We start from the raw sequence: 107,031 nt of genomic DNA, 5'->3' as shown, positions 1-107,031 counted from the left end.
GAGACTTGGACAGGGTGGCTTCTTCTATAGGGTTTAATGTGGTCAATACTGTATAGACTTTTTAAAGTATTTCCCTCAGCGTTTTTCAGTCTAACACATTTTCCACTGAAGTCATCAATTGTGTAGGGACCTGAAAAATCCGGTTCAAGTCTTCCTCCTTTTCGCCCACGTTTCCTCATATTTAGAAGCAGAATTTGATCCCCTACATTGTACACAACATTTTTGTACTTTTTCAGGGCCCGCTTGGCGTATGCAACCTTTTGCTTGTCTTGTGACTTCGCAATGTTTTCTTGTGCAGTTTCTTTAACTGCATGTTGTGCTTCACTTTCAGACTGTACATAGTCACTGTACCTTTTGTCATCTGGCAGAATGATGTTGGAAATCTAAAATTTTGTAGATATTAGCAATTAAAACAAGATATCATATTCATAAAGACATTACTGGGTTTTTTTCTCAAATGGTTTCAATTCTTAGTTCTAACATAGAAAGAATTTGACAAACATTCACCGGCACTTAAGTTAAGCAGGCACTTCTGATGGAAATACTGCCTCTCTTCCATACATCAGAAAAAAAAGGTGTGTACTTTGTTGTGGTGTGTACTTTTGACCGGAGTGAAAACAGGGTGGGATCTAGATACAGATCCCAGTTATTCTGCTGGTCATTCACCAGTTTTCGGAGGGCTCTAAATGCAGGCATAGAAATATGTAAAGACAGTAAGTAAGACAGAAAGTTTAATTAGTAGTAAAAAAAATTAATAAATTATTAAGTAACAGTTAAGTTTGAATAACATAAGTAATGTTATTAAAAACTGATAGATAAAAATTAGGCATGTCAAAAATTATGTTGTCATTGGTCTTTTCATCTAGACCATTGGTCTGTGGATGGTATGCTGCTGTGACACTTCTTTCAATTTGCAATAACTTGCAAAGATCAGAGTTGAGCTTCAACAGATAAGGACAAGGTTATACTTCTTATACAAGCACACAAGAAAAAATCTTTGACCCCAGTGAAGTAAAGTTAAAAAATGTAACTGAAAATTATTTAACACTTACTTCATTCACAAACTCTCTGCCTTGGTCTGACAAAATCCTTTTGGGGCAGCCTCCAAAACACGTAACAACACGTACAAACTCCAAAACACGTAAAAACATGTACAAACTCCAAAACACGTACAAACTCCAAAACACGTAAAAACATGTACAAACTCCAAAACACGTACAAACTCCAAAACACGTAAAAAGACGTACAAACTCCAAAACACGTACGAACTCCAAAACACGTAAAAACTCAGAAGCACATAAAAACTCAAAACACGTACAAAAGACAACAGAAGTGCTCCAGGATGCTAGGGGCAGTGTTGAACTTTTGTTACCGAGTGGCTACACAAGCCAGCAAGTACCAACGACCGGATTTGGTGTGTGGTAATAACAGGTAAATGAACTTTTTTTTTTTAATTATTTGAATATATATGAGTGCCTGTGTATAAATACACAAAGAATACACATATGCTTTCAATTGTGTAATTTAAGTGATCTAGTAGCTCTGCTTTGGAAGTTCAGTTCATGCTAGAAATGTGTCTTGGAGTTTGTACGTGTTTTGTCTCTAGGGACCACCGCATATATTTATATATAAACATATATAAATAAAACCACCTTTTTTTTACGTTAGTAATTCCTTTTGTGCATAATTTTATAATATTGTTAATAATAAATTAATTAAAGCAACAAAACAACCCGAAGAGCCGGTTCGGAGCCGAAAGAGCCGGCTCTTTTTAGTGAGCCGAACCGAAAGAGCCGGATCTCTAAAAAGAGCCGGAAATCCCATCACTACAAAGTGCAAGGGTTTTAGCAACAAAAGAGAGCATTTAGAGTAAGAGTACTCATTATGGAGAATGGCCCTTTTCAGAATCATATCCATTTTATTATTGGGCCATAATTGCTAAGTCATTACTGTGTATATCACTTCAGTGTTGTTCAGCTGGAGTTTAATTATATACTTCTGAGTCGCTTTATTCTTTTAATACAGCATACATAATACATAATAGTGGATCTGCATTTCAAAATAGTTAAAGCTTTTTGAATAAAAGCTCCAGCAAAGTACAAAGTGTTTGGATGCTTTTATGACCTTCGAAAGTTTAAGGTGGCAGAAGGTGTAAGACAAACCACAAACCTCAAACTGAACCTACTGAACAAGCTGTGCCTCAGCCATAACTAATTTGTTCACGATCAGCAAGTTTACAAAATTTAAGCAAGTATGGAAAAACAAAACGAACAGAAGGAAGCACAGATATATCTGACTTTCCAAAGGCAAAATATAACACGCACAAAAAGTCTGCTAGCTACAACTTTAAAAAGACAATACTTAGACTCCTTAGCTGGCAGCAAAACAGGAGAATTAAACAGGCAGAGAATGCCTGCCAAGCTTCCACTATCTTTTTTTTTTTTTTTTTTTGCCTGTCCCGTTTGGCTCTTTTGCCATCAGAATTGTTGTCTAAAGGCAAAGAAAGATGCCCAACGGATTTACTTTACCAAATTGACCATCCCAGCCTTGCCGTAATGGTCCATTTTATTCACCTTTTATTGTTTATTTAATTTTCACTTACTGAATACGGGACAGACTTGACTGGGGGAAAGAAGGGGAGAAAGAAAGAGGGAAAGAGAAACAGCTGAGAAGAGGGACGGGGGAGAAGGGCAAAAAACAAAAACCGACAGAATGAGCAGAAAAAAAAAAAGAAATAAAAAATGCATATATCAATCACCTGGATCACCTGCTGAGAAAGAAAAAAGAAAACAAGCAGAAGAGAACAAGAGTAATAGAATAAACAGCATCACAATGATATATGGGAATATGACAGTAAATACTAAATATTAAACATTATTGTGCAGCACATAAGATCAACAGAACAGTGTGCTTTGAGGTAGGAGCCAAAAAGGGTGTAGTTTGTGGGTGTGATCACCCGTGTGTACACCTGTGAGCATGGACGCGCTTGTTTTTTTTAAAAGGTTCCTTCATGTAATGATCTGCTAGAGGGTGTGGGGGGGCCACACCCCCGTCCTCCACAGCTTCCACTATCTTACATGCAGGTTGGCTCAAACACAGCAGAACAGGACAGGTCCCACAGGTTTGCCACATTTCAGGTTGTGCTGAACAACACTAACCCCTGTAACCACCATCACAAAGCCTAGAGGCCAGACAGCAAGGAGCATTTGGTGCTGGGGCTATACACTTTCACTAATGAGCAGAATGTTGGTCATCTGAACCACTCAGGTGTGGCAGACCTGGAACACAAGGAGAGAGAGAAAGACAGTACTCTTGCACCACAAGGCCAAAGAGTCACTGGAAGTAGAAAGTAGCACAGCATAGAAACACCTAAATAAAGCACCAGCATGTATACATGTTTGCCATCATATTCCATCACAGGTGAAACTCACACTTTCATCTAATGGCAATAAACATTGCAGTATTAGCAGTACTCCAGTCCAGTGGTATTGGAGAAGAATATTGGAGTCGTACTCTTCTACTTATCCAATTCAGGATCGTGAGTGGGCGGCTGGAGGCTAGTCCAGCTACCATAGGGCAAGAGGCAGGGTACACCCTGGACAGGCTGCCTGCCTGTTGCAGGGCTAACATAGAGAAACAGACAACCATTCACAGGTACATTTACTCCTATGGGCAATTTAGAATCACAAGTTAACCTAACCCAAATAACTGCATGTCTTTGGACTGTTGGAGGCCAAATACCTGGAAGGAACCCACTCAGACACGGACAGGAACACATGCAGATCTTATTCCTGTGAAGCAGCAGTGCTAACCACCCTCCACAGTGCTGCCCTATTAATATTACTATTATTATTACATCTTTGGTGGAAACTTTACTGTAAGTATAGTATAGTTATTTTACTACTACTTTGGTCTTGTGTGGTTTTGCTAATAGTCTTCCATGTTTTCTGGAGGGGGTTTTTTTGGAAATTGGGTGCTTTGTCAACACATAATTTATTCTGATTTCTTTCATTGATAAATGCTAAAAAGTAAACACAGTGTATATGGACATAAAATTGTATTTGTGCCCCAATAAGTTGATTGCCAATGACAAGTTTAGGTTTTAAGAATTGCACTAAGGCTTTTTCCTTCTTTCTTTTGATTTTTTGCCTGATGCACAGTGTTTTTGGGCATGTCCTAACTAATATATTATTGCACGTATTTCCCGTTTTCCTATCAAAATATCAATAAATGATGGGTGGCTCTAGACCTGTCCACGGTACTGTATGCAAGTATAAATATTTCTGGATATTTTCAGTAGGGGCACATTTCCTGAGAGGACCCACTAGGTTACATTAAAAAGTCAAAAGTTTTTGTTAAGACTATCATGCACAAACACATTAATTCATCCCAGCTGACCTTTCTTCTATAGCACTTTTGCACCAAAATTCAACTTGCACAGAAGACACTGAATAAAGAATGTAGCAGGTTGGTCACCCTGACATTTGCTGACTATATTCATGCTTGTCAAAGAGAGAAACCTTTTGAATTTTCACATTCACTGCCTAGCTCTGCACTGATATCATGAAATAAAGTCTATATTTTTAGCACTGTGAGGAGGAAGTGCTAAAAAGAATAAGATAAAAACAACAACAACACAAAAACAAAAGACGAGTAACTAATATATTTCTTTCCAGTCAGCAATTTCATTTTACACTTTTGAAGTGATGACATTGCCGAATCACTTTTCTAAAACAATTTTGCTATTATATTTGTTTTGTTATTACTCTCCGGTCTTGCTGAAGTACTTCTCAGCTTGCAAGGCTGTATTTGAAATATCTGCACAGCTAAAACAACCCATTCAACTAAACTCACCAGTATCAATCTCTGTGTTTGCATATAATCAAGCACCATTCTGTAAATATGAACCACTAATATTAGTTGTAATCTCATACAGATATTTACTTTTGGACCTTGCATTAAAAATAACCTTAATCAGTACAGTCTTAATGGTGCAGTGTCAGGGAGTCCTGTGTAAGCTTTCATATATATGTGGATTATGGAATCATGGATCATGAAAGACATTGTTTAAATAACAATTTCTCCACTGGATAATAAATGCTTGACTTAGCCATAAATAGTTTAATGAATCCACCAACTCAAAGAACAAACCGCACCTATTGAATTAATCAACAACAAAGACTGCAAATTTCTTCTATCTACACTGCCTGAAAATTTGTATTTTATCATTTATGTTTTTTAAATGTTTACCAAGTACAAAATGTCAGTACAGTTAGTTTCTGTACATTTTGTCAAATTATTGCTAATACTGTATTTTCGCACACAAGTAGTTATCAATGAACTCATTTACCAAAAGTAAACACATGTAGTAAACAAACAATATATATGATGTTGATATTTCAAAAGTTTATGTGATATTGTGTAACTGTTGTCTTCAGGAAAAGTCAACATCATTGTCTCTCTATGTGAATTGCATTTGAAAATCATTATCTTCCATTTTAGTCTTGATTTGATTAGATATCAAATTGGTTTTGAAGTCTGTACACCATATGGAACCACCATATTGGCCTGTATCCAGGGCCCAATCAAATTAACCAGAGCAACATGCTGCCACTCAGTTTTTCATTGACATGCTGCCGTGTCATCGCCTCCTGGAGGGCACCATCTCTAAGGAAACAGCTTTTTCATCTAGAAAACACACACACACACACACACACACACACACACACACACACACACACACACTTAGTCATTATTTCTAATGAGATTGTAAAAGTTGAAGGAGAGAAGTTATATTAACTCTTCTGGTAGAGAAAGACCTCTGTAGCTCACATCATCTCCAGCTAGAAGCCAAGTCATTACCTTCTTCAAATAGAAGCTTCTCTATTAAATTTACTCTGTTGTGCATGCCCTCTGTAAACACATCTGTGGAATAATATTTCACATTTGTCCCCTTTAATGTGGAAGTCTAAATGGACTGACGTAGCTCTAGAGTAGGTTTCAAGTGGCCCTTAGAGGTACTGCAGGTTTTGGTCTTTCTGCTTTGGATTCATATTGAGCCCCAAAGGTTGCCCCTTGGGACACAACTGTAAAATATATGATGGGGTACCACCTATATGCTTTATAATTAATTATGTAAACTAGAACTTTTATCACCCAGAACATCATTCTTTGGTTCAGAACTGCAGGCCTTAGTTTCACTTAAGGTCAGTGTTCATGATTCGAAAAAAAGAAAGACACTGGGGAGAAATGACATGCATGGGAGAATTACAAGGAGAAAACCACTGCTGACCAATCTGAACACAAAGACATTACTGAAATTTCAACAAACAAACAAACAAAAAAAAAAACATGATCCCCCAGACTTGGGAAAAATATTCTGTGGACTGACGAGGCAAAAGTTTAAATTTTTGGAAGGTTTGAATCCTGCTACATCTGGCATAAAACCGACAACATTTTATTAAAAAAAACAATTATAGTTCATGTCCTGAAGGTCAAGCTCACTTAGGTTATTCAACAGGAAAATGGTATGAAACACCTCTGAATGAAAAAAAAAAAAATCAATAAAAAGATTAAAGTTTTGGAGTGACCTCATCAGAGTTCAGACTTAAATCAGATTGAGATACTTGGCATAACCTTGAAAAAGGCCATTCATGTTCACAAACCTATAATGTGGCTGTCCATCCATTCCATTCTCATCCGCTTATCCTTATTAGGTTCACGGGAGGGTTGGAGCCTATCCCAGCTGTCTTAGGGCAAGAGGCAGCGTACACCCTGGACAGGTCACCGACAACCATTCACACTCACATTTAGGCAATTTAGAGTTACCAATTAACCTATCCCCATTTACTGAATTTCTTTGGAATGTGGAAGGAAACCAGAATACCCGCAGAGAACCCACACAAACACAGGGAGAACATGCAACTACACACAGAACACCAGGAACACTGTACTACACACCAGGCCTGGTAGTGGAACTGAACTCAGGACCTTCTTGCTTCAGGACCTGGCCATTGACCAAAGAAGGTCAATAGCCAGGTAGGTTTAAATAGCTTTCTTTCCACCCATAATAAATGCCTTAGGGTTTAGGAGGTACATACACAAATAAAATTGAATTTTCTCCCTAACTCCAAGTTTGAGTGGGATGTGGTCAGAGGCAGCCTCCTGTCCCTGTCCTTTGGACTTAATCCTTGGCCCTTTTCCCAGGTCCTCTCACATTTGCAGGTCTATAATGGCTAGCTTGGATCAAAGGAACAGACTTTTGGGCTTTGAGCCAGTCCCTTCATGGACAGGACACCTACATTTCTCATTTATCTTGTCCACCCTTCTAGGTGGGGCGTGGATCCAGTTTTTTCTTCTCCTCAGTGAGCTGTTTCACTGATAGATGTTTAATATCACCACACAAACATTTCTCTTTTTTTTAAAATTGCTTTTGGATGCAATTATAATTCTGCAAGGAGCATTATCACCCTCTTGTGGGGATTTAACTTAACCCAGCATAGTCACAGATGTTCTGGCAGCAGCAACACTGAGCTTGTCCAACTGAAAAGGAAAAAAAAAGTAATGCACAATTTTTTCAGTTGTGCCAAAGAGCAGTCTCATCGTTTCAGTGCCACTGTCAAAACCTCTTCATATGGCAGAATGGTGGTTAAAAGTATGATTCAAGCATATCCTACAAAGCAGGTTTTAGCAGACTGAGCTGCTTTTATACCCAGTTTCTCTGTTCTTATGCTGATCACGGATCATAAAAGTAGTTGTGATAAAGAGTGTCCTAAACAAATATCTAACCTTAATTTCTAAAATGAGTTCTGAAATTGAAAGCAACTAACCAATAATTTAAGTTACCCCTATTTCTTCAGTGAATTAAACAAGAACCAAACTTCAACTCCAAAAAAGCCATTTTTCAAAACTGAAAAGTGGAGCTACTTTTACTTTTCTGACATTTACTGTAACATAACTATATAAGTTCACCTTGGAAGTAGTTAAAGTCATTCACAATTAACTTGTACCTTTCAAAAACTTTACTCATATCCACCATTATTTTTTTTTATGTTTTCAGAGATGTTACTTGAAAGCTGCTTCTGTTAGTATTAAAATATCAGATCAGAAAATGTTTTTTTCAATTAAAAAGGAAAGTTTTGCCTCTTCAGAAAAAGGCTCAAGACAACAGTGGCTACTTATTCTTTTTCAGGCCAATAAAATCTGTCACTTCATACTATCCTCTGAGTCCATGCAGCTAGTTTATCAGCTAGGCTAGTGCTATAGGTAATCTATAAAAGGGCAGCTGAGAGATGAGAACCGTAAGCTGTACTAGTTTCAACAAAGACTGAGACAACGCTTGCCAACTTTCATGTTTCTGGCACGTGACACTACTCTACTCCTCCTGCTACCCAAATCTGTCCAAACAAGGTGAAGCTTTGTGGCCCCCTAAAGGCAATTTATCTGCTCAAGTACTGCAGATACAAGTTAGGCTTCATCGAATAGCCTAATCCTGATCTGATAAATAGAGGAGCTGAAGTTGTGTTGCTTCCAGCTGTTTGAGTTTAAGACCTGTAGCTATGTAGATGACATGCACTGAAGAGCATATCTAATAGCTGAGCTAGCTACTTCATTTACTAGGGGAGCTTTCCATCATGAGTTTGTGTATTGACTGGTCAGTGCAAACTAAGATATGCATTTTGGGTTTTATGACTCATTATTCAGAACCTCAAAAATAGCAAGAATCCCAGAAAGGGAAAAAAAAGTAAGTAATACATATTAGTACATATTCTTAGAAAGACGCATAAATAGTATATCTATACAGTGTTTTGATCTCAAACTGTCACAGTCAAGTGTTCATGCAGTATTTTATTTCTTCTGTTTCATGCCAGGCAAACATGACTATGCCAAAATTTACAGAAACTGGGAATTGAATTACAGAGATCCTAGAACGCTTCAATTATTTGAAGAACCAAAAGTACTTTTACAGTCTTGTGACCACTGGGAACCTGGGTTTGAGCAATGCAGATGTATCTTAGTGGACACCGTACCATAAAGGTGCTAACCAGTCAACAGGTAGTGCAGGTCTGAGGTAGTATTGCGAAACAGTTCCAGGTAAAGCAAAAGGATAGGCATGTAACACTGGTGGAAAATAATCTTCCGTTTCCCTCTCTGAATTTCCATGCTCATAGGTGGCTACATACTTACTCAACGCACCAGACTGGAAGGAAGTTGTAGAGCCCAGCCCATGGGTTCCCCTTTCTGAGTTACTATAATCAAGATTCCCTTCATCATGACCAAGTTGACCCGTTTCAAGCTGAGCTGGAGAAAAGCCAAAATCAGGCCTCAGGTGAGATGTTCCAGACAACAAGGTAGGTGTAGAGTCTTCCACAGGACCAAAACCAGAAGGTTCACCAAGCCCACCTGGAGTTGCCCTGAAGTTGGGTGGCAAGGTTTGAACTCTAGAGGTTCCCAACCTTACTGGGTCATGCATGAATGACACAGCAGGGTCATTTGGATCAGCAGGAACAGGTGGGGCACCTGGGAGGGAATCATAATGGAGGAGAGGCTGTGCCTCTATGTTATAGAACCCACCATCATTGGGATTAGGCAGGCCCCAATCTAGAGAAAAATATCTACAGTAAGTTTAAACCAAGGAACCATGTGATATATATATATATTTTTTTTTAAAATAAGCATCTATAAGATTTATAATCTCATTAAGGTGTATTCCTACCTTTAGCAGGAAAGCCATGCACGTTCCAGCTCAAGAGTGCAATGAATGGTAACTGACTGTAGGGGGGAGAAGGGTCATAAGCACTAAAACATGAACATTTGTGAATAAGTGCATATAATTATTTACCCACACGCTACCTTACAAGAACCCAAGAACCCATTTTGCTTGTCAGCTGCATAAATAGCCTCATCTGAGTGCTGGTTAAATATGAAATGGCAAACCCTCCTTGGCCAATTCCAGAATGAGGAGGTAACAACACACAGCTGCCCATCATTGACTGCTGACTGAAAATCATAGCAGGCCAATTAACCATACCATTAACCTTTCAGATGGCATATATACTCGAGTGGTAGGGATGAACTGCTAACCATGTAGCAGAAGAAAAATGGAATTGAGGAGGAAGAGTAAATGTCATGAAAGACCAAGTCCCTCCATTGGATGTATTTGCATATTGACTTCATATTGACTTCAAATTGACGTACTACTTCTTCGCTTGCAGCACAACCCATACAAATTTAGGAATATCTATATCTAATTAATCCGCATCCACTAAAATTTACAGTTTGAGATTCTTGTGCAGGGACTTGTTTACATGTGGATTATGGTCTTTCCCCCCATCTGGTGACAAGCATAAAAAGAAACACATTCACCATTTGAAATAAATGGCTGCATTATAAAGTTTATTTAATGAATCCATTATCTTGGAGCACAAAGTGTAACTTACTGAACAGAGTCATACTGGAGCCAGCTGTTTTCTCTTTAAGGTGTTTTTACTACCTGAAGTTTTAGATCAATACAACAAATCCATGTCTCTGCCAAAAATAAGAACATCACCTATAGAGATCAGAGGTGTCAGAGTCAGAGCTCACAAGTTACACCAGAAATATTTCTCTTTTGAAAGGAAAAGCTTGCACCTGAAATCATATTGACTGGACTGGATGTATGTTCTGGCATGTTTTAGCTCAGTCTGTGTAGAGTATTCAATGATGATGCTTTTTTAATTATTTAGAGCATCAAATAAAGACAACTTTACCAGCCTATTTTTTTATTATATTAGTCTCAAATCACTGTCATCACCATATTTTTAAATACCACTCAATTTTAAAATTTCATGTTCAAACAGTATGGAACATGAGTATAATATTCTTGTCCCACATTTTACAGTAATTTCCTCAAATGCAATTTAAAGATAAATATGACATTGAGATCCTTTGGGGTTTTTTCAGCTTACCATGGAAAACTACTACTAATTGAAATTAATGGGAAGCTTCTGGACAAATAAAGGATTTCGATAAACACCACAGCCACAAAGTCTAGTATTGTTAGGCCATTTTTTCCATGATGGCACCACCTGTTGTATTATAGTTGATATTTATTATATGTGCAGTTCTTGAAATTTACTGTCCATTTTTCCAGACACATGTAAGCATTAGAGTTTGTCACTACCCAACAAATGTTTGATCTTACCATTAGTGAATACTGCACATTTAGTCTACAGTGTTTTCAGCTTTCAAAGCACTGAGCAAACATTTACTTTTGCCTTCGTGTGGTTTTCGATTTGTCTTCTGTTGGTACTGCATATTTTTGGCCTTTTGGGGAACACACTGTTTATTGATGGATGGCAGTAGGTCTGAAATTGCTTTTGCAAACTGTAATTCACTTGAAGCATGTCAAAATGCCTTATCAGAAGATTTTATTCCCAAAACAAGTGTACTGTGGGGAAAAATAAAACAATACACAACATTGCTTGCCAAAAATGACTATTTTCTTTACAGAAAAATTACTGAAACACCACGATCCTTTTGGTGTATGACTAACTAATCTCCTTTATTTCCTGTATCTTCCAGTTTTACCTAAATTCCACGATCCTGAACCAAATCATCATACCACACAAGCAAAAAAAAAATCAAATTGAATTGCTTCTAATTTCAATTTTTTCATCATTATTTCTATGTTTTGGGAAGCATCTTCTGCCAGACAGCACAAGATGAGTACTAAAGAAACAGAACAATGCTCAGCATGAGTAATGTGTCAGAAAACTAATCAATAAAGACTTTCATTCCATTTGGTATATTTGATCCAACTTGCATTATAGATTCCTTAACTTCACCATGAGATGGAGGGGAGGGAGGGAGGGTGGGAAAGCAGAGGAGAGGTTAATGGATGGTGGATGAAAGGTTTTCTGGTCAGGTTAAAGATCGCTCTCTCCATAGAGGGCAGTGGAGAAGGCAGTGTAGTCCAGTGCCCCGGGTGGTGCTCCATGACCAGCGTAGGGTGGCATCCTCATGATGCAATACTCTGCTTGTTCAGGGGGAAGTTCTCTCCTGAGCTCCTCTACAAGTATATAAGGCTGTGGACGTGGAAAGGTAATTGCATTTCAGATTCTTACTCCCATTTTCTGTTTTAATTTGTTTCTCATCTACAAAAAAGTACATCGTAAATCAGTATGACGTGGCAAATCCCTGGAAATAATGACAGGAATAGCTTATGCTAAAAATATCTGCCCATATGCCAGTAAGCCCCATACACACCTTATCAGCAGCGAGGATCCGGAAGGATGCCACAACCTGCTCGGCAGTGTCTGTATCAGCAGTCTCTCTGGTCATAAAGTCGATGAAAGACTGGAAGGAAACGATTCCCGTAGCATTGGAGTCTACCAGCATCATTATGCGAGCAAACTCCACCTCTCCCTGAAATAGGCGTGAATGAAGACCCATAATGACTGCATGTATGTGTGACTGTATGTGTGAAAATCAAACAATTGCAGAATTTACTAATAACACAGCTGCATCCAAATAACAGTGAAGCGCCTTACCAAGTCATATCCCATGGAGATGAGGCAGGCTCTGAAGTCATCTGTTTCCATTGCTCCATTCTTCTTCTACAAACCAGACACCAAATTTCAGAAAGTGTTGTCAGAGAAATACAGAAAAGACTGAATACCAAACGTCATAAGCATTCAATATACCCTCAACATGAATTTTATGAGACAGGCTGCTCTGCTATAAAATAAGTTACAAAGAGGAAAACAGCTGTATATTTCAGTTTCCTCATCTTTTGGCTTTTTTTGATAAAAGTTGAAGATTTCATGATAAAAAAGCTTAAAGGCTAATATGGCACATGCACGTGCATTCACACTGAAACTGGGCGCATGGAAGTTGGAAACACAGATCCAAAGCATTCTTATCAATCACAAAAAGCTGCAGCATTGTCAGTTTTGTAATGAGATTGGAATTTGTTGGGTGTATTATCCAAGCTGTTACTCCATCATGGTGAGGGGAACCAGTATGTGGCTGTACAGATGTGACTTGAATACGTTTGAGACATGCTTGAGTAAGTCATCTATCATTGAAGTTTTACTATATAAAAATAATCTTAACCAAATATATATAGAGAGAGAAATACTTAGATATTTTAATACTTTCACAGCAAGATACCAGTAAAAATGTTTAATCTTCACCTTTAGTCCTGACCAACCTTCATATTAAATATAGGGGTGAGTGCAGAAGATTGCACTTTGAACTGGATGGGATTTAGCAAGTATCAGAGACAGTATTTAAAACATGGATGTAGCTTCTAGATCTGAAAAGTAAAGCCAATGAAGTTTAAACCTGCTTTCTTTTTCATGCAGGTTTACAGCCAGACTTTATGGGCACAACTGCTAGCTTCAAGTAAATAACTAAAACATAATTTGTAAATTATGGTCCCCATTAGAGTGAGGAAGGAAGATAAAACGGTATGCTCATTGGTTCATCAATCACAAGTCATTAGCTAATGAGCATGCAGTGTTGCTCAGCTTCATAGAGAGATCCAATCCTCGCTCACCACATAACGTTACAAAATACTGAGACGGCAGTGCCAAAAACACCCAGCTTTACAGAGAGACTGCACTGACCAACATGTAAAGCTGCTGTCGCTACATCCGTGTTTTATACAGTTTATGGATGTCACAAATACCACATAAGAGTTAACACCTGGGTTTTGATGCTCATAAGCTCAAGACACATCTCTCAAAACTGGGCTACCCCCTGCTCTTCTTCTGAGCTACTGAGATTGCTTTACATCGGCCACTGGAATAGGCAGAAAATGGCTCTAGTGAAGTGAAATGGCAAAACGCTGTACCCTGTCAAAGTGGTTGAAAGACGATCTGAACTCATTCATCTGCTGCTGACTGATGCCCTTAGCATCCCGGGTCAGGATCTGGGTCTCAATCTCATTGATAGTTCGGGCGATGGTTGTGAGGAGCAGCTCCCACCCAACACGGATGTGCTGTGTTGACAGACCAGAAATGTTAAAAGACTCTGGAAATCCAAGTTTATGTTGACAAACCTACTTTAAGAATCAATGTATTTTTCTATGTATATGTAGCTATAAAACTCAATTTCCAGTACCTCCATGGTGTAGTTGGTGTGTTTGTTATCAAACACAAGTGACTCCTGGATTAGCTGGTGGTCTCCCTCTAACTTGTCAATATTGGGTTTATAAGCAACTATGACATGCTCGATTTGCTTCAGCTGGGTCATCTGGTCCTCCAAGGTGCCTCCTATCTCCAGGGAGCAGCGCCCTATTTCCTGTTAGGACGGTACATGCCACGAGGTTAGCTCGTAAGCTCGTTTGATCATAAGATGGGGCTCTAAGAGCCCCATCTTATGATCAAAACTGGTCATGAAGAGGGTTTGCTTACTGAATCTGCAAAGAGCCAATTACATGTGACTGACAGTAATTTTACTCTGTATAAGAACTATGAGGTGAGTATATACATGTGTGTATAAATATATCCTGAGTAAATTTACTTTGTATTATTCAGATATCATCATCATCAGGAATGAAACTGCTATTCTACTTGTCTAAGTACAATGAATTAGAAAATAATCCTCTTCCATTTCAGACTTTATTTGATTAATGTAGAATTTGCTTATTAAGCCTGTATACTGAACCTCCATCCTGGTCTGTATCCAGGGCCCAATCAAATTAGCCTGGGCAGCAAACTGCCGTCTCAGCCTTTCGTTGGCATGCTGGCGTGCCATCTCCTCCTGGAGGGCACTATCTCTCTGAGGAACCAGCTTTTTCACCTAGAAAACATGCACAGATACACAGAACAGATACATTATTGCTGGTTGTATAAATTACATTTTTATTAAGAGATAGTGATTTGGATTGCAAACTTACTAAGCGATTGCTGACTCCTCTGTCATAAAATATCAGTATTAGTAAACAATGATAGTGTTCTCTTATGTCCACTATCTCTATGACTACCCTTTAATATACTCTCTGAGTCTATAAATCAGTTTGAAAACTGTAGCTACCTTTTCCCACTTGTTGAGAAGCTCTTCAGTTGTGATAGTGCTGTAAGAGTTGATAAAGCTGGCCTTGATCCCATAGCTCTGTGAAATTTTCTGCACCTCATTGTGGATTCCCAAGATGGCCTGTCTCTCTGAATCTGCCTCGGGAAGAGTAGCTTTGAACTGCTCATGAGCTGCGATTAGACTCTGGAAGGGGAAGCAGGAGAGGAAAGTGTTGAAATTTTATGGAAATGTCAATTTTGTCCCAAGAGATAACATTATGTGCTGTTTTTTTTAGGGTGTGACAAATAGAAACATTGCGCACTATATAGCATTTTTGTTTTTTCAACACAACATTATATATTATGAAACCCAATCACGAGGAATCCATTAAATGGGCTTATATGAAAAACTGTAAAATTACACTGTGATCACATTATAAGCACTTAATGCCAAAGGCTGCTCTCCTCAGAATATAGTAAACTTACCTGAACCTCTTCAATAGTATGCACTATAAACATGTCCTGCAGATCCTCCATCGCTCCTTCCATCCAATTGTTGAAAGGAGCAGACCTCTTAGCAAATTCTAGGAACAACTGATCAATGGTTTCCAGCAGTTTCTCTGTGCGCTGAGAGGATTACAAAACATAACAGACATGTTTTATAAATGTTGAAATCCTAAAATTGTCACAATATCTAATCACAGCTCAGCGTTACGCTTTAGCATGACTTAAACACCCTCTCACCTGTTTTGAGAATGATGGCAGTGTGCATAACTTTCTTTGACTTGTTAACCCCAGCTCCCAAGTCTGGCTTGGTTGTTCCTGACAGAGTCCCTCCCCTCAATGGGAGATAGTTGGAAGTAGAAGATGGAGATAAACAGCCCCCTGTTCCTGTCATTCAGACTTAATCCTTGGCCCTTTTCCCAGGCCCTCACACATTTGTGGGTCTGGAATGGCCAGTATGGCTCAGAGGAAGTGGCTAGTGGGCTTTTAGCCAGTTGCTTTCTGGATATGACATCTACATCCATATCTCTTTTATCCCCTCTACCCTTCTATTTTACCTTTCTATGCGGGGCAGGGATTTTAGAGGGGATCCAGTTATCTGTCCCCTTCAATCACTTGTCTCTTCAACACTCACATCAGTGACAGACATCTAAAATGCTTTGACTAAAATTTTAATTGAGCTGGCGTTTGATGGTAGTTCAATGCGTAGAACATTAGCACACTCTTGTGGGGACTTAATATATACAAAGAACTTGAGAACTTTTAAGATCTCTACAGCTATAATGGATTAATACCTAAAGCCTTTGCCATAAATCCCCTTCAGTCATACACTCACAAGTGAAATTTTGTTCTTACCTCCAGTGCCTCTCTCCTCTTCTGAGTCAGCGTTCCCAGCTTGTCCCATAAGTCACAGATGCTTTGGCAGCGCTGGTTAACAGCAGCAACATCATGGTAGTCCAACTCACTAGGAAAAGAAAAATAAACCTGTTGTGCCATTTTTACTTCTGGAAAACAGAGCCCCATCCACCCACCAGCACTGGTTAGAGTTGTGGTATACAGAATATATAGTATGATATAGAGATATGTAAATCCTACTGCATGAGAAAACTGTATTAAGTTGAGGTAAAACAACAAAGAAAAGAAAATTTGAGAGCAAATAGCTATAATAAATAATAATGAGGACTGCAAGATGACTTTAAATTAAAGTTTAACACATGAAAAAACAGAACATATTCAGCTCAGTCTTGGAAGAAAAAAGGGCTCTTGGCTTTGAACTTCAGAGCGTTTAAAACTGCTTGAATTAGTATTCAGGTTTAGGCACTCATTTACAGAAAATGCACCACCAAAATCATCACAGTGTTGAGACTCTGTCACTGCTTTCCCTGGATGAGCATCTGAAGCTGCACTTTTAGGTGAAAGTATAAGTGACCTCAAAGGAAAACAGTGAACAGGGTTCATGTAGCATTTTATTGAGATGTCATTCAATGGAAAAGGTCAAAATACACCATACGGTAAACTACAGGAATAAGAGTTGCCTTAACCCCAGACCGCTTCAAGCTATTTGAAAAAAACAAAAATTAAAAATGCTTTTTGTCTTTGGTAGAGTCTTGTGTGCAGTGGAGGTCCACTGGTAACCTGTGTCCCAGTGGGGGTGGCTGAAGATGGCTGGGAGATGGTATCTCTCACGGCAGACATTATTCTGATGAACTCTGCTAGCCTCGTGTTCAGCATGTAAATGTGGCACTGTGTAATGAAGAAGCTGACGAATCACAAAGAGGTAGTGCGGCTTTGCGCCAAATGGTGTCTCATGGTATTGTGAAGCTTCCCCAGCTGAGGCATAATGGTTGGCATGTGGATATACATATGGAGGCACTGGCAGAAAGCCTTGGTCTTTGTTTCTCTGTCTTCACCTAGATGGTCATAGATAGCTGCATAGCAACTCAACTCACCAGGTTGGTAAAAGGTTCAAAAGAGAGATGTAGTGCAAAATCAAGCTCACAGGTTTCCCACCCTTACTGTGTTCAAAATTTCCTTCATCACCTGCATGAAATAGAGGTGAAGGAAAGCATATAACTGGGCTAGGTTGAGTTGCTCCAGAGACTGAGTAGGTTCCAGTAAATCATTACACAGAATTAGCTTCAGGTATAGAATTTACTTCTGAACTCGCTGGATTATGCAAAAATGAGACAGCCGTATCATTTGTGTCAGTAGGTGGAGGAGAGAGTGAGCCAAAGAGAAGGACAGCATGCACCTCTGTGTTAGAGACCACATCCTTAACAGGATCAGTCTCTTTCCAGCCTAGGAGGAAATAATATTTAAGGTATGTGTTCACATAATAACTTTGAAAATATGACTGCATCCCAGCGCATTATGATCTCAGTGAAGTTTTAGTCTTACTTTTAACAGAAAACCAGCATTTTGGTCAATAATAATAATGTATACTTTATTAATCCCATAGGAAATTGCTTAGTCCTCTGCATTTAACCCATTCACTCAGTGAAGCACCGGGCACCTACCAAAGGGTATCTCAGTGTAGCCGTTCGGTGGATTTGAATCCCTGATTGGGGGGGATCATGGTGCAAACACTCTACCTACTGAGCTATCCCTCAATAACTGATTCCTTCTCTTTTTTCCTCAGTGTTTTCAAATATAAAACAACAAACGCTCTGTATTCACATCTATCATTGTGCACTGATTGAAAAAAATCTCAGAAGTCCCATGAGCCACACCTTTCTCATTTCTGAGTACTTAAAATCTTAACTAAGAATACCTCTAATAGCTACCTAACCTCTGCCTTGGCATCTAGTGGTTCTTAAGTGGTTAACAGTTAATTCACATGCATTTGAGATGCATGAACCATAGCTTATTTTCTGTGTGAGAGGACAGCAGTGACCTCTATTGCTTGTCACCCATAATTTAACCCAGTAATCACCGGTGGGTTGTACTGGGTCTAAAGCCAAAAAACAATGCATGTGCATTTGTGCATGAAGTGTGCATGAAAGAAAAAACAAGATTAATTTCATTGACTTTACTATTATTTCTCCTGTCCTGGATTTCGGTGATACGTGACTGCATACATCTGCTGTTGGGAGTGCATACTTTAGTTCCTGTGCAATGGCAGCAATCTGCTCCACTCTGTCCTGGTGGGCTGCCAAGTCACTCTCAAAGGCCTCGTGTTTTCGAAGCAGTGCTCTGATTTCTGTCAGTGTGGCTGTTTCGTAGTCCTTCTGGGAAAGGAACAGCTCTTTACCTGAATGTCACATATGAAAAAGGAATATTGAGATAATAATAAGGTTCTACTAAAAACAGTCCTTATCTGGTCATTACAGATGCAGAAATTAACCTTCAATAACATTTCATTATGAGGAAATCTAAACAGTAAAATGCACTCTATATAAAGTGCTTGGCCAAGATAAACACGTGGACCTATAGACACATCAACAGCAATCAAAAAGGTAAATACACAAACTACAACTGACCGCTGGCCCAGTTCTCATGATTAGTTGCTTTTTGGCGAAACTTTTCTGCAAGGTGGTCCACCCTCTCAAGCCTACGGATCTCTGTAAGAAGCCATTCCTCGTACCCTTTCTCTGCCTGCTCCAGACCCTGCCATGCACTGGCTATATCCTGTCAACACAATGCAATCTTTAGTGTCTGAACCACAACAGAACTGATCGCAAGACTCAATCATGAATGAATGAATATGAAGTTGTGACTTACAGATACCATCTTCCCCTCAGAGGGCATAAAGGCAGGCCGGTTGCTGATGCGCAACTTGGTCTGAAGGGTGTTGAAGTTAATTTCCAGCTGGCACTTCTCCTGCACTTTCGGGGGCTTGTGCTGGCGTCTGTAGTCCCTGAAGTCCTCCAGCTTCCGTTGCATCTCTGCCATGGTCTTCTCTGGGGTCCGATTCTCCAGCCAGGGAGTGGTGCGGCGGATCCACTCCAGCAGCTGGAAAACACAAGGACAACATGGGAATAAGTGGAGTGGCAAGAGAGTGGTGATAAATAATTGATTTTTCCAGCAGATGGATCTCAGTTTGTAACATCAGTGAGATATTTGAGTAGAGAGAGAAAATTTTGTTTTTGAACTTTTAATTTGAACAGCCCATAATAAACAGAGGACAAACAAAAATGTACTAATACTGTACCTTAATCACTGTTATCCAAAAAGCACATCACTTTGAAAAATCTTTCATGACACAAAGTGCCATCATTATATTTAAACTTTACCTCACTGGCCAGTCTCTCATATTCTTCCATCAGTTTCTCATTCTCTTGGTTTACTCCAAGCACCTTACAGATCCTGTTGGCAGCAGTCTCCGCCTGAGAGCACGGGGACAATAATAATGTAATTAGATCAGAGAACTAAGATGGCAAGGATTTTTAATCAGTGTGCTGTGTCTAAATCAAACTGAGTATATATATATTTTTTATTTTTTTGATATTCTCAGAATAACATGGTGCTATTGAAAAAAAGACAGACAAAACTACCTGCTCAGCTCCAGCAAAAGCATGGTAAAAGCAGGACACATAGGTCATGATGGCTCTCTCATCGGGCTTGGGGGTGTTGATGATATCTGTGGCATGAAGAGGGATGAAAAGTCAAGGTGGCAGAAAGAATTTAAAGGAAACTACAGCTACATTGGATAATAGAAGGAGATATTTTTTATGGTTTTCACTTCCGTTCAGACATAACAAAAATGCAGTTAGATATGAAGATAATTATATGTGACAGAAATCTATGTGGTTGATATTTGGACCCCTGTGAAGGAGATTCATCCAAAACAATAGATATACATTGTTAGCACCCATTACCATAAACAGGACACAAAAAACTCATATTTTTCCACTACATAAAATATTACCCTCTGCATCCAGCATTTTTGGAATGTCCAGGTGTTTTTCTGCTATGTCAAAAGCCAGGTTCAAGTTCCCCAGAGGATCATCCTAAATAAGAACACAGAACATCACTGTACACCAGTGCCACACTTACAACACCACTGAAATCCATGCAATCAAGGCACAAAACATGTGATGGTCATATAATCTACATGCACATTTACTAGCCCTCAACTAGATCCTTGCAAAACCTTAGAAATTACATCTCTTAGTTTCCAAAGAACTTTAATACCAGTTTAATTCTTTATTTGTTGATTAGATCACATTCACAGGAAAGGTCAGTTATGTCTCAAATAAATACCATTTATTTATCTCCATCTGCCCTTTATTATGAATATGATTGATTTTTTTTCTTTGTTTGATTAAGGAATTGCTGTTTTAGTCTGTTGCATAAGAGATGATGAAAGGGGAAGCATTTAATAATCTATAACCAGCAGATGTTTATTACTCTCTATACCTCTTCTTATTTTTTAATGGAATTGTTTTAAAGAAATGCATTCCTCCTTTTTCATACTAGTTACTGTGACAGGAAAATACAAGTGTTTGACAGGACAGGAGTTGTGCCTTGAGCCAAAAGCTGACAGTGAACCCCTCTGCTGCTGATGGGGCTGTCACTAAGAGTGCAAAGGGGTAAAGGAATCATACTATCATGCTGCTGTCCCTATCACTGTACCGCTGTTCCTCAAAGGTAGAGGGTAGGGGTGGTGCACAACATGACAGGGGCAGCTGCTCACATATCCGGTACAAGAAAGATAGATAGATGGATTGGGTGGTAAACTGATGGCATAGAGGAATGGAAATAAGAATACCTCGAGCCTTCTGTGTGTGTGTCTGTGTATGTGTCCCTGACAAGAGCTGTCTCAACAGGCTTAACAAACTCGCTCACCTGGAGCCAGATTCAAAGGTTGCCTGATGCACAATGCAACTGTCTCCAAGCAGCATGAGCAGAACTGAAGTTCAGGTGTGACTGAGTGTGTGAACATGGATCTCAAAGACACAAAAAGTGTGAATAAAAGGCTGTAGCAAGAAATAGTGTACTGAAGTATATTACTAGCCAGCATGGTTTGTTTACATTGTCCATTTGAATCATTGTATATACTTTCATTATTTTCTAATAAAAGTATCACCGTCCTTGCGGCGATTAATAAGTATCACTGTGATGTTATGAGTGTAATGCGTATAGATGTCTTCCTGACTTTTATGTGCACCGGTGGCCTCTAAATGGGGAATACGACGTGACAGCATGGACAATGGCAGAGGTAAAGCTAAGCCTGCGCTCTGCAGGGACTAAGCTCATGTTTCTGTGACTATTCAGGGTTGACTCCAAGTCAGGCCAGTCAGCTGTGTGTAGAAAAGTGAGTGCCTCTGATCACAAAATGAATGAAAAGTCACTCTTCATATCCTTCCAAGGTGGTTCCCCTGCTATATATTTACAGTAACAGGGAACATATGGCCCGAGCAAACTAAATGTTCTGATGTGAGGTCAGCTATGCTGGCTGTGATTTTTTTAAGGCTTAAAAAGGGAAGAAAAACATCTTTTTATGAACTCACACCTGGCAGTTAAAGCATGACACCTCAAATAGTCCTATAGCAGCCTTGCCCTTTCCATCTGGCTAACACAGCACCTTCTTCCAGGAGAGAAAAGTTTACTTGTGTATTATCGCTACTTGGCGAACAAGGGAGGGCTGTGAGCTGTGCTCTCTAGCCCTCTGCAAACACGCAGCAAATAAGCAGCTCACCGAGGCCCTCACCTGAATCCTGGACATCTGCTAAACCAGAACATTTAACTGAGACATACATTTTTGACCTAAAATGCTTCACACTGATACTCTAGTCATTAAGTAGGTTTCAAATGCAGAGAAAAGTCAAGACTCTTCAGAGTGTAGAGGCCATATATTTCCACCATGTGGTAACCCCTTGTTAACAAGGGAGCCTTTTAAATCTAATCTGGTAATGGGCGCAGCGGGTTGCACAAAAACACAGCAATAAAATTGAAATAAAAGTTGCAGTTTTCATGCTAATTATGATGAAATTGTGTGCTAGGTAAACTGATTTGCTTAAGCATAATGAAGCATGAGGCGATACTAAATGAGTGCACTCACAATAGAGAGAAACACATTCATAAATTAAAGCCGGATTATAACCATTAGCCAAATAACACATTAATAACACAACACAGCGGACTTCCTACAAACACCTTACATCACATTAAATCACTAACATGTAGATCTTGTCCTTTGAAATGCCACATATTTCTAAGAATATCCAAAAGAGACACAACACAACACCCCAGGATCGTTAAAACACAAATTAGTTTGTCAAACAGATGACCACTGCAAGCGAGTTATTAGCAGAGTAAAGAGATCAATTGTGTAATCTTCTAGTAGTAGATAAAGACTTCTTTTCCACAAAGCGGACAAAACTGTGCTTCTTATGTTTGTGGAAATCAAAGTGTTATTGTGCAAGCTTGAAACACAGCAAGCGAAACCACACAACACCTTGTTGAGCTTAGAGTAGTCGAGGAGGTCGGGTCTGTGTCTGTGAATCAGGGCGCAGAAGGCCAGGCCATCCTTCCAGCTTCACCAGTCAATACAGAGAATAAACATGTCAGGTCATAAAGATGAAATTTCTCGAGTCCAGCTCCGATATTCACCATTAAAGCGGTGGTAACATTTCCCTGATGCTACCCTCTATCCTCCTTTTTATATTTTGTATTACTAAAGTCATCTACAGAAGAACTTAGTATTGATATCATGCTATTAGATGAACCTATTGACCTAACAACCACTACATTATGTTATAATAGATTATAGACACCTGGTTTACAAGATCTAAATTCAGTGGTCACAATACAGTGTGTCATACTCACCTGACATGGAAGTTTTGGACATTAACATTCCTGTAGGGGGCAGTCTTTCTTTGACACCACAGTAGAAGCCCTTCCTTGGCAGATGTTTCTGAGGAGAACATGTATTTGCCATTTAAACGTGTGGTCAGCTTTCTCATTTGGCACATACTACACAAGCATTCTGTGCACTGATATATCATACAACTTGTTTTTGTGACAAGTGAACTCCATAACAATGTTTTCATTTCGTTTGCAGGGTTTTTTGTGCAAATATATATATTATTACCCACCAAAGTAAAGTCAACAGAATTATGATGGAATTTTTAGCATTTTTTAAGTGATGTTTAATTTACTCGAACATAAAATGCACTTTTATTTATAAACTGGCCAAAAACAAGCAGGAAGGATGCTGGTTTTTATTTAATAAAGTAATCCAGTCTGTTGTGTCTATCTATATGTGTGGATTAATTGTGCTTATTTGCACAGTCAGATGCGAAAATGCCCATTTTACAGGAAAGGTCTTGGTATGTTGTCACGTAGCTTGAAGCACCTATATGTTCCTGGACTGTGTGTGCTAACCTCACCTTCCACAGATATGTCCTGAATGGCAAAGCGGAGGATTATAGTCCAAATCATTCCAAGAGTCATCTTTACATTCCCATCCACAATCTCTGAAACAAAAAAGTGTTATATTTAGTCTCCAGCAGATTATTTCACAAGGTAAAAATTCCTGGTTCCAACTCTTGCATCCCTAAATGGTTACATTATATTCATACACAGGACGTGCACAGGTACCTTCGGCTCCTATTGAAACCAGTTTGACTCCTTTACTTGTGATGAAGTCCAAAGCTTTGTTAACATTTGCGATCTTATGAAACCGCATCTTCCCTCTATCTGGCTTGGGTAGCCTCTCTCCTGCAAACACAATATGGTGTGCATATAACCTCAGCTAATAAGACACAGAAAGAAAGCTGACTGAAACACTAAAAAAAGGCAAGAAAATGAAAACTCTCTTTAGTGCTCCAACCTGAGATAACTTCCAGCAGCAGCATGAGTTTGAGTCCATTCCTGAAGTCCTCCTCAATGTTTTCAATTTGAACACCAGCTTTCCTCAGGTGGGAGTTACACCAAGCTGTGAAGGTCTAACAGAAAAAGGATTCCCAGCTCAATAAAAATTGGATTTGACTCAAAAACGAAAAGAAATTTACAGCAGTCAGTTAAGTTTTCTTCACTTTTGGGGGCATTTTTGTTTAACTGGCAGTTATACTCACTTCTAAAAATTTATATCACTTTTTTAGTGGATTAAACTACAAGCTATTCCTCTTTACAGTAAACCTAAACAAACTGGGATCTTCACTTAGGACTATAACCAAGTCGATTGTCCATTAGTTAAACATTAGTGTTAAGTTTCAACATTTCCTACAATGGTTCCATAGCTAACACCTATCAGAACAAATGTACTCCATGTTTGGTACTCAAATACTGTAAATCAAGTTAAGACAGGCTCATTGTCTTTCGCCTATTTTTATAAAGCCTCTATCAATAGCTAGCAGCAGAGTTCATGGACGCTGAGCACTGTAAGGATGAAAGCTGGGAGCCGACCACAGAGCACATTCCAGCTGATATAAGGTGATAAATTTAGACTGCTCTGCCGTGCCTCATGATAAAAGACGGGGAAGAAGAACGTCAACATGAGTGAAAATGTCACGTGGACGAGGGACAAGTTTTCCCCTCACGTCACTTTCTGTCACTATTTTGCCACTTCGAATATGACACGTTGATATGTTACAGCTGCATGGAGATAGCTCTATCACAGTACACGTGTGCCGTTCTTCCAGAGCACAGGCATTGCCGATGAAGTGTGGAGACAAGCCAGGAGTGAATGAATGATGGGCACATTAAAAATTCTCATTTAGAATAATTTGAAAGATATGCCACAAGGATGAGTAATGGATCTGGATGTTGTAAATATTACCCTCTGCCACACAGAAAATATAAACATTTCAACAGCTCACTATCATTAGATAGAAATCAAGTTTCAATTTGGGCTGCCCAACTATGGCAAAAGAAAAAAAATCATTATTTATGTTGGTCAGTACTGATATCATGATCATTTAAACTCGGTTATTCGTAGACCTTGGAAAATTAAACTTTAAAAAACAATTGTCTTTTAAGTGACTGAATTTCCTTGAACTTTAATTACAATTCAGCACTCTAAATAAAGAAATAAATGCAAATTGAAATATATCTGCCACAGTCTGGCAGAGAATGAGTTCAGGCTTTTATGGAGGGGCAGAAATGAAGGACAAGCATGTTTTGAAAGGCAATGTGGGAGCAGTATTGCAAAATGATGCGCCACAATAACAGTTTCATCTTGTTTTTTCTTCCCCAATAATTATTGGTAGACAAAATTGTACTAAATATTTACACTTTTGCCCATCCCTAGTTTCTATGTTTAGATGTATGAATCATTGAACTAATCAACTACATGATAAAAATTGTACATAAACAACGAGCTGTAGTGTGATATTTGCGTATGCTACACTTCCTGATAACATGTTTCAATTTTACCTTTCATCTCCATTAACAGGAGTAGAGAATGAAAGCATTTACTGATTTTATTAAAAATAAATAGTTTTCAGTGAAAAGATAAACTGGGTTGACTTTTGCACTTTTTCCTTTGAGTTTCATTTCCTTTTAAGAAAAATTGTGATTTTAGCCCATGAGAGGAAAAGATCACAGCTGATGTCTATCTAAAAAGAAGCACAGAAGAACATTTTAAATGAGCTAATTTTACATTTTTGTGACTTTACTTGCATACTTTCTAGATTTATATGTGAATAAATAAATACTCTAGAGTGACATGGGGAAAATATTTTAGGATTTTCCAGCACTGATCCACGGACAACCTTGTACCCAGGAGGACTGCATATGCATGCCCAGCCAGCCACTCAGCTTCTCGCCCCGCAGGTGCCGGAGCAAAATCAGAATATTACAGGCATTAGAGTAAAGGCCATCCCCATTCCACACTGAGTGAGTCCCTCGGGTGTGTGTGTGTGACAATGAGCCGCTGCCTTCCTTGTAAAAAAAAACTTTGTCTGCTGGTCCTCCAAATCTGGCTCTGCCACTAGTCGCAGAACCCTACTTTCCAAGCATCCCCGCCCTCTACTGCCCGGTGACGATTAAAGCTAAAAATATTTATGAATCACATCCAGTGAGGACCGACCCTGTCACTGAAGTGACGGATGCCTTTGGGGGCTCACTAGGTCAGAGGCTGGCAGGCTGAGACCTGGAGGATGGAAAATAAAAGCGAACTGGATGCTTAACATTTTGGAAAGACCTAGCCACATCAGCGGATCATGGATGACTATTTTCACTTGGTTTAACTTAGATGAAGGATATTCACTATGTATCAGTCACATTTCATCACTTTCGCTCAATGAAACCGAGCACCCTGGCTGTGCCTACTCTGCTCTGTCATCAATCTCCTTGATGAACTCATATGAATTAGGCAATAGATTTAAAAAGGGCTCCATATAAGCAATAATATATAGCAACCACAACTAGAATTAAAATAAGCTAATTGCACCATGGTATAGGAGATAATATTTTGGAAAAAATGACAATAGATATCAGTAATAGAGCAATTTTGTTCCATTTTCAACAAATAGAAGCTGCAGCACAGTGTGGGTGCTAATATTGAGCGTCAAACTGGGGCACAAAGGAACAGAAAAAACTCAAACCACCCTCCAATGACCACTTATCAACTCAAAATTAGATAAAGAGTGGAAAAAATAGCTGTGTATATGGACTGTGGTGTTGCTGCCTGGTGTTGCCAAAAATACAGTTTTATCATCCCTGCGCAGGCCACAGGAGGTTACGAAGGGCATGGAGGAGCTGATGGACTCCAGTTGTGCAAAGAGCTGCAGTATAAGGTCCCAGCCAATTTTTAAAGCCCTAAAACCAACTGACGGTGTTGGGGGCCGAGGCTATATCGAGTCGAGTTGGTGCTGGTACAATTTTTCTACGTGGTTTCTATAAACAAAAGAATTCCGCACCAAGGACACTGGATTAACCCTACTAATGCCTTTTGGTCCCGAGGTTAAAATTAGATGGAGCGTCCATTCTAATCCCAAGAGCGTCATCATGTGTTAGAAGCATCTGTTGACAGCTCGCATTCCTCGCGTATCAGTGGAGAGGCAGCAGTCTGGAGAGCCGCTGGAAGGTACAGCTATTGTTAGCTGGTACCCACCACCGCATCCGTCCCTCACGCCTCACGCACTGGACCCTATCTGCGTCAGGTCTGCGGCACTTAGCGAGGACCACACCGGAGGTTAACCAATGCCACCTTTAAAAATAAAACTAAACGTTACGTTTACCAGAGGTGGGTGAAGTAACCCCAACGGCCACTGACTTCTTAAGGCAAAATTCAAGCTGTGTAGTTGTGGTTGTATAACTTGTGTACCTCTATAACTTTCTCCCGACCTCACTGAACTATATTTTGGGTAATGTCTATCAGTGATACGAATAACAGCTACCCTATCCCAACATCCAAGAACAAAATGTCCAGTAAAGAGATCAAAATACTTCAGCAGCGTGACTTGTCGCGATGAACCCGCTGAACTGATTTTATTTTGACAAGGTTAACCGGAAGTTTATCTCCCCGACTCGGCGTGCTTAACGTCTCTCAAGACTTTTTTTTTTACTGTTAGCCCAAAGTTATGAACTGTACTACTGTGTACATATGTAAAATATATATTTTTACATAGAAATATTAAAAAATTACCATAACATCTAAAGTTACACAATTCTGAGTAAGAAAAGACCAAGCTGTTTAATTTCTCTCTAAAATAATATTAGCTAACGCTCGATAGTTTTAGACTTTTTTCAGAAACAGACGATTTTTTACGTACTTTCCTCTGTTGTTGTTCCCAGGCAGGGTCTAGTAACATGTCCCTGTCCCACTCTTCCTCCTGGATCATATACTCATCCTCGTAGCCGTTATCATAGTGCACCGTGGTCTCCACCTGGGTCATCATTTTGCCGATATTTTCTTTCTTTTTCTTTACGTCGAAACTCAAATGTTTTCCTTCAGACTATAGATTTAGGTCTAACTGCCGAGCACAGAAAAAAAAAGTTCCTCTTTTCACAGAGCTGCTCCTTCGTTTGTCTCACTCTCTCACGCTTGCCCTTGTCCTCCCGACCTGACAGACGTCTGGCCCTGGTTGCCACAGATGAACAACAGACGGTATCATTAGATCGGTCACGTGATGCCTTCACCCCCCCCCCCCCCCCCCCCCAAAAAAAAAAATCCCATCACACACTGCAGAAGGACAGTTGATCATCTTATTTATTGTAACGTAGTTTATTGTAGAAAAGAAAAATGCATTGTTTTTTTCCATTTAAAGCATAAACAACATAAACTTGTTTTTAGGACATATAAATAAAATGCCTCTTTCTTAAAAAAAACCCAACACATTATATACACTGAAAGTATTGGTCACACTCTTCCAAACCTACTCTAAAGAATCACTATTTGACTCCGTTATGGGAAAATGTAGTGCTTGTTTTCCCCCCTCACATAACACTAACACAATGAGGATTAAATCCAGGAAAAACACATAAATATAAAATTAATGTTATGCAGTATCGGGGTGTATGCACCTCTCTGTAAGTGTACCCATGCATGTGTGCACACTACATTTTGCAACAATGAGTGATAAACAGTGGCATTTAGGCAGATCAGCAACATGTGATAATGTACTGCATAGACTGCAAGAAACTAAAACCACTTCTGGATCTTTACACAGCTTACAGGAAATAAAGTGTTTATTTTTCCACCAAAAAAACCCCCACAATCCTAGATTATGGTCATAATTTTCAATTCTTTGGAGTGTTTCCCAGGGAAAGCTCAGCCTGAACATAAACTGACTTGTCAGAAAAGACAAACATCTCTGATGCAGTTTAGTATTTTCTAAGGTTCATTCAGAGTGCAAACAAAGGGGCTCAAGTGTTTCTCAAAACCATCCAACAAAACCTTATGAACATGTCACCTTGGCACCTTAATGCCAATACAGTCCAGGAGTTTGACATTAACCAAAACAGTCTTTGAAACTGACTAACAAGTGGAGAGCGAGAGGAAAGAAAAAACACAAGTCAGTGTTTATAGAAAGGAGGTGAGCCATTTAGACTCTTTGTATCCATGTGTATCCATCATCACGCTGTGATCTGCAGCACAGTTCTTTAGTCCTGGGTGTTTCACAAGGAGGGGAAGAGAGGGCCACGAAGGTGATGAGGACAATCATTCAGATTCACTTAGGCCACAAGGTCGCCTCCACTCCTGGCCTCTTTCATGAATCCACTTGTTTGATACTGATGAGGGAAAGAAAAATACACAGATAGATTAATCATAAGCCCAGTCTTACACACACACACACTCACACATTTAAATATGTAAAACATCTGTAAAATCACAATTATTTTGGCCAGTGTAGTAACATTATTAATCAAGCAGTGATTGACACTAAAATGTCTTTTTCAGACTTTTTAAATGGCATTGTCTTAATTGTTAAATATAATTTTAATGTTTAAAAGTGTAAATAGAGTTGAGGGAGGTGGAGGACACAGGCTCAACAGAAGTTGGGCCTTGTGTTGGTGTCTCAAAATCATCCAAAATCCCCAAGTCCTCAAATCAAGCACTATTCTTTTATACAATGCTTACTCAGGTAGACGGCTTTATAGCCAACAAGAACAATCAAACTCACCCCACTTGTTGCCCACCAACACTGGACAAGCTGCATGTCGAGTGCTGTAGTCTCCCTCCCCGCTGGCAAACAAATTGTACCAGAACACTGCAGTACCCTGGAAAACAAACAGGCACCAATGGTTAAGTAGTTCTGCACATCATCTCAGAGAGCCAAGACTTGGTTTCCTAAAGTACTTGCAACAGATTTCTCAGAAGTGAAATGATAAATAAAGCAAAATTTAAATACATGTGTTCTCTTGCTATACTGGGATTGTTAAAATGGCAGTTAAAAACATTATAAGAGCATGGGGGCACATGAAAGAATCCTTTTATGAACAAATTGGCAGTTATTTCCGCTAAATGAGCTTATATTGGATGAAAACGCTCCTTTACCATTAATAAAATGTGTTTTGGAGAGAAAAAGTGCTTGAATAAGTATATTTTTCTCTTTTATTATGTACGGTGTGTACTTTATTATGGACATCTGTGACCTTTTTTACAAAATCCTTCAGTTTGTTACATAATAGGATTAGCTGGAAAACCAATATTAATGGACATTTATAAGAGGAGTAATATCAACATTTACCTTTTGAGGCCAAACTGCTGCACCAACATCTGGGAATACTGTGGCTCCACCTGCTGCTACGTCACTCATCTACAACAGAGACAGAAGAAAAATCCAGCAGTGTAATTTAAACAACTTATATGAGATCCTTAGTTTCATATAAAATGAAGTTGAAGATAGAATAGTTCTTGTGTGTAGTATGCAGATTTAATTAACTTTTGTAAAGTAAACACTGTTAATGTGTTTAATCTTATGTTCAATGTATTATTTATGCGGAAGTAGCTGTTAAATTAGCTGCTACAGTATGTGGTTTCTCTGGATAACAGATCAATAACAGATCATTATTTATTTTGCTTCCCAGTGTGTCTAAGTTGGTGTGATCAGCCAAGACTTAAGTTTCCATTTGTTTCCTGCATGCTGAGTCAATTTCTGCTCAGTTATGTTTGGTTTTGTTTAAGCAGTTAGTTCATTTTATTAGTCCGTTTTTTAATTTCTGAGTCTGATTTGAGTTCAGATTATTTGACCTCTTTTGCTGAGGTTCCTAGAACTTATTTCAAATATAATTTTTGTTAATAGTTTTGTGCATTTTTTGAGTAAAATAAAATCCTCCTGTTTCCAAATTTACCCGTGTTCCTCATGACTAACAAGCATGGCCCCTCACTCATGTAAATGCTTTGTGACACTGTTTCAAGGTGAGGAGTCACATGACTTTACGATTAAGTAATAATACTGAACGTACTGTATTTGAATTGAGAATTTAGATGCTATTGTTTCTCTTATCACATCAGCAGAGTAAATTTTGTCCTATCACAGCAAAGACACTAAAGCCCATAGTCACAGATGACAGCTAGCCCCCGATACTATGCTAGCCCTTTGCTAGCACTATGTGCAGTGACAGGGTTCATTCTAAATTTGTATACTGAAACTTAATACGATAGTTTTCTCAGTATTATCAAATATGCAGACTTATAAGTCAACAATGTCTACTTTAATTATAACAATGACTGTGTCACTGACTGCTAAATTAATTTCAGTACCAGCATAGGCAATTAGTATAGTAAAAATCAAACTTCAATAAATAAAAGAAGGTTAATGCTGGTCCAAAGGGGTGATCACTCACATAGAAAAGACACGTTGCAATACGATTCCCAGTTCCCAGCTCTTTAAAGGCATCTGGCTCATCTTTCTGTACGGAGATAACCAATACCATGTTAAACATCCTACCACATTAATGCAGCAGTACATTAACTGTGGCAAACAGAAAAAGAACGTACCCTTCCAAAGTCAAAGTGAGGTTCGTATTGACCTCCAACACCATAATTTGCAACCTGCAGACAAATACATGTAAAAAAAATCAGTTTCTAACAGAGGAAACAGGGAAACTTGTTTGCTTCATTTGGTGGTCATGTACAGTTTTTTGTTGGTTTTGAAATAACTTTTTTACCTGTAACTCTTCTGCAGTGTCCATTTCAAGCCCGGTGACACCTTCAATTCTGTTATTGATCATTTCAATCATTGGATCATCATATTCAGTGAGCCAAGCACTAGAATATAGAAGGGAACACAGAGAAACTGAGAATGAAACAGCATGGGAAACATATTTCAGTAAGGCACACATTTTATCCACTAGATGCTTCTGTAAAAAGTGTCTGAGAGGCATGCTACGCAGGAAACTTGGAATCAAAAGCCAACAAAAACCAACGTGAGTTTGTAAATGGCAATATTAGGATACAGAAGCAAAGTAGAGTTGCAGAGGGAATGGAAAATGGGAACAATATCCAGCTTTACAATATCTAATGAATATCTTTGAAGATATTTCTATAGTGTGGTTTAGGACTAGATAAAATATTTTTTTCTGGCCATAATATCCACTAAAAACAAAATAAAAATGTCCATCCTCTTAACACGAACTTGCAGTTGCCATTATGTGAGAGACAATTCCAACACACTCTAATGTGGGTTGAGGAAAACAAGTTTTTTAAAGACGTTACAAAGGCAGTGAGATGATTCTTCGCCCATATAGCTTCTTCATCATGTTTTTAAGAATGCCTGCAGATCAGCATTAACACGTGTGTCTGTGTGTGTCATCTTTTTTCATTCAGTTTGTACTGATAGGTCATATTTTATAAATGGATATTGAATGAAGCATGAGCCAGTGGATTATTTCCTTAAGTCTCTTGCAGTCGTTTAAATGGAGTTCAAACTGTTCTGATTTCTTCCATCTGTCTGTTACCTCAAGTTCACTCAAGTTAGAAAGACGTGCCGGCTGTCATGCATGCATACAAAACTTTAAAAGAAACACCACACCCTGACACCCACACACATTAATTACCAACTGCAGTAAAACCAAAGAAAGCATGGGGTTTTGGTGGGCTGCTAACGTGCTATTTTTAGGATGGGATTTAAATTTGAATTTAAAACAGTGAGCAAGGCATCTATAAAAATTGAACGGTCATTTATCTGCACTACATAGGCCTTTGATGTTTCACAATGTCTCTTTTTTAAAACAGATCTTGTACAAAATATAGAACTACAGAAAAATGGCCTTGTATTGGAAAGTGATTTCCAAACAATGCTATGGGACATAAAAATCCAGCTCAGGTCCAAAACTCAGGTAGCCTGGTATAGATATGAAGTCAAATGAGCAGGGGAAGGGAGAGAGTCCTTCCAAGTGATCTTTGACCCCTTACCTCACAGGGATTTTCCTTGAATGGGGTTCAGTCACCACAGCTCCCGTTAACTACAGCATTTCCAACAGCAGGACACGTAGAAGCAGGAAGAGCAGTATCAAAGAAGGAAGGAAAATGGACTGCGGAAGCACACATGCACAAGGACGGACAAAACATAATAAGGAGGAAAAGAGGGAAAGAAAAGGCAGCTCACAAAAGAAATAATGTTAGTATCAACTAGTAAAAGAGTAATATCTTTCCCCTCTGCTACCTTCATGTGTTACCTCCGTGGAGCAGACACTTGAGCAGAAACAGACCCATAAAAAGGTCCTCAAAAAAGAGTTGGATAATCCAACTCGTCCACAAATAGCTACATATTCAGTCGCGTTAGTAATTTAGCATTTCCCTTTCATTTAGGATTATTTGGGGGGAAAAAGCTACAGATGTTTCTTTATTTTTAGAAAACGTATTTTCAGCAGGAGAGAGTGCTTCAGCTCAAGAGCCTTTAGGATGGCCTTTATGAGGGGCAGAAACATGCAGCTGTGATCAGACGGGAGTACAGAAGAAGACGTGAGCTCAGTTATTAAAGGGGAAAATAAGATTTTCTCCTCCTCATCATCATGCTCTGTCTTACCTTTTACTGATCCTGTAAGAAGCTGTCTCCAGCACTCCTGTGATGGGGTTGGAGATGGTTGCCCTGCGTAGCTGTGAAGCACACACAGATAAACACATAAAGATATTAAAGTATGTGTTGCTAATAACAGCTTTGACCTCCCATCCTTTGCCATCCCAAACCACCTATGAAATCCTAAAATCTGAACTGCTTACTCGTGGTTTTGCCAGCTGCTTGATTCTCTCAATTTCTGCATCAGAGATGATGTCAAGGTAGCGAACAATGTAGGGGCGGTCCCACTCATCCTGCTGTTTGACGGGCGCCAGCAGTAAACTGGGGTTACGATTGTTATCGTAGTAACGACAGAACAACCTGCTCTGCCTACGAGGCGTCTGATTTAGAGAAAAGAAAAGAGCACACAAAAAGTTAAAACTGAGCTGCAGTATGCAAGTTATAAATTGCTTTCAGCTCTTCCTCACCATTTTGATACCCTCTCCACGGCAAAGCATCTCATATTTCTCCCTTTCTGGGATCAGAGAGAAAGCCTTTTTGGACTTCTTCTGCTTCTTCTTCTTTTCAGCTGTTTCTCTTTTCTCGCGCTCCTTCTGTTTTGGAGCTTCTTCCTCTGCAGCCTTTTTTTGCTTCTCCAACTGAAACTCAAAGTACTTCAGGTTGCTCTTGCCACGCGGGTGCTCTGGGTCTATGTGTGAAAAACCAGGAGAAAACATCAGTGGTGATTACAAGCAGCAATGCAAACTAAAACAACATCGCTTCTAACATGACAAATATACGCCATCAGTCAGTAATGATGACTTCAACTCAGATGGAGGACTACTGTCAAAAGCTGCAGTCTGAGACATTGCAATCCATTGGGACAATGTCCTTCGGGTGCTTTGGCACCCTTTTAGCAGGACATGGCCCAGGAAGCAACATAACTTTCAAAATAACAGCAAGGGGACTGTTTACTACTGCTAAACTGATAGCCGACAGTGTCACTTTCTTGGACAGAAGAAAACAGCAGTACAAATGGTTTGTACCTTTGAATTGGTGCACTGATTGGCAAAGAGGTGTGATGGAGACAGCAGCTCGGGTAAGGAAGCTATTTCGCACTCTATTGGTTTTGAGCTTTGATTGTTTTAAATCCTTCTACTAGTTCATAACGTACTCAGTGATTTGCCCCCCCCCCACACACACAAGTACATCTCTCACTTGCTGGGTGTCTATAACCCAATAAGACCTCTCAAGTCATCAGGTGCAGATCTTTTAACTGTCCCCAGAATTCGATCTAAGTGTGCTGAGGGTGCTTTCAGTTTCTGTTGCTCTGTTCTTTGGAACAAGCTTCCTATTCATCTGAGGTCAATTACAATCATGTCTACATTCAAAAACAAACTTAACTTAACATAAAACCTTTATTTTTCTCACACACTTACACTTAATAACACTTTTGTGTACGTGCTTGTCTGTGTGTATGTTACCATGCACGTTATTCCTTTGTACAGTTTAGTTTTTTTGTTTTTACAAGCCTTAAGGCATTGCAGACTTACATGGGTTTTTAATGTTTTTATATTTTATGTTAAGCACACTGAGTTTATGTGTAAAATATAATATAAATATATAAATATAATATAATAAAAATATCAATAAAATTGACATTAACACTGCTTTGGAAAGTCTGGCAGTGGTTTAAACTGTACCTGGACACACTGAAATCCTCTCTTATCCCTGGTTAATCCGTAACGTCAATAAATAAAAGGGGACAAGTGACAAAGTCTCTAAAAAAAAGCAATACCCGGTCATTTTTAAAAAATAGATTTCACCGCTCTGTGAATTGTGCTATACAGATAACTGTTTTGCTGGTACAAACAGCAGCGTTTTGAGACAAGACCCCACAGATTTGTTACAGCACAGATGTTATGCCCCAACATAGCAACTGCCTGAACTGTTTATGTCTGTCTGGCTCGGAAATGTTGACCTGTGCCTCACCTCTGTTTAGTCTGTCCTTCAGTCTAAACCTTGCTTAAAATACCCAACAATAATTTATTTTGTTTGGCCAAATTAAAGCAAGTTCCACACTATTACAGTCTTACTTCTTAATTCTTTAGAATATGAAGAGACTCACCCAGTTCAACCAACCTCTTTGTATACTCCATTGCACGCTCCATCTCCCCCTGCTGGTAAATGGCGTAGCTGAGGTAGTCGATCACTGTCACCTTATCTAAAGTGGACTCCTCTCCCTCATCGAGCTGTTTCAGGGCCTGGGCCATCCACAGCTCTGTGTGGTAGTAATCGGCATCGGAGTAGGCAATTTTCCCCAGCTCAAAACAGTCCTCTGCTGTCATGTGGCTCTTGTATTTCACTCCTAGTTAGGAGTACACACAGGAGGGGGGGAAAAGAAATCAGAAAACAATCAAACCCTTCCCCCAAAAAACTCACATAGTCTGACATTTATTGTGACTTTCGTGGCAGTCACTTTGTCTTTATATCTGTACATTGAATCCTTAATGAACAAATAGGCCCATGGGCATGTGAACTCATGCCATTTATGTGTGACATGCAACTGTTCGGAGGATTTTACCAGGTAAGTTTCCCGTAGAGATTGTGTTGGCATCAAGTCTGTAAGTGTCTTGTAACCGGATGAGAGCTTTGGCAGCTCCGGTCTGGTCCTCGTCATTTGGGAAGTGCTGTCTCTGGATGGTCAGGTTGGAAATAAATCCTGAGAAAAATGGCACGATAAAGTATTCTATGTGTGGGCACATTAATCACTCAAAGTGACATTTAACACTTTCTCTTAAAATTTCATGAGGTGAACAGTTAGATGGGAGTTTCATCCATCCACATACACCTAAAACAAACAAGTCAATGTTTTAGTGTACTTCTGTGTTGCACTTTTTCTGCAAGTTTTTACCACTCATTTATAAAACCAAATATTACAGTGTTATTATTTGAACCTGGGCTTTACTGTTCATACCTCCAGTGGTGTCACGGAGCACAAGACTCTCCAGGTCCCCCCACTCTGTGTTCAACCTCTTCACCAGTTTGAAGGCATTCACAGGGTGTCCCAGAAAGCCTTCAGGGTCCTGCGTGGCAGTAACTGTCAAGGAATCCAATTTTTCAGCCCACCTATCACAAAAAAGGTAATATGGATTAAAGTGTGTTGATTACACTTGTAAGCAAGCTACCTATTATTACGGCTGTCATATATAATATTTATGGAGTTTTAGGAAAGCAACTTCAGAAATTAAACATGGAGCTAACCACAATGTTTATAGACACTTGCAAATTATTTTTTTAAATGAAGTTGATAGCTGTATATATTATCAATTATCAAGCTATATTATCAGTCATTATCAATCAATATTATCATCCAAATCCAATAAGCAACAATAAACCCAATAAACAATAAACCTGTCAGAATTAAATCCTCGTTTACTGCTGACTCAGCTCTGTAATGTGTCCTAAAGCATCACGGATCACAGGTCCTAACTTCATCCAGTGAATGAGGGCCAGGTTAGGGTTGATCTTTTCATACAGGAGTGTGGCTTCTCCACACAGCAGCTGTACCAGTTGCAACACCAACTAACTGTGCAGGTAACATTAATTCAGAGACCCACTCCTCCATATCAAAGTTTTCTAACTGTGCGATGTGAGTCAGCTGCCCCGGTACATAACTGTAGTTAAGAAAGTTGAAATAAGAAGCTGCATATCTCATCTTTGTAGGGGATTCTGATGGAAATGATCAGACATGTGGTTAACACAGTTGGAATGTTTCTGCACTCCGTATCCTTTTTATTTCTCTCTATTTTAGCTAGCGATTGCGGTGCTTGGTTGACTCTGGCACTGGGATAAAAATAATTCAGCAGATGCAAGGACATGACGACGAGAAGGGAGAAATGCCCCCAGCAGCAAATCACACCCAGGAGTTGACAAACTCACCGTTTGATCTGCTCTAGTTTGCTCTCCTCTGCTCTGATGTAGTCCTTCAAAGAGGTGACGAGATCTTTTTCTGTGTACAACAGATCTGTCATCTGGCCTGAAAGAAACAAACACATATTAATTGCAAACACTGAAATGATAAACTATACTAATCTTATAAAATTAGTACAAGCTTTAAAATTTCTTGGCCTTGTGTCTGTGTAGTAACATAACACAAGTCTTTTACCTGTAGAAGTGAAGAAGTCAGCGTGGGCTGAGAGCGACTGCAGGCAGCTCAGCAGCAATAAACAGTAACACGGCAGCTCCATTCTGATAAAGAGTGAGAGAAGAGCATTAAATTAATAAAACATGCAGATTAAAAGAGTCAGTGAATGACCTACCTATTTTGAAGACATTTTAATTTCTATGACAAGGTATCACCATAATCCAATTTATTCTAGTCATATAATTAAAGAGCTAAACCAGACACACTACTAAAATATGTCTGGTTTAGCTTTGAGGCTGGCAGTTAGGCCTGGGACAGGCAGCACTGTGATCTTTTGTTTCTTGCAGCCACAAATTACAGGAGAATGCATGACTCCATTGTGCATTCTCACATGCACTTCTTTATACTTCAAATAGTATAAAGAAGTACCACGCAAATTTTACTGTGGTGCTAATTTTTTTTCTTACCCACATAACAGAAATTCAGAGCAAATGTGCAAGAATTTTACTTTTAAATATTCTGGGATGTCCACAACATGCCACATGCCATGATTGACATCAAATTAGATCACTTATTTATCTCAAGAATGTACTAAAAAATTCCAAACTACTAAGACTGTAAATATACCCAAACCGAACCATGTTGGCCAGTGGCACATCATATTTTGGCTTTTTGTTTTTCAAAAGAAAAATAGCAAGAGAGCAGACTTGGACAAAAGTTTTGGAAAGAAATTAAGCCAAAAGAATCAAGACCAAAAATCCCCCACATTATAAAACGCCTGCTGCTTGACCAAGTGAGATGGTTTGTTATAAATATAGTGTAAACACAAATACACACACACACACACCCATAAGCGCACAGGCAAAATGAAGATCATGAAGCGTACATAAACTATTCAGTGTAAGCCAGCAGCAGGCTGAGGCAGGTTCGACTCTGCCACAAGGGCAAGTCTTGAATGAGAATAAAAAATAGAGTGACTTCATATGAGATTTCAATTTAGGTCAGCAGAAGGAAGCAGAGAGGGTGGAAAAAAAAACCTGAAGCAAGACACAACTTACCATTATCCTCTACTGCTACCAAGCTACTTCTGCAACTGCATAATGTGTGCTGCCACTTAAAAGCCATAAACAGCCTCTTACACTTTCTGATTTCCAAGATAAAAGTTTTGAAGAATGCAATTATTGTACCCAGGAAGGGTAATTACTACAATTTTCTTTCACACTCAGTTAAGTGTGATGCAAAAATGATAGCTGTATATTGAACATTTCTAATTTCAAACCAAGTGTTCTGGTCATGCCACACATGGAAGTGAAAGGAGGTGATTGTGTTAATAAGCATGTTGGTACATCCCATATTTAAAAAAAAACTAAGAATAAAAACAAAGTCTTACTGACCTAGAAACCAGTTCATGTGTAATCTAAAAGGCAACTCCTTTTGGTTGGACCACAGGGTTCGCGTTTCCTCAAAAGTATCCACCCTTAAAAATTCCTTGGATGGATATAAATCCATAAAGTCATGTGATAAAGCAATTTGCTAGTTTACTTGCCTTTATCCTGTCATGTCACTTGTACCACTTCCTGCTTTCCTAATCAACTTTCAGCTATAGGGCTGTAAACGTTGTACCAGGCAGCAGCAACAGCCACAATGAGAGTGAAATAAGTGTTAAAAAAGTGTTAAAAGAAAGAGCTCGAAATCCTTAGACATCTAGAATTGGATGTTGGTGCATATTTAGTACCTTAAAAACAAAAACAAAAAAACCCAAAAACCTCTAAAACTTATTTACCTGTTATGATGAGAATATAACTAATCCATAGTATACATAAGGAATATTTAAGATAAATACAGGGGGGGGACGTAATGAAACGAACAACACCCAGACAAAAAAAGCACAATTTTAATAGCCTAACTGGCTTCGCAATACGTTATACCAAGTTTAAACCTGCTCCTGACAAAAACAATTTTATTTTTGAGAGTCTGCCCTGAGAAACTTCCTTCATCGCACAAAATGTCTCCAAGTTTTCCAGCTATGGAGTCAGATAGCACAGGACGTGCATGGAAGAGGACTGCCACGTCTTCGCCACTCCCTCCTGTGTGAAGACTGCACACTGCCCGATGGAGAGTCTGATATTACCTGCAAAACTCAGTCAATGAAAGCTGCAGACTGAACTGCAGCAGGAAGGCTTTTACTTCTTGGTTGGTGTTTTTTGGGGAGTTACATATAAACAAAGTTTGTAGCTCGATATGACATTTTATCTCCTTGTCACTATGAAATATGACAGACTAAATGTGAAAAATGTTTGCCATTAACAAATAAAATGTATAGAGGCTGTTAAATGAGGCATAAAGCAATATGACGGCAGAAGCATCCCACGCTGCATTGCGCTGGAATGCCGGAAAACTAAAGCTAGCTAAAGTTTCACAGGGAAAAGCCAGGTTACGTTTTCTTTTCTTGCTATTTTCTAGTTTAACTAACTGGTTCAGGTCATCTCATTGCCTCCTGCTTAGTTTAGTAGTATAATCTTTGTTTTGACCCACAACACAGAAACCTAAAACTTGGCTTACTTTTGTTCTACTTTTCATTGCCGCTAGCTCAAAGCTCGCACAGCAAACAACGGTTGCTGTTGGTAACAGCGACAAACACTGTGAAAAGACGTAATCTGTAAACTGGTGACTATCTGAAATGTAAACACATTTTCTAGATAAGCCTACATTTCTTATCTCACTCAAGGGGTCGATAGTCACCTAATCGAGAGCATCCTGTAGCAGAAGCCGTCGGGGTCTCTCCCTGAAGCCCACACCGATTCAGTGAAGTTAACGGTCTGAAGTTGGAGACTCGGTCCGGTGGCTCTTCCTGTCTGTGATGATTCGGTGTACTATTGGCTATCTGGTGGTTCGGGCTGTATTTCTAAAAGGATGGGGCTCGATGCTACGTGCAGACTCACATGCATACACTCTCTGCTTCTGAAAACTTAGGGGGCTGTCGTTTGTAAATTGTTAGGGGAGGTGCCTGTAATAGTGTTGACCCGTACCGACACGACCGAAGATGAGTATTTTGGTGTTTAATGTGGAAATCGTTCCAGTGAGGTCACATGCCACGTGTTAAAAGACTGCCGATAGATATTTTCTTTCTCCTCTTTCTCTAAAACCTATGTGCTCAACTTTGCATGTATGCATCTGCACTCCGGGCCCATCATCTCCATTCAACAGATGTTTTGTGTAGTTTTGTAACGTTTACATTGAACGAACAGACATTTTTCATCATCTTCCTCCCACATTCCAGAAAAATTATTCTTACTAGCTTCACAAAAAGAAAAAAAAAAGGTGTGGGATGGTAGGGAGTGAATTCCTTCTGCATTCAGCTGAATTCAACAGGGTGGAGCTACGTGTGTGTGTGTGTGTGTGCGCGCAGAGGGGCAAATTGTTAACTGCATTATGTCTCAACTGAAATGCCCAGTGTAAACACTACAGACTGTATATGTCTGTGATAAACACTGGCTATTTGCAAGCCTTTGTCATCTTAGATATCCACATGAGCAACGCTGCAAAACAGGTAGTATCTCAGTATCAGCACATCATTACATCACTGAGTGAAACTGAAGATAATAAACCTTTCTTATGTAAAGTTAAATAAAATTTCCTTATTAATGTACATGTTCTATCAACTGTCACCAAGCAAAATGTCATAAGTGTTATACTGAGGCTTACAGAGGTTACAAATTCAACATCTGTATAATCTGAAATATGACAGCTTAGAGTGAGGACTTGGATAGTGAACCGAGATCGAGTGTTTTCCCTGCAGCTTCTCAGTCTCCACTTAAGAAGAAAAAAAAGTATACTGCTTTCCGTTCCCATTTTCCCCGCAGTCATCAACAGATGTCGTCCAAGTCGGTAAGTCTGCTCCCAAACAGCTGCTCCTCATAAGTCAGTATCTGACGCAGGAAGTTCACATTGGGGGCTGTGCATTCCCTTTTTTCTTTGAAACTGCAGTGGACCAGGCTCAGACTTAAGTGCAGTGTTAATGAAGCTGGATGTCAGTGGCAGTGCCTCCACCAGGTTCTAGTAGCATAGTGATTAAAATAGCATTAGGACTGTCGGCAGTGGTGTTGACTACATGTGTGATATCTAGATTCTTGATAATTCGATCCTCCAGGATCGCAGTGGGGGCTTGGCTTTCAGGTTCATGCAGAGGAAAGGGTAACGGGCATGTAAAGCTGAGAATTCTCCCAGCATGATGACAAGGTCCATTTCTAAAGCACTGAGCTGTAAAAAAATCAGGATTGGAGGTCTGGGGAGTCGGCCCTGACCTTTACACCACCCACTGAAATATGCAGTGAGAAACCTTGAGACAAAAATGCAGATTCAGCTAGATACAGTCAGCATAATTCAAAGAGACAAGCAAGTTTACCTCATCATAAATATATGGCTTTCTTGGTAATTCAATAAGGCTGTAGCTCAAAACAATGGTATCAAAATAAACCTATTCACACTAATTTTACAAACATGCTGATGCCTAGCAAATACAGTCTTGACATTCCCATCTAGAATGCCATACTGCTACAATAAGCAAAAGTATATATGTGCATGTGTGACCTGGGCTACATCATTCTCCGCATACAGTAGTATTGTGGAATATTTCTGCAGCTCTATGCAGCTGATTAAACAGCCCAGCTCAAGGTGCATCACTATCACAGCATCCTCTTCATCACCAAATGGCTCCTTATACCTAATACTCATATTTATTCATAATAAAGACATAATTATTATGTATTACTTTATTCCATGTTAATCTTTAAGATTAGCATGTTTATCTTTAAAATGAAAATTCTCTTAATTAACTGTTGCACTCCATCAGTCAAGGATAAGACTATAGTAGGGGTCATGCAAAGCGGGCTGGTCACCCACTGCATTCAGAAGATTGTAAAGTTGCTCACTCAACACAAACTGTTCCTGGAAGAGCAGGAGCCAGCACGGTCTCTGGCTCACACACTGAAATAGAAAGACTACAGTGTCTACATGCAGAGAGAACTGGCAATAAATATACCTGTTTTACTTTTGTTCCAGATAGGTGTGATGGAGGAATGGTTACTGTCTGTACAGTTACCCTCTCTGTTGGAGATTCAATTCACAGCGCTAATTCACAACAATAATACAAAGAAAACAATCATAAGAAATCCCACAAGAAAGCACTTTGGTGACTATGGAAAGGAGAAAAAAAAAAATCCTTTTTGGAAGATGGGGTGGCTATCTGCCATGGCCATGACTGGTTAGGGGTGAGGGGAGGAAGACAGGACTAATGACATGCTGTGGAAGAGAGTGTCAGGGATTAGTTATAATTAATAATTAAATGAGGGGAGGTGTATGAACACATATGTGAACAAACCAAAAATGTGACTAAGGAAGAAACACTCAATGCATTATGGGAATCCCCAAGCAGCCTAGTCCAAACGCAGCACGACTAATGGAGGATTCAGGGTCACCTGATCCAACACTGTTTAATGATTTCTTTGAAGTCTTGTTTTTTTTTTCAGGGTGGAAAGATTTTACAGCATACATCTTTATTTAAGAATAGAGAGACTTAAAAAAAAATTAAGTCCTCAAATTGAAATTTATTTTTGATTTTCTAATCCAGATGGGCTCAAAAGTATATATACAACCTCAAACATATACATACTCCCCCACTAATATTTGGTTAAAGTACCTTAGGAGGTTACACTTTTTTATAAAGACCTTAAAGATATTATACCCTGGAAAAAGAACAGCTCAAACACAGACACAACAGCATTTACCCGGACGGTCCTACAACTATTTCCTTTAAGTTATTTGGCAAATGCATGAGCTGTTCCCTCTAGCCCTTAACTAGAAGAACATCCTACACACGCACGCACGCACGCACGCACGCACACACACACACACACACACACACACACACACACACACACACACACACACACACACACACACAAATAAACATCAGCAAATTTCTCTCAAAAAGCCCAACAAGAGCTGCTACAAATCCTCTCTCAACGGTGCTTCAGGCTTGCCCTTAATTCAGCTGGTGGTCTTGGAAACACAGTAACATAGTAATATATGAATCTCCTCCCTCTTCACTTTCACCTCAGCCACTGCCTCTCCACCTCTCACCCTTTGTCCTGTATTGAAGATACATCAAGCTCTTTTATGTTTATTATTTCATTTAAAGTTTTCCCTGATGGCTTCTTTTTTCCCACATGCAGTGTATTGTACCCGTTTGCAGAGCAATGATTATTATAAGAACTACAGCTAGAACACAAACTTTAACTGAAAGAGACCATTTTCTGTCATGTGTCAATACCACAGTCTGTCAGCTGTGGTACTGCAGCATTTTTGTTTCCATTACTATGTATAAGAGGATTAGTAAGGAGGAAGTGAGGGTTTGCTTTGCGAGTGCTGGTAGAGAAGTACAGACAAAGTCAGACGGAGGTGCACTGTGTCTTTGTGGATCATAATATGGTGATGAGAGAAACTTGGTTGCTGAATGAGGAAGTCAGGAGTGTCAGAGAAATACGTAGTATGCATAAGGACAGAGAGAAAGTGGTGAGGTGTGCAGCAGGAGCGATGGATGGGTTCACGGTGGAGGTGGAATCACACCAGGGATCTGCTCTGAGCCCCCTTGTTTGTGGTGGTGGTGATGGACGGACTGACAGATGAGGTCCTCCACGAGTCTCCGTGGACTCTTCGTAGATGTCATTGGGATATGTAGTAAGAGTAGAGAATAGACAGAAGAGAACCAGGACAGTTGGAAGAAAGAAAAGAGGAAATGAAGGAATGTGTATGAATGAGAGAAAACATGTGTGACAGCTGCGAGGAGTAGAGTAGACTTATAGTCAAGACCGCCTAAACCAAGACCGGTCTTGAGACCACTTTTAGGAGACCAGCATGGCGTGGGTGAAGACAAGTATTAGAGACAGAATGATGGCAGCAAGCGTAAAAGAGAAGGTTCAGATGGTAGTGAGGCCTGCTATCATGTATAGTTTGGTGAAGGTGACAATAAGACAGGAGGCTGATCTGGAGGTGACAGAGCTGAAGATGTTTGCATGGTGTGACCAGGACAGATAAGGAAACGAGTACATGAGAGGCACAGCTCACTTTGAGCACTTTAGAGCCAAAGTTAGAGAGGGAAGGTTGGGATGCTGGGCATGTGAAGAGGAGGGATAATGGATATGTTTTATGTAATGTTTTCATTTCAAAAGTAACAAATTACCCAGCTATTATATTACTTTAATGAAAGAAACAGTGGACTGAGAAAAGGTGGTGTGTTTGACTTCCCCCTGGTGTACTCTTGAGTCATTTAGCACCAACAGGATGACTTTGCTGAAAGTCATTGAAGAATATGTGAGCAGTTTTCACACATTTAAACCATAAAACATTTATGGTTTAAGACATATTAGTGTTTATAGCAATACAGTTATAAGAACCCCAGAGCGCACAGTGCAGCAGGTAGACTCTGAGAAGCAGGCTACAGAGCGGCATCCTCCCAGTTTAATGAATCTGTTTATTCAAATTCACCCTTGCACAGGCGGTCATGTGGTCGTTAGCCAACGAAAAGCCGGAGAGGAATGTCACAAACAGTTGCCAAAGCAGGAGGTGCAAAGGGTACTACTTCACCTCAAGCAAACTGCATAAATGAAGTTACAAGTCTATATTTATTTAAATACCAAAATAAAAGGCGGACGGGATACGTGTCCGTTACGAGGATGAATTATTATTATTGATATAATCGCATTATTACTGGCTGTTGTAGGAATGAATGGAAGTGACAGCAACACAGACGGAATGGCTGGTTTGGAGGTTGAAGATGAACTATGACTTTATGACGACAACAAAATGGTGAGTAGATGTCGTTTCTCGCTTTTTTTCCTCCCCCGAAAAGAAAATGAGTTGCGCTCCTTTTAAATTTGTTTTGCTATAGTTTGTCTATACGTCTTTCTTTTCTTTTTAAGTTTTAAAGCAGCACTTTTTATGATCGGGCTTCAGTTCTGCTGATAGGCTGTTAAAGCTAAACGCGCCTACTAGTCCTCTGAGGTCTTATTACATTTAATACATATTTATTCTGCGCTTTATGTTATCATTTATTTGACTTTTACTATTATGCCGTATATTTACAGACTCATAATTGACATGAGTTTTATTGAAAAAGAATATTCTGGTCTAAAAGGGACGCACTGTTAACAAGGAAACTACAATAGCAGACACCGATTTTCGGACATGCCACACGGAACATAAACAACTGAAAAGGAACAACAAAACAATCAGACAGTGTATGTAATTGTGATGTGATTGTCCCGACTACAATACATGTTTAGAACACTGTTTGAGATCATCCGTAAATAGCAAAGTTAGGTTGTTGTGAGAGGAAATAACGTTTGCTCTCACTACATGGACTTCAGGTGGGAAATCCTGCAATAAAATACAAAAATAAATAAATTTAAAAAACACACATCTTTTGGATAAAAGATAATGCTGTTTTTGTTGTTGTTGTTGCTGTTTTTTTTTTTTTTTTAAATTTAATCTAATATATTGGATCTTGGGAACCATATAAAAGAGTCAGGAGTTGCATTTAAAATGCAAACTTGCATTGCAAACGAAAGGTTATATATCCTCCAATGTAAGTTTTTTTAAAACATTAAACTCAGAACAAAAAGAAAAAAAAACATTTTATAAGTTCATTGTTATCAGTGTGACTTTATGGTTTATGTCTCTTGTGCACAGTTCAGGGAGATGGAGGACGAGATATGCCTCGGCTGTAAGGTGTCTTTCAGCGCATCATGCGCTGAAGCCCCTGGTTGCCAGTCTGGTCCTGCTGGTTGTGGTGATATATGGTCTGGGCGACAAACTCAGAAACTTTGTGGCTTCCATTTTTATCCCTCAGTATCGCTACCCGTATCCTGTGGCCCTCAGCTTTGCCCAGGTTGGTGTCTGCAACTTTTGGATTTTCTTCTTTTGGACACAACCAAACTCTGATTAGAAAGGATAAGGTCAAAAATACCTTTTTACAAATTAGTATAAATAGTAATTTATATAAGTGAGAAAAAAGGTCATGTGAGGCCACTCAAATGCTTTTTAGTTTACACAAAGCTCTGTTTCTTGACCGCAGGGTATTTGCTTTTGCTTCAATTACAGGTGCATTTATAATAGCTTTGCCAACATCAAGGCAAATAATGAAGTTACATATTGCAAAAGAAAAACGTAGGAAGTTATAACAAACATTCAAATGGTCTTTCAAAATGTAAGCTTAATCATTGGATTGTTGTTAATCATTTGTGCCGTCAGCTGTGGTGGTCAGTGAAATTCTATCAGTAATTGCTGTTTGTGCTAGTTTAAAGGTGAAAGCAGACGTAGAGGGAAGTGACAGAAGGACGTTATTGCTGATAACACGTGTGCAGGATAGATGTTTAACCAAATTATTGCCCAATGAACTCAGATGCAAGTGTGACGCTGTACAAAGGTGGAATTAACTTTTGGGTGTCCAGCTTTGACCTCAACTGCTGATATATAGGAGAGGTGCTATACTGACTAAATGGTCAGTATAGCACAGTATAGTATGGTCCACAAGCTAACATTGCCCGTAACAACTGAAAATGAGTCACAGGACCGGTTGAGTTTAGTCCACGTCTTATCCATATGACCCGCTTTATATGCATTTTGTTTATGAGGTCCTTCAGAAGAATAGTAAATGTGTAGGTATGTTGCAGCATATTTATCATAAATTCAAGAATGCAGAAATCAGGATGTGTTAGTGAAAAGTCAACAGCATATGCTCACACTTCATTAGGTACACCTTGCTAGTACCAGGCTAGACTACCCTTTGCATTCCAGACTTCATTGTTTGTTGGACGGATTCAACAAGGTGCTGGAAACAGTCCTCTGAGATTTTGTTTCATATTGACATGATCACATCGCACATCAATCCTGTTTCACCACATCCTAAAGCTGCTCCGTTGTACTGAGCTCTTATTAACCACCAGCTGAACTAATGAAGTGCCCCCGAGTGTAAAATATTATTGTGCAAAGAATGGCTAATTGTAATGTATTACCCACCCAATAAACTACAGCTGCTTGAGCATGAAATGACATAAGCATTTATTTCACTATTAGTTCATAATGTAATAGTGTTTAATATCTCTACAGTTAACTCATTTACTTGCTAACATGTTCGATAGAAATCCATCACAATATTTACAGGCTCTAAAGTGGCAACATTGAAATGATTAAGTGTGCTGTCAAAAACAGAAATGATGATGATGTTGTACAATATTAATTAAAATATTGATTTTTTTTATTACTTTTTCATTGTTTGACTTTTGCTTAAAATATTATTATTATTTTTTTAAGTAGATGTGAACTCTGTTCCCTTTTGTCAGGACTAGTTCGAAATTATGACCCAAATTGACCCTGCAGGCAATTGCTGATGAAGAGGCACTCACTCAGTCTCAGCTGTAAACGTTACTACCTTTCACACATTCCGGTTTGTGTTAACATGCCTTAGCCACATGAATTGAAGTAAATGTTCAAGTTCAAGTTCAAAATTTATTCGCCACATGCAGTGGCAGGTTACCCTGCAGTGGAATGAACCCGCCCCCCGACCTTACACATACAACACAGACATCACATGGGGATACAAGTCAGAGAACGGTTGCATTACAGAAAAAACACTGAAATGACTGTCATGATATTGATATGGTAACGGTAAAGAGAGTAATTGATGGTATTGTAAAACCACTACAATATATTTTTAATTTGTCTTTCCAGGAAGGGGTTTTTCCACAAAAAATGAAAGTTGCAAAAGTTATTCCTATTTATAAATCAGGTGAAAAGCATTGTTTTACAAATTATAGACCAGTGTCGGTACTCTCCCAGTTTTCTAAGATACTGGAAAAACTATTTCTAAAAAGATTTGATAGCTTTGTGGATAAATATGATTTGTTGGCAAATTGCCAGTATGGGTTTAGAAATAATAGATCAACAGTTTTGGCATTGATGGATTTAATGGAAGAAATAACAGAATGTATGGATAACAAGAAGTATGCACTTGGAGTCTTTCTAGATCTAAAAAAAAGCATTTGATACTGTTGACCACGAAATTCTAAAAATCAAACTGGAAAAATATGGGTTCAGGGGTGTGGTACTGGATTGAATAAACAGCTATGTGATGAATCGACAGCAATATGTACAAATAAATGAGTTTAAATCTAAAATGATGGATATTGAATGTGGTGTACCTCAAGGATCGGTATTAGGTTCGAAAATGTTTATTATGTATATAAATGATATTTGTAAAGTATCGAAGATACTAAAGTTTGTAATTTTTGCAGATGATACCAATATACTTTGTTCAGGTGCGGAATTTCAACAGGTTTTGGAGGTGATCACACAGGAGTTAAAGATATTAAAGAAGTGGTTTGATAGAAACAAATTGTCCTTAAATTTAAATAAAACAAAATTTATGTTATTCGGAAACTATAAGAAAAACATTAACATTGAAATTTGTGTCGATAATATATATCTAGAAAGGGTTAATGCCATAAAATTTCTTGGTGTGATCATTGATCAAAAGGCCTGTTGGAAATCACACATCACTTATGTGAGGGGAAAGTTAGCACGGGGCATTGCTGTCTTGGGGAAAGTAAAACAGTTTCTGGATAGGAAAACATTGTATATGTTATATTGTGCTTTGCTATTACCATACATGAGTTATTGTGTAGAGGTTTGGGGAAATACATATAAAAGTAATATTCAGACTATAATCATAATGCAGAAAAGGGCCATTAGACTAATAAATCAGGAGGGGTATAGGGCTCACACAAATGCACTCTTTATTAGGACGCAAGCTATAAAATTCCAGGATCTGGTGACGTTTAAAACAGTGCAAATAATATATAAGGTAAGGAAAGGGATGCTCCCAATCGAAATAAGTAAATGGTTCTTAGAAAGAGAAGGGAGGTATAATTTTAGAGGGAAGTGGAATTTAAAATTACAAAGAGTAAGAACAACATTGAAAAGGAGTTAAATTCTGGAATGAGTTAAAAGAAGAAATAAAGGTCAGTAGTGATATAAACCAGTTTAAAATAAAACTCAAAAAAGAAATATTAAATAAGTATAAGAATGAAGAAAATGCAATTAACCTAAGACAGCAGTCAAACTCATGTTTATTTTCTTCTGCAAATTAGCAAATCTAAATATAGTTTTAGTTGAACATGTGAAAATATTTTTTTGAGATGTTATGTTCTAAGCTGAAGGCATTGTATACGTTTTTGTTGTTCAAATTTAGATGATGAGGATGTAAACCTGAGGGGGTAGGGCTAAATAAGTATATACTTCTGCCTACTCCTTTTCAAACAACTGTATGGAATGATTTTATGAAATGTTGGTGAATGTATATGTTTGAAATAAAAAAGAACTGAACTGAACTGAACTGAAACGTACACTACAATGGGAAAGGTACAAGAGGAAAAAAAGAGACCTCTACTCATGCCGGGCTACAGGAGGACAGCATGAGAACAGGAAACAAAAAAAAACTCCTCTGCACAGAAAAGCACATAAATGTCCACAGTACAACATTATAGAGCACGTGACCAGCAACAGGGTTGGGTAGGGGATAAGGAGTAATCCCAGGCAACACAGCAGACATCCTGCCACTGCGCCGACTCTCCAGCGCGGGCCCAGACCCGCCTCGTGTTCCCAGGAGGCAACAAGCATTGAAGGCATTGGAAGGGGAAGGGAAATGTGTGAGTGCTTACCAGTGTAAGTGTATGTGTGTGCGTGTCCATAGTTCAGCTGAGACAGTGTCCTTCGCCCTATCAGGCTAAGTAAACAGTCTGCTAGCCAATCCAGGTGGCCTTGCATGGGATGGGAAGAATAGTCATCACACAGTCGTTATCAGGGAGTTTTTGTTCGGTTCCAGCCCCAGCTGGCGCTGTGGTGTCCGCATGTTGATGTTGTCAATTTTCTTTTTATGCGAGCAGCTAAGAAGAGAAGAATTTCAAGCTGTTCTTAACACTCCGACACTGGTCTCTCAATCTCCCGTTGGAGAGCCGCAAGCCTCCCCATGATGGTATCAAACTTCTGTTCCATGGTGTTATCATTCTTTTGATTCTGAGACCCCACAACTGCAGTGAGCCGTTCTGCAATGTGATCCAGCTCAAGGGTCTCATTTTGAGCAGGCCTCTCTTTGATGTATCCCAACATACGCTCAATGGTGTTGTTTTGAGTCTTCACGGCAGCTGTAAGCGTCTCCAAGGTGTTAACCACACTGCGTTCGTTGTGAGAGGTCGCGCCTCGTCCCGTCGCTTCGATTCCAGCGGGCAGCTTTGGGGGGGTTTGAACAGCCGGTTCCGCTCTCTTATTTCTCCGATAAGTCAGGGCCAAGCCAGCTCCAATCAGCAAGAACCCTGTTATCATGGTTCCGAATAGGTAGATATCTTCAGCGTCCTCGATCGACAGTCCCGCCAGGCACATGACCCTCCAGTTCCTATCATTAAAAATGAGTGATTCACATAACCACATGTGGGCTTTTTTAAAGTTAGATAATTGTTTATTTTTTTATATTCTGTCTTTTCAGGTTCTGGTGTCTCTCTTATTCTTAAATCTCCTGCATGCCCTGGATCTGGTGCATCTAAGGAGTTATTCAAGGTCCCTGGGTGAGAGGATGCTGCCGTCTGCTATCTGTAGCAGCATTCAAGCAGTGCTGACCATGTGGGCCAGAGCCAGCAGCTCATCTTCCAACCTCTTCGTCCTCATGGTGCTTCTGCTGCCCCTGGTGACTGTGGCCTTTAGTTTTGCCTTGAAGCTGGCATCCCCACCAGCAAGCCACATCACTGCTCTGACTTTCATCATCAGTGGGACCTCTGTGATCATCACAGGTAAAAGTTTGGATATCAGATGAGGGTTTCACATATTAGAGTAAATGAATCTCTAATTAGTTTTCTCTTTCTGTCTGTCTGCAGCATCTGAGGGTCTCTTAAGTATTGTGCCTCTGGAGTATATATATGGACCTCTGGCTTTAATCCTGCACAGCCTGTCTCTGACTTGGCTTGCTAAAGTGTCTGAGATGGAGCGCAGCCACCCTCCAGATTCCCAAGCCTCTGTTTTTGACATCTACTATACACAGCTGGTGAACCAGAGCTGGGTGTTGGGCCTCCTGTGGTGTCTGCACCCAGAGCGTCCCTGGCATGTGTTGAGTCAGGCCAACTGGCGCAGCCTGCTCTTCCATGGATACCTGCTTGCTATTCTCCTGCTGGGAATGGTGCTGAGCTTCCTGGTCGGTGTAGTGGCTCTTTGTGTCTCACCCCTTGCTGCTGCACTGCTCCACTCAGTGAGGTACATAGTTCAGCCATTTTTTCAGCTTCTGTAAAGGACTAAAAGATTTAGTAGGTCGTCTTGCACTCCACTGACCCTAACCAAAGTGTTATACCTGTAGATACTAGCTTTATTCATCCCTTATCAGTCAATATCCACTCACATTACAAAGTTATAAAAGACAAAATGCAGGCTATGGTGGCACACTAACGATCACCACCTGCACTCATGTATATATCTTTCAACGTAGCACTCTTAATTCTTATTCTCATGTATATATGTTTGGCACTGATCACCACCTGCACTCATGTATATATCTTTCTACGTAGCACTCATAATTCTTATTCTCATGTATATATCTCATGTATATCTCATGCACATATCTTTCTTTCTACATAGCACTTTAATTCTTATTGTTTGCACTGAAGCACCGCAGCAATTTCCTAATGTTGTAAACCTCAACATCTGGCAATAAACCCATTCTGATTCTGATTCTGATATACGGTTAGTAATTATGTGTCATCACAAGTTTTTATCTTATTCTTTTAATATGTTATTAAGACGATACATGCCCTAGCTACTTGTGACTTTCTGCAGCGTGAGCAACATGAGTGCTGTTGCTCGCACTTTCTAAATCAGTGGCACTAATGGAAAATAGTTTACAAGCTAGGTATTTATTAATGAAACAGTTAAGCGTCAGGGGTCAAACATTACAATTTTTCTTTCAGACATGAAGCTGAAGTATTAAGCAACTATCAACAAGCTGAATTTCTCTTATGTACAAATAAACAAACAAAATAAATGTGAATCATTTCCTATTTTATGACAGTAATTTCTGAGAGCTCTTATCAGCGGATGTGCTGAACATCCCTAGAAGTAGTCCTCGTATGACCCTGATAGCTTTCAGAGGAAAAGGGATGACAATGACAGAATGTTGACACAGATAGTTAACATCATAAAACAAGTTAGCAATTTAAATTCGCTTAGTTAACTGAATTAATACTTAACCAGAGACAGACAAAAGTTGCCCTTGAATGAATCTGACTGCAGAGATGCCAGATGAGAAGGGGGTTCACATGTGGAAAGAGCTGAACACTCACTCTAGTGCTGCTGTTCTTTTTGTTGTAATTGAGTATTTCACATTTTTATTAGAAGCCAAATTGCTTCCTAGTCATTCTTGAGCTTTTTGGAAAATGTTTATATGCATCATTTTTTAAAATTACACTTGAATATGCTAAGAAAATGTGAATTATGCTGACAATTTGAATAAAAAATAAGAATGAAAAATGGCTTTATTTAGAAAAATATTTTTTGTAGTAGAACAAAAACCACCATAAGTGCATGCAACAATGACACAAAGCAACAGGTATTAAAAATTTACAGTTAACCTGATAAAAATGCTCATTTGCTGCAAAATCTCACTTTCAGTTAACTGTAATTTCAAACAGATGAATTTAAGTTTTTTTTTTAAATATTAACTTCATCTGTGTTACAAGTAATTTCAGTGCTTCCCTCAAGCACACTGTGTCTGGTGTTTATTTATTTAGCTGCTGGTCTTTCCTGTGCTGTTAACTTCCCACATCTCATTAGGTCAAATGACACATATAAATTATTTGATTCTACTTCCTGCCCTTTATGCGGGATCAGAGTTGGGTGGTAGATGTATGCCCAAGCTCTGCAGCAGATTGGAAGCTGGTCCTGCCAGCCCAGCCTGGGAGCTGAGGGACTCCAGCAAGTTTGTGACCAAATTGACATCCACATCTAAGGGCTCGATCTCCTCCTCTTTCTCCTCCAGTTTGTTATCCCTTGGGAGATCATCTCTGGCAGAAGGGTGAGAGGAGTCGCCGCTTGCTCCTGCCTTGTTGTAATTCTGCAGATACGATAAAGATAGGTTTAGGGTGACACCTGTGTCCTGCGCATATCTTTTGAATAGTTTTTATCTTAGCAAAGGAAGGCGTGTTACGAGAGTTTACCGTTCGCTTGAAGCTTTGTCCTACATTAGTCTTCATCAATTCCTCATCCATTTGGTCCATATATCTTTTGAGACTGTCCAGAGTTTCTGTTCCTTTCATCTCTGCTTGACCACAGAAGCCATCTTCTTTCTCTTCTACCTCCTCCTCATCATCATCATTATCAGAATCATCAAGATCATCTGAATCCAGCTCTTCGTCTTTGCCTCCTAGAAAGAAAGAAAAAAAAAAAGACAAATTCATTAATGATTTTAAAAACAAAATTGTATCAAGTTCATACCACATATTTCACTGTTGGCAAATTACATACCAAGTAGTCTTCCCAGTGCATTGGCCATTGAGTCTGGATCAATATTAAAAGGCTGGGTTGCACTGCTCCTGGAATAGAAATGGAAAAAGACTGTCAGTATGACAATGTAGGCCTAAATAAATTAGGCTTGCAAGAATATACACATACCAATTTACAGCTCAGGGAGACCATTAAGGGAAAACTATGCTCATACTACATCCATATGGATATTAAAATCTGATATATTTTTGGCTAAATATGAACAAAAATCAACAAGATTACAAAGTCACTTAGTCTCACCAGGGCAGTTCTGCACCTTCATGCGAAGACATGGCCTTGAGAAAGTTCTTCATCCCTTGACTGATAGCTACCAGGCTGTAACCAGCTTCCTCTTCCTCTAAGTTGTCCTCCTTCTCCTTTCCCCTCTCCTCTGCATCCCCGGCATGCTGTTTCTGTTTGGTGGAACTCAAGTTTTGGCTGCCAACATCAGCTCTACCCCCACTTCTCTCCTGCAACAGCTGCTCCAAATCCTGAGCTGTGATATCCAGCCAGCTATCACCTGGAGGTTGACAAAGAGAAAAACTAATTATGGGAAATGTCCGTAAGAAAAAAATGGAGAAAATGAGGGAAGCATAACAAAAGGACAGACACTGAAAGAAACTGGCACAAGGCAAAGAATCTTAGGTGGCTGAGATAGACAAAGGCAATGCTCACTTTCTAGCAAGGTCATATAAAAGTTACAATGCTTAACAACTAACATACAAATCTTCCAGAGACAGACAGGTGTTCTTACCCTAGCTAGGAAAATTACACTTAACTGAGGTCTAAATTAAGTATCCCCACATTGTGCCTTCATGGATCACTTGGCAAATGTGACTAATGTCTTTCAGTATTAAGAAAGACAATTATTTACACTCACACATTATTTAAATAAGATTTTGCCAGTTTCTAGACATGATTTTCACTCACTGTCCTCTTGGGGGAGCTGTGACTCATTTTTCTTCATCTCCTCCAAGTTGAATGGTTCGCAGCTGTGCAGCAGCTGGAGAACCTCCTCACCTGGGGACAAAGCACTGAGGCAACACACACACACAAAAGGTTCATTCAAATAGATATCTTAGATGACATTGGCATACATATTCACACTGTGAACAGCTTAAGTCTTTACCTTGATTTTGAGGCAACCGACTGTTTGAAGAAGTTTTCTGCTGATCTTGTAAGTTCTCTGTAACGTGCTGAACCTTCCAGTTCTCCCTGCATTTGACAACAGTGCAAACACATTTTTTAAAAATGCGCTCCAAAGATAAATGCATGAAAGTGCATGCATGAAAAAAAGTGACATACATGGAAGTAGCCATTCCTACTCAAACTCTCCATAAAGCCTTTCCACTGTGGGTTACAACTGACTGGGGCATTAGGCTCTGATGAAGGCAGTCTGCACCTAGAGCACAGGATCTCAAAGCCGTGGGCCTGGGAGTACAGCATGAGCACAAGATTATGACTTTTACATAATAAAACAACCCTGTTATCTGCAGTACAAAGTACGAAGTACAAAGATAGATAATGAATCACCAGCTTCAAGCCAAGCTCATGAGCCTTGTATTGGGAATGAGAACGAGGAGGTAAGGTGAAACCACTCCTCCGGTCTGGGGTGAACTGTTGCTGCTGGAGCTGGGCATACAGGCACCGGGTGAACGTCACCTGAAAATATTTATTCAAGGTTAGGGGAAACAGACGCCCTCCCAAAAAATAAATAAATACAAATCACTAATTACAGTCCTGTACATAAAATAAGCATTTATAAAACAACACAGAACAGTTCTGAACAAAGATATTACCTTTTAAAAAGTACAGATATACATGGATGTATTTACCAAAGTGAGGACTCGTGTATCAGGAGGAAACGTCTTGAAGGTTCGACACGCCTGCAAATCTACTGGATCCCGCAGGTAGAATGCTGAAACTGCAGGTGCAATGAGGTCTGGTCGCTGTGCCAACACAGTGGCAATACCTGCAGGTATGAAGCAGTGGGCACGGTGGAGGCCAGATTTAATCTTCCCTGGATACCTGAGGGGAAAGAAAAAGAATATGTTACAAAACTGCATTCCTCTAGTACACAACAGTGATTCAGCACCCTGTATTCTGATGTTTTAAATAGCCAATATCATGTAGCCAGTGCTCTCCCTGTCTATGCAGCTGGAAACCACAGAATCAGAATGCTCTATTTATCCCTAAGGAAACTATGTAACTGAAATAGGCTGAGTGCCAGTTGACGCATGCAGAGTTACTTTGTCAGTAGTATTTATCATGATGTTGCTTTTGAATACTGAATATTGATTATATGTGGAATCCCTCTTACCCCTCTAGTCTCTTCTTCAGTGCTAAAGAAATCTTGGAGCTTGCCCGACAGACTTCTGGGTGGGTGTAAAGTAGCTCCAGAGCTTGTGCCACACTGGGTACCACATCTTTTGAAAAGCCCACTGAAGTGGATTTAGATGGGCAGGGAAGGATATGCAACTCTCCCTTGTATAGGAAGACCTGAGAAAGAAAAGGAGTGGTTCAAAAAAGCCTACACTTAGCAAAAAATTGGCAGTGTCAAGTAAACAAAATTTAAAAGGGCTGTGCATGTAAGTCTTTACATGTTTTCTTTCAAGCTTGTTCATTCCAGGCTTGGTTTATTCCACTTAAGCATTAACTTTAATCAGGAAAAGTCAAATTGAAAACAAACAAAAATGAGCATGATGATAAGTAATTCTATCCAATTGGGTGCATTGTAAGTCGAGCTTAACACGGAGTCAACATTACAATGAAATGTGCTTAACAAGATGAGGGAAAAAAGTCACCAAGCATCTAAAAATTTAACAAGATTTAAAAAAAAAAATAAACAACACTAAATCAATTTAAATTTAAAATTAAAATACTATTAGAGTCAGAAATAGAATTTTTAAAAGTCATAAATGGATACACATTCTTAAAATTATAGGCGTGCAGTATGCAGCGTTACTACACATGAGAAATTGCGCAGTGACAAGTGTACGCAGTAGTGCCAGTGGGATTATTTAACCTGGCATGCACATTGCATTGCAGTAAAGTGTCAGATCATTTCTGTCCAAACTTGAAGATGACAATGAGATTAACACTTGACCAAACACTTGGTTGATAAGAAAGACTGTTCTTTAATGGGAAACAAGCAGATTAGTTGGTGTGCCAGATGGCTGTGATTCTCGATGATGTCGTGGGCCGTATGCAGGTACAGTTGGAGGTAGATGCCCTTAATAGCTGGAGGGCTCTTGCCAGTCATTCATTACGGAATAAGCCTTTTTCTTTAAGCTCTGAGAGTTGACCGATGAGAAAGTCTTTACAGACAACCATTTTAAGCACTAATTAAAGTTAACATTCCTGTTTTTTTATTTAAAATGAAAATTATTTTGACATACAACCCTTGTGTTGTGAATTGCATTTCAACGTATCAGTAGGGAGGTCTAAAATGAAACTAAAGCTTGCCTGGGGATCAGTTTATAACTGTGTAGTATCCTGTGGGAGGCAGTGAATTATTTGGGCTTAAACATACAGTGCTTCCAGTACTGTCAACTCTGCCATGTCATGTGGAAAACTCACCCTGTTTTCACTTGTGTCTGGATTCAGCCACTTAGGAAGGTAATCTGCTGCTTCAATCAGAAGAAACTCCCCATCATTATCCTCAACTCTGCACATATAAACAATTATTTTGGAAACAAAGACATAAATGACTGGTGAGAATTTTAATAGGGTGTGTTTATTTATTTATTGATACTTTTGTTTTATTATTTTGTGCAAACTCTGCTCTGAGTTTATAAATATTTAGAAACTATGATCAGGATCACCCTTACCTTGCTGCAAGCTCAGGGAAAGCCTCCGTGATTTGCAGCAGGAGATAAACGATAAACCACTCGTCCTCAACATTGTCTCCAAACTGAGTGCTTCCACCAATGTGAGCAGGAATGCCTCCTGTGAATGAGATCCATACACGCCAGCCGTTAGTGTGTGTACCGAGTGTTAACCACGTAAAGACATACAGCATGCTGCTTCCTTTCTGGGGTGCTGAAAAAGCTCTACCTTTCTCAGGGTGATACTTGAGGTTGATTGGCTGATGCTGCCAGATGTACTGTATCAGAAGAGGGGCAACCTTTGCCAAAATCTCCTCTACTAGATGTGTCAGACGTTCCTCAGTCTGCTGTGAAGAAGAGCTGCCTGGCTGGATCAAAAAGAGCTTGTACTGGACCATGTCCTCCTCAATCATTCTCCTCTGCAGAGCTTCCATAGTAGCAGTTTTAAAAGACCTAATGAAAAGATACGACGCTAAAGCGATGTGGAAAGACATATGAAAGGTCGGAAATGTCTGCTTTTATATTATGACTTTAAATTTAGATGGAAATAAAGAGAGGAAATCGTAGGCTTCTAGATAAACTCAACGTTTTACTAGTGATTGTCACGACAACCTCTTGAAAGCTTCATTCGGCCTTACCTTGTCTTGTCTTCCTTTTAAATTGGTTATGTTGTGTTAGTATATTCTGGAGCGGCTCTTATTACGGTTATTCCTAAATACGTTTCTTTCACGCCATCTGTAACTGTTTAGGTCCTACGACGAATTCCAGTCGTCCTCGCCAAACAGATAATAAACAGAGTTCCTACCTTCTGTTTCTGTAGCGGTTTTACCGATTCAAAAAATACTTTACATTACTTTACATAAATGCAAATTACATAATAAGTCTAATTTTCCACTAAATGTGATGAATACACATCTTGCGTTTAGTTAAAATTACAGGACCGGCGAATACATTTTATAAACGCAACTTGCTATTGCAATGAATGCTGGGAATTGAAGTATGCAGCCTTTGGCTTTCTAGAAACATTTAGTTGGCCTGAAATACATTTCCCGCGATCCCTCGGGGCAACAAAGCTGCGTATCCATGACACCCGCGTTATTTTTGTTGTTGGTGGTGATGCTAGCTTTAGCAAAGAATATCCTATGAGCTGGCGATAGCTTGCTCCAATAACGTTAAACACTCATTAAAAAAAATATGTATGTATATATATATACATATATATATAGCAAGAGAAACGTAATTAATAGTGAACTTCTGGGCTACCTAATATGCTCATTTAGTAAACCAAGTATTATTTTATGAGGGAATGTGGAAATTGTATGATGCTATTTGTGCCTTTTTTAATAATCTGGCCACCCTCGTACCAGTAGCTAGCTTAGTTTTTTTGGACGTAGCTTAGCTGCAGCCGTTAAGAAACAGCGTCTCTATCCAGAGTATCTGCGGGCTAATATTAGAGGAAATGTCAGAGCTCCATCTGAACCGTTCCCTGAGCGTCCTGGAAGTGGAGGCGAGGAGGAGAGGAGAGGGTTTGAGCATATAAAACGGAGGCAAAGGAGAATGATTTCACGATACAACCGGAGACCTGTATCGCACAAACTCGAGATGTGAGTAGCTGACATAATTTCTTTATTTTTTCCCTTCCCTAACGGTTATTGAATGCTGCTATTATTCAGTGGAGGGGGGTTTGATGATTGACTGTTAACCTACACTAGTGACAGAAAGAGTAAAAATGATTATTTGTGTTGATCGATGTGGCGATATTCCAGCTTGCCCGTGGTCTATTTTAGACAGATGCAATGTGAACATGGCAATCAGCTCAGTTGATTGTCACATTTTTATTTCATACCACCCACTCTATTTATTTTCTCTCCAGAGAAAGCTGTCAAGCCATAAGAATGAAATGTAGACATTTATTTAATGAGATTGAGTCAATAAGAGATACAAAACCAACACTATGGGCAGATACAATGGAATCAAGTGTAATCACAGTGTAATGTTTAAAAAACACATAATCTCCAGCTGTTTTCACTGGTGTCTGTTTTCTTCATGTCATCTTGTCATATTACAGTGCAGCAAAAAAATAGACAAATATGAGTAAATATTAAACAAAGATTTAGATTTCAACTAAACGTGAAATACAGTTTTTAAATGATTTCATTTATTTGGGGGGGGGGGAAGCTATCCAAACCTACCTGCCCCTGTGTGAAAAAGTCTTTGCCCTCCTTTGTTATGCCATAAATTAACCACATTGTTTGGAAAGCTGTGTTCAATTTCACTAGCCACACCCAGGCTTGATTACTGCCAGACCTGTTGAATTAAGAAATAATTTAAGTAAGTGGGTGAAAAGATCTCAAAAGATCTCAAAAAGCAACACACTGAGCCACAATCTACATAAACTCAAAAACAGCTGAGAAACAAATTCACTGGATTTTTTTTTATTCTGGAAATGGTGACAAAGCCATTTCTAAGGCTTTTGGAAAACTGCAGGCCTCGTATGTCTCAATTAAGATCAGTGATCATCATTCAGCAACAACAACAAAAAAAGAAAATGGGCAAAAATGGCATGCAGGGGAGAGTTCAATGGCAAAACCCACTGCTGACCAGAAAGAAACAAAGCCTCATCTCGTTTGCCAGAAAACATCTTGGTGATCCCTTCATGAAGACTTTTGAGAAAAGAATCTTTGGACTGATGAGACAAAAGTTGAATGTTGTACAAGGTTTATGTCCTGTTTTATCTGGTGTAAAACTAACTCAGCATTTCATAAAAAGAACTGCCAGCAACATTCAAACATGGTGGTGGTAGTATGATGGTCCGGGGCTGCTTTACTGCCCCAGGACCTAGATGAAGCATAATTGATGGAAATATGAATTCTGCAGCAGAACAATAATTCGAAACACACCAGCAAATGCATTCTGAATGGAGGTGACAAATTAAGGTTTTACAGTGCCCTAGTCAAAGTCTGAACTTAAATCTGATTGAGATGCTTTGGCATGACCTTTCATGCTCAAAAAACCACCAGTGTGGCTGAGTTATGACAATTCTACACAGATGAGTGGGCCAAAATTCTTCCCTAGTGAATTTTAAGCATTGCCTGTTATCGCAAACACAAACTCTAAATTGCAGTTCTTGCTGCCAAGGGTGGCAAAGCCAGTTATTAGGTTTAGGAGCAATTATTTTTTTTACCCATACATCCATTTAAAAACTCAATGTTGTATTTACCAGAGTTATTTTTGTCGAATCTTAACATTTGACTGATGATCTGAATCAGCCATTAGGAAGGATGGCAAATAGTTTTCACAGCACTGTATATGTGCCATAAGTTCATCAGTGACTATAATAGGGACTCTACATCTGATTCCTTTAGATCCATCGTAATCTGCTTTGACCTTATCATTCCCTTTTATAAAGGCCGTGTTTCTCATTGCAAAAATAATTTTAATAAGACTCATGGTAATGGAGCTTTTGCACACCTTCGTTGCATGCATGCTTTTTTCTATTGTATTTCAACACAGTGTTCAGATTCAGACTTGGTAGTTGGAGCTGACATATTAATATCCTTCCCTAGCATCCCAAAATGCAATTGCACACTCTTTTGTTGATTGCTTTTTCACTGAATGCTCTAAATCTGTCTTTATTGCAGTCGTGGGTTGTCTCGAAGCAGCCTTGACCACCATCCTCTTCCAGAAGAAGCAGACGACAACCAAACCCCTCCGTGCTACCTCCATGACCTGCAGGAAGCTGCTTCTGCGCACAGCAGGTAACTGAGTCCTGGTCATTCTGCAGAAGGACTCACACGCCAGGCTTGTTACAGTATTGTATTGAAATCTGTGTGAGAACAAAGACAGTGGTACTTAAGAAACTCTGTGCTCAAATAAGTGCCTAGAGTATGTTACAAAATGACTGCAGAGTAGTCAAGCCTTGCTTCTTGGCTGTTATGTAAGCAGACAAACCTAAGCAACACCAGAATAAGGCTGAAATAAAACAGCCTGCAACCAGTCACACATACACACATTCTCATGCTTGTGTATTTTGTAATGTTACACCATCTTGAGCAGACAACTGATTCTCAGGGCTCTTGCTATGTGACACCCAGAAGCAGTGGATTAATTCATATCACATTGCCTCCTTCAGATGCGCAGTTAAAAGAATAAAATATGAGGCAGCCTGTTAGAATATTCAATTGCCTTGACATTTGGCCTACACTTTCCACCTTGATAATATCAGCAGCTGACACCAGTTCGATTCCCTCAGCGGAGTAACAGAGGCTTATTTTTCAGATTATACAAGTTGTTGGTTTCTTCCGTTTCTTCTGGTACAAGAAAAACTGATGAAAAGAGAAATCGCGTGTTGAAAAGGAAGAACGAGTGCTAGAAACACAGGACACTTCATATAGGGCATTTGGTTCTTCACATTGATTTTACAGCCAGGCTACATAACGGTTTTGTCTTTGTGCTTAGCTCAGAGACATCTGCTGCTTCAGGCCACTCTCAGTGTCCCACTGTCATCTCAGTAGACTCCAGCCAGTCCTGGTTAGGTATTCACAGCTCCACGGGTACTGGCATCTCCACCGAGAGGAGCTCTGTTTTCTCCTGGGGCTACGATGTAAGTCTGCTCACGAGAAAACTGTTGATGCCAGCCTGACTCTGTCTGTAAAACAAAGGATGTACACACTGTGCACACTAAAACACTAGATATGTTGATTTTCTTCTTTTTTTTCTGTTGTCTTATTATAGACACAAACACATTGCTGCAGTCCTGTGTTAGATTTTCATTTAATCACTAACATTTGCCTCTTTTTCACAAATTTGTGGAAACATTTAGAAGAAGACAGATGAACACAGTATTTATATAGTATAGTGGATGTTTGTTTGTACACACAAAGTCTGATTCTGCTTGACCAAGCTGTTTCTACAAAACTTTTTTAGGACTCAATGATTTATTTAGTTTCTTTGTCCTCAAGTTGCTTCTGAGAAGCAAAAACTCTCAGTTAAGAGACATCTTTTAAATATACATCGTTCTCCGCCCTGACCTTTTTTTTATGACATGAACAACTTGACACTTGAATGCACCTCAAGAGAGTAGGAGCTAATTATCATGCACGTTGTTGCTTGCATTGAATAGCGATATGTTGCCAGTAAGTAAAATGTGGGGAGTTTTAGTCGTGAAGAATAACTCTCTTTCCTGTGTTCCTGTTTCCGTCCCATAGGAGTTTGACAAGGCGGCATCACGGCAGGTGCAGCAAATGTTTGAGGAGATCGACAAAGATCTTTATGAGGGAAGAGGCAGTGGGGGAGGGATACTCCAGGGGCTCCAGGATGAATGTCAGCAGTGGGCCACACGTTTCCCTCATCTTCGGTATTTCAGAATCAGAATCAGAATCAGAATCAGAATACTTTATTGATCCCTGGGGGAAATTATTTTTTGTTACAGTGCTCCATTTTAAACCAACATTAAGACAAGACAGACAATACGCTAACTAAGAATAGTACAATATATACATATATATACATACATAAGTCACTTATAAATAAATATTTGGAAAATCCGCCGTCTCCTATCATCTGCCAGCCCTTTTTTTAAATTCCCAATGAAATGGGGCAGCAGTGGGATCAAAGACTAATTCTGATTGTGGAGAAAAACCTGTGAAGGTGTTCCATTCTTCTACAGAATCACACTTGTTTTACATATTCATTGTGTGTGTGTGTCACTCAGTATCCTGGGGACTCAGCTGCTGTGTCCCAGTGATGAAGGCTTCCAGTGGTATACTACCTCAGGGAAAGGCAGCGCTTCCAGCAGGCTGTCAGCGGGCAAAGAAAGCAGCGTTAAACCCCAGGAGAAAGACAGGGAAGGAACAGAGTAAGTCTCAAAGTCTCAACTCTGCACTGAGTCGATACATAAGGTTAGAGATCACCTCCTCTCTGGAGGGGAGAGGGAGGGGAAACAGGAGGACAAAGGAGGGGGGAACAACTAAGCTGTAGTGCCTCTGCACCTCACTGTACAATACCTTGTGCAATACTTTTTGTAAATAGTCAACAGTGCAATAGACTCAATACTTGAAATGTGCAATTCACTTATATTTTTATTTTTTATTCCTATTTATTCTATTTATCCCCTTTGTATATTTTATTTATATTTGTCTCTGTATTTATATATATGTGTGTGTGTGTGTGTGTGTGTGTGTGTGTGTGTGTGTGTGTGTGTGTGTGTGTGTGTGTGTGTGTGTGTGTGTGTGTGTGTGTATATATATATATAACAGTTCTGTAACTGTAACTTTGGTCGTTGCTGTGCTTTTTTTGGAAGTCGAATTTCCCAGAGGAACCCACCCGAGGGATTAATAAAGTTCTATCTTATCTTATCTTATCTCTTATCTGTTGCATCTCTCTCAGATATACGAAGATATCTCTGCGTGTGAGTGGTATCTCACCATCTGATCTAGCGTTATCTTGGAGGGTGGAGTTTAGATAGTATCTTAGGCTGTTATGTTTGATTTGTGTCCACATAATTATGGCTGATATGTTATCGCTTTTATCATTCTTGGCTGAAGGAATGTCAGACGTTACTCAGAACAGCCTGTCACTGCCGCTTAAAATGGACATTATACTTTGTTTTATCAGTCAGTCTTCAGTTTATACTCTGAAACAGCAGAGACAAGAATTATCAGCCATTACTGTCAATAAACTCTGTTAACACTAACTAACTATGGAACAGTTTACAGCAGTTATGTATGTTCAAAGCCCAAAAGAGCCATATCTTGCTTTATTATTTAAAGAAAAACTGCAATGCCTCTGTCTGTCTGTCTTGAGTGGATGTTGGCTGTCCAGATTACTCCTGTTTTTGCATCAATTATAGAGGAGTCCTGGCTGACTCTGGTTTTGTGACCTAGATCCTCTGGCTTTTTAATTAATAATCTGAGCCAAAGTCATGGTGGGTATCATGGTTCTGAGAAAATGATGCTTTGACTCACACTTTTAACTGATAGACTAGTAGGAATTAGGCTGCTCTGCTATCTAACTAGTTTTTCCGTAAATCGAGTTGATATAAAAGAGATTAGATTAAGCCTGTTTGTACATATTAAAATTATGTTAATTCTACTTTTCAAGATGTGGTTGTCTGCTGAATTTGAGGGATTTAGTTTTTATGGAAATGACCTTGTTTAACTAAGTCTCGTCTTCTCTTGGTGGGGGTAAGGTTGAATGTGCAGGGCCGGAGAGCACATCTGATCAGATCCAATTCACCAGACTTGGACGCTCAGCCTGGTACCTCCAGCGGCATTGGCAGCCATAACAAGAATAGAGTGACTGAACTAGAGGGTCAGATGGAGGAATATCTTGCTTTTGATAGCACAGACTTGTAAGTTACTCTGTTTTCAGAATTGCTGTTTATGTGTTGTTCATTTTCTTATAAGATCCTATTTCTGCAGGGAGGATGACCAGTGGGAACAGGATTGCTCCGAGTCGAGTCGGAGGCATAAATGTCTGCCCCCAGTCTCACCATACCGGTGTCGCCGCCACGCTGTTCTCGATCTGCTGTTTGATGATGTGTGGCGGCAGCTCATTGGCTGCATGAAAGAGCTGGTTCAACGCCACTGGGAATGCTGCACTTCACGTAGGCTGAATTTGACTGGTTTGCATGCGTTAGGCTGAACTCTAATTAACAAATCGACATTCTTATGCACAGCAGTTTTAAATTTGTCATTGGCAGATGATGAAAATATTTCTGGGAACTTGAGCCCCGTGCAGCAAGATTTCCAGAATCCCTTTATGCTGCTCTCCACGCTGCCCACGATGCTGCCCAAACTTGGCCAGAGCCGGGTGCCCCCACTCACAGCTGGCATGCAGTTCCAGGTCAGTGGTCTGAGGAGTAATGGGAGGAACCGGGGTGCGTCTAAGGGAGTTCAGACTGTGGGCCTCGTTTCACTTTCATGACTATCAGGAGGGTCAAAATTTAATTTTTTTTTCCTTTTAGTAGATGCCATCAAACTAAGTGACTATGTTATAATAGAAGAACATAAATAGTTATAGATTTCCTTTGTATATTTAAAAAAGTGTCGCTATTATGTGGCGCCTTTTTCACTTTAATAATGACAATGTAGTAATTGAAAAGAAGTCATTTGAATTGGCAAGTTTAGTCTTATAGAGTTAATGAATACATTTTTTGTATGGATTGAGGTAAGACTCATTTTACCTAGAGTCATATGTGTCTCCTCCAGAGTTCACACTTAATTATTACCTCTGCCTGTTGCTCTTCACTCTTTCAGCGCTTCCAGTTCATTAACTGTTTTCTTTTCTTCCCTCTTCACTTTCCACTCTTCACCATGCCAATGTATTTTGTCTTATTTCATCTCTTTTGGTCATTCTTTTTTATTTTTTTATCCATTTTTCTTCTGTTCTTATTACCCTCTTTCTAACTTACACTTCTTCCTTCCTTTCCTTTCTATCCACTGTCTCTTTCTTTGGACATGTCCTCTTCTACTCTCACTTAAAGAACACAAAGTCAAGGGGCTCAAAGCACAAGTCCAGGCGGAAATCCAAAAAGCAGAAAAGGCCTTCCAGTGTATGTAACTCCCTCACTTAGAGCCAAAATGGTGGCGTGCTGTGTGCATGCCGTCCACAGCGGCTCATTATCTTTACCTCTAGATTAAACGTGTTTGTGACTGTTGATTAACACTGAAGCGTCGCCATCTGTTTATCTTTTTCATTACCTGCAACTTACTTTAAACGTGTACAAGTTTAACTGTAGTTAGAGCCTTCCTTTTTTAGGAGAGTGCTGGAATGTATTATTTTGCTACTTATTGTTTTTGTTGCATTTTTAGTGTTATGACTGTTGTCTTTTTGGTGCCATAGCAAATATGGGGCCCTCCTTACATCACTGCATGACGAATAACCATTTCTTGGCAATTTTTCTGCACTATACATATGGAAATAACTAGCCCTATTAGCCTCTTCTTATATTATGTGTTTTGTCCCCTCCTATCTCCCTCCCCTCCTTGACCCCTTAATCATTTCCATCTTTTACTTTTCATCCCATCTGTCTCATTACTATCTGTCACTCATCTCACACCAAACCCCAGGCTGGAAGAGTCCCTGTAGGAGCAGCCGCGACTCAGCACAACCTGAACGACCTCATCGTGATCCACAGCATCCCCCTTCAGCAGAGGAACCTGGGTGTGCCGGATAGAAGCCAGTATGATCACATATTACTGTCTTAACCTGTGAGCAGTGGCTTTAAAAAAAAACGAAAAAACTAAAAACAAACAGGGAAATTAATTTTAGCACAATTCTGAATTCTAATATGTGATTTAAATCTTTAACTCAGAGAAAAGAGACAAAGATATCTTGCAGTTTTCCATTTACTGAAAAACACATTTTGCAGAACAAGAGGTACAGAGCATCATTCATGCAGTGTTTTTGTCCCTGGTCCTAACACCTTGTTTGGCAGAGTCCTCAGCCAGTTGGCTGGTTGCAAACAGACTATTCATCGAACGTGTTTTGCTCTCTTTCCTTCCCACTCAGGGAGCCAGAAGAGCGTGCGTCTCACAGACCGGGATCTAGCGCGGTCCCCTCCAACAAACCTCGCCCTCGCCGACCCCTGGAGCAGAGCTCTTCCTCGCTGTCCCGCCCAGCACAATCAGCCCGACGCAGGAACCCTCCTCCCCGAACCCTCCTGCCTCTTGTTCCCAATCCGAGTCAGTCGAGCGCAGTGGGATCCATGGATGAGTTCATCCGCGGGACACGTCTGTGAGTTTTAACATCACGAGAACCCACCCCAGTTCCTACATTGCTCCCTTTTTCTCTCCTCATTCCCTCCTACACTCTGTGAAGTTTTGCAGATGTAGAGAGAACTTGCCTTTAGAACAGACTCCATTTCAGCTTATGGCTGTGGCAGTGCCACATGCAGGACTCAGCCTGTTGTCAGATGTTGTCGGGTAGTGAGCTTCCACACTGATTGACTAGTGCTTGATTGTTCATGTATAACTATTGTGCAGCATATGAAGAAGCACCCAGTATGTTGGAAAATCAGAGTGTAAACTGCTCTCTGGGATGTCAGACTGATTTCAGTTTAGTTCTGTCTGACACATATTTGTGGCTGCTTTCAACAAACTTGATTTTAGAATAGAATAGAATAGAATTCAACTTTATTGTGATTGCACATGTCACAAGTCCAAGGCAACGAAATGCAGTCTATGTGCATCTAGACAATAAATAGCCGTGCACATAGGGCCCAGAAAAGGTAAATTAAACTTTAGGCCTTTATCCTCTCTTCTATTATGGGTTTAACAGTAACCCCTCTGAAATCTCTTTAAAAAAAGGGGAGCTATTAATGAAGCATGGATAAAATGACAAAACTGTCTTCATCCACACATCCACAGACCCACAGCCAGTGACCAACTGAACTCTCCACCATTGCCTCTAAGCAGAAACACACTCCTTCCGCCCATTAGCACCGGAGACCCAGACTCATCTTACTCAGGGCAGCCATCTAAAACTGCACAGGTACAGGCACTCTCACCAAGTAGATAATTAAGTAATGTGCCAGTAAACCTAGAGAGAGTGTTTTATGAATGTAGATAAAGCCAGACAGTCAACTTTGTGCCCTTTTCTCTTTTTCTTTTTTAAAATATCCCTCCAGCGCCAGAAGGGCCCATCTAGCCGTGCCCACAGTGCTATAAATGACAAAGCTGGCAGCTCAGTTCCGAGGGATCGCCACCACCTACTGGACGTTTTCTCTCGCCCCAACACAACCCACACTTACAGGGTGAGATGCTGGTTAATCATCAGAGAAAATACAGTCATTTCATTTCTGACTCCATAGAGAAGCTGTCCTGTAATGTTTTTTTATTTTCCAGTAATTAGATTGTAGATCGGGTCACAATGGCATCAGTAACTCTATATTATTCGCTGGTATGGTTAACATTCTGAATTGTAAGCATGCTTGACGCCTCACTTTGCTTTCAGTCAGATACTCCATACCGTCGATCCTTCACAGTATTGGACAACATTGGGCAGGGGCGGCCAGGCAGAGCCTCTGTGGGCACAGGTCAGAAATTCAGCCTGAATATTTGAAAAGAAACCATTAAAAATTTTGATGTGATGCACTGCCCTGGTTACCGAACGCCACTCTGTAAGACTATATCTGCCTCTTCGACTACTCATGTTCAAAATATGTTCATTTAAAGTTAAATAAAAGTTGATTTTATTGTTTAAAAAAGGCTAATACACTTCTGTATGTATGCAATCCCATTCATTTCACTGCTACTTTTAGCTCTGTTCTATTCATTCGTCCTTTACTGTTCTTCTAGTTAAGTTTTAGCTAAGCAGTATTGTTATCATACTGCTTGTTATAGCGGACTCAGTGTGTGGATATACTTCAATAAAACAATCATTTTTATTTGCTCTCATAGTTCATAACCTTCAACAGTTCATCCTGGGGTAAAGTGAATCACTGATACTGTGAGCTAACACTCCTGCTTTTCTCGGCCCGTTTCCTGTTTTGAACATGCACTTTAAGGCGCGTTTCGTAGCACATCGCCTAATAACTTATGCATTCATTTATTCCTTCATTGCACCAGACTCCCTTGGAATCGGTGTGACGGGCATCAGTCTTGGCATCAGCAGCTCGTCTTTTTTGGACTCATTTTCCCACCACCCCTTGGGGCACTCGCCCATCAAAGACGAAGAGGAGCCAGACCCGCAAGCCCCTGTCCCAGGTCAGTAGATTAAAGTGGCTGATGAAACTCTTTCATACTCGGGCCTCAGAACTGAACTATAAATGCGGGAGATTGAAGCAGCAAGTACGGTTTTAAGGTTGTTTATTAACTTAAAATTATTATAATTTTTTTTAAATTCTTCCTCTCAGCTCCACTGGTGCCTGCGTCAGTCCCGTCTCGGTCTCACACCCGAGGAGGCATCTCATCCAGAGCCAGCAGACCTGGCTTGTAGTTTGCCTCTAAACTCCAGACTTTTGAGCCACTCATCTTTATTAAAGTGCAACAAAGTGCAATGCTCTGCAGCATCCGTGCCCACTGAACTGTTTTGTTTTACAGAAGTAGCAGGTTCTTTTTTTCATATTATGCTGCTTTTGTAATATTTTTGTTAAAACCCTATTTTTGTACTTCAAAAATCAGCTTATGAGGCTGCCAAACAGAAATAATTATTAACAATAACTCCATCTTCATGTACAGTATGAGCTGCATATTTAGACCTTAGTTCATGTATGATGTAACTATGTATATATCTATTTATATGTGAACGTACTGTATATTATCCTCTGTGCTGCGTTGTTGTACCAGGAACCCACTATGCAGGGAATAACACATTCATCCCGACAGGATTACAGAGGATAAAAAGCACTTTTTTTTTCCTCTCTGAAGCTAAATCAGAGAGTTTGGTACTGTATCTTTTATAGGGACACGACAAGCATTTATCCATAGCCTCTTTGCATATCATCGTACACAGGAAGGAAAACAAAAAGACGAGCTTATTTTAAATCACGAGAGGGGCTGTGGGTTTTAAACTGCATGACACGACAGCAAAAGGAACATAAGAGGCAGTGATATAAAACTTTATTTGTAAATAGCTTGTCACGTATGTACAAAACATTTTACGGGATGTAACGTTTTTAAATCTAAGCTAAGCCAAGCGGGGGTGCTTTGACAGGTAACATCAGGGTTACTGCAAAAAGGTAAATTTATATGTATTCAGGATCATTTATCAGACAGCCATGCCACAAAGCTTGAAAAAAAGTCAACAATTTTCTGCAATGCATTTTCTTTTAACCTGTTTTGTAAAAATAAATAAATAAACAACGCTGTGAAGCAATGATGTGTTACATAACTGGATTTATTTGGGTTTTTTTTTATTTTTTAAGATTAACAGAAAAAACAAATGAGACAAAATACAGCGTCACATAAAAGCTACTGAGGCTGATCATTTCAATGATTACAGAATGCAGCTGTACAACTGTGTATATGAATGTTCTTCCAAAGTTGTTTGTTTTGTGAATGTGGTTATCTTCCAGAACTTACATACATTGTATCTACTAATATTAGAACATTTTACTTTTTTGCTTTTTTTCCTTTTTGGGGTTTTGGGGCACTTTTCTTGGAGTATTTTGCTTCCAGGTCAGACAGGAAACTGTTAAAATTTTGCTCTCTGGACTGCTGTCGTTGCTGCAGAGAAGGAAACAAGAAGAAAGCAAAGTTAGTCAGAGGATAAACAAGCTATACCCCTGAAACTTTCTAACATCTGCACATGCATTTGTCACCTTAAGCATCATCACAAGACTGTCATCCTGGTCGTCCAGCCCCATCTTTTTCTGCATTTCCTCTGCTTCTTGGCGCTCTCTATCAGCCTGCAAGGTTAGGTGCAATCATTAAGCTCAAAGACACTGGAGCCTTATCTTTTGTACTCATTTCTTACAAATTATTAGCAATGATTAAAGTTTTACAAGTACTTTTGGCCATCTAACAATCATGGCAAAAAACAAAACAAAACCCTGCACATAAGTTGTGATTCAACACCAACACATCTCTCACCCTCTTCCTCCGGGCCCTTTTCTTCTTCTCGGTCTCATGAGTAAAAGCTGGGAAGGCTGTTACTTCGCCACTATCGATGGCATCTTGGATCATGCTGCACAGCCTGGGCTCATCTTCTTGGGAGCAGCACAGAGCTGAGGCGGTGATGGCGTCCATATCTCCCTCGTGCTGTAAGTAAAGCTTGATCACATCCTGTCGCTCCTCGTCAGAGCCCTTGTACGTCTTCTCAAACTCAAGTATGTCCTGGACTGTGATCTATGAGGTGGGTGGAAAGACAGCATGTTGTAATGTTGTAATATGAACATTAATGAATTAATAATAAAACAAACAAATTGAAATATATTATGCTTGCATCAATTTACTATTATGCATAGGTGTAGTCTGACCATATATTTGCTGTAACCTCCTCCTCTAAGTGACAGGTGTCACATCATCCCAGGACACAGACAGACAAACAACATTCACTGTGACTCATTAGTGAGTCATGTTAGTGAAAAAACAAAAATCACTCTGTGCTCTGGTACCTTTGGGAAAAGCAGTCTCCAATAGTCTTCCCAACAGCGGTCTTGCTTCAGGACGTCAGACTCTTCATCCACCACTCCCTGCTCATCGTAAATAGCCTTCTGCTCCTTATCGCTCAGCACCGCGTACAGCTTTCCCAACACCTGTAGGGACATTTCACACCAAAATACAACTCTTACTGAAAACTATGGTATTACACACTGATTTAGAGGTGCATTGAAACACTGATGAACTGAGGCCATTACTTGATATTAGTCTGTAAAATGCCGCACCTATATATACATATACGAACTAGACAAGAGACATTTGTGAGATGCTGCCACAGCCTTTATATTATAGGCATTTTCATATACCAAAATAAATCAGAGCTTCTTTTGGCAGGCTCTAAATCATAGGTGTCAAACTCTGGCCCGCGGGCCAAATTTGGCCCGCAGCCTAATTACATGTGGCCTGCGAAGCCATACCAAATTACTATTAGAGCTGGCCTACTGGTATTATACAGCTAATATATACATTGTTTAGTATTAAGCTTTGCTTGTTCCACATTCAGTTTTTCAGCAAAACTTGTTTGAGTCCATAAGAAGAGATTAATTCTTAAATCTGGAGGAAGATATTTTTCAATAAATATTAATGTTAGCCCGCGACCTTGTTCTAGTTTTGAATTTTGGCCCACTGTGTATTTGAGTTTGACACCCCTGCTCTAAATCAACATTATCCAGAACTAATAACTTCTCTGTTACTATCAATAACTCACCGTTCTCTGTTTCTCCATATGTGAAAAGTTTGGGTGTCATCCTCGACAGGACTTTATCTTTTAATTCACACATCAATAATGTTATTCGGTCTGCATATTTCCAATTGCGCAACATTAATCTTGTCCATCCTTTTCTCACTCCACATGCCACTGCTATTCTTGTTCATAGCTTTGTTACTTCTCGGATTGATTACTGCAATTCACTTCTTTTTGGTCTCACCCAAAAGTCCATACATAAGCTTCAACGTGTCCAGAACTCTGCTATTATCACAAGGACCCCATCTATTTACCACATCACCCCTGTCCTGCAACAGCTTAATTGGCTGCCGGTCAAATATCGCATCAATTTTAAAATACTTTTGTATACATGTAAGGCTATTCATCTTCTCTTCCCTCCATATCTCGCTGATTTGGTTCAGATCACCATTCCAGCTTGGCGTCTTAAATCATCTTCTTCTCTTTCTCTCTCTGCCCCCTCCCCCCGCCTCGCCACTATGGGGAGCAGGGCTTTCAGCTGCTCTGCTCCTCGACTTTGGAATTGCCTACCTCCTGATATAAGAAATATTACTTCCTTTTCTCTTTTTAAGTCTAGATTCAAAACTCACCTGTTCAAAATAGCTTATCCCACATAACCTTTTCCATTCTGCTATTTTAAATCTGTTTTATGTTTTGCATTATATGATTTTGTAAATTGTCTGCTTTTATGCTTGTTTTTATTATTCTGCTGTGTGCAGTGTCCTTGAGTGTTCTGAAAGGTGCTTTAAAATAAAATTTATTATTATTATTTAAAGTCATTCATTAATTCATTATGGTCAATAACTTCCAATACCTTAGCAAGTGCCTTTACCTGACAACACTAGATTAACAGTTTTGTTGCAAGAAGTATTTGCCTCCCCTGTTTTCTGTCCCCCCCCCCATATCACTGACATTTTTTAGATCACTAAACACATTTTGATATTAGACAAAACCCAGATAAATACAAAGTGCTATTTTAAATACTTTTATTTTTGGAATTCAAGCCGATCCAAACCTATATGGCCCTATGTGAAAAGGTAATTACCCCTAAACCTAATAACTGGTTTAACCACCACTGGCAGCAAGAATGGCAATCAAGTGTTTGTGATAACTGGCAATGAGGCTTTCACATCACTGTGGAGGCAATCTGGCCCGCTCTTCTTTACAACAGAAGTGTTTTAATTCAGCCACATTGGAAGGTTTTTGACCATGATCGGCCTTTTTAATGTCATGCCAAAACATCTGGATCTGATTTAAGTTTGGACTTAAACTAGGCCACTGCATAATCTTTGTTTTTTTTTTTCTTTTTTTTTCTTTTTGTCTCTGCTTGACACATTCCCCTTCAGGACTTTCTGCATTTTCAGAATTCATGGTTCCATCCATAACAGCAAGTCATTCAGGTCCTAAACCAGCAGCGGCCATCACAATAACGTCATATCATACTTATGAAATTATGTCTTCGTTTTACACCCTGATGTAACTCAAACCAAAAGTTCAACTTTGCCTAGCGAGTCCACAGAATATTTTCCCAAAAGGCATGGGGATCATTACAATGTTTTTTGTTTGTTTTTTTTGCAAATGTGACATGAGCCTTTGTGGTCTTTTTAATCAGTAGTGGTTTTCGCCTTTGAACTCTCCAGTGGATGTCATTTTTGCCCAGTCTCTTTCTTATCATTGAATCATTAACACTTACTTTAACAGAGACAAGTGAGGTTCGTTAGATGTTGTTTGGGGTTATTTTTTTACCTCCTGGATGAGTCTTTGATGGGAAGGTTCTGTTCCACGTTTTTTCCATTTGTGGATAATGGCTCTCACCATAGATGTGAGACTTAGTTTCTCAACTGTTTCGTTTAGCCTGCTTGACTTTCTAATACAGGTTCTATTTGAGGTAGTAAGCAAAGTGTTGAATTCAGTTTACAGGGTAACTTATATGTGGGGATATAAATTACCTAACGAGTCTGTTTTGCACCTGAATTACTGTGAAAATTCAGTATCACTGGGGGATGCTCAAAACATCTCTGTAATCATGTAGATACCACAAACGCATGTCCAAATCCCGCGACTGGATGCTACTGGGGTGAAGTCTGTGATGGCACAGTGCGAGATTATTCACGGCAACTACAGTTAGCTGCGTTAGCTAGCTCGCAAGCCTAGCTTAATCTCTGCGTGTATGTGTGTTGTCACAACAACAACGAGCGTTCACCTGAAATTTCTCTGTGGCCAGCGGGTCGTCAGGAGCCCGGTCTGGATGGACTTTCAGCGACACTTTGTAGTAGCTCCTCCGGATCTCAGCCTCTGTCGCCTCTTTGTTGATTCCCAGAACCTCATACAAGTTTGAGGTCTTAAAAAGCTCCTGGCAACGCTCGAGCAGACCCATCCTGACAGCGGACCAGGTGCCTCAGTCTGAGCTTTGACAGGAAAACAATTTCGTCCTAAGACTCTCCGCGACGTGTACTGGGTAGTTTTGTGGCTAGCTAAGCATTAATTTGTTTTCTGTTGTCGGTAACATCAATTTGGCGCGCTAGCCTGTCACAGAGACCACTGCGTGCATCGACGCGCTTGCGTAACGTACAGAAACGTCTTCTGATTGGATCTCGTGACCGACATTATCAGAATGTGTAATGAGGCCTTTCATGACTTCTTTTTCACACAAAACTTGCGCACTTTTACACAAGAGATAACACAAGATTTATCCTTTGGGGAAAGATAGTTTTGAACAACTTTTTAAAACTTTTTTTCTTTACTTATTTCCCAAACGTCTTTCAGATAGTATTTATAGTGTGTATACATGTACTTAACATCTTCAATGTGTTGCCAGTATGTTATAAACTATAAATGTTAATACATTTTTACACGATACATGTTTGGTGTTAAAACAGTACAACTAAAGTACCCATAATCTTGCAGTCCCCAACTCAGTTAAATGAATACATAGATAGGACCAGTTGGAATGTAACTCAAATCAAATCAAATCAAATCACTTTTATTGTCACATCACATGTGCAGGCACACTGGCACAGCACATGCGAGTGAAATTCTTGTGTGCGAGCCCCACAAGCAACAGAGATGTGCAAACACAACAACACAAACGAGCAAAATACAAGAATGGCCAACCTGAAACTAATAAATATATGTACAATATATAATAGTGTATGCATTTCTGGATGTGTATACTAAATATTTTCCTACGTGTGTGTGTGTGTGTGTGTGTGTGTGTATACACATTTTTACAAATTGAATAGTAAAAAAAAAAAAAAAAAAAAAAAAAAAAAAATAATAATAATAATAATAATAAAATATATAAAATATACAGAGTTGAATATGTGCAAAACAAGTGGCATTTATATACAGTGTGGAGTGCATAATGTTGAAGTTCCAGTAGTGAAGCTGAGGTGTCTATGACGTGTTCAGCAGTCTGATGGCCTGATGGAAAAAGCTGTCTCTCAGTCTGCTGGTACGGGACCGGATGCTGCAGAACCTCCTTCCTGATGGAAGCAGTCTGAACAGTTTATGGCTGGGGTGACTGGAGTCCTTGATGATCCTCCCCGCTTTCCTCAGGCACCGCTTCCTGTAGATGTCTTGGAGGGAGGGAAGCTCACCTCCAATTATCCGTTCAGAGCACCGCACTACTCGCTGGAGAGCTTTGCAGTTGTAGGCGGTGCTGTTGCCATACCAGGTGGTGATGCATCCAGTGAGGATGCTCTCAATGGCACAGTGATAGAAGGTCCTGAGGATGCGGGGGCTCATGCCGAATCTTTTCAGTCTCCTGAGAAAGAAGAGGCGCTGCTGCGCCTTCTTCACTGTTTTGTTTGTGTGTACTGACCACGTAAGATCCTCAGCCAGATGTACTCCAAGGAACCGGAAGCTGCTCACTCTCTCCACAGCAGCGCCGTTGATGGTGATGGGGGTGTGTACTTCTCTGCACCTCCGGAAGTCCACTATCAACTCCTTTGTCTTTGCGACGTTGAGTGTGAGATGGTTGTCTTGACACCAGTGGGTCAGGGCGCTGACCTCCTCCCTGTAAGCCGTCTCATCACCATTGGTGATAAGACCCACCACTGTAGTGTCGTCCGCAAACTTCACAATGATGTTGGAGCTGTTAGTGGCTGTGCAGTCGTAGGTGTAGAGTGAGTACAGGAGAGGGCTCAGTACACACCCCTGTGGAGCACCAGTGTTCAGTGTGATGGGGGATGAGGTGATGCTGCCTAGTCTGGCGTCTGTCAGACAGGAAGCTAAGGATCCAGCTGCAGAGGGAGCTGCTCAGTCCTAGATCCTGCAGTTTCCTGTCCAGCTTCGAGGGAACGATGGTATTGAATGCTGAGCTGTAATCTACAAACAGCATCCTCACATACGTGTCTCTCTTCTCCAGGTGTGACAGGGCAGTGTGTAGTGTCAGGGCTATGGCATCATCAGTGGACCTGTTGTGGCGGTATGCAAACTGTAGAGGGTCCAGTGAGTCGGGTAGTGCAGAGCAGATGAAGTCCCTGACCAGCTTCTCGAAGCATTTGCTTACGATGGGGGTCAGGGCTACAGGTCGCCAGTCGTTCAATGAGGAGATGGTGGAGGATTTGGGTACAGGGACGATGGTGGCCATTTTGAAGCAGGCTGGGACTACAGACAGAGAGAGGGAAAGGTTGAAGATGTGCGGTTGAAGAAGGTTGAAGAATACTTTACTCAAGTTTAATGTATTTTATCTGTTACTTTTAACTATTATTGCACTCTGTACTCCACACATTAAAGCTTTCATTATTTATTATTTTTTAGATTAAATGCATATAAGGCTTCTTCTTCCTTCAGCTGTGGTGACCCTCATTTCCTAGCACCAACCCTTTCCATGTTCTCCTTCACTACATCCATAAATCTCTGCTGTCTTCTTCTTTTCTTTTTGCATGGCAGATGCATATTCAAGATCCTTTACTTAATAATATAATAATATAAGTGATTAAAATCATTAACAATACAATGTTTAAGAGATATACACATCAATAAATCACTAATTATGATTCAGTAATATCATGTTTATGATTATGCAAAGTGTTAAATACTTTAAACTTTAAAGTAAGTATTTTTTAGTTTATTTATTAGATAGAAAGCAATGCTGTTCTCATAGTTACTATGTAACTACGTCTTTCATCAAACTGATTCTGTAAACATGCTCAGTGTATTTATGTGTGCATTTCACTGGTACTACCACAAACCAGCAAGGCTTTGTGTTTTCTCTTAAATAAACCCTTATTGTCTTACCACAGCTGCTTAGCATTTCTCCATTTCCCACCAATCAAAGCTAAATCAGCATCAGTCTCTTGTATTCCTTTGCAAGTGCTGCATCTGTTGTAAAAACTTGAAATGCCATTTGTGTTTTATGTGGAGACCACCCTACATGCAGGACGCCTTATAAGTTACTTTTGATTTAAAGATCACAAATAGCTCTTTCCTAGCTATAGATGAATATTTAATAAATGAAACTTTTATATTGTCATCATCTCTTCCTCACTATGTCTTTCTCCTTCTCCAACTCATCTTTCATTTTTCTCTCTTCTTTCTCATTTCCACACCATTCTCTTCCTCCCCACCTTAAGCCTCATCTCCTAAATGAAGTCAGGGCTCCGACACATGCAAATGTGCATAAACATGCTTATTTATTCCCCCAAATTGTCACAATTACTTATTTTTAGTGGATTAGACATGCAACCCATCTGGTCAACTGAAAATGCCAGCTATGCAACAACAGCTGGTTATAAGCTAACGCTATGTCAGCTAATGTTAGGTTTGAGTGTCCTAAAAGTCACGCTTTTCCTCTTATTAAAGGTTTGATTTTACTCTCACATTGTGTTTGATCTGTTTCAAAGAAATTTTCACTAACACCGGCTAATAGCAGCTAACAAGAGCCAACAGCAGCTAACAGCAGCTCAGTGGCAAAAATGCAACAGTGTTTACCTACAGAAAAGTTGATATTCTCAACAACTCACCTCAGTATCGCTGTCATCTTTATTTAGCAGGTGTTGAACCTGTACAGCTTATGGGTGGAGCTTGATTACCAAGCTTGCTAGCCTTATTGCTAGCTAATAATTTAAATCCATCCTCTCATTCAAATATGATCACAGCATGATCAAATGCTAAGATTGAGGTTAACGGGTGATGCTGCAGACAAATTATTGTGTAATGATGTTAAAGCTGCTGTGTCTGAAGTGATAATGCCATATATAAATGACCCCTTTTAACATTGTTTTTTTTATATTATTTTCTCCTGAAAAAAATCTATCAGCAGATTAATGTCTATGTAAAGTAAATTTTTTTATATTTCAACCTTACTTTGAATCTATTAACCAAAATAAATCATAAATCTCCCCTTAATTAAATGCCACAGATTAGTGTGGCCTTGAGCAACCCAACAGACTTAATTTCTCATGATAAAAGCTGAAGCGTTAAATTTAGAATTTCACAAAATAGTGCAAATACATGCATCAGTCAGGCAGAACCATATGGATACCCAAGTATTTATTAATGAGTTTGAAGCAGCACAAGAATACATCAAAGACAATGAGGCAAGTCACTAAGTATTTTCACTGCTTCATGCGAAAGCAGAACACAAAGATACACACTGACTTTGAACTTAGCATCTGTAGATTGCACCCATCTGTGTTTATAAGCCTGTACAATATGCAGCACTGGAGATATATACTACAACTCCCGCGTCTCAGATGTGATCTAATTATTGCCCCATCTGCTTCTGTTGCATATTTGGCACAGTCTCTGTTGTTGTTTTTGTCTTGACTTTTGTCATCACAAACCTCATCCGTTCTTTGTATTCTGACACAAAATAAGCACTTGGACAACTGACACATTATTATTATGATCAACAATGGAAAAAATGACAAAAGCACAGGAACTGTATTGTAAATGTTATGAACTTTTGCTGGTGTGCAGATCCTTCTCATATGCTTTCTATCCACTTGCACAGATCTTGTAAGTGGAGATCTTGAATGTAACCATTGCTCCTTCAGAGGGAATATTTCCTTGTTATGGTAACAGTCTCTCTACAACAGTCAAATGGCTTCGTTCTCTTGGACAGTCTTTATAGCATGCCCATGGCTGATGCATTTGTCCCTTAACTGGGACAGTTTAAAAACCTCCTGTAGGGGGCAGCAGCTCAGCATTCCTTTCTAGTCTTCACAATCTTGCTGGTGTACTTGATAGGGATCCCCCAGCGTCTCATTAGATAGACATCAAACACATAGGCCATTCCTGGCTCCAGGCCCCCAATCACAGCTGTAGTGACGGCCCGCCGAGGATTCAGCTCTTGGAAATACTTGCAGAGAACTCTCTCGGTGTCAGAGCGGGACTCTGGCCCCAGACAGGGTGCAGTTAGAGCTGATGCTCCGCCAGCTTCTGCTTCATGGCTTCCAAGCTTTCTGCGGTACACACAGTAAAGGCTTCTTTCTTCTGTTCCCATCCATGCTAGGGTGACACTACTGCAACCACGCAATCGGTTGAAGGATTTTATCTGTAAGGTGGAGGGCAGAGATGGGACTCCTCTGCGGTGGTAAGCTGATGAGGTCTGCATTTTGACTGAAGCTGTCAGACCTTCTGGTAGCGATGGGTCTGTAACAGCAGAGGTGTGGTCCATGGCGGTTCCTTCTCTCTCCAGGTGGATGAGATAGGAAGTACTTCCCTGGAGCCATATGTGCGCTAATTCTCGCCCAGCAGCCTGAGAGGTCAAGACCTGACCTTTACTAGATACAGTCACCTTGACCTTTTCACCTTCCCCACAGCTCTGCAAGGTGAGGAGGCCACTCTGTTGCCAACCCCGAGGACGGAAACTGAAGAACTGCTCCGAGCTGAAGCCTCTGTCTTGGAAAGTCACCCACCTCAGCTCTCCTTCTCTAAGGGCGGTAATAGCAGGTCGAGCCTCCTCATGTGTCCGAGCAAGTGTCCCCTTGTATGCCATGCTGGTCCCATTCAGCCTGTCGACCACAAAGACATCAAAGTAATACTGGGTCTCAGGCAGGAGCTCTGAGACAGTGCAAACACTTTCTGTCCCCTGACACACACATTGGAGGTCTTCATACTCATCAGTGAGGGAAGCTGGTGGACTTTGAGGACTTTCAGGATAAGTGTCCCACTGCTGCCACCACCACTCTTTCAAAATGGGCCAGACCGTCACCCTGCTCCGTCTGTCCTTTTCTTGTTTTTGGTCTTTCTCTTTCCTCATACTCTTCTGTGCAGCACAAAGGCTGGGGTAGTTTTCCTGTGAGTTGACAAGGACACAGTATTCATAACTGGTCTGTGTATGTGGGAGGCTCGTTATGGAGGCACTGGGTGCCCAGCTGAGGGTGACGCTGGTCATGCCTACACCTAATGTGTGAACTTGCGGGTCAGCTGGGAGCAGAGGGAAGATGCCTGAAGGCCCCAGGCCTTCATGAAGATACACTGTTGCTCTGGTGTTCTGCTGTTTGGAGCGTAGCCTTAGGATGTAGATGGAAGCGCTTGGATAGGTTGGACCACTGTAGCTTTCCACTGTATTGCCAGTATTGCTGTGTATTTTCTCCTCCGTCCCAGGACCTCGCCACCACACCTCAGGCATGCTTTTTTTAGTACTCCCTGTGAGCAAAGAAGAAAAAAGAAAGCTAGCCACAATAGATCACAATGACACACTTGAATATGTTTTGCTTATTCTTACTTCACTTGTGCATTTGACCATCACTTTGGACAATGACAAAGTTTGATACTAGAAGATTGTTTTCACATTCATTCAGTGAAGGATAAATGTTTTGCTGCACACAGTTGGAGTTAGTTAGAGTGAAGCAGGACTTGAATTGCATCTGGTAGTTTTTGCACATCTGGTAGTATTTGTACATTCTCAGATTTGGGATTTTTAAATCAGGAAGAATAATTAGACATGATTTTCAGACAAACATTATTATCTAAAGTAGCATAATTCTTATATGCGTAACCCTGGTGTCTTGTTTCAGTACTGTTCTCCAGTTTCCCTGAGCTATAGATGAATGGTGGGTTATAGGTTTTCTTAAAAGTATTCTCCATAATAAACAGTGTGAACTTTATATCCTGACATACACACCAGCAGATAGGAGCTAACGTTTTTTCAAGGGGTGATAATAAATAACTTAAATGTTACACATAAAATTATAAAGTGCCCTAAATGAAGCAATTAATGTTATAATAAACTTTATCCTGCAAAGTCATAAAATAATATTGCACAACTTAATATGCAATATAAATCAATGTTAGAATCTGCACAAATTAAATGTGGCCAACAATAAATACAAGTGCAATAACTCAGATTATATATCAAAACATGCCTGAAGGAGACCTTATAAAGTTTGGATTATCTCATATTAGGTTCTTTACAGTGTTAAAGAAATAAAGCTGTCATTGCGTAAGAAATGCTTATTACTTTCATGCTCTGAATTGGATAAGATGCATGCCACACTCTGTATGGAGTTTGCTTAATGTAGCCTCCTTGAAGTCAGTGCACTCATACAATTAGTGCAATTACATAATTAATTACACAAAAACACCACGTTATTAGAAGTCTGTTTTTGTACAGATTAGATAAACAGCATATAATATGGGGGGCAGCTGTGGCTCAGGAGATAGAACCGGTTCTCTACCAACTGGACGGTCAGTGGTTTGTTTTCAGCTCCACCAGTCTGTGTGCCTGACTTTGGGCCCTCAAAAAGGCACCCTAATGATCCCAGTGCATTCATTAGAGTGTGAGTGTGAGACATGTTGCTTAGGTATAGATTAATGTCTATGTAAATGGATAAATGAGGACTGGACTAAAAAGCCCTTTGAGTGCTCAGTTAGAGTAGAAAAGAACTATATAAGTCCATTTACCATTTACCACATGGTCATAGGGGTAGACTCTTACTACAAATGAATGAAACACATGCAGGCTTTCTTTGTGTTAGCCAACTTGATAAAACATAACACAACAGCGCTTTTCACCTTTCTTCTTGCAAATAAGACAAGAGATTAATACTGCAGAAAATTAATTACTCTTAGATTTAATGCACAGAGCACTAAAAATAAACATTTTAAGTCAATTTAATTATTTTAATATTGCTGTTTACAACGTCACAGCTGCACATTAGATATCTGAAACTTTAAATGTGATACATTAGAGGTTACTGTCCCGTAACGGAAAAAAAAGAGGCATGGAAATCGCTTTAATCTGTTGCCAAATCAAATTGAATCCGTTTTATTAATTGTGTGGGTATTCTGGGTAATACACATGTTAATTAATTTTCTAATCTATCCTGTAGTAATTGCAATTCCAGCAGTGTAAAACAGAAATAGTAGCATATTAAGAGAAAGTTGGCAATAAAAAAAAGAACAACAACATTCTGTATCACCACCTAATGACTTGGTTTTTAGTAAGGTATCCGGTTGTTCAGTCTGACGTCACTAGCCGTGTCTGGGTCTAAACTCCGCTGCAGGTCCACATATCAAACGATCACTATGGCATTACTGAGAGTTGAAAAACTGTCTAAAGTCTTTCATCCTTAATAAAATGATCAGCGTTCTGCTCTACCAGGTGTAACAATTGAGTTTAACATCCAGGCATCCATGAAAACGGAATTTATGACATTTAACGGAGTTAGAAGTTAGCAGGGAGTTAGCTCGCTAGCTTCTATCTAAATACAATATAGCATGTCCTGACTGCGGGGTTTTGGAAACAAATTAAAACGTACAGCTCTGCTATCACTTCCAGCATAAATGAAGACAGAAAACTAAACAGCAGTGACGTTTGTAGGGTTACTGAAGTTGGGCTAGCTGGTATATAATGATGTGCTAGGTGACCGCTAGCGACACAGCTATGTTAGCATAATATAAACAAGCTAACTTTTTTTCCACTCGATAAAAGTTACCGTGAGTGTTCTCGGTGGTCAGAAACAAATGTAATCGCATGGCAGGATGCTGTAAAAGGACCAAACTTCAGCCAGGAGAACAACTGAGATAATCCATCCACAATACGAGGTTAGTCATTCATATACTGCTGCATAGGCTGGGCTGTAGTTACATCCTAAGGTTTTAAAGACTGAGCTTAAATAAATGATTAGTGGTAATAAAAGCCGAGGGAGGTCAACAGGGATCACTGACTGTTTTAGGAGCTTTTTGAGATCAAATAGAAGAAAATACATAACATTAAACATGTTAACAACACAAAAGCCATATTAAACGCAGACTACTTTAGACCCGGAAGTAGGATTCGTCGCGTCATCACTGAACAACCGGATAGCTTAACAAAATGCATACATAAAATGTATTCCTGCTGCAGATAATCTATATTGCACTTAAAAATATGCTTTGAATAAAAGAATCAATGAAAACATGGCGCTTCCAGCTGACTTCAAACAGAAAATCTGAACATAACCTGCTCAAAACCAAAGGTATTCAGCTTAAGTTACCATGGTGATTTGGTAAGTTACCATAGTGACACAGAAAGCTTTGACTTTTAGCTCAACGTAGCTTGCTAACCCAATGACTGTAGAAAACAGTCATTGCGCTAACCCGTTAATTTCAATTCATAGCAGATCCCCCTGGCTAGCTCCTATGCTAAGCTAATCACCACTGGTTTCATATTATCTTCCTCTTTTACTGCTGGCAGTATGTAAATAAGTATGTTTACCAAAATTAAATTCTTTATTTGGTGTTTTTGAGTTGCTTTCCCATAAAGTAGTAATGTAATGTGTTTTTAGCAATGCCACAAGAGTTGAAATTTAAGAAATTAGCTATAGCGATTTACTGAGAAGTAGGCTAATGCTAAATTAGAACTTTAATTTACTGGTTAATAAATCATGTTATGTTTCACCAAAGTGTAAGCAGTGGACACAATTTTTATACTATTTAGGTGTCGCTGTTTTAAAAAAAATATAGTACATGTTATTAAACCAAAAGCGTTATGTTTGTACATTATAACAATTGATCACACTGAACCTCGCTGACAGAGAAAATCCTAAGCCCCTTGTAAATGAACAAACAAATATATATCTAAAATGTCAATTGCCACTTCAAAAATGGTTGGCAGTATTTTCATTCAGCACCTAAAGTGTTTTCATTCTGAAGTACAGACTCTTCACTTAAATGACACTACTGCCAGATAAACACAGACAAAAAATAAATAAATCACCAATTGTTTTCACTGTTCATGTCTCCTAGAGATGAAAAATGAGACCAAATGTTACCGAATCAAAGTGAATTATTCAGGCTGGCAATGGGGACCCATGAGCTCAGGGTCTGAATGATTCATGTGTCATTTTATAACATAATGTTATTTTAGCATGTGGAGAAGCTTGTTTAAGTAACCTGGAAAAATACTCTTGGAAAACACTGAGGCCTGTTTCCTTTCCCAGAAATCTCTGCCTTTTTAGGACTGAAATGCGATTACTTCTGTTTCCTCTGAGCACTGATTGCCTGTCTTTAATTCTAAGCCTTTGTGCCAGAATATATTTAATCCTTTGAGTTTATTTAATTGCTTTGGTTTGCAAGAAACAGATTGTTACAGAGTGCAGTTTTAGTTTGTTGTTTTATTCAATATTTGAACAGGGAGTTGGCAGAGCTTTTTGGTGTGTGTGTTTTATGAAATGAAAAGCCTCAGATAAAATTTATCACCAGGTGACACACAGATATGATCACACTCGCTGTCTCTGTCCTTGTCAAAGACATTGGGTGGCATTTAGAAAAAAATATATGCGTTTTACAGTGCTTTGAACTTCAACAAATGGGTACAATGTGCTGATAAGATGTAGGACTGTTAAATTTGTGGACTTTTCATAACACGGAAACACACTCAGGCTTCAACAGTGAAATTATTGTTTGACAGAAATCAGTTTGTTGGCCTATAAATTTGTGTAACAGTTGCAGTAAAAGCATGACCTTGAAGTTACAAATAATGAAAACACAAAGCAAGAATGTACCTTTTTACCTTATGCTACTAATTCTGGTCACATATCTGGTTTAAAAGTCTCATCTACACATTGAAGCTTAAGTAAGATTAGACTGTTTGCCCTTCACTAAATCCCTACATATTATATGGCAATGATAATCTCTAATCAATGTCCTTGGCTAAGCCAGATGTAGTGAGGTCTTCAGGTTAAGTGGGTATCAAAAGGTGCAGCTTGTGGTCTTACTGTCCACTCACATTGCAGGTTTTTGAGGGGTTTGTCCTTCAGGGTGCGAGCAGCCAAGGTCCATTCAATGGGAAGGTCACAAGGGCTGACTGTCACCAACATCCCCGGAGCTTTCTTTTTCAGCGTGAAGTATAACCTGTGGAGAAACACCAAAGAGAACCAACTTGCTTTTTCACCGGGGATGACAGAAAGATAGCATCCTGCTTCTGTTCAGCTGCAAGGTGATGGACGAGAAGACAAGATATTGTTCGGTGCCCATTCTTTCATTTTGTTGGATGATTTTTAGATAAGGTGGGGCGGTTATAATTTCATTTACTAAAGTTTGACGAGTTACAGCCGTTTCAGACATTTGCCAGTTGCTGTGTTTCCATTTGCCTACACGCTGATCAGTCATTTGATAGCAGATCAGGAGAGGTGACCTCAGAATCAGATGATAAGGCTGCACTGACGGCTTCAGATGGATATCTGTCTGCTTGATGTAACCATTTCAGCTCGTGCTTAGCATAGAAACTATAAGGACATGGTTGTGCTGTTGCATGTTGGATGTTAGATTTGCATATTATATGGCAGTTGAATTGCTGTTGAAGGGCATTTTAACGCTTATTCTGTGGTGGCCTATTAAAATTCAATTCAACTCTTTATTGCTTAGCAAAGACGACTGAATAGAAGAAGTCTTTAACATTTCTTTACATTTAGTCGTGCTATGTGAAAATGTATTAACAGCATAATTATTTCCTGCCACACAAACACGTTTATTCATTATTCTGCACAGATGGTGATTGTTTCCAAACAGATGTGCAGCACTCTTTCTCAAGGGCACTTTGTGGATTATTTAATAGAGTGATTAATTTCTGAATCAGTGTTTTCTCTCCATTATTTGCCGTGTGGTCCTGCTTGACTGCACTGGTGGACAGACTGCAGCTCACGGGGAGATGCATGTCGCAATTTTCTGCTCCCGCTTTCAGAAAGCAACTGGCACTGTTGTGTAGGGTTCAAGCCAAATGGGCTCCACTTCCTCTTGCTCTCTCTACAGCGCTGCTGGAATCAGCCTCTGTCTTTACGAAAGGTGGATAGGGAATGGGTGGTGATATGTTACTGTTTCCGACCTCACTGAGCAGACCTCCATTTTTAATCGTGGGTCTTAAATGAAATGCAAATGAGGAAAAACGTCAAGCAGGGACAGCATCTAGTTTCACGTGAATTCAGCTGTTACACAAGTGCTGAGATTATCATGGACTTGTTTGGATTAGAAACACATGAATTACCTGACTGTTTAAAATGGTACTTTAAGTTCATTTCAAGTCTAATCATTAGACAAAAATATTAAGTGTATGCATTAAGGAAATGATATAGTTTGACAAGGAATTCATTATGTGGCGCTTGCTGATTTATTTCAGCTTCATGTCATCATGGGGTGAATATATTTTTAATCTTTTGAATAGATTTTAATTTTAATCCTAATCTCAATTTATCTTAATCGTGATTGGTGCCTTTTTTTTTGTTTGGTGATTCACTCACCTGTCACTTCTTAGCAATTACCTAGTCTGCTCTGCTTAGTTCGAAACTGCTTTCAACCCACTTCATTCATTAGGCACAGTTTATTTGGTACACATATTAATGTACTGATAATTCAGAATAAAGTATGCTGAAAAATGGATATTTTTTTAAAAGATAGGAGCACCTTTTTCACCTCTTATGACACCACATCATTAAATATAATGAAAACAATCTTGCTATGCTCTCAGTGGAAACAAGCTATCAACCACATGGATGCTTTCCATCTGTTACCTGCGAGTTCGTCCTTTAGGTAGGGTTACAGAGGTGATCTTTCCTTCTGGTAACCACGTAGTTGGGCGAAGTGGCACCTCATTCTCAGGTGCCACACCTGAGTGCACCTGGGGCCACAAAGATCCACATACCAGTGCCAAAGCTGCACCAAGACACCAAGACAGCGCCATAGTGGATTCACACTCTCTTATGCCTTTTAGTCTTCGTCCCTACGTCCTGGATGGCTCCCGGGCTCTGAAAATGCACAGTGGAAAGGTCAAGACCATCAATCAGAGCCTATCAGCAACGCACACACAAACACACACACGCAGACTTAGTTAAATTTCTACTGTACCATTCAGGCAGACACTAAAGAGCTGTAGCGGCTGATGATTCATTGATATGAAGAAACATCCTATCCTATTCAGACAGAATTATTCATACCAGGGAAAAGAAATTGCCATGCTATATTACTCTGGGATGTGTGTGTAGCACAGCTTGACACTCACTGTAAAAAATCACCCATCGCACCACTTTTCAAAGTGTGAAGTGGGTTGCTAATATCACTCTGAAGTCGCTGCCTTTATATCTACATTTCTATTTTTAGTTTGAGGGTTTGAATGGGTCTGTTCTCGAAATATCTTTGATTATGATTATTAGGGGACTTATCTTGAGAAAACGATGCCGTGCTGATGCAGAGACGAGTGTGCAAACAACACCTGGAGGTGCTCTGATGCAGTCAAATCCATTCAGCATAGATTAATGCAATGCCTAAACCAGAAGAACTGGTATCAGATTTTTCAGGCTTTCTTTCTGTCTTTTTCCCCCGTTTTTTTTTTATTTTTATTTCTCTCGCACTCTGTTAGTGTTTCACAGTCCTTTTATCTGTACATTTATATGTGGGCGTGCTCCTGTGTGCATGCGGTTGTGATTTAGTGATAGTAGATGATTACAGGTCTCACTGTTTTCTTTCTCTCCTGAGAAAACACATTTGTTCAAACTCACACAGCCTTCGCCAACACACTCCCCGCCTTCCCCTAACAAGGTGTATTATGTCAGTGCTGTGCCCCATAGATCAGATGACAGCAGCAGTGGAACCACGGAGGCAGCTACAGAAGGTACATCTGAGTCTTTTGGGCCCCGGGACGCTCCGAGATTCAAACTCACAGATCGTCGCGCAGCTACAAAGTCACACAGAGGCGCCTGCTCATTATCCTTGCAAAGAAAGAGGGGAGTGAACAACCCATAAAGCTTTAACTGAGAGACATGCAGAGGGAGAAAAACTGATGGAAATGAGAGGGAAGAGAGGAAGGGAGGGCTGTGGAAATGGAGAGCGAGAAGAGGAGGATGTTGGATCCTAGAGTAATTAGAGGGAAGAAGATGGAGAGAGGAGAAAGTGAAACTAGAAAAAAGATGGTTAGAATCAAAAGAGAAAAACATTCTAGTCAGGCAACAAGGTCGCAATGGATTTCTCTCTGTGCTTCAGTCAGACATATGAAGCTGATTGATGTTTACTTTAGCTCCCATGTCAAATGCCCAGTGTGGCACATATTAGCAGATGGCTGCACAACCTCACAGCCCCTCTCACACGTCCCCTCATTCAATCTTGATAAAGATGAAGACACAAAAAAGCTTGGCGGGCTTGTTTCTTCAAAACGCACCCGCTGATAAAATATGCATACGGCTCCTCAGCAAATTATGGCCAATTGAATTTTCATAAGGCGAAAAGGCTGGGTCTTAGAGCGAGAGGGAGCTTAGTGAACTTAACTACCACCCTCAATAAATAAATACACAGGAGCTCATGACTTTGATGGTCCTGCTCACTCTCTGCTCTTTTTTTGTGGTTATTTTTGTTTAAACGAGTTTCCTCTTTCCATTATGTTTATCCCAAACTGTCAACTGACTGCATTTATTCTGGATACTGCTTGAGTTTTAATTAAAGATACTTGAGCTCGGCTCTGTTTATCTTTTTCTTCCTCTTTATGCTTTTCTTTTTCTGTCTGTTTTTCCACTTCATTTGTTCCCCTTATTTAGAAGTTGATGCAGGCTCAGTTTCAGGGGGACAGGTTGAGTTTTGTGTGCTATCTGTCTGCACATTGTATTAGCTATCTTCTGTCTCCCTGGGCTCTGGCAGGACCATCTGCCTTCTGTTATCTGTGGGCAGGGACAGATTAAATGGCATGGGGTGGTCCCTGCAGGATCCGTTGTCCCCCCCCAAACTACTACGAGCAAAGAACTGGCCTGTGATTCATGGTGGGGGTTGATGAAATGATGGAAGGGTAACATGCAATTACCATGCAACTTGATAGGATTTTACGGTTCACTTTCTAACTCGATGCACGTACTTTTGAATATATAAACCTTCCCTCGTTTTCCTCACATTCACTCTCCTTTTGCGCCTGCACCTCTCACGCCGCTTGTCGTTCACACACTTTTATATAGTATCACACTCTTTCTTTAGTTTATGGCTCTTCATTCGCTGTGTTCACTGCCCCACTTCATAGTCACACTAGTGTATTTGTAAATAATTTAAAAAACTACTAGTTGTCAAAAAGAAAAGAGAGATGACCCCAACCTTCAAACGTGCAAAAGCAGTCATAAGACGTACTAAAAGTGCGTCTCAGCTTTATTAACAACCCTCCAGAGACCACACACACACACACACACACACACACACACACACACACACACACACACACACACACACACAACTGATTCAAAGAAGCAAGTTGCTGACTTACACAACCAGTTGAAATCTGAAACGCTGACGCACTCACACACACTCACACACACACACACATGCTCTGCAAGGACAACATGCATGCATGCATCCCCTTACCTTCTCTCTGTGCACGCTCTCCCTCTCTGGTGCAGGGAGTGAGGGATGGGATCAAATGAGAGAGGGAGAGAGGATGGAGGAGGAGGAGGAGGAAGGGGGGTGAGAGTCGGTTGCGAGGAGAGGAGGAGCGACAGCAGGTTGTTGTTGGGTGTTCCACTGATTCCGTCTCCCATGAGGTGCTGCTCACCCCTTACTTCAAGAGATGTCTCTTCAGAGCTCAGGTGTTCCTTCAGGGCTGTCCCACCTCCAGTGTGCCTTGGTGTGGTGCAAGGCTCCCAAGGCACTCTCCACACTCTTTTCCTCCGTCTCTCTGAGACCTTCACACGTGGAGGCTTGTCCTGCTAAATACTCTGTGAATGTCATCTGGTCAGTGAAGCCTGTATGCTTTCTTCGCTTCTTGTTTACCCACTGTCACTCTTTTTTCTCCCCCTTCCTCCCGTTCTTTTCACTTCTTCCTTCTGTTTACCTGCTCCTGGTAGTGAACAGAGCTCACTTGCAATTCAAATAGGCTCATGTGTGACTGAGTGTGTTTGTATATCTGTATGTGCAATCTGAGAGTGAGGGAGCGAGTGGGTGAGTGTGAGGGGGATGACGGTGAGGTCGCTGAATGGGGGTGGTGATGAGAAGAGAGAGAGAGTGAGAGAGAGAGAGAGAATGTGTTGTCAAGAGCAGCGTCAGGGAATAGGGAGGTGATGTAAAAGTTAAGTGCATTCACAATACATGCCAGTCTCTGGCTGGTCTGATAACATCTGCATTAGGAGATGATTTCAGACAGCATGTTAGAGGTTACACTGTCTTTGTGCCCTTATCGCTTGTTCAGTCAGGTGGTTAGTCTGCCTCTAAATGAACATATTTAAACAGGAGAGCAGCTTATCAGTCCCTTAATAGATTTATGCAAATATTTAGTGTGCATGTTTATATCAAATATTAAATAAAAAAGTGAAAAGGGACTTTGGATTGCAAATAAAATCATTTCAGCACTTTCTGCCATATTTTCATTATTTAAAGAGCTGCAGTAGCTCTTGGTTCATTGGTTGAATTACTTTACGATATCCTTTGTTATGCTGTACTACTCAGAGATAAGGTTTTAAACTTTATTTTCATATTTATTTTGTGGAGTTTCATTAAATTTTAGAATTCTAATAGGCTTCAGATTCCAAAAACTGATTTTAATGTGACATTTTCTTATAATTAAAGGAAATGATCAGATTAAAGGACACATCAAACCACAGAATATATACCAAAAAATGCCTAATTTGGTTGCTAATTGTTATTATATACCTATCTGAAACGATTCAACCTCCAAGTTTGAAAAATGAAGGTGAGGCTGGCTCCAGCAGTTAGCAAATCGCAGTGAAATTTCATGTTAAAATGGTCAATTTTATCGATATTTCTCTCTGTAGCTATTTTTTCCCTAACAAGCAACTACACTGTCAGCGATTTGTTTTTAACCTGGCCGGTTTAAACTTTATGGAACTTAAGATTGTTATTGCTATTATTCTTGTTGCTAGTTTAAATGGCAGGTAGCTGCAGCCAGTTTCTGTCTGCTGGTAACTTAAATGGACGTCTAAATCAAGCTTGTGTTTTTAGTGCCTTGCAAAACTATTAATGTAATTATCTGATGCTATTGCATGTCTGCATGAACATGAAAATGGGAAGCAGGCAAACTGCTGGCCTGATTCTCCTTGAAAAATTGCTCACCGGCACACAAATGAACAAATAAACACACCCTTTCTTGTTTTCTTTTCTTTTAAACTGCAAATTGATGCATTACTAATGAAGAAATATTTTATAGGCAGTAACTTGTCCATCCTTTTGCCCCATTTGGTACTCTTCCTGCTTAGCTTCTGGCATCATATTTTCCCAGAAAGAAGAGGTGGATTGATACCAACTGAAACATTAATCAGTAAAAAGAAAGAAAGAAAAACGTTCCCATCAGTTCCCAGCTTTAAATAGCTGACATCAGTCATCTATTTGTACTTGTATTTTGACTGTTGGTCTCAGCACTTTCTTAGTTTGTTAGTTTCACAGTTGGTTTAACAGGTTCATCACTTTGCAATGGGTACATGCAGTAAACTCAAAGCCCAGACAGAGACATATTTATTCTGTAGGCTGTACGAGACAACCATATTGGAGGCTTCTTGTCCTCCACCCACAGGTCAAGTGCAGGTCTCAGTAGACTCAGTGGCTCTCCAACCCCACCCAGATTTCTTATCTCCACACAATGGCACCCTGGTCTCTCTGAGCTCTTTAATCAATATCATCAGAAAATAGAGAGAGCTGTGTGTTAACTCCCCTTTTTCCATTTTCTGATGGGGCCTTTTCTCACTCACTCACTATAGGTACTTCAGTGTAGGGCTATTGAGGTCGCTCTGAATGGGACCCACTCCACCCAGAGGGAATATTGTGTGACCACAGGCTAGAATCCGAGAGACCCGCTCTCTCCCTTCCTCCCTGTCTCCTTCTGCCTCTTTTTGCCTCCAACATCACTTCAAAGTGGAATAAAAAATGTGGCACATGAACACTATTAATAAATGTATCACTTCAGTGCCCACAACTGGTCTTCCTTTTTTTTTTTTTTTAAAGTAAGGACCCTTTGAGTGACTGGACTCTCTTTCAAAGGCACCAGTCTTTCTCTCTGTATCGTTCTCTATAAGCTGGCCCACTTTGCAGTTTTGAAAGTCGGCAATCTGGCAGAGCACGATATGGCGGCTTCTTTTGAAGGTTGGATGGTGATTAACCTTAGAGAGATTAATGAATGCATACCCTCCAACATTGTGTATGAGCTGTGTTCTAACAACTTTTATGCTGTTTTGGTGAAGAATTTGATTTGAGAATCATGCTGTAGTCTGTTTTCCTCAGACTATGGACATCTGTAGGACATCTGTCAGACCTGGAATGGATGAACAGGCTTGGGTGACACAAGCTCTCCCACACACACACACACACACACACACACACACACACACACACACACACACACACACACACACACACACACACACACACACACACACCCTCTCTCTGTTTCACTGCCATCATGACCGGCCTGAATTTTTCTTTTGATCCCTCCCACCCCCTTGTGTTGCCTTTTAATAATTTATCATGAAATCGTCACAGGACAAACTCCACTCGCAGAAAAAGAAACAGAAAGTGAGAATAAAAATTTCATTTGGCATAATTGCATGAAAAGAAACTGCAAAACTGGCCTTTTCATCTATTATTGATGTGTGCTTACAAGTCATGCATAATGCAGGGGGGACGTCTTTATGGCAGCCATGTATTAAATATCATGTTCTGGGGGTCGGGGGGTCTTGAGCTGCATGCTTTCAGTGCCAAAGTTAGTTGGTTTTGTAGCATTTGAATCCCATCCTGTTTGTTACAAGCTAAACTAAAAGGAAGAATTAGGGATTCAGAGTGTGAAAAGCGATAGAGAGAGATTGACAGGAGAGATGAGATGAAATGGGGGGACATGAGGGAGGGACAGAGGGTGTGCAAGCCGACAACGGGTTAACAGGAATCTTTATTTTTAACAACATGTCATCACCAGCCGCCCATCTGCTCCTATGCTGTCAGAGTCCCATGGGAGTGTGTGTAAATGTGTGTGCGAAAGACAAAAAGCAAAAGAGATGCAAGCAAGCCATCACAGATCAAATCACTGATCAGCATCCAAAGGAGGAGGAGGAGGAGAAGGATGAGGGTGAGAGGACATGGTTAGAGAGGTGGGTGGCTCACGGATATCTCTAATATCCAAATGAAGTGAGACAGGAGGGGCAAGGACAGTAGGAGTGGAGGTGGATGGTGTGTGTGTACCGCTGCGGTGGCTGGTGTGAGAAGAAGGTAAAGTAGGATTATGTGGGTCAATCTGCAACTGCCCTTTCTGTGTTTGGATGGGGGATGGAGGTGGAGATGGTGGTCCAGAGGTAATGAGAGGGAATCTATTAGCAGAGGAGGGGGTATGAAGACAAAGAAAGAACATTGGCGAGGAGGTGGAGGAGGTGTGCAGGCTATGCTGGACCTTCAGGGGTGGCCCCAGCAGCTCATATTATGTGTTTCGTTTGGATAAAGAGACTCGTCCCTGGGGAAGAAGGGCGAGAATGAAGAGATGTTTACTGGTGGAAGCTGGGAACTATACTCATTTTTTTTGTTTCCACAAAGTGAACAGCCTGGACCAACAACTCACCGTTCCGCAGGTCACTCACAATTAGCAGATAGTTTCTCTTCTATTCAGCGCAGTTAATCTCTTTGCTTTTGTTCTTTCTTCATGCTTCTTCTCCTCCCAGTTCAGACTTGTTTTTCCGTCTATATGCCAAGGAAAACTGCATCCCTCCAGTGGTCCACTTCATTTAATCAAAAGTTTTGAGTGAAAAATCAGATGGAATGAAAACATCTTGTTTTGATATTTATGATGATACACTGTTACTTTTTGGAAAACATCTACTGCAAGCAGTCTTTAGTCCTCGTTTGCCCCATGTCTGCACTGAATCTGCATCTCATATTGGGTAGCGAAATCTCTCCGCCTTTCTTCATCTCCTTTTCAGTGTCTGTCTTTCTCCTCTTCATCCTTCAGGCATGGTAAATTTAAAGGCTAATTAGTCTAGAGAATCCAGTCATGTCAAAGAGCCCACCCTAGGCCACACATACACACGCACGCACGCACACATGCCCTCCTATTGATCTAGAAGCACCAACACATACATGTGCAACTTCTCACAGATTTGCACATAAAATAGTGACAAACAAACAAGATGCAACAAGAGTTTTAGAAGCAGCATGTATTATAAATGGTACACAGGCACAAAAAGTAAGCAAGCTTGCATTATGCAAGTTTTTTTGACCTTAGCAGAGGTCAAGTATTTCAAACATCCCGCATCATGCTCCAAGATGCTATTTACAGGGCTGGCTCCAAAGAAAATGTTTTGCATTTCCCCGTCTCCTCAGTTCCTCCTGCCTTCTCAGCCATCCCTCCCCCTCCCCTCACTCCCCGTTCTCAGTCTTTCCCTCATTTCTGATCCATTTTTTATGCATTACTCCATTACTCTCAACTCCCATTTACAGTGCATTACCTCCTCCCGTCTTTCGCAAACACACTTTGCGCTGCTCTCTCCTTTCTTCAGTCACTTTGCCTTCGCTCTCCTCCATTGAATTATGACACTTTTCGCTACTTCTACCTTTCACTCTTTTATTAACTCTTTGTCTCTTTTCTGGTCACGTCTTCCCCCACTAAGTGTTTCTTCTCCCCATGTTTTTTTCGCCATCTACTTTGACATTCTCTGCATATCACACTGTCTGTCTGTGACATCTTCCTTTTAATTGGTTATCCAAAGCATCCTGTGTAATTTGTCTCCGATACGTGTGTGTGTTTTTTAACAGTTTTACAGATGTCAGCAAATGTAATTAACAACAATATGATTAGCATTCAGCCTGTCTAGACCTTTAATTGTCCCCTTTGAGCACACATAAAAATCCACGGGCACCCAGCAGACCATCAGATTTCACGACACCATAAATCACATGTCAGAAGAGGTAAAATCAATGACTAAGTCAGCGTGTGTAGCGATGTCATCCTTTAATATCAGCTTTAAAATCAAGTAACTGTCATGATATGACCTGCAAGTTCCTAACAGCACAAAGAATTAGACGTGTCAGAGGTAGTTCCTTTTGATTGTAGGACACAACTTCAGAGAACCCATTCTCATTGCTGTGGGTAAAACAAAAATTAAGAATTTAGGTTTTGAAATAGCAGTGATGCAGACAAATAAACCCCCTGCAGACAACTGGCTGTTTTGACAGGAAAAAAGGATAAAATATTTAAAAGAAAATAGCTCTGAAATAATCTGTGGTTTATAGAAAATGTGAGAACTGCAGCTGGTAAAGAATGAACCTAAAACTGCCATGCTAGCATTTAAATGCTTTAAACTATATCCACAGATTTATTGTGATCTGACTCTTCTAAAAAAATCTGCACACTGTATACTATTTTTCCTAATCAAAATTCTTCAAATTCAGACATTTAAATTCAAGAAAAAAAGTCTCATCTTAACATTTCAGATACAAAGAAGACACAATTAAACCTCAATCATTTAATCTGTCTTATTACTACTCTTGTCCCTCCTCCAGCTGTGGTGGGAGTGATATTTCTCTCCTGTGCATGTATTTTGACCATGTTTCAGGCAGTCCACCAGCTTTATGGAAAGGCTTCATGAAAAGCACAATAGTCATAATTTAGATGTAATTTTAGATAAAAACTGGAAGCAGGCTGTCTAGAATAATTATGGAGCATCTTTGCTCTTCATCAACAGCATAAAATAGAGTTTGCAGATTTTAACTTGGACTTTTGATTACAGATATAGAAATTTAATCTGTAGTCTAATTAAACCGCTGTGTGTGACTATGAAGAATTACAGCAAAATGTAGGTAAGAACTTGTTACTGACACATTAATTGATAGAACCAGGCCTCAGAACGATCCACCAAACATGCTGTCCACTCATTGAGGGTCACCTCCCTGTTCCTGTTACGATCACATGACCTGCAAACATAGCACAGAAGAAAACAGATGATTTACAGAAACACATCCTATATTCAGTCACATCCACAAGGATACAGAGATGTAGTTTATAGTTTAAATATCTATAGGTGTACAAAGGAACTGCACTGGGGCTCTTCAGCAGCCATTGTCTTTCAGTTCACAGTGCAGCGTTATCTCTGAAGGGTACTCCTTCAATTTGTGTTAATCCATGGGCAGCGGGAGGCACAGTTGGTAATAAACATTATCATTGCTGGGAATGGCTTGACATTGACACAGCCAGCCCTGCTCCCACAAAACTTGTCATTGCAGACTGGCAGAGAAAAGGGGGGTTGGGTGGGAGTACGGATGGGAGAAGAAAAAGGAGATGGAAGGAAGTAAGAATGAGGGAAGAGTGAAAATGAATAACTGGCTGACAGAAAGGGAGGCTGAGGATAAACGCATTTGTATCAGAGATGAGAGAAAAACAGGAAGCACAGATAAGAGGAAATACTTCGGCATGGAGGAGGAGTATGATAATGGAGAGATGGTGTGGTCATGAGATCGAAAGGGAGGAGGATACAGGATTGGCATGGAAATGAATGGATAGATGGCACGCAGAGAGAACAGCATGGTGGGAGGTGCAGCTTGGTCAGAGCGGGGGCGAATTGCATCTCGGTGTCACATTTTTAACCCTCTGTATTTCTGTAATTAGCCAAACAATAGCATATTGCAAAAGACAGAAGATTTCAATTAGGCCAACAAACCTCTTGTGTCACATGAGGTGATGAAATATGGACATAGGAAATAGCAATGGTCTTGAGTAAGATTTCATCAACTCATTAAAATGGCCATATTTAAAATTGTGATACTTATCAAATTGGCCAGATGTTTCACTATCATCTGCTCGCTTCTAGTACATGCATGTAACACACAACTTGTGAGATTGCTATAGTGGGATGTTAACCCCCCCAAATAAACTGCCCAATATTTAATTTATTTAAATATCAGACAAGAAAGTTAATCATTATGTGATGCAGCAAGGCCGTTGAAGGCAGGACTGACTGAAAAAATGGTGTAGCACAGTGCTCCAAAGGCATCCTCTTATAATGCAGCTTCTTCAGGTCCCTGCGGCTCAACTTGCCATCTTTATTCCTGTCCAACAGGGTAAATCTTTTCTAAAGAGGGAGAGAGAGAAAGCACACTACTCAACTCAATACTTGTGTTTTCTGTTTCTTTATGTCATATCACATAAATACAATAAATGTGTGATGTTAACTAGGAGATTCAGCCGACCACAATGGTGGTTTTGGTCAAGGACTGTATAAAAAGATGGACAGAGTCATTGTGACATCACACACTAGTTAGTGAAGGTAGTTCGAAAGTTCGAAAGAAGGTACTTTTACATTGCCTTTTACTTTTCAAACCCTAACGTCCCACGCATCTATGATTCATGCTCCGAAAACATAAAAGAAACAAAAAGAAACAAATTAATCAATCAATAAACTCATGAAACTCTGTAATTTAACAGAATTTTCCTGTTATTTTAAATACATGAAATGACATGAAAATTCTAGTGAAATAAAATAAAATAAAATGAAAGGTGATTTAACATGCTGAACAAAAATAACATGAAAAATGTGTAAAAATCGTAAAAATTTTAATTAAAAAAAAATGTGTAAGGGCATAAAAAGACTGCAAAAATACAGCCCAAAATTTAAAATAATTTCACAGTGTTTATTTAATAGATTAAACTTTTAAACTTTTAAAACCTAGTTTAATAGTGTAACATATCTAAATATGAGATAACAGAAGTGATACTAAATGGCAGTAACAAAACTATAGTTTCTTTAATTTTACATAGATTTGTTTATTAAATAACATGTTTGTTGTGGATTTACTGCAGTTTTCACCACAGAAATTCTCATTAAAGTCTCATAAAAATACGGAAATTTTTCTAATTTTAATTACAGAAATTATATATATATATATATATATATATATATATATATATATATATATATATATATATATATATATATATATATATATATATATATATATATACACACACACACATATATACAATATAAAAGGAATTGGCAAGAATACCAGAGGCGCAAAACACCAGCTACTGGTAGACAGAACAATCAGCCGAGACTGCAAGACCAGACTGACCAACCTGTGCACTGCCTGGATTGATTACAAGAAGGCCTATGACTCAATGCCCCACAGCTGGATACTGGAATGCCTAGAATTGTACAAGATCAATGGGACCCTAAGAGCCTTCATCAGGAGCTCAATGGGGATGTGGCGTACAACACTAGAGGCCAACTCCAAGCCCATAGCACAAGTCACCATCAAGTGCGGGATCTACCAAGGAGATGCTCTGTCCCCACTGCTGTTCTGCATAGGCCTGAACCCCCTCAGTGAGATCATTAACAAGACTGGCTATGGATACCGACTACGGAACGGAGCAGTTGTCAGCCAGCTCCTGTACATGGATGACATCAAGCTGTATGCCAAGAGTGAATGAGACATCGATTCACTGATCCACACTACCAGGCTATACAGCAATGACATTGGAATGTCGTTCGGACTGGAGAAGTGTAGCCGGATGGTAACAAAGAGAGGGAAGGTAGTCAGAACTGAGGGAATTGAACTACCAGAAGGCAACATTGCAGACATAGAGGACAGTTACAAGTACCTGGGGATCCCGCAGGCAAATGGGAACCATGAAGAGGCCGCTAGAAAGGCTGCAACCACCAAGTACCTGCAGAGGGTCAGGCAAGTCCTGAGGAGTCAGCTGAATGGTAAGAACAAGATCCGGGCCATCAACACGTACGCCCTGCCCGTGATCAGGTACCCTGCTGGGGTAATAGGCTGGCCAAAGGAGGAGATAGAAGCCACTGACATAAAGACAAGAAAGCTCCTTACCATGCATGGAGGGTTTCACCCCAAGTCCAGCACCCTGAGGCTGTACGCTAAGCGGAAGGAGGGGGGCCGGGGACTGGTGAGTGTCAGCACCACAGTCCAGGATGAGACAAGGAACATCCAAGAATACATTGGGAAGATGGCCCCAACTGACCGAGTGCTCAGTGAATACCTCAGGCAGCAGAAACCCAAGAAAGAGGAGGGAGACGAGGAACCATCATGGAAGGACAGGCCCCTGCACGGTATGTACCACCGGCAGATAGAGGAGGTGGCTGATATCCAGAAATCCTACCAGTGGCTGGACAAAGCTGGACTGAAAGACAGCACAGAGGCACTAATCATGGCAGCACAAGAACAAGCTCTGAGCACAAGATCCATAGAGGCTGGGGTCTATCACACCAGGCAAGACCCCAGATGCAGGCTGTGTAAAGATGCCCCAGAGACAATCCAGCACATAACAGCAGGGTGCAAGATGCTAGCAGGCAAGGCATACATGGAACGCCATAACCAAGTGGCCGGCATAGTGTACAGGAACATCTGTGCCGAGTATAACCTGGAAGTCCCGAGGTCAAAATGGGAGATGCCCCCAAGGGTGGTGGAGAATGACCGAGCTAAGATCCTGTGGGACTTCCAGATACAGACGGACAAAATGGTGGTGGCTAACCAACCGGACATAGTGGTGGTAGACAAACAGAAGAAGACGGCCGTAGTGATCGATGTAGCGGTTCCGAATGACAGCAATATCAGGAAGAAGGAACACGAGAAGCTGGAGAAATACCAAGGGCTCAGAGAAGAGCTCGAGAGGATGTGGAGGGTGAAGGTAACGGTGGTCCCCGTGGTAAACGGAGCACTAGGTGTGGTGACTCCCAAGCTAGGCGAGTGGCTCCAGCAGATCCCGGGAATAACATCGGAGATCTCTGTCCAGAAGAGCGCAGTCCTGGGAACAGCTAAGATACTGCGCAGGACCCTCAAGCTCCCAGGCCTCTGGTAGAGGACCCGAGCTTGAAGGATAAACCGCCCGCAGGGGCGTGCTGGGTGTTTTTATATATATATATATATATATATATATATATATATATATATATATATATATATAGTGGTGGTGAATTTCTGCATTTTATCGTATTTTTCTGGTGCCCCAGCTACCGGAATATTAACTTTTACAAAAACACATTATTTTATTTTTTAACATTTCATAGTGCCCACTGAAATACCTCAGCATCTATGAAATGGATTGTCATTCAAGATGATTCAAATGATTCCTCAACTTTTCATCTATTGCTTTTGTTTATATAAAAGACCTGTTGTCTTTCTCCCATCAGACTGTTAGCATGCTACCAAGCTAAACAGGAAATGGAAACACGGTAAATGCTTCACCTGTTCACTCGCACTGTTGCTATTACAGTATTACAGTAGGCTGTAGTTCTATTTCTCTCATGCTAGAATCAGCATCCATAATGCTGGAATTTTATGATGTAACACTATCCCAAAACACTCTACATCTGTTTTTGTATCATAGAAATAATGCAGTGAGCTTTCACTTAATTCATTTGAGGCCAGGAGGTCAAGAGAATGCACAGAGGATATTAAGTTATCCCCCTATTCACCATGTTATTGAATAATTTAGTGAATATTGACCAAATACTGTTTATACGTGGTGTCTTAAGAGCCCCTGTCCCAGTCTGTGGACAACCACACCACAAGCAACATAAGAACTTACCACTTACGGTAGGTTGTTAACATCGATCAGTCACTAGACCCATGGAGGGCAGTTTGTATCTAGCACAAAGATGGTGTCTATCATGAAAAACAGCTTTATGTTCAGTGTTTGGTTACAGTGAAAGGGAAAATGATGCCTTTGAGTATTTGCCTTCTGGCTATAGTTTCTTTTCACTTTATGGAAATGATTTTATTTCCATCATCACTGGCTGAGGTCATCATAGATCATGAATTACGTTTACTACTTCACAGTTATCTTCTTATCCCTGTTAACCTGCTGAACAGGCTCACTTTAAGTGCGAAGTATGAGTTACTTGTGCCAGCTGTGTCCTCTGGGTGTGGCTCAGGCAGCTCTGGGGCGGGGCAGCAGGTGCGTAGGATTCCCCCATACGACTCAAGAGCAGAAACCAGTCCAGGAGACGATATGGAAACTGGCCTAACTCCTCCTCGGTGCATTTACCCTTGGGGACTGATCATAAGGCACATCAGAGCCAATTTGGAAGACTGTGATACACAGTGGAAACAGTCTGTAATGTCTAATGCTATTTACCTAGACAGGGTCCTGTGTGCGCGAGTCCGGTGCGGCGCCTCTTTCTGCAGGCATCTTTATGAAGCCAACACTCATTCTCATAGGTCTTTCCCACAACACTGCACACTGGTGCCCTCTGCCTGATTCCATGAGCGAGTGCCCACAGACAAAATTCACATGTGAGAATGTAGTGTACAATGTGCCAGATTACTGCTTTACCTTAACATGTCTTTCCAAAAGTTACATATATGTGTGAATCCCATATAAGTATAAACTTCCTGTAAGGACAAAATATTTTAAAGCCTGAAAATGATTAAAGAACCAAATGTTGTTTACCGAGGACAGGACTGAGGACAAACACACTTGGGGATGAGAATTCCGTTTTCTTGAACTACCTGGCACCAAGACCCCACTGGAGTACGGCATTTCAGCAGCTCACAAAGCTTTTCTGAAGCAGAAATAGAAAAACAACCTTGTGTCAGCTTAGTTTTTACTTTTACATCGACACTCACCAGCCATTTTATTAGTTTCAACTTGATATTACTAGGTTAGGACCCTATTTTGTCTTCAGAATTTCTGGCTATAGTTTCTTTATGTTAATATATGCTTAAGAGCGTTCATCGTGTTTATGTGTATCATGCATCCATGACAGTTCCTGCCAGTTCTGGATGGTGACTCGAATACTGACCAGGTATGTGAAAATTTTAATGTATTTTGATCACTTTCTAGTTCTGCACATTTAGAAAAAGAGGAATGTGCATGGGACTTGCATGCAGTCATGTGGCATTCCTCTTACCTGGTTTAACTCTGCCAATGTATGGTCTCAGGCTCTCTTCAGCTTGTCTCTGTTTGCGCTGGGCTCTGCCTCCCTGAAACACACACACAGTTTTCTAATAGACAAAAAAAAAGCGGGCATTTATGTTTTATCTGCGGCCAAAATCATTAGTGGCAGCACCGAACTCTGGCATAAATTTCCCTTTCATTAAAACCCCCGGGCTCATTTTAAACTAATATTCTGTACCATTAGAAAAGTCAGCTTCTTGGCATCATTGTACTGTAAAGAGCACACATCATAAACCCAAAATAAAAATGGGCATCCGTTCAACATCAATCTGCTCTCACAGTGCACCTCAATTCCATACTGATATTTCCAAACTTTGTAGTCTCAGCCAGGTCCACATCTGCCCCTAAATTCTTCCCAGATCAAATGTGAAACAGGTGACCAAAATACTGGAGCCACATTCCATAACTCGGAAATTTTCTTTTTAACACCTGTGACAAAACAGACTTGATGAGTGGAACAGAAAAAAAAGCCAGGAGAACATAATTTCAAATATTTTTACTTTTCACTCATTAGTAATATTTACATTGACCCTTGACCCTTTTTTACGATTTTTTTTTGTGGAAAGCCGAAATTAGGCAGATTAAGTTAAACATACCTTTACTGTTTGAACACCCAGGAGCAGAAACAAGCTACAAATGATGTTCAACTTCATGGTTGAGCCACCCAGTGGGGCTGTAAGAGGAAAATGACGAATCGACATATTTTATGTTTCCAGTATCTTCCTTTACATTTCCTCATATTGAGTTAAAATCGAATAAAGATAAATGTTGCAGAAAATGATCAGTTTACCCAGAACCCAGAACAGCTAATCAGTGCATTTGAATCTAATTGTTCTTTCTGCTGTGCTGTAATTTACTGCCTTTTACCCTGTTTCCAGTCATTCTCATAATGTAGCGGGAAACAATGCAGCTCATTGAGTTTTAAGCACCAAAGAAAATGATTTTCCATCAGAGAGGAAGCAGAGGGTTGAATTACACTGAGAGAACATTCAGCTTTCAGTTGAGGAAGTTATTGCAGAATAGCAAGTCATTTTCTATCCCCTGACTGCTTGAGGAAAAACATCTTACCAGGGCCTCTGTCACTCCTTCCTTCTGTTATTATTCCCTTGTTAGCGTTCTCCTTCGTTTCCTTGTTCTGTCTCCTCCGCTGAGGGTGAATATTTTTGCAGCTGGCTTTAACAGACTTTATGTTTTCTTTTATTTGATTGAATATCTTTTCTTTGCATTCGCCCCTTTTTCAGCTCCCCTTCTCCTTACCTCTCTGAGTCTCTTTCGCATCAGCCCGCTTTTGATTGCAGTGAAGTGAACAGGTATCTGAAGTCAGTATTAGTTTAAGACCATGTGCACTTGAATGTTTTCGCAAAGAAGATCGGAGAGAGAGAGAATTTAGGAAGGTGGAGTAGTTTTCATGGAAGCTGGCACTGGACCACATGATGATTTACAAGCCAGGGAGACCATATGGTCACACTATTGTCTCAAGCTGAAATTTCCCTTTGTGTTTCAGACACACACGCTCACACACACCCAAAGAGAAAAGAGAGAGAGAGTATATGCAGAAGAAGAATACCTTTAAAAATATGACCGGTCAAACGCAATAATATAGCAAAGGCTGCTCTCTAGTGGTTAGAAAGGAAAACAACAATTTCATTATGTGACTACCACTAAAAACATACAAGGCTAATGTATGATGATTTATAAGCATTTTTGACACAAGTGTCCATAGTCTGGTAAATTTGACGAGGGCACAGGGGTTTATTCCTTTCTGCAGCCACCTTTCTTGGAAAGCCACTCCTTACCAATACTTCACCAAAATGATTTTAAACAGGTTGTTCATTCGGGTTGAGAGCTAACTGTTGCAGTCCAACAAAATATATATGCCGCGACTTCTGCTTTTACTAAGCTTGTAAACTAGCCGCTTTGTCGACAATGTCAGAAACTTTACTTACTGTTTACTGTTGAGCTGTCAGTGAGTGCTGGTTGTTTACTGGACTGCCTTTTATTTAAAAAAGGTATGCAGATGACAGCATTATCTGCTGGATAATAAACAGTGAGTTAGTTCATAGAGGGAGGAACTCAACAATCGGCAGTATGGTGCACAGAGAAGAACTGAGTGGTCAAGATCAAGAGAACTAGGTGCTGATATCTGGTTTAAGAAAAGCTGATAGAAGACACACAGGTCTGTTTACACCAGTAAAGAAAAAGCTTGAAGTCAATGACTGGAAAGCGAATTAAACCCACCCAGCAGACAACTGGCACCAATTACCAAGCCTGAAGTTAAGTCTCTGTTCACAGCCCATAAAATGTAAGTTAAGTTAATGAGATTTTTTTTTTTGTTCTTGTTTTTTAAATTAACTGGCCACTTTAGCAGGTTAACTGCTTGTTAACAAAATATCTTATAACCCAATCATATGACATCCTGTTGAAATTCAAAATGAGCATCAGAATGAGGAGGCAAGTTAATTTAAGTGACTTTGAATGTGAAACTGCTGATCTGGTCGGGCCACTCTGAAGGGTCTCAATTTCTGCTGCAACATTTTGATAGTAGTGTCTAGAGATGGCACGATACCACTTTTTTATGTCCGATACCGATATCATAAATTTGGATATCTGCCGATACCGATATGAATCCGATATAGTGTTTTTTAATCAACAAAACTGTTTTTTAAATATCTTGCTGCATTTTGTATAAGTTCATACTCAAGTTTAAAACAACAACTACACTAAAGCTATTCTGTTATACCTGTATGCAAAAAAAAATATTTCATAGTTCAGCAATACTGATCAATCTAATAAACTTAAACCTACACCATCCTCCCTATTCTGGTATTTTAAAGAGTACTTAGCATAAATATTAAGCAACCTAACTAATAGGGTTCCAACTCCCAGCAACAACAAAAATAAAAAAATAAAAAATAGGGAACCACCCCTCATGCTCCACCTCATGATGCTTAATCGACGTAATCAACCTTAATTTGATGCAGTGTGAAAAAAAATGCACAGAAATCAATTATTTTTCAAGAAATATTAAATAGATTCAACATCTTTCTTCAACAAAATTGCAGACTGCACAGATGGTACCTTCCCAAAGGGAAAAAGTACTATAGCTTACTAGGGTATATATATTAGACTTAATAGTCACTATATACAGTAATTGACTTCTATTCCTTTTACATCAAATTAAAACTTTGGGTGTCAGATAATTATTTATTAAAAGCTCGACATTTTAAATGAGAATAAGAAAGAAAAGTATGTCTTTGTGCCCCCTTTTCCCTGTTAATGCCCTATCGGCCCCCCTGGCTAAACTTTGCTAGATCCGCCCCTGCACAGTTACCAGCGTCAGCTACGTAGAAAAAGATCCTGGAGTAGAAAGTAATATTAAATACATTCTAACAATAGCTGATCAAGCTTAAACGTGCTGCTGTTGTTCAGCCGCTGGTTTCCTCTTTCTGGTGCAAAGTGGGCCAAAAACAAA

At 39.9% G+C, this 107,031-nt stretch overlaps 8 protein-coding genes and 1 long non-coding RNA gene across 12 annotated transcripts; 2 read left to right on the top strand and 7 right to left on the bottom strand.

Annotated features, from left to right (window-relative positions):
* Nucleotides 1-8,832: 8,832 nt before the first annotated feature.
* On the bottom strand, nucleotides 8,833-9,915 carry LOC101464786 (uncharacterized). Its single transcript, XR_002721300.2, has 3 exons — nucleotides 9,853-9,915; nucleotides 9,716-9,771; nucleotides 8,833-9,600 (listed from the first exon to the last, which is right to left on the bottom strand). It is a non-coding gene; the product is annotated as an uncharacterized LOC101464786 (long non-coding RNA).
* A 459-nt stretch (nucleotides 9,916-10,374) lies between these two features.
* On the bottom strand, nucleotides 10,375-28,493 carry actn2b (actinin, alpha 2b). Its single transcript, XM_004551472.2, has 21 exons — nucleotides 28,166-28,493; nucleotides 24,280-24,394; nucleotides 24,048-24,167; nucleotides 23,837-23,923; nucleotides 23,274-23,361; nucleotides 22,903-22,981; nucleotides 20,371-20,452; nucleotides 19,997-20,082; nucleotides 19,736-19,828; nucleotides 19,224-19,454; nucleotides 18,983-19,130; nucleotides 18,603-18,753; nucleotides 16,359-16,467; nucleotides 15,486-15,626; nucleotides 15,022-15,204; nucleotides 14,653-14,787; nucleotides 14,107-14,286; nucleotides 13,838-13,984; nucleotides 12,531-12,596; nucleotides 12,247-12,405; nucleotides 10,375-12,065 (listed from the first exon to the last, which is right to left on the bottom strand). The coding sequence occupies exons 1-21, from the start codon at nucleotides 28,289-28,291 to the stop codon at nucleotides 11,907-11,909; spliced, it is 2,685 nt and encodes an 894-aa protein (XP_004551529.1). The 5' UTR covers nucleotides 28,292-28,493; the 3' UTR covers nucleotides 10,375-11,906.
* A 91-nt stretch (nucleotides 28,494-28,584) lies between these two features.
* On the bottom strand, nucleotides 28,585-40,949 carry p4ha1b (prolyl 4-hydroxylase, alpha polypeptide I b). The gene is made up of 15 exons (XM_004551471.4): nucleotides 40,725-40,949; nucleotides 38,004-38,086; nucleotides 37,778-37,874; nucleotides 36,813-36,964; nucleotides 36,420-36,557; nucleotides 35,964-36,203; nucleotides 34,324-34,544; nucleotides 34,060-34,236; nucleotides 33,866-33,936; nucleotides 32,007-32,106; nucleotides 31,837-31,890; nucleotides 31,683-31,748; nucleotides 30,584-30,652; nucleotides 30,017-30,113; nucleotides 28,585-29,624 (listed from the first exon to the last, which is right to left on the bottom strand). The coding sequence occupies exons 1-15, from the start codon at nucleotides 40,736-40,738 to the stop codon at nucleotides 29,554-29,556; spliced, it is 1,650 nt and encodes a 549-aa protein (XP_004551528.2). The 5' UTR covers nucleotides 40,739-40,949; the 3' UTR covers nucleotides 28,585-29,553.
* A 4,643-nt stretch (nucleotides 40,950-45,592) lies between these two features.
* On the top strand, nucleotides 45,593-52,814 carry si:ch211-248a14.8 (uncharacterized). The gene is made up of 4 exons (XM_004551468.5): nucleotides 45,593-45,848; nucleotides 46,731-46,929; nucleotides 51,580-51,880; nucleotides 51,965-52,814. The coding sequence occupies exons 1-4, from the start codon at nucleotides 45,769-45,771 to the stop codon at nucleotides 52,369-52,371; spliced, it is 987 nt and encodes a 328-aa protein (XP_004551525.2). The 5' UTR covers nucleotides 45,593-45,768; the 3' UTR covers nucleotides 52,372-52,814.
* A 776-nt stretch (nucleotides 52,815-53,590) lies between these two features.
* ecd (ecdysoneless homolog (Drosophila)) lies at nucleotides 53,591-59,363 on the bottom strand. 2 transcript variants are annotated; one of them, XM_004551470.5, is made up of 14 exons: nucleotides 59,080-59,363; nucleotides 58,671-58,913; nucleotides 58,445-58,562; nucleotides 58,194-58,281; nucleotides 56,935-57,113; nucleotides 56,450-56,642; nucleotides 56,148-56,276; nucleotides 55,920-56,045; nucleotides 55,744-55,829; nucleotides 55,545-55,648; nucleotides 54,876-55,134; nucleotides 54,597-54,664; nucleotides 54,290-54,495; nucleotides 53,591-54,186 (listed from the first exon to the last, which is right to left on the bottom strand). In XM_004551470.5, exons 2-14 carry the CDS (start codon nucleotides 58,873-58,875, stop codon nucleotides 53,950-53,952), a joined length of 1,998 nt encoding a protein of 665 aa, XP_004551527.3. In that variant the 5' UTR covers nucleotides 58,876-58,913; nucleotides 59,080-59,363; the 3' UTR covers nucleotides 53,591-53,949. The 2 variants fall into 2 exon arrangements, with proteins under 2 accessions (XP_004551527.3, XP_004551526.3); XM_004551469.5 differs by having other exon boundaries at nucleotides 58,671-58,894.
* A 189-nt stretch (nucleotides 59,364-59,552) lies between these two features.
* fam149b1 (family with sequence similarity 149 member B1) lies at nucleotides 59,553-71,260 on the top strand. Of its 3 annotated transcripts, none has more exons than XM_012919284.4 (16): nucleotides 59,553-60,045; nucleotides 62,083-62,199; nucleotides 62,900-63,044; nucleotides 63,649-63,797; nucleotides 64,155-64,298; nucleotides 65,631-65,792; nucleotides 65,863-66,047; nucleotides 66,144-66,286; nucleotides 66,927-66,995; nucleotides 67,513-67,625; nucleotides 67,955-68,179; nucleotides 68,860-68,935; nucleotides 69,072-69,197; nucleotides 69,398-69,479; nucleotides 70,012-70,149; nucleotides 70,299-71,260. In XM_012919284.4, exons 1-16 carry the CDS (start codon nucleotides 59,999-60,001, stop codon nucleotides 70,379-70,381), a joined length of 2,004 nt encoding a protein of 667 aa, XP_012774738.2. In that variant the 5' UTR covers nucleotides 59,553-59,998; the 3' UTR covers nucleotides 70,382-71,260. The 3 variants fall into 3 exon arrangements, with proteins under 3 accessions (XP_012774738.2, XP_012774737.2, XP_012774739.2); XM_012919283.4 differs by having other exon boundaries at nucleotides 68,812-68,935; XM_012919285.4 differs by lacking the exon at nucleotides 66,927-66,995 and having other exon boundaries at nucleotides 68,812-68,935.
* A 3-nt stretch (nucleotides 71,261-71,263) lies between these two features.
* On the bottom strand, nucleotides 71,264-75,830 carry dnajc9 (DnaJ (Hsp40) homolog, subfamily C, member 9). Its single transcript, XM_004551466.3, has 5 exons — nucleotides 75,471-75,830; nucleotides 72,501-72,641; nucleotides 71,977-72,231; nucleotides 71,706-71,792; nucleotides 71,264-71,610 (listed from the first exon to the last, which is right to left on the bottom strand). Exons 1-5 carry the CDS (start codon nucleotides 75,642-75,644, stop codon nucleotides 71,497-71,499), a joined length of 771 nt encoding a protein of 256 aa, XP_004551523.1. The 5' UTR covers nucleotides 75,645-75,830; the 3' UTR covers nucleotides 71,264-71,496.
* Nucleotides 75,831-79,750: 3,920 nt separating this feature from the next.
* ndnfl (neuron-derived neurotrophic factor, like) lies at nucleotides 79,751-91,584 on the bottom strand. Its single transcript, XM_004551465.3, has 4 exons — nucleotides 91,028-91,584; nucleotides 88,210-88,443; nucleotides 86,433-86,557; nucleotides 79,751-81,868 (listed from the first exon to the last, which is right to left on the bottom strand). The coding sequence occupies exons 2-4, from the start codon at nucleotides 88,377-88,379 to the stop codon at nucleotides 80,418-80,420; spliced, it is 1,746 nt and encodes a 581-aa protein (XP_004551522.3). The 5' UTR covers nucleotides 88,380-88,443; nucleotides 91,028-91,584; the 3' UTR covers nucleotides 79,751-80,417.
* A 4,458-nt stretch (nucleotides 91,585-96,042) lies between these two features.
* Nucleotides 96,043-105,128, bottom strand: sparcl2 (SPARC-like 2). Its single transcript, XM_004551464.3, has 10 exons — nucleotides 104,817-105,128; nucleotides 104,628-104,706; nucleotides 104,156-104,232; nucleotides 103,513-103,585; nucleotides 103,053-103,164; nucleotides 102,738-102,856; nucleotides 102,502-102,656; nucleotides 98,600-98,712; nucleotides 97,464-97,558; nucleotides 96,043-96,728 (listed from the first exon to the last, which is right to left on the bottom strand). Exons 1-10 carry the CDS (start codon nucleotides 104,835-104,837, stop codon nucleotides 96,673-96,675), a joined length of 900 nt encoding a protein of 299 aa, XP_004551521.3. The 5' UTR covers nucleotides 104,838-105,128; the 3' UTR covers nucleotides 96,043-96,672.
* Nucleotides 105,129-107,031: the final 1,903 nt, after the last annotated feature.

Source organism: Maylandia zebra, linkage group LG13, assembly GCF_041146795.1.
Source record: "Maylandia zebra isolate NMK-2024a linkage group LG13, Mzebra_GT3a, whole genome shotgun sequence".
In the NCBI taxonomy this organism is placed as follows: Eukaryota; Metazoa; Chordata; class Actinopteri; order Cichliformes; family Cichlidae; genus Maylandia; species Maylandia zebra.
The sequence above is the reverse complement of the archived record's forward strand: the minus strand, read 5'-3'. Positions and strand labels throughout refer to the sequence as shown.

Bases quoted from the DNA above. Each gene is read 5' to 3' on its own strand.
- actn2b (XM_004551472.2), bottom strand. From the start codon at position 28,291: ATGATGACCCAGGTGGAGACCACGGTGCACTATGATAACGGCTACGAG. The intron at 24,395-28,165 runs GTACGTAAAAAA...TTTTTCTGTTAG, and splicing joins GGGAACAACAACAGAGGAAA to ACCTTCACAGCTTGGTGTAA. The intron at 20,083-20,370 runs GTAATATTTTAT...TTCATGCCACAG, and splicing joins AAAAATGCTGGATGCAGAGG to ATATCATCAACACCCCCAAG.
- p4ha1b (XM_004551471.4), bottom strand. The intron at 37,875-38,003 runs GTAAAAGACTTG...TGTTTCTTTCAG, and splicing joins TGACTTCTTCACTTCTACAG to GCCAGATGACAGATCTGTTG. The intron at 31,891-32,006 runs GTAAAAAAGTTA...ATTTGTCTGCAG, and splicing joins ACACTGCAGAAGAGTTACAG to GTTGCAAATTATGGTGTTGG.
- si:ch211-248a14.8 (XM_004551468.5), top strand. From the start codon at position 45,769: ATGGAAGTGACAGCAACACAGACGGAATGGCTGGTTTGGAGGTTGAAG. The intron at 45,849-46,730 runs GTGAGTAGATGT...TCTTGTGCACAG, and splicing joins TTTATGACGACAACAAAATG to TTCAGGGAGATGGAGGACGA. The intron at 51,881-51,964 runs GTAAAAGTTTGG...GTCTGTCTGCAG, and splicing joins GACCTCTGTGATCATCACAG to CATCTGAGGGTCTCTTAAGT.
- ecd (XM_004551470.5), bottom strand. From the start codon at position 58,875: ATGGAAGCTCTGCAGAGGAGAATGATTGAGGAGGACATGGTCCAGTAC. The intron at 56,046-56,147 runs GTGATTCATTAT...CTGTACTCCCAG, and splicing joins ATGAGCTTGGCTTGAAGCTG to GCCCACGGCTTTGAGATCCT. The intron at 55,135-55,544 runs GTGAGTGAAAAT...GTCAACCTCCAG, and splicing joins ACAGCTCCCCCAAGAGGACA to GTGATAGCTGGCTGGATATC.
- fam149b1 (XM_012919283.4), top strand. From the start codon at position 59,999: ATGATTTCACGATACAACCGGAGACCTGTATCGCACAAACTCGAGAT. The intron at 60,046-62,082 runs GTGAGTAGCTGA...TCTTTATTGCAG, and splicing joins GTATCGCACAAACTCGAGAT to TCGTGGGTTGTCTCGAAGCA. The intron at 69,198-69,397 runs GTGAGATGCTGG...CTTTGCTTTCAG, and splicing joins ACACAACCCACACTTACAGG to TCAGATACTCCATACCGTCG.
- dnajc9 (XM_004551466.3), bottom strand. From the start codon at position 75,644: ATGGGTCTGCTCGAGCGTTGCCAGGAGCTTTTTAAGACCTCAAACTTG. The intron at 72,642-75,470 runs GTGAACGCTCGT...ATGTCCCTACAG, and splicing joins TGGCCACAGAGAAATTTCAG to GTGTTGGGAAAGCTGTACGC. The intron at 72,232-72,500 runs GTACCAGAGCAC...CCCACCTCATAG, and splicing joins GGAGACTGCTTTTCCCAAAG to ATCACAGTCCAGGACATACT.
- ndnfl (XM_004551465.3), bottom strand. From the start codon at position 88,379: ATGGCGCTGTCTTGGTGTCTTGGTGCAGCTTTGGCACTGGTATGTGGA. The intron at 86,558-88,209 runs GTAACAGATGGA...GTTTCTCCACAG, and splicing joins CCTAAAGGACGAACTCGCAG to GTTATACTTCACGCTGAAAA. The intron at 81,869-86,432 runs GTGAGTGGACAG...CTTTGCTCACAG, and splicing joins ACCCCTCAAAAACCTGCAAT to GGAGTACTAAAAAAAGCATG.
- sparcl2 (XM_004551464.3), bottom strand. From the start codon at position 104,837: ATGCGAAAGAGACTCAGAGAG. The intron at 104,707-104,816 runs GTAAGGAGAAGG...ATTCACCCTCAG, and splicing joins TGCGAAAGAGACTCAGAGAG to CGGAGGAGACAGAACAAGGA. The intron at 103,586-104,155 runs GTATGTTTAACT...TGTGTGTTTCAG, and splicing joins TGGGTGTTCAAACAGTAAAG to GGAGGCAGAGCCCAGCGCAA.